Raw genomic sequence first — 121896 nt, 5'->3', positions numbered from 1 at the left:
AAACTATATTAGGGAAGATTGTTCTGGCCCCACTAAATTCAGTAAGACATTGACCCAGTTCTATGCATTAGCACTTAAAAGGCAATCCCATTAAAGTCAACATGAGTTAAGGATTACGGTGTTGTAGTGCACTGAAAAGAACATTACTGAATTTTAAGGAGTGTTCCTCCAGATAAATTATATCTCTCTGTGTGTATACATATATTCAGGCTTAGTCTTAGGCCTCTTCCACACAGCTGAATAAAATCCCACATTATCTGATTTGAACTGGATTATATGGCAGTGTGGACTCAGATAACCCTGTTCAAAGCAGACATTGAAGGATTTTCTACCTTGATATTCTGGGTTATATGGCTGTGTGGAAGGGCCCTTAACTAGCTTTTGCTGGATTGTTCCTGTGCCCTCTCTTTTTTAGATATACATTTTCACAACTAATGGGAACCATGGACATAACTGTGGCAACCATAATATAGAACAGAGGGATATCATATACACATACTTCTTTCCATGCCATAAATCTTCATTCCAGGCAAAAAAAGGTTCACAAGAAAAAGAGCACCAAAGTTTTACAGTAGAAGAACTTTCATGATAAAACCTGAAAATAAAGTATTTAGTTATATATGCAAGTCAGATACAAAGCAAAACAAGTTACACATCAAATGTGGAAAAGTTAGGTGAGATCCAACACCAGCGCAGGTGGAATATAACTTTATCACTGCAGTGATCAAGAGATGTGATGACTTCTTCTTTTCACCAAAGTTTACAAAGGCACTGGGAGGTTCTCGCACTCAACTCAATTCCATTAAGTGGCTGTGGGATGGTTGTCCTTGCACCAGGTGGGTCTGTGAGCCGAATAGGGAGAAATCTTCTAGATAAGAGAAGATCTCTTTGTTCTGGAAGAAGATCTCTTTGTTCCTAATTGTCCAAGTTCCTAGAAGGTAAACCCAGTCTCTGTCTTTTTACTGGAAAGAACACAATTTTATTCTCAGGTAATGAAGAGGATCCTTTCTGCATCCTATCCAGTTCACTGAAGAGTTGGACACAGAATACACCTTTTAGGAAAAGATGCACCAAAATGCATTTGCCAGAGACCAGAAGATAAATAAGAGCAATAAGGAGTAGCACTAGTCACATAATTGCATAGCCAGGTCAGCCATTGAAACTCCCAGACACACCACACCATGGACCATCGATGGCTCTTTGTTCATCCTACTCCAGAAGTACTGGGGTCATGTGTGAAACTTCAAGATTTAATCTTAAAAGAGAGAGGTAATAAATCAGAGTATTTTCTGTCCCTGAAAAGGAATGTACAAGAATTCCCCTTTAAGCAGTGCACTTCAAAATAACTTTGAACACATTATCAAAGCAGCAATGATAACCAGAGGTCCATATCTTTTGAACAGGGCCTCAACAGTACAGTGATTTAAGAATTAGAAACTAAAAGAAATCAAAAGGTTTTTGCTGACTGTAACTGTAGTTCTTTACCTATTTCTCTCATAGTACGTAACAGAAATGTAAAACAATGAGAGTGGTAGGACATGACTTGATTTGGCAAGAAACACCTCCAATCCCAATGCCTTCGTTAGAACCAGAACTGATCAAAGCAACATAATGATGTGAATGAAAACGTATCTATGAATAGTCAAAATATCTTGGCTCTCAGGCATATACATTGCCTGTGAAGTTCATCGTTCTGGTAACTTCAGACCCCAGTCCTTTCAAAAATCCAGTTGCGATAGTAAGTCACACGTGTATAAACTCCAGGCTTGTTTGGCCTTGCGCATTCAGCACCCCAGCTCACTATGCCAACAAGGTACCATATTCCTCTGGAATCAGATGTAACTAGTGGGCCACCAGAATCACCCTAGTAGAAGAAATATAATCATTTGTTAAATATGCAGAAAGGAAATACGATTGTGTGCAAAAGTGATAAAGTAGTCAAGCCTAATGTGTACATCCTTGCACCTAATTTCTAAACTTTAACCTACAGCCACTGTCTGAACAAATGGCTCCCTTTCTGCAAGGCAGTGAATCTCCCCTGGGTTTTTGCCTGAACTTTAAAGGCACTATTCAAGATACAGATCCTATTTGGGAGGTAAAGTTCAGTTCCTTGGAACCTTTAAAGTTACAATAAGATTAAAGCAGATTCACCACCCAGCTCATACTGAACAGCAAGCTGACTTCACTACATAGTATTTTACTATTAATGTTGGCCTTGTCTTTATATCCAATTGTATAATTGAACATGATTTATTGACTTTAGATTAATCCGTCGACCCACCACTTTCATGGACTCCACTTTCACAGACTTGGTAATTTACAGATTGATGGCCAGTCTCCAGCTTAAGATAAAGGTTTTCCCCTGTTGTGACCAGTTGTGACCGACTCTGGGGGTTGGTGCTCATCTCCATTTCTAAGCCGAAGAGCCGGCGTTGTCCATAGACACCTCCAAGATCATGTGGCCAGCATACCTTCCCACCGGAGCGGTACCTATTGATCTACTCAAATTTGCATGTTTTCGAACTGCTAGGCTGGCAGGAGCTGGGGCTAACAGTGGGTGCTCATTCTGCTCCCGGGATTTGAACCTGGGACCTTTTGGTCTGCAAGTTCAGCAGCTCAGCGCTTTAACACACTGCGCCACCACCAGGGGCCCTAGCTTACCTAGGCAAAACACAGAAACTTGGGACAAGGGAGTGTCGTGAATTGTGAAGCTCTGTGTTTCGCCCTGGTCATGCTACTTTTGAAGAAAACAGAAAACAAAGAGGAGAGTCAAGTCATATTAAACTGCATTTGTTTTTGTTTACCAAGGATAAAGTAGGTGGACATTAGATCATCTAAACCAAATCAGTCCCCTTTGGTTTTCTGTTTTCCATCTTGCTACTGGATTGAGAGGAGAGGGTCAAAAGGTTTGGCTTACAGCACATGTGTTAAATACAAGGCACATGGGCCAAACCCGCCTGAGATTCGAACCTGGCAGCTTTCAGGTCAGCAACCCAACCTTCAAGTAGCTAATAGCTATAGTTTGCCCTTGTATACATTCTGCCAAATTTTCAGAAGTTACAAATCCTTTGGTAGAGGCGTTTAACACTTTCACATTTGGTGCTCTTTCTGCTGTCTTCTAACACTTACCTGGCAAGCATCACTCCCTCCTTCCAGGTATCCAGCACACAGCATGCCAGGTGAAATGGCTCTATTGTATACTTCCCTTCTATTGCATCTGTCATTACTTATAATTTTCACTTCTGTTTGACGAAGTTCACCAACACTGGGACCTGAATTAAAAATAATCATATAGTTATTACCAAGATTAGTGAAGACTATACTGCACACTCTCTTAAAAGCAAATGGGCAATTGCTCACCATCATCTACTAGTGCACCATATCCTGTGACATAGCAAGTTGTGTTTTCTGGAAATTTTTGCGTAGCTTCTGGAAGACAAACACGATGCACGGCCGATGTAAAGGGTAAAGGGGATGAGACCTTTATAACAGCAATATCATATTCATGATTTATTACACTGTTGGCATAATGTTCATGAATAATTATCTGTTGAAGATCCCTTATCATTGCTGGAGTTCTTATACGTGCTCCAAAAGTACTTGTCCAACTCTTGGTATCTGAGACTCTGAAATTCAAATAATATAAAAATAATTAATTGTGCCTAGCAATGACAATTGCCAAATTTTAACCTTTCTAAGGGCTTTATAACAAACTACAATGTTCCCTCACTACTTTGCGGTTCACTTTTTGCGGATTCGCTATTTTGTGGTTTTCAATAAACTCTAAAAGACTATTATAAATCATAAAAAATTACAATTTACAGCCTAAGGAAGGAGAAGCCAAAGGGAGAGAAAAGGAGCCCAAGCAACAACGGGAGGAGGAGGCAGCAATTTATCAACACACGATTGGTTGATAAAGACTTAAAATAGTGTATAACTACTAAAATAATGTATAAATATTAAAACAAATATAGTGTTCATATTTCACGGATTTTCACTTATTGCGGGTGGTCCTGGAACCTAACCCCAGCGATAAGTGAGGGAACACTGTACATTACAACCCCTTTACAACAGACTTGATAACCACAGTTTCATCTACTCAAAATCCAAAATATATTACCCCCAGAAATGTTTATGGACCTCTCAAAGCCCTCCAGTGCTTTTACATGATATGCATCCAACCCAATTTTAGTCAAATTATAAGGTTCACTATTATCAATGGTTTCAGTATCCAAAAGCTTTTTGGAATGCATTTCCACTGGATATGGACATTGTACTATAGTAGTAAAGTAGAAAGGGCAGTTTTTAAGAGACAACTCTTCCTTTGTCAATTGATTTAGCTCCACAGTTCCTCCTCACAGACATCTCACACCCCCGAACTTGCTTCAAGATGAGATAATAAAACCACCCTAGAAGGAAAAAGCTTGTGAAAGAGAAGTCTTGAAAATAATTAGTGGGCAAAAAGAAAAATGGACAAACTCCAACAACACTTTTCTAGTCTCAACTTCACAATATGTAGCAGTTACTGTCATAGCTGGTGCACATGTGTTTATAAATGGTATGTGCCGGTTTTAATAAGTGTGATATTGGGGTTTGTTGATATTATATTGGAAGTCCTCACCCTCTAAAGCAGTGAGCTGCAGATACAAGCCATTCGTTGCTGATTATTGTTGCCCCACAGCGATGGATACCATTCAGCTGAAGGCTAGCTTGCCACGGCCATTCTCCCTCTCCTGCGATGCTTCCTCCAATGACCCTCTCAGTTTTGTCCATTCGTGTTCCACAACCTGCCAAAGAAATTTTTTTGCTCAATTTTCAAAAGACAGAGCTTTAAGATTATGCATTTTGAAAGACAAAGTTGCCATTTATTTGAGAATTCTATGCATTTTTTAAACAGTTGGGCATCCATATTCACATTTATGGATTCAACCACCTATGGCTTGAAAATATTTTCCTTATCCTCGCCACCTCCTTAAAAAAAAGAGCAGCAATTTTACTGTTTTACATAAGGGAACCCATCATGGTCCATGCCTTAGTTACCTCTAGACTGAATTATTGCAATGAGCTCTACATGGGACTGTCTTTGAAGATGGCCTGGAAATTACAATTAGTACAACGCTCGGCAGCCAGGTTTCTAACTGGAGCAAATTACAGGGCGCGTTCAATGCTACTGTTTAAGGAGCTCCATTGGCTGCCGTTTATTTTCCGAGCCCAATTCAAGGTGCAGGTTATCACCTACAAAGCCCTAAATGGTTTGGGACCCACCTAACTTCGAGACCGCATCTCCCCCTATGAAACTGCATGATCTCTTCGCTCATCGGGGGAGGCTCTCCTCTAACTTCCACCACCCTCACAGTTGTGGTTGGTGGGGACGAGGGAGAGGGCTTTCTCCGTCGTAGCCCCCCGGCTTTGGAATTCGCTCCCTAGGGATATCAGGCAGGCCCCCATCCTCCTCTCCTTCTGGAGGAACCTGAAAACCTGGCTCTTCCAAAAGTCCTTTGATAATTGATCCTTGTAGGTTCGACTTGTCTGCCTACTTAGCAATAGATCCACAGGTATGCCTTCTCAGTATTATACTTAGCACTTTATTGACTACATCAGCTGCGTAACTATCCCTTCCTGATGACTTTGACATATTTTGCACTTTGGCCCAGATCCGTGAATGCAACTCATGTTTTTAACATTTTATTTTGTATGTTGACCTTTTATGATTGTTTTTTATCGATGCTGATGTTTTATTGTTGAGTAATTTGCTTTTGCTTTTATACTGTTGTGTCTGGGCAAGGCCCCATGTAAGCCACCCCGAGTCCCTTCAGGGAGATGGGGCAGGTTATAAGAATAAAGTTATTATTATTATTATTATTATTATTATTATTATTATTATTATTATTATTATTATTATTATTATTGTAAATGGTGGTTATTGAGCATCCACAGATTTTGCTATCCTGGGGGAAGAAGTGGCTAGAACCAAACCCCAGCAGATACCAAGGGCCCACTATATATAATTTTCATGCAAAACAAATAGAAAAACAGTATTGTTGAATTATAAGAATCAATCAAATGCTACACACATTTCCATGGATGAGATTCACATTGACCTTATTAGGTGATGATTCTATTGTGCAAATGCTCTAGCTCTTTCATAGTATTTTATGGTGATTTTAGACATTCTATGACCTATAACCTCCCATTTGTCATACTTTGAAGAATCGGGAAAGTGGCTCAGTAATGACCTGGAATCTTGTGTACATTGCTATCATGAACTGGACCTTCAAAGGAATTGGGGACACATTCAATTTTGCTCTCATGGAGAGTTAGGGTAGGGATGAGAAGTATGGAGCTCCTATGAACATCTTCCAAGTCACCTCCAAATTGTTTTTTTTTTAAGGAGTTACTACTCCTTGTAGGCTCTAGGACCATTAATTCTCTCTAAAGCAGGTTTTATTTTGGGTGAAACCTGAGGTTGATTTCTGCTTGCGCATTTTTTTTTTGAAAGATCAGTTAAAAACATTTTTAAGGGGGTTTATACCATGGGAACAGGGCTGTAGATGGGGTGGGGGTTAGGGGTTCAACCCCCCCCTCCCAAAATTTTACAGGTTTTTAAAATAACTTGGTTTACTCCTGAATTTTAACTAATTAACCAAATCCCCATGAGTGTCCACTGAAGTTTATCGATGGGGCCTTATTTCTAAATTGTTTTGCATTATGGAACCAGTCTTTATGATTTACTAAAAAAAAGTTTCAACCTCCCCCCCCCCCCCAAAAAAAAAAACTGGCTATGGCCCTGCATGGGAAGGACCCTGGGGATTAACATTTTCACCATATTGCTAAAATTATCAAGTCCTAATTAGCTCAGGTTCATGCAAGCGTCATCGGTATAGGAACATAAAGCTAGAACATCAAACAGAAACTACTTTCAGATCTGAGTACACCCTCTATGTCTACTCAGGATTAAGAGTGTCTGGCATTCTTTGTGTAATAGATGTAATCTCTTTGCTCATTTATATGCTGTAGGAGGATGATTTTTTTTTCAATACATGAACCATGTATGGTTTCCATGAGTCACCAGGTGCAGTGACCTTCAGGACTCAGCAGGGATGTTACTCACTCTCTCTGGGGGCTAAAATTGATATTATGCTAGGTGATGATGCTGTTGCTTACAGCTTGGAAAAGGTACTTCTTTTTTTACTACTGGTTCCACTATCCACTTTCCTGCATAGTTACCATTATCCCCAGTTTTCTAAGCTCAGTTTTTGCTGGCCATTCTACATATGTGAACTAGTGAAATTAATCAGGAACAAGGAAAAAAGTATAAGGACCCTTTGTCTAAGGGTATGTTGCAGCCATGAGATACAAAAATACATTCAACACTGCTTGCCTTTCATGCCTTTTCTAAGCACAAAATAATGTCAACATTTATCACTTTCAAGAATTTTGGAGGAAGGCCTGGGTAGCATCAAAGTGACAATAACCATTGATATCATGAGACATACACAGAGATGGAATATACTGTATATACTCAAGTATAAGCCTAGTTTTTCAGCCCTTTTTTAAGACTGAAAAAGCCCCCCATGGCTTATACTCAGGTGAGGGTCCTGGTTAGCTTATATTTGGGTCAGCTTATACTCGAGAATATATGGTACATTTATTATTTTTCTCTATTATTATTGGTATTATTACATTTATTATTTTTCTCTATTATTGTTGCTAGTATTACATTTATTTTACTCTATTATTATTATTATTATTGCATTTATTATTTTACTCTATTTATTATTACATGTATTATTTTCCTGTATTTATTATTATTATTATTATTATTATTATTATTATTATTATTATTATTATATGCATTATTTTACTCTATTATTACTAAAAGGATACATAAGCACATTTACATTGAAGAAAATGAGAATAATGATTTAATCATAGTTGGACAATTTTATCTTAAATTAGAGCTTTATGTAAATATTCAAAAACATTTAACCTACCAATGCCGCAATTAATGTAATTTTATTGGTATCTGTTTTTATTTCTGAAATTTACCACCCTCGGCTTATACTGGAGTCAATGTTTTCCCAGTTTTTTTGTGGTAAAATTAGGTGCCTCGGCTTATATTCGGGTCGGCTTATACTCGAGTATATACGGTACCTTTTGCACCAGATTTTAGCAATGGTTGTTTTTGAGGTGGGAGATATCAATTAGCCAGCAAAGGAATAGAGATGGGTAGATTGTACAAAGGTTTGGCAGCCAACCTGAAAGGCGCTTTCCGAATCTTTGAAACCCTGAATAGAGATTGTGGCTTGCTGCTTTTTATACTAGAGATGTAAATTACTGCTTATATCATTCTTACATGCAATTTCAAAAGATTTTTCCCTGAGTTCATTTTTGGGTGATTTTTCACTTTAGCTGACTTTTTATGAAAATTTGTCCACACAAAAGAATCTTGAGATTTGTGGGGAGGAAATTTATCCACATTGTTTTGCAGAACAGTTTTGCACAGAAGTGTATATTTCAGGAAAATATGCTATTGTGTCTGCAAAAAAATGTTTAAAATATTAATAATAAACTTTATTCTTATACCCCGCCCCGTCTCCCCGAAGGGACTCGGGGCGGCTTACACAGGAACAAGCCTGAACAACAACATAACATAACACAGCATTACATGTATAAAATTTAACAGAAATTTAAAACATATAAATAAAAATAAATAATAAACAAAAACGACATAACAAGACAATTACTTTAAACCATCCTTCTCCTCAGATATAGTTAGAATTAGAAACAGAACATGATTTTATCATAAAGAGTCCAACAGTTATGAAATCTGCTCTTCTATAAGAATGGAAAGATGTGGTATCTTATTAGTCAAAAGATGCCATACAGCTTTGTGAGAACCACAGGAAATGAGCCTGAAAACACTACTACAGGCAGCCTTCCATATTAATTGGGTATAGGGGCACAGGTCGCCCATGAAAGTGAAAGACCATGAGTAAAGACATTTCTATTTTTTTAACCTGTGAGAACATCTTTTAGGAATGTCTTCCAGAATGAGTCTATGGTCATTGGGAGTTAATAATAAATAATAACAAACTTTATTTGTACCCCACCACCATCTCCCAAGGGACTCGGGTGGCCCACAAAGCACTCAAGAGTGCAAACATGCAAAATACAAAAAGTGCAAAGACAATAACACAAAAGTAGTAATAACCAACATAAACATCACAAACCCCCTGATTAAAATCAGTAAAAGCAACAACAGCTGCATTTAAAAAACAATTGCAATTAATATCAGTCTCATAAAGTGCATAATCGTCTCTAGGTCCTCAGTTATGTTCATTAAGGGATTCTAAACATGGTCAAAGGCTTGTTGAAATAGCCATGTCTTCAGTTGACCATAAAATCACATTGGACCATAAAATCTCTTAAGTCCTCTAGCATGGCTGAAGGAGGTTGACCTCCTTACAGTCACACTATAAAGACATCTCTTAAGACAGTGGTTCTCAACCTGGGGTCCCCAATTGTTTTTGGTCTACAACTCCCAGAAATCCGGCCAGTTTACCAGCTGTTAGGATTTCTGGGAGTTGAAGATCAAAAACATCTGGGGACCAAAGGTTGAGAACCACTGTCTTAAGAGAACGTTTGAAATCAAATCTGTGAATAATCAAACACACAACAACCCAATCCTGTGAATAATCAAATCTGCAAAAGTCAAAACCACAAATGTGGAGGAATGACTGTACTACTACTATTACTATTGCTACTGTTACTTATTGCGGCTACTACTACTATTGCTACTGCTACACCTCTTGGGACCCCCTCCTCACAGCCAGCTTTCCTTCCCCCCCCAAAAATCCTTTCCAGAATCTGCCTTTCTACCATCTTTATTAAATGTAAAAAAATCTGTGATTTTCTTGGAGATAAAAATCTATAAACAAGTCAAAATGTATTTTCATTGAATTTATTACATTTAACTGTATTTTAACCTCACACACTATTAGTACTATTGGTTTTTCTTAATTTTTAAACTCACTCTGTTTTAAATTGATCAAAGTGTGTGGTGTTACTGGGGAGAAAAGCAGGGTATAAATAAAGATAATAATAATAATAATAATAATAATAATAATAATAATAATAATAATAATAATAGGCACAAAGTCTCACCTGGAATCTTTATAACTAAAATAATGGAACAGCAGCAACTTACAAAGACCCAGGTGAACCTTCTCACTTACTTTCTTTTCGTCCCATTTTTCTTAGCAAAAGATTAGGGTTTCTCCCCAATTAAGTGTCATCTCTTTGTATTTGATCAGCTCCTATTCGTTATCAAAGCTGATCCATTCCTGAAGAAGTGAGTCAAGAGGGAGTCAGTTCTAAGCTTTCCCATACTCTTTTTCAAATCTTTCTCGCTGTATGCAATAGGAAGCCCTAGTTCTGCTACCCGGTGTAAATACAGCAGTGCTGGGCTAGATTTCACCAACTGGGTGTTGTCCAGGTGTTCTGAGTGAAACTTAAATACATCCACAGACAGCTGGGATTCACATTATGGCAGCTAAGGATAATAACCAGATCAGGGAAGTCTTCCCTTTCTCATTTCTACCAGCATTCTTTCTGAACACAACCACATTTTACTACTTACAATTGTTGAGAAGATTTTCACCATCTTGTGAATTAATTTCTAAAAAAGAAGATAAACCAAGCAGACACTTTAACACTGAATTATTTTCATTTTTTTTCAATTAACTTTCAAGGAACACAGGTTACTGATTAATAAGAAAATTGTCTCATCACACAGTTATCTGGGTACTTTCATTGCACAGAGCATAACAAAAATGTCTTTACCCAGGTAAAATGTCTGAGGAATTGGAACACTATTTGAAAGATATTTCAACAGTATTGCTTTTGTTTCTTGAGACAGGATGGTAGCAGTTTCATCACCCTTAATAACCTTACACAATTCAACATCCAGAACTTGTGCCAGTTGTGCGACAAAATTATAATCTGCCAAGTGTGCTTCATTTCCATACAGTCTTATTTTGTCTCAAGAAAGTTATAATCCATCATCATGCAATACAGAAAGGTTCCCAGCTTTGACACTTTACATAGTGCAACTCATAAGATTAAGAAGTGAGAGACATTCAAAATTATTCAGATGGTTATCAAAATCATGGATTAAGAAGAAGACTCTCTGGTCAGACAATTTTATTACAAAAGTAATAAGGAGTTTGGTTTTCATTAATAAATTACATAATTCATGTTATACCAGTAAAATGACAAATCCCAGTGTACAATGCCCTCCTTTCTTTAAAATGTGGTAATATCTATGCTTATTTGACCATTCATTAGCTACTATGAGAAGAGCCAAAATAGATGTGCTGCCCCATTTTGCAAGAAACTTACCAATAAAATGTCCCGATAAACAACAAAGAGATGAAGGCAGTGTTCAAAATCTGACCTCTACAGGATATTTTCTAAACCAGAGGTCCCCAAACTAAGACCAGCAGGCCAGATGTGGCCCTCCAATGTCATTTACCTGGCCCCACCCTAAACTTTAGACTTAGGGTTGCCCGAAATCTGAAACATCTCGAAGGCACACAACAACAACAATCCCAATTAACTTGACTATTCCATCAGCCGAAAGCAGGCCCACTCTTCCCACTGAAATACCAGTAAGTTTATTGTTCTTCATTTTAAATGTTATATTCTTCTGTCATACTTTTTTTACACTACAGATAAGATATGTGAAGTGTGCACAGGAATTCGTTAATGTCTTTTTTCAAACTATAGTCCAGTGAATTGGCTGGCTCTCTGTTTAAAACGTTTGAGGACCCTTGCTCTAAACCAAGATTTGGAGAAACATAAGAGCTAGTGGCATAAATCCTAAATCTGAACTTGGATTCCCATGCAAACAAAAATGAGAGTCATGACAAAAGCTGAATCAGTGGAAGTAATTTTACCCAGGAAAACAATGCTGCTGCCTTCTGCTGGCTACTTGATTTTTTGCTCTGTTTTGATTCGAACTCTATTGAGTAAAACTACATCCTATAGTGTTCTTACTGGTGCTGTCTTTGGGCACATCCAGACAGCCCTTTAATGCGGAACTTCCCACAATAAAAAGAGGGCTGTCTAGATGACGTCCATGAAAAACATGAATTAATTTGCCACAAACCAGCAAACCCCTAGTTTTTGGCAAATTAATTTGATAGCGAGAACAACCCCCTCCCTCAAAGCCCTCCAAACACCTTTAAAAAGTAAAATAGCTTACTGGGCCTCCTTTACAGTGATCCTCCAGCTCTCCTGGTGCATAGGAATTACGTGCCAGGAAAGCGGGGGGGGGGGGGGGGGGAGGAATATCAGCCCTCCCCACCTGCTCTCCTGGCGCATCATTGCTACATGCCAGGAGAGCTGCAGGACCACTCAAATGGAGTTATTTTACTTTTTAAAGGGGTTTGGGAAGCTTTTGGGGAGGGGGTTACAGTGTCCGGCTGTAATCCTGGAAAGTTCCGGGAGAACATCTGGACACCCACCCCAGAAAGCACGGACCTTCTGGGGTGTGTGTGAATAGGCACCCGGGAACATTTGCATTTTTTAAACACGAATGTTCCTGGGATAAATGCCTGTTTGGAAGCGCCCTTTGTTACAAATGACAAAAATATTTTGATGCCCCGCCTAGACAGAATATGCAAACAGCCATTTCCCTTGAGAACACAAGACCCATTGGAAAGGCTATGGAACAACATTTTCATTATCTATCTTTTTTCTTTTTTCTCTCTCTCTTAATACTTCATCACATTTACTAAATACCACTGAGTGCTACATTTAAAATCCGGGAAGCCACTGTTCTCATCAAATCAGTTTGGCTTCAAGTGTAGGATACAGCATTCTTTGCGTATTTTAAGCATGGAAGCCAGCATTCTTTTCAAATGTTTCAGGAAGTGGCAGGGAAGTGGATTTTTGGATAATCCGGATGTTTGGCCAGTTCTCTAATGTGATGGCACTTGTTGCTCCCAGGTGTAAAATGAAACATCTCCCCAATTTGTGAGAGGGGAAATTGTGGTACCTTTGTTATGGAAAGCCTTACCTTTTGTTCACCGAGTTTTTACTTTACGAGAACAATTTCTTTTTAAAAAAACTAGCTATGCCCGGCCACGCGTTGCTGTGGCGAAGCCTGGTGTTATGGGAAATAAAGTATTGAGCAATTGGTGGTAGTTGGTATATGTCATTTCCAAAAGGTTGTGAATATGCAGTATTTGTGGTTATTCCTTTTTTTTGTCGTTTGTTTCTTGTGTGGAATTCATCTGTTTTGAGAGTGTTGTTCTTTACGTCTTGATGTGGAGGAGTGTGGTGGTGTTGAAAATAAAGTAATGAGGAAGTCGTGGTATATGTGTTATGGTTGTATATATGTAGAAAATGGATAAGATTGTGTGTGATCTTGAGCGCAAATCATGTCTAGTGAACTTCCAGTAAGTCCATTAGTAGTTAAAGTCTGAAGGAAGTACGGTTTGATGGTGTAAGGGTATTGAATGGTATTAAAAGTGGTCAAGAAAGGTTTAGCTTAGGTAGGAAGGAGCGAGGGTTGGAAGGTGAAAGGATATTCAATTGTATTTAAGCTGGGTAACAAAGGGTTGCCCTTGGTAGGAAGTAGTCATATGTTGTACGTTGAGCATCTGTTGTACGTTGTATCCATATACAAATGTGTGTATATGTATATAGATTCTGTTTCTCATATAGAAATAATCTGAAGTTGCCTATATATATTCCATATATGTATGTATCCCACACCTATATATGGTGTATGGTGAGTATGGGTTATCCATATATACCAGTGTGTGTGTGTGTGTGTGTGTGTGTGTGTGTGTATACAACCTGCTGTATTATATTATATTATTGTTATTATTATTATTATTATTATTATTATTATTATTATTATTATTATTTTCCAAAGGTTTATTATTATGATTTAATATTATTATTATATTTGAAAGGTTTATTTTCATTATTACTATGTAATATTATTATATTTAAAAGGTTTATTATTATTATGTAATATTATTATTATATTCCAAAGGTTTATTATTATTATTATTATTATTATTCCTCCCAAGAAAGGATTCCCCTAAGTAGGAAGCAGGCAGGGTTTGAAGTTGTAAGGTCATTCAATGGTAATTAATCTGATGAGATTTGGTTTGAAGATCCAATGATGGTTAAGTGTTATTATTATTATTATTATTATTATTATTATTATTATTATTATTATTATTATAGTATGGAGTATTAAAAAGCCTTATTATTATGATAGCATTATAATATTATGGGGTATTTAAAAGCCACCCCTTATACACAATAGAGAGAACAGAATGGCAGAGAAAAGAAACTTTGCACATCCTCAGAGGTTCGCTTTTTGGAAACTGTTGGGAGAAAAACAGGAGGAAAGTATATTGCCTATTTATTGACTGATTAATGTATTGTTTTATGATTGTTATTTAATATCGATTGGAGTGAAGTCACTTGAGCCACGAGGTGCTGGTTTTGTATAATCCAAGGTTGTCTGTTGTATAACCAAAGGAGGAAGAATGGAAGTTTTCCAGTAGCTAAGGAAACGTTGCAAACTCTCCCTGCCATTGGGGAAGAGGCATGGCAGAGAGAGCATGATGGGAACTGTAGTTTCCCCAGAATAGAGGCTGGCTCTTAAAGGAGTCTTTGTGATTCACAGCAGTTGAGAACATTTGAAAGTTTTGGAAAGGAGTACTAAAAGGAAGACAGTAAGGCAGAAGGAAGGGAGAGAGGGAGGGGGTGTGCGGGGAAAAGGGAGAAGAAAATGATTTTGAGGCGGAAGGTGCTGCTGGTGGTGGTTCTTCCCTTCTTCCCTCAGGAATCTCGCCTCGAATCGGGAGGCAGGCGGAGGAAGGAGAGAGGGGGAGAGAAAGGAAGCCATAGTGTCTGGAAGAGGAAAAGGTGGCTGACGAAGAAGCCGCTGAATGGAGGCTCTCCGTTTTTGGTTTTTTTTACCTCGGAGGCCTGGAGAGAAGGAGGAGGATGGAGTGTTCCGTTGGGGGGAAGGTGGTGGAGGGAAGGATTGGTGAAGAGTTTTTTTTGTAAGATGGAGGCGGTGCCGGAGGAGGGAGAAGTTGAGCGCGTGGGCGAGGGGAATGTGTGTGTGCGCGCGCGGGGGAAGCGTTTCTAGGATTGTGTGTTGGCGCAGGCGCACATGGTCTGTTGTGGTTTTTGGCCCTGTGATTGTTGTTTGTGTGATATTTTGTTGTCTCGTACTGGAGGCGGGGATGATGGATTGCGTTGCCAATTTTCGAGTTGGGGGGCCTGTAGATTTGTTGTTTTGTGCATCGCCGTGATGCCATCACTCTTTTATATATATAGATAGCCTTTCCGGGTCCTTCTCATGCCTTCCCTTGCCTTCCCTTCCTTTCAATGAAATGTCTGTGCCTTGTGTTGCATGGGAAAGCCGGGAGAGAAGGATATTGTTGTTGTTGTTGTTGTTGTTATTATTATTATTATTATTATTATTATTATTATTATTATTATTATTATGCCATGTCTCCATGCTGTGCAGTCCTGGGAGTCCCAAGGTCCACACCCTTCTCTGTGGGGCAGCCGAGAGAGAGAGAGAGAGAGAGAGAGAGAGAGAGAGAGAGAGAGAGAGAGAGAGAGAGAGAGAGAGAGAGCATTGCTGTTTTCCGTCCTTCCCTGTACGGAATTGAAGACACGTAATAGCTGACATTTCAAAGAGAAGAGGTTTCCCTCCCACAAAGAACAGCGGGGGAGGGATGGTATGCGGTATCTAGTGATTTTAATTTAATGTATGTTTTTAATTGTCAATCTGTATTAATTTTTCATTTGCAAATATTTTAATCTTATGTTTTATATGTCTTTTTAATGCATTCAATAATTGCCATATGTAAGCTGCCTTGAGTCCCTTTTGGGGTAGAGAAAGGAAGGGTATAAATAGGGTAGATAAATTTTAAAAATAGCGATTAAAGTGTGATGGTGAATATACTGAAAGAATGCTGAGTACCATGGAGATACATTTAACAGTGAGTTGAAGGTAGGGAAATCATCGGTTTCATTTTAAAACCGAGTAAGACTGAGCTCTACACTTCCTTGCTTCAATGTGATGAAGTGGTTAAAGACAAACAAATGCCACAAAACAATAAGTGGTTGTAGGTTCTGTTAAGCTTCAATATATTACAGAAAATCTTTAAGGGTATTTCAAAGTTTTTCTATTAGCTGCCTTTCATTTTGTATCTTAAAATCCATATCACTACTCTTTTTAGTAATTCTCTGCAACTCTTCTTCTGCTTTCAGCGGATATGAAAAAAGTTATGTTTTATAGCCTTCAGACTACCTATCATAAATCAAATATCATAATTCTGCAGTAACTATGATGGAAATTCCTTTTCTCTTTCATGCTGCTTGCCCTGGGCATGAATTAGACAAGCAACTTATGCTCAATGACAGAGAACAAGTATACAAGGAATGTAATAGCTAGTGAAGAGTACCTGCAATTCAGCCTGCAGACACTGGGTATTAACTCCACTAGACTATAAACATATTATTTAATTAAAAAAACATTATCCACAAATAGTGGCCAGAGGGCAGAAACTAAGAAAGCCAGAAACGGATTCTGGTAGAGTTGAATCTAGGAGACTGAGTTAGAACCTGCAATATCAAGGGAAAGTTATGGAGAGGCGGTCACCTATCTATTTGTCCTCATGGAGAGAAAAAACGATTTGGACCACAAATACCTAAGAATTGAGAACAGATAACATATTTATGGCGATACCATACACTTTAGTGCACAATGTAAGGAAAAGGAAAGCATTTGTAAAAATACAGATAAACAAACCAGCAAATGACCAAGGATGATGATGATGATAATGATAATCATAATAATCATAATATTGTTTATACTCTGCATTTTCTCTCCACAAAGGAGACCCATCTTTGACACTTGCCTGTGAGACTGTAAGATGAAAGATCAATATTCAAGGGCCATGTTGATGATCTCAGCCTCCTTAACAAAACAGTGTTGACAGTTGACAAGCGTGCCTGTTTATTATCTGAGGAGATGAATCTAAGCACCAACACCACTTCTGCAAAGACGACACCATTGTCTGGCCTGCAAAAGAAGAAAGCTGCAGAGGTGGGTTCATATAAGCCAGTGCATTGTTTACCAGAGTATTTTCTACAAGTCTTTCTCCACAGACTAGAGTAATGTCGATATGGGCCAAATAAAATTGATTCACCTTGCAACTACTATGAGGTGTCCAAATGATGTACGGCCACTTTTACAGCAGAAGTGCTGTTTTCAAATGTTAATCTAGTACAGTGATTCCCAACCTTTGGTCCTCTAGTTGTTTTGGACTTCATCTCTCAGAAATTCCAGCCATCTTACCAGCTGTTAGGAATTGTAGGAGTTGAAGTCCAAAATACTTGGAGAACCAAAGGTTTTGAACCACTGATCTAGTACAAGGGGAACTGCAATTTACCCTGGAGCTTCCAGAAAGCTCTGGAATGATCCCAGTGTTTTTGAAGTGTGGACAGCTGGATTGGGCTGGATCAAGTCTGATCCTGTGTCCATACATCAAACAAATCTGTTGCTGTGCTCCTTGCTTGGAATGTCACTTTTGCTGGTCATATGCCTGGATGTTTTGTTGTGACCTTACCAGAAGCAAGGTTACAACAAGGCTTTGCTGGGGAGCTGTTTCTAGTTGGCGATACAGTAGTGATTGTCCCAATACATTCTCAGGCCCCTTCTAAACTGCCATATAAAATCTAGATTATATGATTTGAACTGGATTATATGGCAGTGTATATTCATATAATCCAGTTCAAAGCAGATAATGTGGATTATCTGCTTTGAGAATCTGGATTATATGGTGTGTAGAAGGGGCCTTAGTGAACTGAAACCTTCAGTTTCAGTTAACTAAGGTCCTTCATGCAAGACAGTGACATTGTAATTACAATAGGACAGCAAAGTATTTGTTTTGGATTTATCACATGACACTGCCCCTTTCCTGCAGTTCTCACAGTGGAAGACTGTTGGATGGTGTTTTGTTTTTTAAAATGATGTGTATAATGAAGCCATTTCTCACCAAGAGAGTGGTGGAAAAAGAGTAACATCATGAGATATGTCCAAGGCAAAGATGTGCTTGTTCCACTTTTTGTATGCTTTGTATGATAAACTCCATAGAATGAAACAAATTACCTGAATGAAGATCAAAACAACAATCACCGAAGCAAGGTTGATGTCCATTTGTCAGGACCATAATTTCTGGGCCTGTACTCTGGCGCCAGAAATCAAGGACGCTGACATCAAAAACTGATAAGGCACCTGCAGCTCTCGGCCCTGAAGGGAAAGGGCTGGTGTGCGAGCTGGAAGAATTGCGCGGGGTTTTCTCTGGGCGGGAATTGTTACTTTGAATGTGGGGGGAGTGTATATAAGGGAATCTTTCTGGGCCGACCAGCAATCTCGGCTTTATGCATGTCCAAGTGTCCTGCAGTAAAGTTTTCAGTGACAACAGAGCGAGTCTCTTGTGTTCATTTGGAAGCAGCTGGAGTGAGCTGACATCCATTCATGTGAAATAACTGTTATATTACCACCTTTAAGTTTTTGAAAAATTAACTTTTCCAGCATAGCAGACAATCTAGTCAGCAATGCTGTTCACTACATTTTCTGAGTAAGAGTTTAGTGGGGAAAGGGAGCAGATTCGAAGTTACTAGAAACTATTCAGTTAATGAATAAAATTTCACTTTGTATTTCCCCTTAAGGGAATCTAAAATGAGCACCTGCACATGGAAGGAGTTCATATTAGGTTAATTTTTGCTAGGACATGACTCATGTGATTAATTGTATACTTTTACAAAATGTAAGTAAGGAAACATACATGAATCACAAGAGCTCTGATTCACTTCCACTAATCCACAACTAATTACATGTAACATCTTGTTTCTTTGAATCCCTTTGCATTGTAGGATGAAGCTTTGATGGGAATATTCTCCTCGTCAGCACCAAAACACCTATCCAAGCAAGGGACCCAGTTTTAAGTATCATGATGCAAATGTTTCCATATAACATCTTGGCTGAATATGAGAGAGGGCTATAAAGGCATTATCCATCCTAATCAACCTGCATTCCTTTGCAGTCATTCTGATTCAGGTCTGTTCAGAAATGGTATCAGCAAGGACAGCTACTTCTGATGATGCTTCTACACTATTTGACACCATTTTAACTGCTATGACTCAATGCTATAGAATAGTGTTGTGCACAGTATTTGCTGAATCTGTTTCATTTGTGTATTCGTTTTATACTGTCCATTTGGATGCACAAAAGTTAAAAGTTTAAGTTGTAGAGTTGGGTTTGGATGGGGAGTTTGTGTGGGGCTTTTCTTCTTTATTCTTTGTGTAAAACCCCCTTCTTCCTCCACATATTTTTTTTTTAAAGAAATAAATTTCAAAGGAAAAAATTGTTGGGCTTTCCTTCTCTATTCAGAAATTAAACCTGTCTCTCTCTCTTTAACTGGCCCTTGGAAAAAGTACTCTTTTACTTCTCCCTATCTCTCTGTATCGCCTGTGGCTTGGTCCTCCCTCTCCTTTGGGCTGCATAGGATAGTCTTATTATTTGTTATAGATAACATATATTTTTGAAAGCAAAGACATATTTGGGCTCCTGTCTCTATTCCAACCTCCAGTCTCTCTCTAAAATTTCCCCTTAGAAGAACTATAAGTATTTTCTCCCAATTGTCTGAACATTTTTGTTTTTTTCAGACACCAGACGAAAATCCCATTAGGATAGGCGCCTTGTTTTCGGAAGTGGAGGCAAAAATGAAAATCAGCCAAAACAAATGAAACTAAACAAAATGAACAGCAATTTCATACAAATGCACACCACTACTATAGAATCATGGGACAGGTTGTTTTACAAAATATTTACTTTCTCTGTTAAAGAGTGCTGATGCCTCAGCAAATTACAAATTTCAAGATTCTATAGCATTGAGGTATGGCAATTAAAATGATGTCAAACAACATCCATTGTTCTACAGTGTAGGTGAACCCTCCTTTTCTGTTGTAACACGAATCAAAGGGTTGTTGTATGTTTTCCGGGCTGTATGGCCATGTTCTAGAAGTATTGTCTCCTGACGTTTCACCCACATCAGGAGAGAATACTTCTAGAGCATGGCCATACAGCCCGGGAAACATACAACAACTCTGTGATCCTGGCCATGAAAGCCTTCGACAACACAACAAATCAAAGGATTCCTGCAGCATAAAGTTGGGAATGATGACTTAATTCAAAGACAGTTTCCCATCCAAGTAGATTTCAGAACTAAGCCTGGCACCCCAGCCTATGGAATTAACCCACACAGCCTGACATTTACCCAAGTGCTGTTCTTGTCTTCAGAAAATGAAGATCTGAACTCATTCATGAATCTCCCAAGTTAGTTCCCACCAGAACGAGAGTCATGATCTTTTAAATATTTTAGCATTCTAAAGGATATGGCATGATACATGAATTTTAAAATCATCACACCCACTTTTAAAATCCATCTTCCAGATTTATTAACAGTGGGAGATATTCATATTTAAATAATGTTGGCAAAAGTCCAAGATGGGAATGCCAGAACAATCAGGAATGTAATCATACAGCAGAGCAATCTAGTTAATTAGCCTGTTTCAAACACCCAGTTCTAAAAAGAGAGAGCAAGTCTCAATTGCATTTTGCAGCGTAAGCCCCATTATGAAAGTACATAAAAGCTTGGCATTCCAGATTTCAGGGTCTGGATTCTCTTCTCCAGTTCTTAGCACAAGGGAGGTGAATCTCAGGACGCATACAGATTTTCTTCATGTGTTAGACTTTGTGCGTTGTTGTTTGTGCCAATATGGTTATTGCTTCGTGTACAGTAGAGTCTCACTTATCCAGAATTCGCTTATCCAACGTTCTGGATTATCCAATGCAGTCTGTCTCCCACCTGGATCCACAGCTGTTTTTCTAGGCAGCAAGGACTGAACTCATGCATTTAATTTCCAACAATGTTGTAACTATAATTTCATTTTATGCAATTCTATCTTTATTTGTAGTCAATTGGTTAGTAGCCAATGTTTTTGTAGTCAATGTTTTCAATACATTGCAGCGTTTTGGTGCTAAATTCTTAAATACAGTAATTACTACATAACGTTACCGTGTATTGAACTGCTTTTTCTGTCGATTTGTTGTAAAACTTGATGTTTTGATGTTTAATTTGTAAAATTATAAAGTAATTTGACGTTTAATAGGCTTTTCCTTAATCCCTCCTTATTATCCAACATTTTCACTTATCCAACGTTCTGCCAGCCCGTTTATGTTGGATAAGTGAGACTCTACTGTACCATATTTCATGACATCACTATGGCTCTACCCCTGTGATACCAAAATGGGTTTCCCTAGGTCTCATGTTTTGCCACTGAAATATCTAGCCCTGAGATAATTATGACTTAGCAATGTTAACAGTAAGCCACTTGCACTGTATACTGCTCAGGAATCACATCTTACACTTTGGAGAAAGAGTAGGGTATCAACTGAACATACCATTATCTTATCATATATATTATAAACAGGGATACCATATATCCCCCTTTTCCTAGGTAGATTTTCTTTGTAAGAGCTACATTTTAATCTTACTCCAAAGTAAATATACAATAATTATAGTGATCAGTGGTTTGAAGCAGTCAATGGGCAAATGTGTCTTTTCTGTTTTTCAAAATATGGTAACCCTAATTACTGGCTAAATCCAATGGCAAGTCCCAGCTTCACAGACAAAATGAATCCATAGGATGTCTTAAGTAGAAATGTATCTAAGTTTTATTAGGTCTACTCCAATGAGGAGTGCATATTAGTTTATATATGAAGCCATAGTGAAATCAGGTGTTATATAATAGCTATATAGTCAAAACGGGGAATCCAGAGGCTATAGCAAGCTACTTCTGATGAAACACCCTACAAGGTACACTGCACATCTACATTTAAAGTCATCTTGGTCATCTTTCCTGGTTTCTTTTGTGGCAATAGCCCCATTTAGCTGGATTTTTTATTTTACTTACCTTAGACTTATGACATGTGATCTGATGAATCTTTTCTTTAAATGAGTAGCTTGAAATGCCTGATTAATCTATTAAAAGAAATGAAAAGTACAGGAGTGGCAAACAAAAATCTGTTAAATACAATCACTTAGGAGGAAAAAAATGTTTCATGTTGCACTATGACTATGAGTATTCAAGGTGTGAATTTTTAAAACCAATTTCCTCTTTGTTATCAACTGACTTAATGTATCCCACAAGGTGTACATGAATGACTCGCACTTTCAAAAGTGATTTGCTCTGTGGCATGTGGAAGAGCATTTAAATTTAAAGCTACCTTTTAGTGTCAAATAACTAGCTTCACAGTTCTTTTAATTTTGGACTCTACAATGAGATTTCTCCATGGACATGCTATCCATAGTTTCCCCCCAATTATCTTTGAGTACTCTATATACTCGAAGATAAGCGGAGGTTTTTTAAATCTCTTTTTGGGGGATGAAAAAGCCTCCCCCGGCTTATAATGGGGTCAAGGTCAAGCCAGGCAGCAAAGCGTGGAGGCTACAGTATGTTTTCTTTTTCAGAAGCTCCCTTCTCCGCTTCTCCTCGCAGGCTCGAGTTACCTTTTTTTTTTTTTAAGAGAGAGAGACAAGAAGGGAATGTTTTCAAAAGCAAAAGGAGAGTGAGTGATAGAACATATTGCAAGCTAGGAAGAAGAAAAAGATTGCATGGGTGGAAGGGGAAGAAAAAGAGAGACTCTTGCAAATTTGCAGGATAATAATAATAATAATAATAATAATAATAATAATAATTATTATTATTATTATTATTATTATTGCAAGAACGTTTGAGTCAAAAGGGAGGGAAAGGAGCAACAGAAGGTATGTATTTCTTTTTATTCCTAAGGACACAAAAATAGGGTGGGAGGTTTTTTGGGAGGGGAAGGGAAGTTTTAAAAGCCTTTTCTGGCTACTTTTAAAGTTTGAAAAAGGGGAAAATGAAAGCGGTGGGAAAGGGCAGGAGAAAAGAGACAAAAGTTGTTTTCAGGGGGGCTTTGCTTGCATTTCTTCCTTGGGCAAATATATGCCCCAAAACTTGTAAATAATACATAGATTTCCCCCCTACAAATACATTAATTTTATATATGAATTTCCCTTCACATGTTTGCAAGTAAGTGCAAGTCCTATATAGTCATAATTATTTTTATATAGATAGATGCCTATATAGATATATATTAATATAGATATATAGGGCTGGCAAATATATACACACATATAAAGAGATGACTATATAGATACATATTAGACATGTCCAAAAAATCATTTTGAATCGTATATCGGAATTATTTCGGATTGTTCTCGCTTTTTGATACGCATTCCGAGACATTGTCTCACAGCGCAACCAGCAATGTAATTCGAACCATTGTTGGCCCATTCTCTAATTGTCTCTTAATGTTTTGTTAATTTTTTCCCCCCAATTTTTTTTTAAAATATATTTTTAAAAATATTTTTAAAATTGTTTTGTTTCTGCAACCTACCTTGAATGGGAGCTTATTTGCAAATTTGATGAGGATAGCTCAAGAAATGAGGGCGGGAGAGCCCTGTAAAAGTCCCCCCCACCGGTTCCTTTTTTTTTTTTTTTTGGCGACAGCGTATGTGTGTCCGCCATTTTAGAAACATTTAGAATCATTACAAATTTTCGGAAATATCCAAAATTTTTGGGTGAAAAAATCGGAAATACTTTCTATATCGAAGCGCCAGCGCCCCCTACTTTAGAAACGAGAATTGAAACACTTTTTCCATTGATCGGACATGTCATATATATAATATGTTTTTATATATGGAATTGCTATCCATCTTTCAGTGAAGAAAGTGGAATCAAAGGGGAAATGCAAATGTGAAATTAGTATATATAATTATAGATCTATACCTACCGTGTTTCCCCGAAAATAAGACAGTGTCTTATATTAATTTTTGTTCCTAAAGATACGCTAGGTCTTATTTTCAGGGGATGTCTTATTTTTCCATGAAGAAGAATTCACATTTATTGTTGAACCAAAAAAATGAACATTTATTATATACTGTACAGTAGTTGTCATCACAAACCCACATAACCAGACAAACTGTGAATCCTATCAAGGATCTTGTTACTACCTTTATTTCCATGTGCAACAATCTATGATATGTACATTTACCGATCCTGCATGCTCTGGTGTTCTGTTCGGCAGGCATGCTTCCAAACAAAAACTTTGCTAGGTCTTACTTTCGGGGGAGGCCTTATATTTAGCAATTCAGCAAAACCTCTACTAGGTCTTATTTTCTGAGGATGTCTTATTTTAGGGGAAACAGGGTAGCTCTTCATTGTTTATATAGGCATTGAATGTTTGCCTGTTACAATGTTGGAAGAGAGCCTGAGTCCCCATGGAGAGATGGATAGAGCAGGATACAAAGGAAGAAGAAGAAGAAGATGATGATGATGATGATGATGATGATGATGATGAAAAAGTTATTGTTGATACCATATTGTTTTTGTTGACCCTACTTTTCCACTTATAGAGTTAGTTTACTGTTTTTCTTTGAAATACGGTAAATATTCAAAAACCTTTAACCCACTGAGGCCTCAATTAATGTAATTTTATTGGTATCTATTTTTGTTTTGAAATTTACCAGTAGCTTCTGCATTTCCTACCCTCGGCTTATACTCAAGTCAATAAGTTTTCCCAATTTTTTGAGGTAAAATTAGATGCCTTGGCTTATATTTGGGTCTGCTTATACTCGAGTATATACAGTAAGTGAAACTGTAGATATTGAATCTGTGGACAATGACATAGGGAATGTCAAATCAAGTAAGACTTGCAAAACTGGTGAGAGGCATATATTCATACCCACAGGAATTTAATTTTAATCAACTAAAGGAGGTTCTACAGTGACTGATAATGTAGGACTGATCTGGTGCATCATATGCCAGATCAGCCCTGCATGGTGGGCTGATTTAGATTCCCCAAACCTTCCAAGAGACATACAGGAGTCTCAGGTGCTTAGTCATGACAAAACTGTTCAGCACTACTAGATGGTCACCACCTAGAAGTCCTCTAACCCCCATGTTGTGGCTGTCTCCAACCATGACACCCCACCTACCACATTGCTAAGGAAGGTGAGGGAAGGAGATCTTTTCCCATCCCACTCAGCAAGCAAGGACTCTGGCTATTGGCTAATATCAGCCAGAGCACTGACAAGATGGTAGGTAGCAGTGTAGTAGCTGGAAATTGCAAAGAGGACACGGAACTGCCATCCCACATTCCTGGGCTGCCTGACCCGAGATAACACGGTATGGCAGTCAAGGCAGCTGTTGTTCACTCTGGTTAGGAACTGGCCCAGTTTTCTCAACAGCTAACCTAAATGGTCAGTGTAGATATTTTCTGAGGCTATGTCCCCATTGCACAATGACAGCACTTTAATACCATTTTAACTTTCATGGCTCCATGCTATGGAATCCTGGGAGTTGTCGTCTGGTAAATTACTTATAATTCTGTGATTAGAACCTCTATTGCATGATCCTATCCTACAGCGACGAATTCTAAGTTCCCTACCAGATTATAAATCACAGAATTCCAGGATTGGGCAATGGCAGCTAAAATGGTATCAAGAATCTATAATTATTTAGTTTGATACACTCTAGCTTGCTTTAGCATTGAAGAGGTGGAATTTATAGACTTAATTTGCATTCCTGGTTGCTGAGACGCCCATTTTCTGCTGTTGAATGGGCTTACCATACATTCTGAATTTCCAGATTTTTTCCTGCTATCTTTGAATCAGTCTCATTTCAGTGCTGCTGCTGCAGTTTCTGGCTAGCATCAAGAGCAAGTAACTACGCCATGTGTCTGTGCACATTTATTTATTTATTTATTTATTTACGGTACCCTATTTATACCACACCTTTCTCTACCCCAAAGGGGACTCAAGGAGGCTTACATATGACAATTATTCAATGCCTTCATACATACAAAATAAGCTTAAAACAGATTGATTAAAATGAATACATATTAACATTTTAAAACATTACATTCAATATTAAAATCATGTCACATGCATTTGTATGCACATGCATTCACACACATGCACAATAGCAAGATGCAGTAAGGAAAAGAGTTATGGATACTTGCAGATTCTTGTATTTTAGCTACGATATTGTAATATGGTATGATATAGGAAGAATTCTATCGGGGTGACACTGCACTGTGAGGACCTCATCACATGGATAAGGTCCCGCAAGATGATTCACCATCCTCTGTGGTAAATTGGCGGGGTAGTGGGGCAATCCCAATGCCCTGCGTCCCACCTTGTCTACAGCTGATGCTTCCCCATCCCACATGGAGAAGTATTGCCATGTGGTTTCCCCCTGTGCTGGCTCTGTGGGTGTCTGTGGAACACAAGAAGCCTCCTATGTTCAAGGGAAGCCTTCTGCCATGCTGCCAGGACACTTCTTACACAGAGCCCTGCCAAAAGTTGCCATATGTTATGTGATGGGCGGCTCACGGCTCTGAGGAGGAAGCGTCCTGGCATCAGAGCCGGCCCAACATAGAGGCCAATGTAAGCGCCCGCTTGTGGTGTATTGTCCCCGGGGGCGCCGTTGAGGTGCCCCCGCAGCGGCGGTGGTGGCAAGGACCATTGGTTCTCTCCTCGCCGAACGCGAAAGGCCTCAATTGAGGCCTAGCTCTTCTCGTGAGGTCTTGCGAGGACTCGCAAGGCTTTGTGAGAAAAACTTGGCCTCAGTTGAGGCCTTTCACGTTCGGCGAGGAGGGAGCTGATGGTCCCTGCTGCTGCTGCCACTGCCGCTGAAGATATGTGCTGGGCCTTGGGGGGGCACAATATCGGGGGGGCGTGGCCACTAGCTTCACCTACAAGGCGAAATTACCTAGGGCTGCCTCTGCCTGGCATCATATTAGGACGCTAAATTCACCTCATGTGATGAGGTCTTGAGACACCAACTCTAGTAACTCTAGTAAAGCCCCCACCCTGGTAGCATTCAGAAAGAGCTTGAAAACCTGGCTCTTCACTCAGGTCTTTGGATAAAGATTGCTCATCCCCATAACAATCCTGTATCTGTGACCATTCTTGTACAGGTTTGCACTTTTTACCTTTGTCAACTTGATATAGACACAGGGTCTATTCCCATCCCAATTTGCACTTCCAAGAATTTGCAGCACTTTATCAGTCACCTCGTGTTTACAAAATTTATATGGTGCACCTTACCCAGTCTCCGTTTTAATCCATGTTTTTATTAGTTCTTGTCATTTGTTTTTATTGGCTAATGTTTAAATTTTTATAATTCTGCATGTCTTTTGTCTATTGTTGTGTTTTATACTGCTATTTTTATTTGAGCTTGGCCTCATGTAAGCCACCCTGAGTCCCCTTTGGGGAGATAGAGGCGGGGTATAAAAATAAAGTTATTGTTGTTGTTGTTGTTATTATTATTATTATTATTATTATTATTATTATTATTATTGTCACTGCTCTAGCATCCTCGCTTCTAGCCAGAAGGTGGGTGAAGAGCACAGCAAAGAGGGAGCCCAGGTGCCACAATGACTGGGAGGGAGAAGAAAGAAATATAAGGTGTTCCAAAAAGATGGACCTATTTTGAAATCACGATATCTCTGGAACCACAAACCACTCATTTGAAAAGGTTGGACATAGAATTTCAAATGATAGTAATAGACCCTTCCTTGGAAACTATAGCAAGCTGCTTCTTGGTAGATGAGCTGGAGATCTGAACACAGCTCTTTCTTCTTATCTGGAGCACAATCCATCAAAACTGGATAATTTGTACACACATCTCCTGCCTGAAGATGATCCACCAAAACTGCAAAGTTCTGACAATTAGAATTACAGGCTCCCAATAGTTTAATGTTCAACAAAAAGGAGGTGTGCGTGTGATCATTTCCCTGTGGTGTGTTCTACATTTCCATGCTGAGGTGCTAGATAGTTTGGGACAGAAGGAAGAGGTCCAAAACTGAACCTTTGTATAACTGAATTATGAGCTCAGTTTGAGTACTGAAAACAAATTCTTGAAATAAGAATAACTTCAGAAGCACTTGCTCCTTAATCTTAAGTGCATGCCCCCATTATTTGACACCTGGCTCCCCCTGGTGGAACTAAATGATTAGTCCCAGAAAGACTGCAACTGAGGACTCATGCTGTTCAGCTGCGTAGATCCACCTGGTTGGCACAGAGAAGGGCCAACAGGTGAGAGCACTTGTACTATGGAGCATAAAGAGTGGCAGTTTGGATTTGGTCTTTGCTGTGAGCAATGTTTGGAACCTGTTACAGCTTGGAGCTCCTCGTGTGCCTTATTGTGTTTTAGACCTTGACTCAGACATTGGATTACGTATAGTTTGGATGTGTTGGTGAGAACCTTTGGATGGGATTATTGACTACGCCTTCTGGATTACCCCTGCATAGTTTGTTGTTTGCATATACTTTGGCTTGGACCCCGGACTGACTGACGATAAGCATAGAGAGTGGCTGTGTATACTGAGAGATGCTGTGCAGGGTTGTGACATCTACACACTTTAAAAACAGTTTAAAGACAGTCCCATGGAGTCCATTATATTACACAAGACTACTTTCGGAGGTTCCCTATGGGATTCCTTCTTTAAACTGTTTTTAATGTGTATAGAAATTAAGGCTTTGGAGTTAGGGAGCAGTCATCTTCAGAGCTCCCAATTAATGCAGAAATGGTTAAAGGCACCTATTTTAAGTTGGGATGGGAACTGTCAGATTCCCATCTGTCAAATCATTGTAGTGACGTCAAAGTGTGGGCATTCATGTGGGCCATCTTGTAATGTGCCCTGATGCTCCTTTTCTCACCATTAATTCTCTTGCATGATACTTTTATGACATTTAAACAAAATAATTTATTTTTCAGAATAAATTTGGATATATTACCAATTCACTATAGCTATACCTTCCTCTTTTTTAGACCTAGATTCCAGACATATGCAATTCCAAGGTTTCCCCTTTTTAATTAAAATGCAGCTCAAAATGCAGATGATCACCGTAGAAATGAACAAAAGTACCTTGCGTGTGATGTGGATGAATATATTACCAATTTTCCTTATAAACAGAATTAAATGAATCACTATGTAAAGAAGACTATTCCCACGCTGTCCCATCCCGTTCCTCCTTATAGAATGAGGTCCTTAGAGTATTGCTCCATGATTGCAAGGTTTTGTTTTGGTATTGTGTTGTCGAAGGCTTTCATGGCCAGAATCACAGGGTTGTTGTATGTCTTTCGGGCTGTGTGGCCATGTTCCAGAAGCATTCTCTCCTGACGTTTCGCCCACATCTATGGCAGGCATCCTCAGAGGTTGTGAGGTATGGTATCCATACAACCTCTGAGGATGCCTGCCATAGATGTGGGCGAAACGTCAGGAGAGAATGCTTCTGGAACATGGCCACACAGCCCGAAAGACATACAACAACCCTTTTGTTTTGGTATTTTTTAAAATTTTCTAAAAGCATCCTATCCCTGGTTTAGAGTGAAGAAGCACAAACCATTCTCACTTACCATATTCTCAATGCTTGCACTCAGATCTCTAAATTCCTCTGAGGTCTGCTTTTCAAAGCCACGATTGTATGGCACATTATTAATTCTAAACGAAGCATTGTAAAAGAACAGTCTTTGGTCTGCATAGAGAGAAGGGAAATTTAAAAAGTTAATCATGCCTATATTTTCCTTTGGAATCAAAGAGCATTCTGAACTCCACCAATGATGGAATGGAACCAAACTTGGCACACAGAACTCCCATGACCAACAGGAAATACTGGAAGGTTTTGGTGGGAATTGACCTTGAGTTTTGGAGTTGTAGTTCACCTACATCCAGAGAGCATTGTGGACTCAAACAATGATGGATCTGGACCAAACTTGGCACAAATACTCAATATGCCCAAATGTGAACACTGATGGAGTTTGGGGAAAATAGACCTTGACATTTGAGAGTTGTAGTTGCTGGGATTTATAGTTCACCTACAATCAAAGAGCCCCTTGAACCCCACCAACGATAGAATTGGGCCAAACCTCCTACACAGAACCCCCATGACCAACAGAAAATACTGGTCTTTGGTGATCCCTCTGAACTCCCCTCGCAACCCCCAGGTTGAGAAACACTGCCTTATACTGAATCAGACCATTGTTCAAGCTGGCCTAATATTATCAGTTTTGACTGGCAGCAGCAGCTCAAGGTTTCAGTCAATGATTTTCCTAGCCCTGCCTGGAATTATCCAATGGAAATGAACAACCACATCCAAAAGCAGACCTTGTGAAAAATAGTGGCAATTACTAGAATATATACTGGGGCAAAGCTTACCTTCTTCTTTGTTTGCTGAAGGATTGGAAAATAGAGAGGGACTAAAGTCAAACTGACTGAAAATAATGGAGGCACTCACCATACACCAAAAAATACACAATCAGTCCGATGATAATGGCTAAGACCGCCAACACTGCTAGGACAATCAAGGCAATCATCCATGGCTCCAGGGAATTCTTCCTTCTTGTTGGCCTAGCCATTCTGAAAAGAATGGACAAAAGTAAGGTTTTATAGGCAACACCACAGAGATTTTTCAAAGATAGGGAAAGCAATGAATTCCTCTGCTGATGAAACAAGTTGAAATTAGTAACAGAAAATAGCTGTCACACTGGAACTAACGTCTATGAAATCATGTTCTATTTGCACATTGAAAATGTATGCCACATATGTCAGGCTGTGTATTTATAAGAGGATCATCCAGTCAATGAATTAGTTGAATTTGTTAAATTAACCATTTTTATTTGGAAGCACTAGGCTGTAAAACTGTATTCAGACATTTGCCCTCATGCAATTATCATGCAAGTAGGAAAGTTGGCTCCAGGCTCCTGTGAAACGTGCTCAAATACCTTTAATTACCAAAGACATCCCTCCATTTCTGGTATGTGTCCTTCATAAATCACTGTCCCTATTTTTTCCTTGTGTAAGAGTTTAGAGATGTCTTTTAAAAATTCTGCACATGCATATATGCAGTAGCTTCCTTTTGTTCTTTCCTCCCTATAATAATGTTTCTGGATAGTAAACATTCCTGAAAGTGGTTGACTTGCAATTATTGCATAATTACTAGTACAACCTCTTGTGTAAGGTCAACTCTTCTAAAAAAATCCTTTTGTTCTTTAAGGAACATGGGCTAATAAAAAAAAGCTCTAAATGTAATTTGGGGAAAAATTCAAATGCTCGCCTGTCTTTAGCACTGCAACGGTTAAAAAGAAAAAAAAAAGTTCCACCTGGTAATCAGAAATGTAAAGAGGGAAGAAAAGTCTGAGGAAAATTTCCATGATAAAGATGTATCCATTTAGTGGGAATGCTCAGAAATACCGAGGTAATTGAGACAATAGAAAAAGACATTGGATTTACTCCTGCTTTGGTCAGAATCATCAAGGTTAGGAAACAACCACCCTGTATTTTAAAAGTCATGGGCAGCTCCAGAAATTGACACCTTCCAGCACATCCAAAGGCTTTTGGCCAGTTGGGATGAAGTTTCATAAAAACTCTGTAACTTTAAAGTCAATTACTGTTCAGTCAGCCCTCCACTTTCACTAGAGTTAGGACACAGGATCCCTATGAAAGTGCAAAAACACAAACAAAGAAATTACTTTTTTATTTTACTCAAGACAACCCCTCTCTAGCAATGTCTTTCTGCACAATTCTATGGCTAACTTCCTCTGGAAGCTGAACATAGGAATCTCTAGATCCTCCAAACAATTTCATTGGAGGACCTAGAGATGTTGTGAAGTGTTCTTAGAAGAAATCTCTAATGTTCTCCAGCATGACTGGAGGAAGCTGACTATAGATTTACACTAAAGATCTCTCTAGAGGTTTGTAGAGAAAATTTAAAATAAAATGCCCGAATAATCAACCCTGCAAAAGTCAAAACCACAAATGTGATGGGATGACTGTATAACCTATACATGCACTTGCAGTTTCATTTTGCACATAGGATGAAATATGTTCCTCTAGGTATTTTCTAGATCCTCCAATGCGATTCTATGCAATTCTTGAATCAGAAGTCCTATATTTCAATAGGGTTCAGTATTATTCAAAGCTCCACATATCCACACAAAGACCATGAATGTATTCCCTGTGGATACAGGCTCGTAGTGTATTTTCAAGCAGTGCTTCTTTCAAGCAGCGCAATGAAAATAACTAGAAACTGTCATCTCCTAAAGATTATTGTAGCATCAATTTTCAGATTTAAAAATGGCATAATGAATTTCCTTGTGTGACAAGACTCTTGTTTTAAGAGAACCCAATGAACTGTTTGGAAGAGTATGTTTTTAAATCATCCATTAAAAGATGGAGGATGAAAGATCAATGTTAATCAGAAATTCATCCCATCTAAATTTCCCCTCTGGATTCCAAATAATCTAGTCTTTATTATCTAGTCTTTATCTGGGAACAGTTTATTGTTGTATGCTGTGTTTTCCAACTCTGTACAGTTAGTGTTCATCTAAATCTTGCCTCAACCTTTAGGCTTTTTTTTTTGGGGGGGGGGGGGGGTCTTTACAGTAGCATACATATATGTGTACACTGAAGCGAAACAATGATAAAAAAATCATAATAGATAGTGATGTTACAGTTTTGCAGTACTTCACAAATGTCTATTTATATTTGAGCATATTGATAAAATGTCCCTCAAAGCACCCCTAATTATGGTCAGTTTTTCAAGATTTATTTCTGCCTAAACCATTGCTGATTAGGAGGGAAATTCCACACTAAGGAACATTGGTGCTATGTTGTGCATATTAGCATTATTTGTTTATTATTTATTTATTTACAGCATTTATATTCCGCCCTTCTCACCCCGAAGGGGACTCAGGGCAGATCACATTACACATATTAGGCAAACATTCAGTGCCTTTTAACATAGGACAAAGACAAACAACAACATAGCTCCGAGCGTGCCTCGAACTTATGACCTCCTGGTCAGTGATTCATAGCAGTTAATTGCACTGGCTTGCTCTCCCATCTGCACCACAGCCCCGGGCCACCTATGACCATGCAATCCTTTGCAGAACTGAAATTCTTAGTATATCATACATGCCTTAGTTCTAAAACAAATGTGAGAGGTTTTCCTAATCCCTATTCAGGTATCTAAACATTATAATCAATTGCATATCATATTGTATTTGCATAGGGCAGCAGAATGGGATTGTATCCACTGGCTTTATCTAGATCAGTGATTTCTAAAGTGGGTGCTGCCGCCCCCTGGTGGGCACAGCAGCGATCCAGGGGGGCGGTGATGGCCAAAGGTGCATTTGGGGCTAGGGGAGAGGCAGGGCCTCTTCCCAAGTGCCGGAGACAGGGCTGAGCCCCTGAGGTGCCTGTTAGGACACAGGGGGCGGAGCTAGAGGAGTGGGTGTGGCTTCTTCCCAAGAGCCCGAGACAGGGCTGAGCCTCTGTATACCTCCCCTGAGGTGCTTGTTAGAACACGGGGGTGGGGTATAGAGGTTCAGCCCCGTCAGGCACTTGGGAAGAGGCCCCGCCCCCTCCTCCAGCCCCACCCCCTGTGTCCCGGCAGCCCTGCCTCAGAGCTCGTAACTTTGCCCATCCCAGTCCTGGCTGCCCATTTGTGGCCCCTTCCACCTCCCCCTCCCAGCCCTACATCTTGGACTAGGGGAGAGGCTCAGCCCCGCCCTCTCGAGCAGGAGCCACGCCCATCCCTCTAAGCCATGCCCCTCTTTCCAGGGGGCGCTGAGTCATATTTTTTCTGGAAAGGGGCCATAGGCCAAATAAGTTTGGGAACCACTGATCTAGATCATTGCACCTTAAACTGTGGGTCTCAGTCCCAAATTGGGTCCCCCTTACCTCAGTGGTTCTTAACCTAGCCTTCAACTCCCAGAAATCCTAAAAGCTAGTAAATTGACTGGGATTTCTGGGAGTTGTAGGCCAAAACACCTGGGGACCCACAGGTTGAGAACCACTGCCTTAGCTCAATGCTGGGGTCATGAAAAAATTGGCAACTAAAAGGTTTCCAAATGCCACTTGTTTACACAAATCTGTTAGCAACTACATGCAGTGTTTACGCTGGACTCTGCAGACAATGCTTTAGATGTACTCCACAAAAAGAAAAATCAGCCTATTTAGCAAGCCTTGCAAATGCTGATTTATCATCAGTAAATATTTGATTTTTATACTTATTTTATATACCATGAACCTGGGGTCATGTAAAAATTTTGGACAGAAAAGAATCACAAATGGAAAAAGTTTGAGAAGCCCTGATTTAGACCATCCTGTTTCTTTCCCTCTTCCCACCACCATCCATAAACATTGTTAGTATTTTCTATATGACATGTTATGAGCCTGGATTTCTCCGGGGTGGAAGCACACAAACACCAAGGTAGCCTTCTTTGATATATCTCACAAGGTGGGTGTGGGTCAGGAGATGGAAAAACAGGAGCAAACTGTGCAGTACATTTCCCCAAGTTCAAGACTTTTTAACTGTATCATTTAGAACATAAAGTTAGCCTACCAAACAAGGCATCTTTGAAGCCACAGAAAAAAGTTGCTTACTTAACCGCATAATTACCTCTTTTGCGTCTTCCTGGTCTAAAATCATTGCTGAGATTCACTTCACCATAAAGATAATAGAGTTTTGCATTAAAGCAGTGGCTGCTTCCCATGTTGCCAGTTGGAAAAAGAGCTCCCCAAAACCCATGTTTGATTGACATACAGTGAAAGCAGTGGCCTTCTCCCTCTGACACATCAAAGGGATTCTTCTTTTTAAAAGGGATCACAATTATCTTGGAGATGCCATCATGAGTGTTGAGTAACCGAAAGTAAATTATCTTTCAAGGCAATGGATCAGTGAGAACCCATGCATTTTGGAACAGTTAAATTAATGAAATATTATAATGTTGTGTACTTTTAGCTGAAGGAAAAAGCTTCACACTTTTTTACTGACCAAAAAAAACCCAAAACAAAACAAAACAAAGAAAAACAAAAACAAAATTGTTTCTAAATTTTACATTCAACTTTGTTCATTTGTAATCCTGATTTTATAATCTACCATCCCATTTTGAGAGAAAGGCAGGATATCAATTCAAAAAATAAATGAAATAAATAAATGAAATAAATAAATAAGCTTGTGAATTTGTAATGCAAATTTCTCACTGTACTTCAATAACCTGGGTTGTTTACCGTACTTGGCATGTACCACAAAGGTAAACAAAATGCATGTGTTCTGATGTTCTAATTCACAGATTGACAGATTAATTACTTGGAGCCAAGGTTCTCCTGAGAAGTGAAAGGGAGAGTTTGCAAATTTGAAAACTGAGATGTAACTTCTGTCAAACTAGACTGTAAATGGTGGGTTCTGATACTCTATGTTCAGCAATACTTGCTGAATTGAACACTATTTGTGTCTTAATATTTGCACTAAAATGTGCGATGCAAGGCCAGAAAGTTATTTTTGTTCTTTACAATATGTTCTGTCTACTCGATCTTTATGAAATAAATTGCATTAAATATAAATATACAGTGCATTAGGATGGATAATTGCACTCTTTGTTAAAAATACAGTAGAGTCTCACTTATCCAACATAAATGGGCTGGCAGAACGTTGGATAAGTGAATATGTTGTATAATAAGGAGGGATTAAGGAAAAGCCTATTAAACATCAAATTAGGTTATGATTTTACAAATTAGGCATCAAAACATCATGTTATACAACAAATGTGACAGAAAAAGTAGTTCAATGCGTAGTAATGCTATGTAGTAATTACTGTATTTACAAATTTAGCACCAAAATATCACAATGTATTGAAAACATTGACTACTAAAAGGCAGACTGTGTTGGATAATCCATAACGCTGGATAAGCGAATGTTGGATAAGTGAGACTCTACTGTACATGGAACTAGAGAAAGTATCTCTTCCATTGATATGTGATATCATAGATTGTAAAGTTTTTCTCCCTTTGTCATAAAAATCAGGACTGTTGTGACACAACATTCACCACAGCACGAACATAAGCATATGTGGTGATTTCACATTTCCTTGTGTTTAAAAATAAAATTATCACAATTCCAAAATTCCAGAGTTCGGATGTTAGTTTGCTAAAACACTCAATTTTTGTAAATACTGAATATATATTCATGAATATGTCAACTTCATGTGTAAGTTGAGATAAGGTTTGGTGGCCAATGGATTTTTACATGACTGTTGGATAAGCTGAGGGTCATTCTGCAAAGAAGAAGAACTGCACCACTGCCTATGGAAGCCAGCCATTATTCAAAAAGGGCTTTCACTACTCTACCTACAACCTCATCAGAAAGGCCAGGCAAATCGTCCTGCTTTGCTTGGCTTCAAGAAAAAAGAGAGGGGCAGCGGGCAAATCTGTCGTCCCGCGCACAGGTCTCTATCGAAAATGCTTTCTCCATCACATGGGGAAAGCATTGCCCGAGCGCTGAGGATCCATACTAGCTCCATTGGGGCCAGCACAACATGAGAAGACTCCCGTGTTGAGAGTGAGGCCTCTGGGACGCTTCGAACCCAGTTGGCATGGAGCATCAGCCCAAAGTCACACAACATCGTGTTATGGCTTATAGAGAGATATATGTAGTAGTCACTGAAATTTTGTTGGTTAAGGATTTTGAAATAGAGATTTCCTAAATACATAATCATAGACTTCCTTAAACAAACATGATGTGCTCCACTGGCAAAGCATAGTGTTCTGCCAATGGATTCAACACTTCTTTCCTCCTCAACTAATGCCTGCAACTGCCTCTTCAAAAATAACCCGAACATGTGCTAGGTAAGTGTCACTGTCAAGGCAGTAGCCAGAAAAAAATTTCGGAGGCATTTTTGAAAATTTCAGGGGGCGGTTGAACCCCTAACCCCCCCCCTCCCCGTCCTCCGGCGACAGACCTGTCAATATCTGCTTGAGATAGTGCCTGGGGGGACTCTTAATTTTTTGCTTCTCATAGACTTAGCATGGGGATTTGGTTAACCAGTTAAAATTCATGAGTAAACCAGGGTTTTTTTTTAACCTGAAAAATTTCGGGGGTGGTTTGAACCCCTAAATACCCCCCCCCCCCCCGACTACAGGCCTGGTCACTGTTAATACTAGTTATCTCTTCTTTCCAAGAACGAGATGCATGATTGGCCTCATGGAATCACACAGGAGGACCTAGAAAGGCCCACAGTGTGATAAATGAAATCATGGATATCAAATAAATACATAAGGGGTCATGCTGTATTTTGTTCTTAAATATATTTTAGCATCTCAACATTTCATTTCAACATGGATACAATCCACTAGGAATTTCTTCCATTCAGATGCAACTGAAATGAATGCAAGAGGACAGCAAAGAAAACCTTTTCATTTCAGTGAAACAAACACAGGAGAATTTCCAGATGGACCTGCTCTTAGCAACATTTCAATGTTTTCCACAAATTTCTAAACATTTTCAAAAGAATAATATTCTGAAAACACAATAGATGTAATTTATCTGCTTTTGAGAAGTTAAATAACATGTTCCCTAGTTGTACACTTTTACAACAAGGGCTAGAGACTCATTTTTCAAGAGGAAAGGGGAGGTGACAGTTTTGGGGAGAAAACATAAATCACAAAGTTCTTGCTTGATCATTAGGTGAAAATGGGATTTATGTCATAAATGTACAACTGGATTTTCCTCTGGATTTGCATCTCTAATTATTTGTCGCTTGTGGCAGAAATAAGTGAAGGTTTTATACTATAGCCTTAGGTGAATTTTCTCCTAAACATACATCACAGATTATGCTGGCCACAAGAGCCCAATTCAAACCAAATAAGATGGGCTTCTATTCCTTTAATAGTTTGCAGGAGGGAAAGAATATAAGCAAGTGGAAAATTATTTCCCTTCTTTTAGTCAGATATTAAAATAGAAAGACCTTTCCAGTTCTTTCTTATATCATTCCCCTAACTGGGAGTTCTGAGAAGTTACATAGTTCTGCCGTATAACCACTGCTCATTTATAGAACATGACCCAAGGTAGAAACTACCTACCGGATAGCATTGACCACTGCAGCATTCACAGCCTCAATCTGAAATTCTTCGAAGACCTGGCATCACCTTAAGGTTCTCATTGAGGTCTAATTTAGAGGATGTGACCCAATAGTCTCCGTCTTGCTCCTCCCCTCAGTCTAAAACAAGACAGGCTCCAACTCCAACTCAATGAGATCTGTTCAGGGAGGTGCTAGACCTGGGAAAACACGATAAGGAAGAAACATTTCAAACATCTACATTAAACAATGCCAAATGTTATAAAAACAAAAATCCTACCCCATTTATAGGCAATTACTTGAGATAGAAACCACCTGTTGGAGTAGACTGACCAAAAATATTGCCAATGGATAGCAAACTTCATACTTACCATATCTAAGGTAGTTTGATTAGCAGCACAACATGATTTCTTTTCATGAATTGTCTTCCCCAACAATTTGGAGATAACTGTTAGATAACTGGAAATTGGACACAATTTCTGCAAATCATCTGTAGATTCTGCTATATTTTCTGTCTAATCTAGACCGAAATCACAAGGCAAATACTCAAGAGTTCCCAAATAAAAAAGTCTGTAGCCAAGATGCGACAGGATAATACAGCTCAGGGGTTTGCGTGAGTCACACATCTTTTGCAGCATCACTGAGCAGAACATGTTTTATTTATAAGTAAGCCTTTTGTATGGTATTTCACCAAGATAGAACACTCATAAACCTAAATCCAATTGCTACTCCCAATCTGCTGAATCAACAGTGAATGGTAAGTCAACACTTCTATAAAACCCATTGTTTCAGTGGGTGTATTCAGGGTGAGGCGGCAGTTGAGTTCAGACAACGATACTCATTTGAAAATATAGATGTCTTCAGCTAAAAGTAATAAATATATAATAAGAATGAGGAAATACTTTGAAAAAAAATTGGTCTAGCATATACAATTTTTTGTGCGTGTCAATTTCTATTTATGGACATCCTAAGACGAACTTATCTTGGGGTTTTCTTGGCAAGATTTGTTCAAGGGGAGGTAGCCTTTGCCTTCCTCTAAGGCTAAGAGAATGTGATTTGCTCTAGGTCACCCAGTAGGCTTCCATGGTCAAGTGGAGATTCAAATTTGGTCTCCAGAGTCGTAGTCCAACACTCAGGGTGCTATACTGATATAATAGTGCAGTTTGGAGGAGGATTAAAACAAACCAATTTTGCTGTGCAATGCCTGTACCAACCCCTCAATAATGTTTTGAAGTTGGAACAGTGGTTGCAATATCTTCTGATTACAGATCAGAACCAAATCCAGGACTGTTTTGTTGGTGTTGATGATGTTGTTGTTAACTAATCTGCTGAGATGTGCTGATGTTCAGAACCCTGCACATTCAAAATCTGCAGTGGACTATGTCAAGGCATAGGAAATGAAAACAAAGGAATGGAAAGTGAGAGTCCTCGTGGAAATGATGTGGCTTCCCTCCCAGGGGAGTAATTATTTACCTCCTGATTTGTTTCAATGTTTTTTAAAGCGTGGTGTCCTGACAAGCACTTCACATTTTCTCATCCCAGTTTTGAACCACACATGGGATATACTCTGGTTAGCTACAGCATGTTATCTGGCTTATGCTGCTTCAAACTAGAGTGAGTATTAGGGGCTGCATTTTGTGGACACCTCACCCTTCGTCTGGCTTTACATTACGTGATCTGTGTAGATACACCCTCAAACCACTCTAGCTGTCATGCCATGAATACACCCATGGATACATGACAGTGTGGCTAGTGGATTGCTTATGAAAACAACCTTTCTTGGTATTTCTGTCCTATGATATCTTCTCTGTGGAAAAGGTGCAAGTGTTACACCCCTCAAACAACTCAGGGGAACATCTTATCTACTAATTTCCTGCAGGTTCAGGATACAGTTATCGGGGATGCATCTGCACTTTAGAATAAATGCAGTTTGGCACTACTTTAACTGCTATGACTCAATGATATGGAAATATGGGAGTGGTAATTTTACAAGTTCTTTATCCAAAGAGTGCTGGTGCCTTACCAAACTACAAATCAGAGAATTCCATAGCATTGAACCATAGCAGTTAAAGTGCTGTCAAGCTGCATCAATTCAACAGTGTAGAGCAGTGGTTCTCATCCTTCCTAATGCTGCGACCCCTTAATAGAGTTCCTCTTGTTGTGGTGACCCCCAACCATAAAATTATTTTCATTGCTACTTCATAACTGTCATTTTGCTACTGTTACGAATCGTAATGTAAATGTGTTGTCGAAGGCTTTCATGGCCAGGATCCCAGGGTTGTTGCCTGCCATAGATGTGGGCGAAACGTCAGGAGAGAATACTTCTGGAACATGCCCATACAGCCCGAAAAACATACAACAACCCTGTAATATAAATATCTGATATGTAGGATGTGTTTTCATTCGTTGGACCAAATTTGGCACAAATATCCGATATGCCCAAATTTGAATACTGGTAGGGTTGTGGGGATTGATTTTGTCATTTGGGAGTTTTAGTTGCTGAGTTTTACAGTTCCCCTACAATCAAAGAGCATTCAGAACTCCATCAACTATGGAAATGAACTAAACTTGGCACACAGAATCCCATGACCAACAGGAAATACTGGAAGAGTTTGGTGGGCATTGATCTTGAGTTTTGGAGTTATAGTTCACCTACATCCAGAGAGCACTGTGGACTCAAACAATGATGGATCTGGACCAAGCTTGGCACGAATAATCGATATGCCCAAATGTGTACACTGGTGGAGTTTGGTAAAAATAGACCTTGACATTTGGGAGTTGTAGTTGCTGGGATTTATAGTTCACCTACAACCAAAGAGCCTCTTGAACCCCACCAACGATTGAATTGGACCAAACTTCCCACACAGAACCCCCATGATCAACAGAAAATACTAGTCTTTGGTGACTCCTCTAAACCCTCCTCATGAACCCTCCCCCCAGGGGTCCTGACTCCAAGGTTGAGAAATGCTGGTGTAGAGTATCAGTAAACATTTTAGCAAAACTACTCATTACTAAATGATCTTTGACCTTTTCTTTTAAAAAACCCTTTTATTCTATCAGTCTGCAAAGAGATATAGAAGAGAGCAATAACTTTTTTTTCTTTACTAGAGCTTCTCTGTAGAAATCTAAAGTGTAATTAGTTCATGAAACTGATTACAACATCATATTTGAAAAGTTTAACCATGGCTAAGATGGAACTGGATTTGGAATGCTTGGCAAATACCTCAAGATTAGAATGCTGCCAAACCCAGTGGGCAGAGTTGTGCTTGTAAATAGAAGTCTGAATATTATCATAACAGCACACTTGGATTTAGATGAAACTTTTGTTGTGATGAAACCACATGTATCAACTTGGTGACTTTCTTACATGTGATCCAAAAAGAAAATGTATTGGATTCAGTAGGCAAGCACAGTAGCAAGGGTACATGATGACTGGAGAATCTTAGAATGAATCTGGACATTTTATTTCATTCACTTATCGGGAAAAAAATCAATGAAAAACCTCTTTACTGCAGTTAACTGTCCTTCCTTTGGGGACTGGATACCTTGCTGAAAATTGCAATGAGCTAAAAAACAAACAAACTTAAGATCTTGTATGTATTGTAGCAACGATGTCTCTCATTCCTGCTTTAAACTACACAAAAAGTAGAGCAGGTTTTTCTTCAATCCAGATTATATGTCAGCTCTCTTCCAGGACTGCTTGCAAGCTGCTGTTTCTGTTTCACCCCAAAAAGAACAGAGCATATCACACTTTCCTTTATTCTTGGGAACAGTCCTTTTGGGAGGACTGGAGCCACTGCAAAACAGTACCTAAACCCTATTGATTTCTTGGCAACTTTTATTCTTGACAAAATTAATTCACTTTCCTTTATTCTTCAACAGCCCATTCTTAGATGTAGTTAACAGGATACTAACAATGTGTGATCATAAAACATCATAAAAGATGACAATTTATGTTCCTTATTAGGAAGCCGTATGTTTAAAAAGTATAAACAATGGAAGAGGAGCAAATATCCACATACACACAACGGCCAAAAAAGAAACTTGACATCGTTGCCAGTGTGGTGTGGTTGGAGTGCAGGACATGTACTTTGGAAAACCAGGGTTCAAATCACCATTCATTCATGAAGATCTACTGCAACCTGAAGCCAGTCACATACTCTCACCCCAATAGAAAAGCAGTGGCAAATCTCCTATGAATTAATTTGGTCAAGAATAAAAGCTGCCAAGGAATCAATAGGGTTTAGGTACTGTTTTGCAGTGGATCCGGTCCTCCCAAAAGAACTGTTCCCAGAAGGTATTGTTGTGGGACACCTGCTTGGCCCCACAACCTTTGTCTTGTGGGGTCCTGTAGGGTTCAATTTTGTCCCCCATGTTGTTTAACATCTACATGAAGGCGTTAGGTGAGACCATCCGGAGCTTTGGAGTTCAATGTCATCTGTATGCAGATGATGTCCAACTCTATCACTCCTTTCCACCTGCTACTAAGGAGGCTGTTCAGGTCCTGAACCGGTGCTTGGCAGCTGTCACGGTCTGGATGAGGGCAAACTATTTGAAATTGAATTCAGGCAAGACAGAGGCTCTCCTGGTCAGTCTCAAGGCCGAACAGGGTATAGGGTTACAGCCTGTGTTGGATGGGGTTACACTCCCATGAAGACACAGGTTTACAGCTTGGAGTTCTCCTGAATTCATTCTTGAGCCTGGAATCCCAGGTCTCAGTGGTGGCCAGGGGAGCTTTCCCACAATTAAATCTTGTGCACCAGTTGCACCCATATCTTGAGAAGTCTGACTGGGCCACGGTGGTCCACTCTCCTGTCACATCAAGGATAGACTACCACAACACACTCTATGTGGGGTTGTCTTTGAAGACTGTTCAGAAGCTTCAAGTAGTCCAACGGGCAGCAACTAGATTTCTAACTGGGGCAGCATACAGGGAGCATACAACTCCCTTGTTATGCCAGCTCCACTGGCTTACCTGTCTGAACGTATTTCCTTCTATGTTCTACCTCGGAGATTAAGATCATCGAGGAAGGCCCTACTCTCGATCCCACCTTCATCACAAGCGTGACTGGTGGGGACAAGAGACAGGGCCTTCTCAGTGGTGTCCCCTCAGCTATGGAACTCCCTCTCTAGTAAAATTAGAGCCGCCCCCTCCCTCCTGACATTCAGGAAGAAAATAAAACTGTGGTTATGTAAACAAGCTTTTCAGACAGCAAAGCTTGTAGTGAAATAAGATAATAAGGAATATTGAACGGACCAATGGAACAACTATGGACTTGATTTTGGATGGCGTGATTTTAATAACTGTTTTTACATCATGTTGATTATTGGTGGGTTTTAATATAAATGTTATTGTATTATCAATGTTTAATTTTATTCTTTATGTCTAAATATTATTTTATGTTTTTAATTTGGTTAGGTTAATTTATAGTTATATGTTACTATCTTGACATTATCTTTTGGTTTTCACATATATGTACAGCATTGAATTTTGCCTTTATAATGTTGGAAACTACTTTGAGTTCCCTTAGGGGGAGAAAAGCAGTATATAAATGTAGTAAATAAATAAACAAATAAATAAATAATTTAGTAATTACTAATCTTATGTATAATTAAACATTGGAAATATTCATCCTGAGCAAAACTCCTTATAGGTATTGTCTAGCTGATGCTTAATTTTAACATATTTGCTCATACTTAGCTCTATCATTAAATGTGTGTTTCTCTGTGTGCTCTTTGTCATTGCTTAACATTTAACTGAAATGAAGAGATTAATTATGTTCAGTACAATTTAAATGAACATAGCCAATCTCACGATTTTGGTTAATTTACAATCGTGTTTAAGAACAGAAATATTCTTTTTATAGACCAAATACAGGATCATTCCCTTTCTTCATGAACAGAATTTTTGCATCTGCTAACACATTCCAAACTGAGCTCACGATGTCCTGTTTAACTGCCTGGCATTAATTCTGGGTGGTTCTTATTTCAAGAATCCTGGCATTATTCCAGATACTAAACTACTTGGGTGAAGCTACACTAACATTTACTAATTGCTCTAACTGGAGGTCTCCTGTCTTTTGGGTAGCTCCAGTGGAGCTACATGTGTTTTTAATGCTTCCCCCCTGTCTGATGGGGGAAACGACAGGGTGCCAATGTGCCTTGCTCTGATTCTGCCACCCTCCCCCATGTGATAGGGGAAGGAGGGAGGGTGCATGGCTCACTGTGAGTTGCCATGTGCGCCTTCCGTTTCTCCAGTGATTGGAACAGGAGAAAGGGTGGGGGTCATCAGTGTGACGAGGTCCTGTGACTTGCCTATAGTTGTACAGTGGGTTCCTATGGTTAAACAAGCTACAAAACCTGATCCCTCAAAGTTTTGGCCTGACCCTGCAAACACTCCATCACACACGCTGTTAACATTCTAACATCCTAATCCGATGCACCGTTACACAATTTCCCAGTTAATACACAAATGACATCTTGGTATGTTAGCCTGGAGAAGAGAAGGGTAAGAGGTGATGCCATATCAAAGATGCAGCAAGCTTATTTTCTGCCGCTCCAAAGGCTAGGACACAAATCAGTAGATTCAAAGGACAGGAAAAGAGATTCCACCAAAACAGGAAGAACATCCTGATTGTAAGAGTTGTTTGACATTAGAATACACTGTCTTGTTATCGCACGTAGCAGGCAAACTGGCATTGCAAGTGCACTATCATATGATACCATGCATATCCTGCTACCAGTCTAGCTCTCCTCCGCCCATTTTTCTCATCACATCGTATACCTGGGTGCAATGAGTTCCTTCCACTTCTGTGCCAACATGCCAACAGTGATGTCAAAGGGTGGGATTCCCCTCCTCTCGCCCTCTCCACCTTGCTATTCCCAATCTGGTTCTTTTCTCTTACAGATAGATAGGTAGATTTTCCTTTTGTTGTTCTTTTTAAAAACTTGAATCTTGCAAATGTATAAGAAATAAGGAACGGTAGTTGTACAGGAAGTTGAGATTATGGGAGTGCGTGAAAGTACCATTGTGAGACCACAAATTGCCAAATCAGCACAATATCAGGAGGCACAATATCAGGAGTGCTCAACATCCACTATCACCAATAATGCAACTTTAGTGGAATAAAGAGTTTGTGCGATAAAGCCCTTGGAGTATGATGGAGTCTCTCTAGAAGTTTTTAAACAGAGGCTGGATGGCCAATTGGGAGTGCTTTGGTTATGCATTCCTGGACGGCAGAACAGGGTTTGAATGAATGGCCTTTGTGGTTTTTTCTAACTCTGTAGTTTTATGTTGGTGATAACAGTACCATTGGGTGATCTGGGAAAGAAGAGAAAGCAAGGACCTCTTTTACCTTCCACAGTGGATTCCTATTGAGCCCAATCCAGCAATGGAATTACTGAAAAAAATCTAGCCCTCTTCTCTTTCATTCTGCTTTGCAAATGTGTATGCAAATAACATCTCCACTTGCTGCTTTCCCCACTACCTCCTCACATTTTCAAATGTTTTTTCATGTCAGGAGTGATTTGAGAATTTGCAAGTCGCTTCTGGTTTAAGAGGCGACTGCTATTGAGAAAGGAAACAAATAGAACTATTAGATGCCTTTAAGCATTCCATATTATTATTGTATTGGTTTTCCAATATTCCAGAGGATGGTGTTCTAATACAATACAAAATGCCTAAGCTACTCCCACTGAAAATCAAAATAAATTATGTGAATGGTATTTTTCCCCTTGGCAGAAAAACATTTTTAGTAATCTAAATACACGATACACATAGACCAGCTAAAAACAACGATAACAACAACAATGCTGCATGAAAGGAACACAGATATTTTCCAAAGATCTGCGTTGTTTCAAAAGTCTATGCTTAATTGTTGTACAACAGCATGCTAAGATTTGGCACGTTAGTTAATTGATTGGTCAAATATTGACAAACATTCCATGAAAATAGTGTAGATGGCAGTTGCGTGTCATTATGTTGTCATTTGTTATCAAGGACATGGGGGTGGACTTCTTATACATGAATTCTGAAATAATACAATAAGAGATTTCCCCGTAGGCTACCGTACCTGCTAACCTGTAAGAAAGACGAGGAGGAGGAAGAGGACATTTTTGTCCCAATTGAGTATCCCTTATCCAAGATTCTGAATTCTGAAATACTACAAATTGCACGGGTGGCTGAGATAGGGACATCTTGCTTTCTGACGGTTCCATCAGAAAACTTGGTTTCATGCACAACATTATTTTGAAAATGGTATAAAATTACTTATAGGCTAAGTTATAAGGTGTTTATCAAACATAAATTAATTAATTTCATATGTAGATGGGTCCTGTACCCACATGCAAATAAACATATTCCAAAATGCATTTTTTTTTCTAAAATCCAAAACCCTCTTGGTCCCAAGCATTTTAAGCAAGGGATTCTCCAAGTAATCATCAGTTGTGACAGCTACTGCCTAGGTAGGACAGAACATTGCAATATGACCATGGGGACCAACATTCAAATCCTTACTCAACCACAAATGTTATAAGTGACAGTGGAGCATTCACAGACCTTCAGATTCCCCTTCAGTCAAAGCTGTGTGGGTAATAAAGAGATTGCTAGTTTTTTGTGAGACCATGTCGGGTAGTGGTTTGTATGTTGGAATAGCATTCTGAGAGATCTAGATATGAATCCCCCCTTGCCCATCAAAACCCACTGACACTCTTAGCCTCAGAGGAAATCAGTACCAAATCTTGCCAAGGAAACAGCAACTTTGTTTTTTGCAATTAAGGCAGTAGTTCTCAACCTGTGGGTCCTCAGATGTTTTGGCCTTCAACTCCCAGAAATCCTAACAGCCAGTAAACTTTGCAGTTGCAGGCCAAAACCTTGGGACCCTCAGGTTGAGAACTACTGAATTAAGGACTTCATCACATTCAGCTGGAGAAAATGATGGAAAGCGGGGAAAAGGGTGGCATTTTCATGGGGTTCTGTCTTCTTATAGAAATATACGTTAATACATGTATTGTGGTATTGTTTATATGTTTAATTATTCTGTAATCCATCTCAAGCCATAAGGAGAGGCGGGTAAGAAATAAAATTATTGTTCTTCTTCTTCTTCTTCTTCTTATTATTATTATTATTATTATTATTATTATTATTATTATTATTTAAAGAAGACAAAGAATTTACTCACTCACATCACATTAAGGATCTTGTCAGATATGCTGCCAGAACTAAGGCATCTCACTGCATCCTGGCGGCAGTGTGAAGAGGTCCTAAGATTGCCTCCTCCAGCTTCAAACTCAACTATCTATCTATCTATCTATCTATCTATCTATCTATCTATATATATATATGCACACACACACATATATATATGTCAAGCTCACTTCAAAGGACCAGTCTGAACGCAGATCAAAGATAGCTGCTCTCAGATCCAATCTTTATTGAAGAATACATGACTTTGGAAAAGTCGAGAATGACCTAATGTTTACATACACTCAATTTTATCACTTCTGATGCAACGTAATACCACACGTAAATATCATCATCAAACCCCACCCTCTGGATCACATTACTACCATTCCCACACACTACATCAATTATAATTGTTTATACTTTCAACCCTGAGTTCCCAGGCTCATTTTATCTTCTCCCGCCAGGTGCAGGGTTATTTATGTTATGAAGCCAGATTCAGGGCTTGGAAATTCAGCCCTGGGATTTGGCTCCATGACATGGCGCCCTCGTTTTCTTCGTCCTCCTCTTCGGTTCTTCTTTCATCATAGTCCTGAAACAAATCAAACAACAACTCTATGTGTCCATTTTGTCCAAAGTCCCCATATACTTTTTCAATAAGCTGCGATGGAATACTGGGTGTATTTTCCCTAAACTTTTTGGCAATGCCAACTGAAAGGTTACTTCATTGATAACACCCTGTATTCTGAATGGTCCAATATATTTGGGGCCCAATTTTCTCGAAGGCAGCCCCAATTTGATGTTTTGGGTACTTAACCACACTAGATCTCCTTTATCCAATTTATCGCCTTCCACCCTCTTTCTGTCTGCGAACGCTTTATACTTTTTGTGTGCTTCCTTTAAGGATGCAGTCACTTGACTCCAGCATTCTAGCATTTGCGTTTTCCATTTCCCTGCCTCTGTTTCCTCATTCTCTGTCCATCTTGGTAACTGGGGCAAAGGCTGTATTTCATACCCGTAAACCACTTCAAATGGGGTTTTATTTGTTGCTGAATGTATAGTCGAATTAAAAGCTAGTTCGGCAAAAGCCAACCACCTAGACCAGTCATTTTGTCTCATGTTAGAGTACATTCGAAGGAACTGCCCAAGTGTCTGCTGAGTACGTTCTACTGCCCCGTTTGTCATGGGGTGAAAAGCAGAACTTAGACTCCTTTCTGCTCCTAGCATTTCCAAGAATTTTTCCCAAAATTTTGCTGTGAATTGTACTCCTCTGTCACTGACCACTCTACTGGGACATCCATGCAGTTTGTAAATATGGTTTATGTACAATTCAGCCAGTTTCTCGGCTGATGGTAGTTTCGTCAGTGCTATAAAGTGGGCCTGTTTAGAAAACAGGTCTAATACTGTCCAAATATAACGATGTCCTTTGCTAACCGGCAGTTCCCCCACAAAGTCCATAGCTACACATTCCCAAGGCCTGGTAGGTTCCGCTACTGTTTGTAATAATCCCATAGGCTTCCCTCCTCTCGATTTATTTCTGGCACAATCATCACATTGAACAACATGATTCTTTATGTCCTTCCTCATTCCTGGCCACCAACAATGTTTTGCTATTGCCTTTGTTGTTTTTGTAATTCCTGTATGACCAGCGCTCTGGTTATTGTGAAAACGATGCAAAATCTTAATCCTTAATATTGCTGGGATATACAGTTTCTTGTTTACAAACCAAAATCCCCCCTTCTGCTCCCCCTTTTCTGCGTTGGATGCGATCCACTGATCTCCATCATAAGACTGTTTCAGTTCGTTTCCCCAATTATCTTCCCCGTCGAGTTCAACCATAGCCGTGTTCTCCTTTTGGGTTTGCGCTCTTGTCCTGACAGCTAAGCCCCATTGTTTATCAGAGAATATTGTCCCCTCTTTTGCTGTGGTTATGCCTTCGTGTTGAGGCATGCGTGAAAGAGCATCTGCCAAGACATTCTGCTTCCCTTGAAAAAACTTTAATTGGAAATCGAACCTGCTGAAGTATTGCGCCCATCTAATTTGTTTGGGGGACAATTTTCGAGGAGACTTTAAATACTGGAGGTTCTTATGGTCAGACCAAATTTCGAATGGGATTCCGCTTCCTTCGAGGAAGTGTCGCCAGCATTCTAAGGCTTTTAATATGGCTAATGCCTCTTTTTCCCATATTGGCCAACATTTTTCAGTTTCGCTGAACTTCCGGGACAAATATCCACAGGGTTTTAAGTTCCCATTTTGATCTTTTTGCAATAGTACTGCCCCGTACGCACAGTCTGAGGCATCGCAATGGATTATGAAAGGGCTCCTGATATCGGGGTGTTTTAGGATGGGTCCTTCTGTGAAGCGTTCTTTTAGGGTTTCAAATGCCTTTTGGCATTCTGGCGTCCAACTCAGTTTGGCGCCAGGAGCCTTTACTTTTGCTGTCTCCCCCTTCCCTTTTGTTTTTAAAAGTTCAGTAAGGGGTGCGGTTATTTGCGCGAAGCCTTTTATGAATGATCTATAAAAATTTGCAAACCCCAGAAATGATTGCAATTGCCTCCTTGTTTGAGGCACTCCCCATTCTTTTACATCTGATACTTTAGCTGGATCCATAGCTAACCCTTCTGGAGATATCCGATACCCCAGAAAGTCAATTTGAGTCTTATTAAATTCACATTTGGACAGTTTTGCGTACAGCTTTGCTTCTCTTAGTCTTTGCAAAACTTCCCGGACCAATTTCACGTGCTTTTCCTTATCTTCGCTCACAATCAAGATATCATCAAGGAATATGAATACCCCTCTGTACAACAAGGGGTGTAATATTTCATTTATAAGCTGCATAAAGCAACCGCCTCCGTTTTTTAGTCCGAAAGGCAAAATTTTATATTCAAAATGGCCGAATGCGCAGGAAAATGCAGTTTTCCAAGTATCCTCCGGTTTGATTCTTAATTTATGATATGCTTCAATTAAATCCAGTTTAGTAAATATGCTCCCTTTCTTCAATACGGTAATTAAATCCTTTACTAAGGGCATAGGGTATTTATTGTCCTTAGTAATTGCATTTAAATTTCGATAATCAATGCACAATCTTAGGGAGTTGTCTTTCTTTCTCCTAAATAACACTGGGGCCCCGAGAGGAGAATTGGATGGTTTAATGAAGCCTCGCGCCAGGTTTTTATCAATATATTTCCTCAATTCCTCCTTCTCCATACTTTGTTTCTTTGTATACTTATAGATATCTGTGCATTACTTGTATCCTTTAAGGCAGCCCTGCCTTCAAACCCCTTCGACTTAAATAGAAATACCTTTCTTAAGGTAGCACAGGGGTCATTTGCACTCAAGACCCTTGACCAAAACAAAAGCACCTTTCTTAAGGCAGCACTTTTCCTGGGGTCATTTGCACTGAGATTTCCTCTCATTGTCCCTCCAAGACTTCAATCATTTGTCTTTAAAAAAAATCACCCAAGATCATGGGAAGTGGCTTTAAATTAACCCTAATCTTTCCCAGAGCGTTGACTTAGAAATTGTAGGAAGTGGTTTTAAATTAACACTTTCCACCAAATCTCCATTGGCAATCTGGGGAAATTGGCATTTCGGCTCCTCCCACACACAGCAGCATAATTTTATTTACAAGCGGGCAACAGAAGCAGGCAACAGTGGTTAACATCACACTGGGAAATTGGCCATTTGGCCCATCTCTATGCGGGGAATTTAAAATAACTCACTTGTCAATCAACTCAATAATCATAGGAAAAGCCAGCACTTTAGAGATGGCAAAACACATCCCCCCCCCCCAACAATTGAAGCTTGCATCATGTTTTTTAAAAAAAATAATTTTATTTTGGTTTTGAAGTTATAATAAAAGTGGTGGAACAATTTATAGAAAGAGAAAGTTGGAATATGGATAGATGAGAAAATGTCCTTGGGGGGAAGGAGAGAGAGAAGATAAGGGAAGGAAGCTGGGGCGGGGGGGATAATGGTATTGAAAAGAAAAGAAAAAAGGAACAAGAAAAAAGAAAAACTCAGGTTTCGTGAGTTGCAGATCGTATTTTCTTGGTCTTTTTCCTGTGTCACCATTGGACTATGTGATCTATCTGTCCGAGGGTTCTTTTATGTTCCTCTTTAGTAAAGTTCTATTTTTTCGTTCTTCAAATAAAGTCTTAATTTGTTCCAATCTGTCGACTGTCCGTTTGCATCATGTGAAGGGCACAGTGGGTTGCCGTTTCTTAAATGTATAGAAACACTGATTTTATTGTGTGTGATGAAGTCATAAGATGAACCATCGTCTTTGTAAGAACTATCATCTTTCTCATGATATTATGGATTCCTTCAATGCACTGGCTGGTATAGCATTAGTTAAATTATTACATCTTATTTATGTATGTATTTGACTAGTCAGATAGCCTCCCTGAAGAATGCAGAAATAAATGTACACTGCAATAAGCTAGCACCAAAACATTAGCATTGCGTGAAGTAAAATTTCAAGACCCATAACAAGACAAAAGAAGTTACACAAACAGAAATATTTCAAACAGGTTTTTAAAAAGATATTGTATGGGCGTTTGGGACATCCAAATGGATGACAATGTTAAAAAGACTGATACTTGAAATGTGGAGAAAGATGAAGGAGTTGAATGGAGTCATTACCTGTGTAAGCATAACAAAGGAAATGCAAGGCAGGGACTACTTGCATCTGATGTCCTATATGTAGTTATTTTCATGCATCCCATTGCCTTCCAAAAGCAGGGGGAGGGAAAGGTGCGGTTGTGTGATAAAATCAGAAGCCATGTAAGCAGAATCCTCTTTCTATACAGAACTATACACTTCCTGACGCAGCAATTCTTGCTAAAAGACAGGCTGTGACAGCATACATGTTGGGTATAATACCAGCATAGAATAACTATCAGGTGTGTGTACTGCGGAGAGTGAAATTAAGAAAAAGTGTTCTAAATAAGCAAGTAGCCCTCCCTCCAATACTTCGAAATGTTTGAATTCTGGCTTAGAAAAATCACATTTTTGAAATGCAGTTCCAAAATTCTATAAAGCAATATGATTTATGACTAGGGGGATCGGGGAATATTGTTCCAATAAATCACTTTCTCAAGTTTTGAGTACAAACAGTCCCTAGGTTATGAACAAAACAGGTTCTGTAAGTTTGTTCCTAAACTGAATTCATATGTAAGTTAGAATAGGTACATTTTTAAGTGTAATTCCAGCACAAAATACGTATTTGTTAGCTTTGGATACCATACAGAGGGTAATAATAATAATAATAATAATAATAATAATAATAATAATAATAATAATAATAATTTTATTCTTATACCCCGCCCCATCTCCCCGGAGGGACTCGGGGCGGCTTACATGGGGCCAAGCCCGGTCATGACAATATAAAAACAAGCAGTAAAACAAATCAAACAACAATAAAACAAGTTATAAAAACACATATAATACATCATGATAAAATCATGGATAAAATCTGTAGGAAACTGGGCTAAAGTGCTAGTTTATCATAGGATATCCCTATGATTAATGTCTGTGCCCCTGTTCAGAAGATTTCAGCTCACTTTCTGTCCCTGTGACAAATGGATTTTGAAAACAATTGGCTTTTTGAAAATAATAATATTAGCTTTATTTATTTATTTATTTATTTGGTTTTGTTTGTGTTTTCATAAGTAGGACAAAATTAATCTAATTTTGTCAGAAAATCTGAAGATACTCACTGAAAATCCCTGTAAATCAGAAAAAGTCAATAGTGAATTCAAGATGAATCCAGGGTTTTTTGTTGGTGTAAGAAAGCTCCAAGTTCAAAGTGCAATTAAACTACATTCTATGAGTCTACATTGACCATATAATGCAGTTTCAAACAGTGAAGATGGGGACTTACTTAACTCAGCAGGAAGAAGAGGAGGGGTGAGAGGAGGGGAGAGGAAGGGGATGGAATTTTGCCCTTCCCAGAAGGCTCAGGCAAAAGCAAACTGCTGCAACCAACCCCATAAACATGTTATGTTCCTCCTCTATACCAATGTTTGTCACCTTGTCCATGTTCTGGTGTTGCTTGGCTGCATGTGCTCCAGTTTTATAGAGGGATACACTGTGGACAAATGCATTTTCTACCGAAAATATCCAAAATAACTTGCAACTTATTAAAACAGAAGCCACACCAATTAAATGCCCCAAAGGCATTATGTAAACCAAATATGACATCTTTTTAAATAAAATAGTGATCAATGAGATATTTTTGCACATGTTTGGTAGGTGTAAGGCGCCCATTATTATGGCTTGGAGTGAAAAATAAAAAGGCTCTTCTTGGAAGGTACAACCTGAAAAGCTGTTGGAAACATTGTAAGTGGGGCTGTGCACCACTGAAGTAGTAGGCGAGTCACAATGTGATCATTCCTGAAAGAGTTCTCTTCTGACTAGAAACATGCACAAATATCTCTCAAATTGTTGCCACTCTATCATCTAATCTGTGAAGTACTCTTGAATTGACAAATCAGAAGTCTGGATTGCAATCATCCATTCTTGAAATATTTCTGACTCCCAGTCAAATCAGCAATGTCAAACAGCATCAAAGCATCATTTTGTTCTGATTATACTCCACAACCCAGCCTCCCATTGTTTTTTTTCTCTTAAAAACCTCATATTCCTGAAGCTATCTTTACATACCCTAGAACCAAACTACCATTCCCTTTGTTTTACACACATCTTGGATCCTGCCTGGTGCTTTTGGTATTTATTTGCTTGAAGTTTTGGAATTATTTGTACTCCAACATCAGCTCTTTGACCATTCCTTCAAAAATTTGACAAAAATTGGTGTGCTCAGGCTGGTATGATGTTATTAATTTGTATCAGTCTGTTACAGGCTCACTTAGGACTTCATCACTTGAGCTGTGGGAAATTGGGTAATTGTCTGAAATTTCAAAGCTTCCCATCACACGGATATGTTCCCCAGCCTTTCCCCTCTTGTGTTCTACATGCGTACCCATCACACAGACAAGTTCTGTCCCCACCTGATCCACATTCCTTTTAAAAAAAAATCCCAGAACTTGCAAACCTCGTGATATTTCAAAGGAGAATTTTTTGATCACCTAGACAAAAATAGCACTTCTAAGTAGGGGAAAAAATGTAAGGTTGTGAATAGTGATTGATGAACTTTGAAGTGACAGCAATAGGTTTTAAAAATAACAAGTTTAATCTACCAGTTTTGTGAAAGCACAGCATAGTGCAGAAGGAGTAAATAAAGCTATCACACTAGTGATACCTTTCCATTGCACAATTTCTGTCAGTGACATTTTAAAAAGGAACCAGGTTCAAACAGAAGGACATGGGACAAGAATTGGAGCGACCATGCTTGCCAGAAGACTGCCCATAGGAGCACCCATTGCTCCATGACACTGAAATGAAATTACACTGGCAAATCTGACAGATCCCATTCCCACACGTTTTTGAGTACTTTTTCCTATTTTTGAACACTTCAGGGGCTCAAAAGACAATTTATCCCCATCACCTCTTTTCTCCCATTTCACAACATTTCAACCACATTTTGAGGATGAAACACTACAGATGGCACTCGGAAGAAACGTCATATGATGGGCTCCATGGCACTTCATTCTCAAAATAGATTTGAAGTGTATAGAAATGGGGAGATGACTGTGTCTGATGAGGCCCAGAGTTATATATTGTTTCCACTAAAGCACTTTTGCAATTTGTGTGCCTTCAGGTTGACAAGAGAAATCGGCCCTGGGCTGTCTCAAAACAACTTGTTTTTTAAATTATTTTTCCAACATCATATACAATTAACCATTTTGAGAACAGTATCTAAGTCCGGAAAATGCTTTTTTTTTTTAAAGAATAGAAAAAATGATGTCTTAATACAGCTTATACATAAAATCATTAATAATGTTAACATTTTACATAGTTGCTAATCTAAATGTCACAAGTCAGTTTATCATTAATCGCTATATTCCAAATTTCTCTATGCTATTCTTCTAATTGGATTTCCCTTTTATCTTTCCAATTCTTTGCCACTATCAATCTCGCAGCCAGTAGTAAGCTAGAGGTCAATTTTTTCTGTTCTTGTAAGGGTATCGTCTTATCATATATTGATTACAATGTTATTTCTGGTGTACTCTTTAACTCTATTTTATTATTGCTCTTGTTTCTTTAAATACTGTTTTCCAAAATTTTTGTATAAATTTACAGAACCACCACATATGAATGTTTGAGTCTACTTCGTAGCAACCTCTCTAACATTTGGTTTGAATGTTTCATGTCTTTCTGGTTTCATCTAACTGGACCTAAACACCACCTCCATATTATTTTATTAAAATTTTAAAAATTTTATAGACATATTTTTAAATGCGCATATTCCGTATTCTTTTCCATTCTTGAATATTGTATTTAAGATTTTTCTCAAATCTAATTCCTATAAATTCTCTAAGATAGTCTTGTTTCTGTTCGTCTTCTAGTAATGATTTATACATATCACTTATTGTTCCTTTTATTGTTTCATTTTCTTCTTTATTCTCTCTTTGGGTTATCATCCTCTCTAATTTCATATATTTTCTACCCCCATTATACTTTTTTATTATATCAGTTGACCATTTTCTCAATTGTAGACACTCATACCAAGTTATGCCCTTTCTTACTAATTGTTCTTTAATTATTTCTTTGTTTATCATCTTTAGATCCCAATCTCTTATTTTCATTATACCTCATCTTTTAAATTCCTCTTCTAATTCTTTTTTTAGATGTGTTGAGAAGTTTTCTGTCATCAATACTGGTGTTAAAGGTGAAATCCTTGGCATCAGCTTTTATTTTATATTTTCTCCTAATCTCTAAAAGGTTTTTAAAAGGCGATTGCTTAACTTATTATACCAGTCCTTTTTATGTCTTTCTTTATTATCCAAAAAGAAAATATATTCTAATTTTAGTTCTATTTTTATCATCTTCTTCGAGCCACTCCAGCTTTCCTTGTTTTGCATAGTTTTCTCCTGTATACCTTATTTGTTTGATGTGGTAGTACAGTTTAATATTTGGAAGGCCTGCCTAGTCCACCTTCTTTTTGTGGTTTATACCATTTGCTTTCATTTATTTTTGCTTTTTTCCATTGCAATACAAGTTTAACATGTTTTGCCATTTTTAATTCTTGATCCGAGATTTTTATAGGTAGCATTCTGAATAAAAGGTTTAAATTAGGTAATCTTCATTTTGATCAATGCTATATTGCCAAACAATGATAGTTTAATTTTAGCATATTCTAACAACAAAACCACTTGTTATATAGTAGGTTTTTGCCCTATATTTGAAGTTGAAACTGAGAGCTGTCTGATGGGTTTTTTGTTATGTGGCTTCAAGCTGATTTCAATTTACGGCAACTCTATCCTAGATATCTTGGTAATATTCCTTCAGAGGAGACTTGCCATTACCTTTTTCAAAAACAGTGAGTACGACTACTCTAAAGTCACCAAGTAGGTTTTTATGGCTAAGTAGAAATTCAGTTGTTATTCAAACCACTGTACCATGTTGTTTTTTATAGGTATCTATGTATAAAGCATTTGTATGTGCATGTGTCTTCAAGTCACCTGTCAGCTTTGGTGATTCCATGAATTTCATAATGTTTTCTTTGGCAAGAAACATGCAGAGGCCCACAGAACTTAGTATTTATTGGCTGCCTCCCATTCAAATTACCAAGAGGTGAAATCTTTAGATCTACTCCCTCCGGAGTCAGACAGTTATATTCAGTCCTGCTTCTTTTTAGCTTAAGCAAATCAAGCCTTAACTATCATTAAAAGCCAAAATGACTGAAGTGAGCTATTGTATTGTGAACACGTCATGTAAGGACAATTAATCTTTGAAAAAGGCAATTGGCTCTGGATGACCAAGGCCCATGGAGTTCTTCCTTCCATCTTTTATTTTCATGTTGCATTTGTTTTTAAATAATCACAGATACTTTCCCTTCCAAATTAAACCTCTAAGTACTGGCTCCAACCATCCTGGTTCTCTGAAGATTATATTTAATCAGGAGGAATGGGAAATGAGATGAATAACTTGTGGATAAGAGTCAGCGACTGAACCACAAGAGGGTGCAATTTCTTCATCTTGAATAATTCCTGGAAAGACTCTCTTCACCTCTGCACAGTTTACACTCTATTTGTAAAAACTTGCAATTGTTCTCTGATGTCTTGGCCCAGTACCAACACAGAATGCAAATTCCCAAAACTCAAAATTTTGCAGCAACTTTGGGCCCATACAATGAACTCGGAAAGTGGCACAATTGATTGGATGCCATCCCACTTTTTCTAGGTTCAGGCTCAAGCAGCTGAAGAAATAGGAGGAGGGAGGGGGAGAGAGGGTAGGGATTTCTCCTGTCTCCCTTCCCGCTCTTCTTGTGTCCTGTTTTGTCTTTCAAGCACAGCCTTAAAACACTGTGGTAAGTAAATGAAAACTACTTTACTTCAGCAAAACATAAAATACAGCACACTCAGTGGAATAATGCAAAAGGAAGCAAGAAAGCCAAAGGGCAAGCACAGTTCTTAGTCTCTGATACATTCCCAAATCAAATAGCAGTCTTACTTCAGACAAAGAAACAGCAATAAATCCAGATGCAGACTCGAAGCAGGCACACAGGGAGCAAAGGCATTAGAGTCAGTTTGTTACCAGCAAGAGCTGGCTGCACCTGCTTCTGACTTATAGCCTTAAGTCCCCTCACAGCTGCTAGGACAGTTCCTACTCAGCTGCATTTCTGGCAGCTATTCTAGCTGAACGACGTTTCTGCTCTGTTTTCTTTCGCCTCTCCTGAAAAGTGGGTACTTGCAAAGTCTCCTCCTCAGATTCCAACTCACCCTCAGATTCATGAACACTTTCATGTTCCCCTTCCTCTTCTGAAGAAGAGGAATCCCTAACATCTTGGCATATTGGATGTCATCATTCCAGGTGCCAAGAAGTGTCCAATACCCTATTTCACTCAAAAGTGAAATGCTCAAGGCGCAAATGCAAACAGTGCCAAAAAAGAAGAAAAATAAGACAAGTGCAAAGAAGCCAGAATGGATGTCCAAAGAACTTCTAACTGAGCTAAAGCTCAAAAGTGACATGCACAAGAAGTGGAAAAGGGGAGAAATCACCAAAGAAGAATTCAAACGTATAGCCAACACCTATAGGGAAAAGGTTCGCAAGGCTAAAGCGCAAAATGAGCTAAGGCTTGCCAGGGACATAAAAAACAACAAAAAAGGCTTTTTTGCTTACGTTGGTAGAAAAAGGAAGAAAAAGGAGGCGATAGGGCCATTGCAAGGAGAAGATGGGGTTATGGCGACAGGGGACAGGGAAAAGGCAGAACTACTTAATGCCTTCTTTGCCTCAGTCTTCTCACAAAAAGAAAGCCATCTTCAACCTCAGCAACATGGAATGGACGAAGGATTGGGGGAAATCCAACCCCAAATAGGGAAACAAGTTGTCCAGGAACACCTGGCCACTCTAAACGAATTCAAGTCCCCAGGGCCAGATCAGCTACATCCAAGAGTACTGAAGGAACTAGCGGAAGTTATTTCAGAACCACTGGCAATTATCTTCGAGAGTTCTTGGAGAACAGGAGAAGTCCCAGCAGATTGGAGGAGGGCGAATGTGGTCCCTATCTTCAAGAAGGGAAAAAAGAACGAACCAAACAATTACCGTCCGGTCAGCCTCACATCAATACCAGGCAAAATTCTGGAAAAGATCATTAAGGAAGTGGTCTGCGAACACTTAGAAACAAATGCGGTCATTGCTAATAGTCAACACGGATTTACCAAAAACAAGTCATGCCAGACTAATCTGATCTCTTTTTTCGATAGAGTTACGAGTTGGGTCGATACAGGGAATGCTGTGGATGTAGCGTACCTGGATTTCAGTAAGGCCTTCGGCAAAGTCCCCCACGACCTTCTGGCAAACAAACTAGTAAAATGTGGGCTAGACAAAACTACGGTTAGGTGGATCTGTAATTGGCTAAGCGACCGAACCCAAAGGGTGCTCACCAATGCGTCGTCTTCATCATGGAAAGAAGTGACAAGTGGAGTGCCGCAGGGCTCCGTCCTGGGCCCGGTTCTGTTCAACATCTTTATTAATGACTTAGACAAAGGGTTAGAAGGCACGATCATCAAGTTTGCAGACGACACAAAACTGGGAGGGATAGCTAACACTCCAGAAGACAGGAGCAGAATTCAAAACGATCTTGACAGACTAGAGAGATGGGCCAAAACTAACAAAATGAAGTTCAACAGGGACAAATGCAAGATACTTCACTTCGGCAGAAAAAATGGAAATCAAAGATACAGAATGGGGGACGCCTGGCTTGACAGCAGTGTGTGCGAAAAAGACCTTGGAGTCCTTGTGGACAACAAGTTAAACATCAGCCAACAATGTGATGCGGCTGCTAAAAAAGCCAATGGGATTCTGGCCTGCATCAATAGGGGAATAGCGTCTAGATCCAGGGAAGTTATGCTCCCCCTCTATTCTGCCTTGGTCAGACCACACCTGGAATACTGTGTCCAATTTTGGGCACCACAGTTGAAGGGAGATGATGACAAGCTGGAAAGCGTCCAGAGGAGGGCGACTAAAATGATTAAGGGTCTGGAGAACAAGCCCTATGAGGAGCGGCTTAAAGAGCTGGGCATGTTTAGCCTGCAGAAGAGAAGGCTGAGAGGAGACATGATAGCCATGTACAAATACGTGAAGGTAAGTCATAGGGAGGAGGGAGCAAGCTTGTTTTCTGCTGCCCTGCAGACTAGGACACGGAACAATGGCTTCAAACTACCGGAAAGGAGATTCTACCTGAACATCAGGAAGAACTTCCTCACTGTGAGAGCTGTTCGACAGTGGAACTCTCTCCCCAGGGCCGTGGTGGAGGCTCCTTCTTTGGAGGCTTTTAAGCAGAGGCTGGATGGCCATCTGTCGGGGGTGCTTTGAATGCGATTTCCTGCTTCTTAGCAGGGGGTTGGACTGGATGGCCCATGTGGTCTCTTCCAACTCTACTATTCTATGATTCTATGATTCTATGATTCTATTGGGCGATGCGGGGCATGGGGCTTTCCTCATTCCCCCAACGGGCATCACCAAATTTGCCACGATCCATGACAATCCCAGCAGCCAGTATGATAAGGTGCTTACTTTTAGTCTTTTTGTAAGTATTATGAGCACTGGTAACCTCAAGGTTGGGCTTCTGCAATGTGCTGTACATTGGGCTACCTCAGTACCAAGTCCGAAAACCAGTTAATTCAAAACATGGCATCGAATTGATTATGGGAACATCTAGGACTGAGCACAGTACACCTATGCTGAAATCACTCCACTGGTTATCAATTCGTTTTTGGGCAAAATACAAAGTGTTGGTTAAAACCTTTAAAGCTCTACAGTGTTTCCTCACTTATTGCTGGGGTTAGGTTCTAGGACCACCCACAATAAGTGAAAATCCGCTAAGTAGGGACGCTATATTTATTTTAATATTTATACATTATTTTAGGAGTTAGACACTATTTTAAGTCTTTATCAACCAATCGTGTGTGGATAAATTGCCTCCTTCTCCTCCCGTTGCCGCTCGGGCTCCTTTTCTCTCCCTTTGACTTCTTCTTCCTCCCTTCCTTGGGCTGTAAATCAGTGGTTCCCAAACTTATTTGGCCTGCTGCCCCCTTTCCAGAAAAAATATGACTCAGCGCCCCCTGGAAAGGGGGCGTGGCTTAGAGGGGTGGGTGTGGCTCCTGCTCAAGAGGGTGGGGCTGAGCCTCTCCCCTAGTCCAAGATGCAGGGCTGGAGGAGGAGGGGGTGGGGCCACAAATGGATGGCCAGGACTGGGATGGGCGGAGTTACGAGCTCTGAGGCAGGGCTGAGCTTCTATCCCTGTCCTGCCAGGACACAGAAGGTGGGGCTAGAGGAGGGGGCGTTGCCTCTTCCCAAGTGCCTGATGGGGCTGAACCTCTATACCCCGCCTGTGTTCTAACAAGTGCCTCAGGGGCTCAGCCCTGTCTCCGGCACTTGGGAAGAGGCCCCGCCCCTCCCTGGCTCTGCCCCCAAATGCACCTGTGGCCATCACCGCCCCCCCCCCCCCCCCCCCGGATCACTGCAGCACCCACCAGGGGGTGGTAGCACCCACTTTGGGAATCACTGCTGTAAATTGTAATTATTTATAATAGTCTTTTAGAGTTTATTGAAAAACCACAAAACAGCAAATCCACGAAAAGTGAACCGCAAAGTAGTGAGGGAACACTGTATATGGTTTCGGTCAGGTTACCTACAGGATCACCTTCTCCTGTATAATCCACCTATATTCTCAGGACCTCTGGGAGATAGACCAGCTCAGACCAGCCAGAACCTGACTGGCAACCATGCCCCAGAAGACGTCTTTATCAACTGCCCCAAGACTGTGAAAATGTGATCGAGGTGACCCCCCCCCAGGACTTTGTAAAAGATAGTTCAAAAATCAAGACTTTATGTTCTATATTTCATAATTTATAGTAGAAGGTGATTGAGACTTTTTACTGGAGTTTACTGTGGATTATCCCTGCACTCTGAGGCAAGAGATAACAACTTCATGAATTGTAAAATCATGCTGCTAAAACTCCACTTTTATGAATTTCCATGCTGGGTTTTCCGGATGTTATGAACTTCGTTCTTATCAAATATTTTCAATTGTTTATATCATTCATGATTCCCCTTTATGCAATGTAACTCACTTTTATGAATTCTCCCTTATTTCCATGAAATCTATCTATCTGCCTATATGTATTTGTACTCTTTGGGATCCCCGGAAAATATGTATTTTTCCCAGCATGGTTTATATTCCAACTTTATTTTATTTTTCATTTTATTTCATATAATTGTCAAGTCATGAAATCAAATAGGAAATATTTTGAACTCAACCTGAACCCCAGAACCTATCCCATTTCCTATGACCCAGGCTTCCCTTCCCAAAAACAAAAGGATAATCTGCCACCGCTAAACCCAATCAAATTCAGATTGCATGGACAATATAGGGCTTGAGTCGCCGAATTCGGAGTGTTGACCTAAAGGTGATTGGCCCCAAGGCAAACATTGTCATATCTCACCCAAAGGAAAATCCAGGACACCTCAGGAAGGCGCCCTGCAGAGCCTGTCAATATGGCTCATCACCACCCATCTTTGCTTTCACCTCTGACACCCCAAGGCATATCTAAAATCTGTATACGTGACAGAAACCCGGACACCCTTGATTGCTGCCATTAATCCCTTTAGAAATCGGTCTAGCAGGTCTTAATCCGACAGTTCCTGCCCTGTCACCCCATTGTTTCAATAACTCCCGCCTTCTCTTTCCTGATTGGCCCGAGTAGAGACAAAAGGTAGCTTCCTATTGGGCCAATGGAGCAAGGCGGGAAACGAAAGCCCGCCTCGTTCAACCTTCTAGCCTATCAACGATCAGATGGGCGGGGGAGCGGGGCGGGAAATTTAAAGGGCTGTCAGACTGAAATTTTGTATAAATATGGCTTTATTTTGATTATGTGGTACCCTAGTAGACTGAATGATCGCTACTAGAGTCCTCTTCAGCTGAATTGCTCAATAAAGACTCCTTGGCGGATTTTCCTTCAACTTTGGCGGACCTTCTTCATTTCGGCTTCAGGTTGTATTGCGGCTCATATTTTCCTATTGGCTCCGCCAAGGTCCGTTCTCTCAGGACCGGATCGGGTCTCTCCTTAAGGGCCCGATCCCCTAAAACGCGGTCGACAACAGAATGACCTTCTGAAAAAGATTTGACAGCTAAATGAGTTGTCAGCATTCAAGACAGAACTGAAGATCTATATCCTCCCGCAGGCCTACCCAGTTAATTTTAAACAGTGAATTTTAAATTTACATTCTATTTGTATTTTAATATGTATATTTGTATTGTATTTTAATCCTTGCACTATATATTTTAATATATGTATGTTATGAGTGTGTTTTAATATATGCATTTTATGGTATGTATTTTAACTGTGTTGTGCCATACCTAGATCCAAGAAGAAAGGCAGGTAATAAATTATTATCATAATCATCATCATCTTGTCCTTTTTTGGTTATTTTAATATGTTTATTATTTCTTGTGAATTGATGTTGCGAATTAGTTTGCATGTTTCAAAATGTAATAGATGTAAATATTAAAAATAAATTGCATAAGTTATTCCGAAATTGACTGGTTAATGTCAGTTAAGTATTCAGTGTGGTAGCCATTTTTTTTAATACAAAGGGAACTTAATTGTTTTTTTTAACTTAAAGGACTGGTTTTAGGTGCAATGTCAGCAGTAACTTAATTTAAAATGACAATATTAAGCTATTATTTGTAAGAAGCTAAAGAGTTGAGAAATTGTATGTGTCCCAACTGGTTCAATACCCAAAACCTAGTTCTTTTAGATTTTTGCAAAAGTACTATTGCATTTTTTTAAAATAAATTCCTCAGGTTAGAAGAATTGCAATGTTTAAGACACAAGATATAACTCCATTTATTTTTGTTAATCATTACAAGGAGTTAAATTAATTCCAAGATAAAAATTATTTAAATCAATTTATAATACAGACATTCTTTGTTTCTGAATATGCCCTCTGGGTTCTGCATTAGTCACCACACAGAAACATCTAAGTAGCTGACTTTTGAAAATCCCTGGGTATTTTATTGGGATCCAAATGGAAATTAGTAAACTCAACAAAAGATGGAAGCACAAAGATGAAGTTGCAAGGTATTTAGGTTGAGTGCATCTGCAGTGAAGTTTTCAAAAATTAATTTAGCTATTTCCTTCTCTTCCTAGCTCAGGGAATGGAGACGAAGGATGACTTTTTTCAATTCGATCCCAGGAAGACATGTAACTTAAATTTAAATTTCATTTTTACATAAACTTAATAACTATATTCACTCTTCTTATGTAAATTTTATTGAACTATTTCTTTTTTTAGGAGCCCCGGTGGCGAAGTGCGTTAAAGCGCTGAGCTGCTGAACTTGCAGACCCAGGTTCAAATCCCGGGAGCAATGTGAGCGCCCGCTGTTAGCTCCAGCTCCTGCCAACCTAGCAGTTCGAAAACATGCCAATGTGAGTAGATCAATAGGTACCGCTCTGGCAGAAAGGTAACGGCACTCCATGCAGTCATGCCGGCCACATGACCTTGGAGGTGTCTATGGACAACGCCGGCTCTTCGGCTTAGAAATGGAGATGAGCACCAATCCCCAGAGTCAGACATGCCTGGACTTAGCGTCAGGGGAAACCTTTACCTTTACCTTTACTATTTCTTTTAGTTTATTTATGATTAAATAAACACATAACACACCTCATTTAGGCTCTCTATACACTACAGCTGTAGACTTTCTTATCAGTAATCTCCCCTTTTCATAAAACTTTGTAAAATGAAGGAGTTTGTGAAATTAAACTCTTGCCAAGAATAGGAATTTTCTTGCCATTTTTAGGTTTTTAGGAAGGTCCTTCTAAGGTATGCCTATTGTGGCCACTAAGCATGACTTTCGGGCACTGGAATAAAAGCTAGTGAGACAGCTGGGCAAAGCTGTATGTAAATAGATTCATTCATATATATATCAAACTTATATTTATTTGAAAAGTCAGAAAAAAAGTGTCAAGGCTATCCACACATTTTCAGCCTTCCTGTTATTGTCGTCGTCGTCGTCATCATCATCATCATCATCATCATCATAACACAGCCTTCTAAGCTCTGACTTGGGACTTTATCAGACGAGCTGAGGAAAATAGGAGAAAGAGAGGGAAATTGTCTTCTTGCATGTAGAATCACCTTCTTTACATGGGATTCCATCTTTAAAGAAGATGGATAATTTACTTACACACATACTCACACCTCATCACACAGGATCGCCTCTTCCAAACTCAATTTAGAGGGGACCCAAGTCACCGTTCTTAAGACACATACCACTTCTTGGATATTTTATTTTCCCTCTCAATCTCATCATTCTAGAGGAGACCCAGGGCACCATTCTTAAGATAGACACCACTTCTGGGCTACTTCACTTTCACCCTCAATCCCATTACCATAGAAGAGACCCAAGACACTGTCCTTAAAACAGGCACCACTTTTGGGATACTGTACATTCCCTCTCAATCCTGTTACTCTTGGGAGACTAAAGGCACCATTCTTAAGAATACCTATTCCTCCACATAACTAAAACAACTCAACACGGGTGAATCTGACCGATCCCATCCCATGTGGTCTAAACACTTTCTCCCATTTCCAGGCACATCAGGAGCTCAGAAGACAATTTCTCTCTGACTTCAGCCTCACCTCATTTCTCCACACTTCTGACACAGTTCACTGATGAAACAGAACAGGTGACAGCTGGAAGTTTATCTGTGTCTTATGATGGGCTCCATGGTACTTTATCTACAGTGTTTTCCCGAAAATAAGACAGTGTCTTATATTAATTTTTGCTCCCAAAGATGTGTTAGGTCTTATTTTCAGGGGATGTCTTATTTTTCCATGAAGAAGAATTCACATTTATTGTTGAACAAAAAATGAACATTTATTATATACTGACTGTACAGTAGTTGTCATCACAAACCAGTATAACCAGACAAACTGTGAATCCTATCAAGAATTTCTTGTTATTACCAATATTTCCATGCACAACCCTCTATGGTACGTACATTTACCGATCCTGCATGCTCTGGTGTTCTGTTCGGCGAGCATGCTTCCAAACAAAACTTTGCTAGGTTTTACTTTTGGGGCAGGCCTTATATTTAGCAATTCAGCAAAACTTCTATTAGGTCTTATTTTAGGTGGAAGAATGTCTCCTTGTAAACATTGTAAGGTTTTCAGGGTTCCAAGCCTAGCTTTGAGTCTAATTCTGGACCATCATTTGGGGTTCATGGGTGAAGAATCTCAAGGTGAGAGCATTGCTTTGTATATATAAAGATGTTGCTGCTCAAATGCTGTTGTAGCCCAGAGTAGACCAATTGAATAAAAAAAACCCAACAGAAATCAAGCTTGCTTAGTACATGACATATTTTAGTTCATCTGAAGATTGCTATGATCTCTCAGTCTTCTCTTCCCCAAGCCAAATGTACCCAACTACTTAAGTCATTCTTCATAAGGCTTGTTTTCCAAAACTGTGTCTGGTTGTCTCTGTTGTATCATCCTACCTAATAACTGGGATAATGTGTGGAAATATCATTATAGTCGCCAGGACAAAGCATATTTCAGTATATCCAAATTGACATCCAGTCCTAGCTTTCAGGTGCCCAATGAAGGCAAATTGGCACTTACAAGTTAATCAATGACCCAAGAGTATAGAATCAGAGAGGAAGGCTTATTTACTAATGCTAGTACAGTGTTCCCTCACTACTTCACGGTTCACTTTTTGTGGATTTGCTGTTTCGTGGTTTTTCAGTAAACTCTAAAAGACTATTATAAATCATAAAAATTACAATTTACAGCCTAAGGAAGGGAGGAAGGAGAAGCCAAAGGGAGAGAAAAGGAGCCCAAGCGGCAACGGGAGAAGGAGGAGGCGATTTATCAACACACAATTGGCTGATAAAGACTTAAAATAATGTATAACTACTAAAATAATGTATAAATATTAAAATAAATATAGTGTCCCTACTTCGCAGATTTTCACTTACTGCGGGTGGTCCTGGAACCTAACCCCCACGATAAGTGAGGGAACACTGTATATAATGTGTGAACATGTATTTGGAACTCTCGTTGATTAACTTTTTTCTGCATTTTTTAGAAAACCCACTTATCAATCCACATATCAAGAATGTATATAGCAGGGAAGCTTCCAGTCATGAAACAAATGAATGAGAAGATGGACACAGTAACAATTTTCTTTAAAAATATGTTGCACCTAATGCTCATTGAAGGATCAACAAATGGATTCAGGGCTGTGTCCTCACCCATCACTGGCAACCATTTGAGGATACTTTGCAACAACCTTTAATCGCATATCCCCAGAGCCGGCCCTAGGTATATTTCAAGTGTAGGCGAACAGAATTTTGGCACCCCCCTCCCCCCAAAAAAAACAATCACTGAAAAATAAAGGCATTGGATAAGCGAAAATGTTTGATAATAAGGAGGGATTAAGGAAAAGCCTATTAAACATCAAATTACATTAAGATTTTACAAATTAAGTACTAAAACATCATGTTTTACAACAAATCAACAGAAAAAGCAGTTCAATACCTTACGGAGGCAGGCCGCAGGAGACAGGAGTTGTCTCGATGGCGCCCCCAACAAGATGGTGCCACAGGCAACTGCCTAGTTGGCCTGGTGGTTGAACCGCCTCTGCATATCCCAATGTATATTTTAGTTACTTTTTTATGACTTAGGGGTTGAAACCTGATTGATCATTGTAGCAGTGGGTGAATGTGAAGCACTCTTTGTCAGAGCTAGGGGTCTGAATCCTTGCCTGTCCTATTCTGGTAGTCTCTTCTAGAACAAGAACATTTTAATTCTGGTTTTAGAGATAACAAGTTATCCCCTGTTGGGACACATAAAAATTCTCACTTTTATGATATTGAGTTTTCTGCAAGTTGCACCAAACTACAATAATGAAATTATCCATTGAAATGCATAGAAATGCTATTATTCCATTCCATCCCCCAGCCTCCCTCCCCCCAATTTTTTGTTACATGTTTTTAAATAAGAAAATGCACTTTATAAATAACAAATAATGTATCAGTGCACATTAACATGGAATAATACACAAAGAAAGATCAATTTTTAAATGGTAGAAGCACAAAGTTGTGCCGAGGATGACGTGTCTTAACATTGGAATGTATTTTAATTATGTTTTTATGTGTGTATTTAATTTAAATTTAATTTTACTTCAAATTTATGTTTTTATGTCCAAGACACTATGCAAGTGCCATCTATAAGCCACCTTGAATCCCCCTTGGGGTAGAGAAAGGAGGGATATAAATATGGATAATAAATAAATAAATAAATAAGGAAGCACATTTGAGGCAACAAAATGTGTGTTGGTCAGTGTAACAGCAAGGCAAAACCTGCTCGTTCACATGAAACAATAGAAAAGGATCAAATTTAAAATGGTAGAAGTGCAAAGTTGTGGCAAGGAAGCACAAAGTGAAGAAGCAAAAGCATCATTTTCTTTATACGGCACTCATTCCATCCTCCCTCCCTATTTTGCTCTCTCTCCCCCTCTCTCTTCATGAAGTCAAACATACCAGGAATATGGTATGACAGCACCCTATCCCTGTCCCCATCAGATGGGAGAAAGGCCGGCAATACACATTGTCCCGCCACCCTTTTTCCACATCATACAGGGAAAAGGGTAGAAAAGTGGGTAGCTCCATTGAAGCTACCCAAACTACACTTTCCTCCCCATGGTGATGGAGAAATGCCTTCTGATGCTTCCACTCCGCTTTGGGAGAAATGTGGATGGGGCCTGCCATACGTTGTGTGATGGCACATGGCAGGCCCATCCTTGCCGTGCAACCAAGCAGCAAAACGGGGCAAAAAATGCCCTATGTGAAGAGATTATAAGTACAAGAAGCAAGAAAGGGGTGCACTTCAAAAGCTTGAAGTGGTGTGAGAGAAGGAGGAGAACAGATGGAAGACCAAGCTGTGAGAGTGGAAGGATGCAAGACATAAGGAAGGATGCATCCTGAGGATACAAAGTGAGAAGCAGGAGAGCCAGAGTGAATAGTGAGAGTGGCAGGGTGCAAAAAGCAAGGAAGGGTGATGCTGCAAGGGCGTTAGGTGAGGCAAAAGAAGGACAGTGAACACAGTGTGAGTGGCAACATGCAAGGGAGGGGTGCACTGCGAGGGCATAAGGTGGGGCAAAGGAGGTAGTAGGAGGGAAAGAGGAGAAAGAGCTCCAAAAGCAGAAGTGCAGGAAGAAGTGAGGGATGCATTGCAAGGGCAAAAGGTTAGGCAAGGAAAGAGTAGGATGAAAGGAAGGCAAGAGGGAGAAGAAAAAGGGAAGAGAGGGTGTGAGTTACAGAGGCTAGTGTACAAGGGGCAAGAGACATAAGCATGATGATGATCAAGTGATGAGTGGGGTGGTATGGTTTCACAAGGGTTTTTTTTCATGTCAGGAGCAACCAGAGTTGCTTCTGGAGTGAGAGAATTGGCCGTCTGCAAGGTTGTTGCCCAGGGGATGCCCGGATGTTTTGATGTTTTACCATCCTTGTGGGAGGCTTCTCTCATGTCCCTGCATGGAGCTGGAGCTGATAGAGGGAGCTCATCCACGCTCTCCCCGGGTGAGATTCGGACTTGGCAGCTTTCAGGTCAGCAACCCAACCTTCAAGTCACAAGGCTTTTATCCCCTAGGCCACCGGAGGCTCCTGTTTCACAAGGTGAAGGAAGGAAAGAAGAATAGAATTTGCAGCAGAAGAAATCAAGGAACAAGAAAGGCGTATTGCGCCAAAATGCTAATGTGTATATGTGTGTGTGTGTAAAAGAAATCCCTTGAAAGATTCTTGCAAAGAAAGAGCTCTGCAAAAAGGGAGCTGACTTTTTGCAGAGAGGCAAAGCCACGCCTCAAACAATGTATCTGTTTGCTGGCAGATGGCTGGTTTTGTCAGTTGGGAATTTGAGCTTGCAGGGGGAGCACAGAAAAGACAGGCTGTCTGGCTATGGTCAAGTAGCAGTTTAAATATGCCATGCTGGGTATATTGAATGCTGATGTTATTGATCCTATGCAACTACAAGGACATTGTACGATTGCTGAACTGTTTATTTAACTTCAACTCAACAAGTAAAGTTTCTTTGTTCTTTCAATTCCTCTGCCTGATCTGAGTCTTTTGTACATGGTGTTAACTGGACGCTGCTGGTTCCGCTATACACACTCCTGCTAACAAGGCGGACATGGTGGGCCAAATAGTGAAATATTGGAGAAGAGGCACTTTGGGAGCACAACAAGGGAGATAATGCAAAGGTCCTTCAAAAGCAAAGATACAATGCAATTCATTAACGCCATACTCTGCTCCCCAAGATGAGGAGAAGGAGCCAGAAAAAGCCAAGCAGACAAGGTAGACAGAAACTTATTAAGATAGATGCTTGATGCAACTTTTCAGAATTTTGGGAAATGGAACCAAACTAAAACAAAGAGAAAGTCCTTTTTCCCATAGACTTTGGGAGTACACTATGATATTTGTACCATCTAATCATACATATGCCTTGCTAAGTTATACAGACATAAGAGGAGAATATCATTCACTTCTACAATGTAAGGTCTATCAGAAAAACAAAACAGTAGCTACAAGGGTGAAGACAGAAAAGTTGTTGAGAAGTATAAGGATGATGTACAGTATATGAAAGAAACACATTGGCCACATTATATTAGCGTTTACTTCGGGGGGGAGGTGTCTGAAACTGAGAAATACGGTTCAAATTTTTGGTAAACAGTTGTAATAGTCTTTTGCAGCAAAAGCAAAAAGATCTAGTATCTCTATCCTTACCTAGCCAACAGCACTAATCCTTTAAAATATTTGCACAAGCTTTTGAAGACTGCAGTTCACTTCATCAGATGCAATGTTGCTTCTGTTGGCAACAGATGGGAGTATATAAGTAAGATAAGAAGAAATGTCATTGTAATTAGTACAGATGCTTATTGTCTTAATGAGCATTAGCAAACAACAGTGGTTGGAAAAACAGATCATAGATGAATTGATTACCATTTACATTTTAATTAAAAATCAGATAGTGGAAATAAAGTTTTCTAGTTATTATAAAACTTCTATATTGTATCTTAGAAGCAAAGCAAAGTATGTTTTTCCCCTTTCAGTTGCTGCCTTTGGTCTTTCTTTCCTCTGCATCTTGCTCTGTGAATCAGATGGTGGTCATTCTCGGGGACATACTGTGATATTTTAATGAATCTGTAGGTTTTTTTTACCATCAATGAAAAACTGATAGCAATAAAATAATGATTTAATGAGAATACAACTAGGAGTTTCTGTGCACATAAAAATGATAACATTGTTGCTATTGTTCTTTTATTTATATTTTATAAAATATATTATTTATATTTATTTATATTGTACTATGAAGGTACATATCATAAATTCCATGACCAAACAGATATCTGAACTTGCCTTTTCCAAGTCTGGCATTTTAAACATAATTTTATACTGGTTCTCTTATACCACCTATAACTGTAAAAACACCTTGTGTACACCTTATGTACCCAAGTTGCATAATTGAAATGCAAATTAGAGTCCCATATTAAAACAATGGAATATGGTAACCCCAGGAAATGTTAGCCATGATCAAACTGTTACACAGTTGTATTTGTTTTAATCATTAACTGGATGAGGCAGACAAGTAGTCTGGGTGCCAAGGCTGGTAAACCCATACTCATGCCAGTTCGGCGCAAGGTTTGAGCACAGACCTGTGATTTTGGTCACAAAATTCATAAATGAACAACCTTTCACAGGGCTTTACATGGCTTATGGATGGATATGGAAGACAGTAGAATCATGCAATAAAATCCCACCAACTGAGGCACTGATTCAATATTGTTTGTAGGCTTCATTTGAGGCTGTTAAGACATTATGACAACAGTGAGGCAAAATCACATTTAGTGACTGTATCCTTGACCCATGTCCCTCCTGGCTTACTAAACAGAACGGAAGCCTTTGATTGAATTTACAAAGTTGAGGAAGAACCTGGACTCTATGATGTATTTATGGGTGGTTTTAAAGTTTTAAATTTTTATTGTTTAATGTATGTTTTAAGATGTGTCACGGCAACTACTAATTTTTGGTTTTAAATGTTTTAACTTTTATTATGCATGTTTTTATCTGCTGTAAGCTGCCTTAGGCCATTAGGTGAGGAAGGCGGGGTATAAATTTTTTAAATAAATACATAAATAATCTTCCATTGAAATACTGTATATGTTTGAAGTACCCACTGTGGCATGAGAAGCCAAGACTTTAAAACTTAAGATGTGTCTTAACTAAAGAGAAGCAAACAAATGAAATTGTCCTCTCCCCATCACTATTCAACTTTTGGGACTGACTCTGTCATTGAAACCTTCCTTTCACCTTTATGCCCAGAGACATAAAGTTCCAGTAATTAACTTTAAGATTTTCGTGCTTGTTTTTAACAAAATTTGCAAAGGCATAGATTTTAAAGATTACTTATGGCCCATTTCACACTACAGTTGGCCCTCCGTATCTACAGAATATGTATAATTCCAGACAGCCAATAAGATGGCTGGGATTTCTGGGAGTTGTAAGCGGCCCTGAGTCCCCTTCGGGGTGAGAAGGGCAGGATATAAATAACTAAAATAAATAATAATATATAAAACACCTAGAGGGCCGAAGTTTGCCAATGCCTCATCTGTTGGTTCAACCATCCACAGCATTTATATAAGGGACACCATTTTACTACAATACACCATTGTATATAGTGGGACTTGAGCATACATGGATTTTTGTATCAAAATGGAACCAAACCCCACTGGATATCAAGAGCCCATTATACAGTTCTAGCACCATCATCACACTATGACTGCCATGGTTTCATATTATGGAATCCTAGAAGTTGTAGGTTTGGGAGAAGCATTTAGAACTCATACCCAGAGAGTTCATCTAGTTAGTACAGTGGTTCCCAACCTTGGGCCTCCAGGTGTTTTGGACTTTAACTCCCAGAAATCCCAGCCAATTTACCAGCTGTTAGGAACTGTGGGAGCTGAAGTCCAAAACAGTGCCAACAAAGAAAAAAAATAATACAAGTGTGAAGAAGCCAGAATGGATGTCCAAAGAACTTCTTACCAGGCTAAGACTCAAAAGAAATCACCAAAGAAGAATTCAAATGTATAGCAAACTCCTGTAGAGAAAAGGTTCGCAAAGCTAAAGCTCCAAATGAGCTCAGGCTTGCCAAGGACATTAAAAACAACAAAAAAGGTTTTTTTGCTTATGTTGGTAGAAAAGTAAGAACAGGGAGGCGATAGAGCCTCTGCGAGGAGAAGATGGGGTGATGGTGACAAGGGACAGGGAAAAGGCAGAACTACTTAATGCCTTCTTTGCCTCGGTCTTCTCACAAAAAGAAAGCCATCTTCAACCTCAGCAACATGGAATGGATGAAGGATTGGGGGAAATCCAACCCCAAATAGGGAAACAAGTTGTCCAGGAACACCTGGCCACTCTAAACGAATTCAAGGGCTAGATCAGCTACATCCAAGAGTATTGAAAGAACTAGCAGAAGTTATTTCGGAACCACTGGCAATCATCTTTGAGAGTTCTTGGAGAACAGGAAAAGTCCCAGCAGATTGGAGGAGGGCAAATGTGGTCCCTATCTTCAAGAAGGGAAAAAAGAACGACCCAAACAATTACTGTCCGGTTAGCCTCACGTCGATACCAGGCAAGATTCTGGAAAAGATCATTAAGGAAGTGGTCTGCAAACACTTAGAAACAACTGCGATCATTGCTAATAGTCAACAAGGATTTATTAAAAACAAGTCATGCCAGACTAATCTGATCTTTTTTTCGACAGAGTTACAAGTTGGGTTGATACAGGGAACGCCGTAGATGTAGCATACCTGGATTTCAGTAAGGCCTTCGACAAAGTCCCCCACGACCTTCTGGCAATCAAACTAGTAAAATGTGGGCTAGACAATACTATGGTTAGGTGGATCTGTAATTGGCTAAGCGACCGAACCCAAAGGGTGCTCACCAATGCGTCTTGTTCATCTTGGAAAGAAGTCATGAGTGGAGTGCCTCAGGGCTCCGTCCTGTGCCCGGTTCTGTTCAACATCTTTATTAACGACTTAGACGAAGGGTTAGAAGGCACGATCATCAAGTTTGCAGACGACACCAAACTGGGAGGGATAGCTAACACTCCAGAAGACAGGAGCAGAATTCAAAACGATCTTGACAGACTAGAGAGATGGGCCGAAACTAACAAAATGAAGTTCAACAGGGACAAATGCAAGATACTCCACTTTGGCAGAAAAAATGGAATGCAAAGATACAGAATGGGGGACGCCTGGCTAGACAGCAGTACATGTGAAAAAGATCTTGGAGTCCTTGTGGACAACAAGTTAAACATGAGCCAGCAATGTGATGCGGCTGCTAAAAAATCCAATGGGATTTTGGCCTGCATCAATAGGGGTATAGCGTCTAGATCCAGGGAAGTCATGCTCCCCCTCTATTCTGCCTTGGTCAGACCACACCTGGAATACTGTGTCCAATTCTGGGCACCGCAGTTGAAGGGAGATGTTGACAAGCTGGAAAGCGTTCAGAGGAGGGCAACTAAAATGATCAAGGGTCTGGAGAACAAGCCCTATGAGGAGAGGCTTAAAGAACTGGGCATGTTTAGCCTGCAGAAGGGAAGGCTGAGAGGAGATATGATAGCAATGTACAAATATGTGAGGGGAAGTCATAGGGAGGAGGGAGCAAGCTTGTTTTCTGCTGCCCTGGAGACTAGGACGCGGAACAATGGTTTCAAACTACAGGAAAGGAGATTTCACCTGAACATCAGGAAGAACTTCCTGACTGTGAGGGCTGTTCGGCAGTGGAACTCTCTCCCTCGGACTGTGGTGGAGGCTCCTTCTTTGGAGGCTTTTAAGCAGAGGCTGGATGGCCATCTGTCGGGGGTGCCTTGAATGCGATTTCCTGCTTCTTGGCAGGGGGTTAGACTAGATGGCCCATGAGGTCTCTTCCAACTCTACTATTCTATGGTTCTATGATTCTATGATCTAGTACCTCACCAAACTACAAAGGTTGGGGATATAGGAGCTAAAGTAAATGAAAGAGTTATGATTGTTTAGAGCATGTCTGTACAACCTGCAACCCTCCAACTGTTTGGGCCTCCAACTCCCAGAAGCTCTAGCCAGCTGTTTCATGTCCAGGAATTCTGTCTAGCTGAAGCCCAAAGCACCTGGAGGACCACGGGCTTTGCATAGAAGAAAGATGAGAGGGAAGAAATTGTCAATAAGTCATGGTGCACCAACAGCCTGGTGATAAAACTCTGAAAGGGAGTGGGTTCAAAGAAGTTGTTTGTGGTGTAACTGAGCTAGGAACATGCCAGAAGGGCACACCTTTTATGGAAGAATGCAGTGTGCAGTCCTGTTCTTTGCAAAGGATTGGATGTATTTTTGGTTGGCAGTCACCCTTACCAATGTTGATTGACTGGAGATAATTTTAACATTTTCAGTTCCTGGATCTTAAGGTGGCTTTGTGCTTGAGGATTTGGGGAAATGTTCTATCATTTGGGGCTGTTCTTGTACTTTAAGGGTTTTTTGAATTAAAAATGAACAATATAAAAATCAATGCACCAGTGCATTAATCATAAAGAAATGCACACAATGAATAAAAATTAATGCATTATGTGGTATGAGAGGAGGAACAGTGAGTAAAATCTAATGGACTGTCAGTGTTGTATAGCTGTTTGGCTCTGAAGGCCAGGATTCAAATGGAAACCCACTGGATAGCCTTGGGGAAGTAACACTCAGAAGATGGCAAATGCAAATGAACAAATCTTGCCAAGAAAACCTCATGATAGGCACACCCTTGGGTTATCATAAATCAGAAATAACTTGAAGACACATAGTAACAACAACAACAACAACAACAACAACAACACTTACTATTAATGCATTACTTTCTAAAATCCATGTTCTAAATCCTATCATAAGGCAGAGGGTGGATTATGTGGAGCTTGAGCCATGCTGGTTTAAAATAAATGTTGTGGTACTGTTTTTAGATAAAGTTAAGGAAGTTATGGAGCCCCTGGTGGTGCAAAGGATTAAACCTCTGAGCTGCTCAATTTGCTGACTGAAAGGTCGGCAGTTCAAATCCAGGGAACAAATTAAGCTCCCGTTGTCAGCTCTAGCTTCTGCTAACCTAGCAGTTCAAAAACATGTAAATGTGAGTAGATCAATAGGTACCACTCTGGTGGGAAGGTAACAGCGCTCCATGCAGTCATGCCGGCTATATGACCTTGGAGATGTCTACGGACAATGCCGGCTTTTCGGTTTAGAAATGGAGATGTGCACCAACCTCCAGAGTCGGACATGACTAGACTTAATGTCAGGGGCAAACCTTTACCTTTACCTTTACCTTAAGGAATTCATTACAGAACCTACTCTCCCTGCATACACAGGACTATTTTCTAATAAAGAAAATAATAATAATCACAGAGCTTCTTAAAAGCCATATAAGGAAGCAAAGCTATGCAGTTCACCATTTGAATATTATCACCCAACATACATACACATAGTTACACATCACTAGAAATATTATAGACAACATAGGAAAAAGGGACTTGAATTTTTGGTGTTAAATGTTGTGGTTTAAATGAAGGGAATATCTGATATTTTTGCAACAAAAGCCTTTACTTGAGGAAACAATTCTCCCAGCTCCTAATAAATGCAACCATTGTTTGATTGGATAATGCTAAAGACACTTGTCTAGTTCAACAGTTTGTTTCAAATGGCAACTCTCAGATTTTTCCACAGAAAACATTAAAAAGCATACCTTCTCCATACACTTCTAAAAGCTCATAGTGTCATTTTGCAGCATAATCACATTCAGACATCATAATAATTGTAAACAGAATTTCTTCATAGTAAGAGAAAGAGCAAGAGCAATTTCAGCCTAACTCTTGAACTTCATTAGCATAATATCATTATTTTTTGTAAATCACACCAGAATCTTTGCTAAAAGTCAACAAATATTCCACATAAATCAACCAAAAGGATCTGATAAAACACGAGAAAGGAGACTGAACACAAACGTCGCTACGCGGCTGAGTTCCCATAAGCAGTGCTTCATTCATTGTGCGAAAGAGGAAAAAAGAATGTTTTTGAAAGCAGCCGAAAGTCTGTCCAACCTTAAAATAATTGTTGTAGGAAATTAAATAAAAGGCAGGCGGTGAGAAAACAAGGAGGAAAATAAGGGATTTGTATGTATCCGACATACAATTCAATGAAGGGAAGCGAGTGGAAGAGAAGAGACTTACATGGAATATCCTGTAGAAATCATAAACCTCCTTAGTGATCATTATATCCGCCAATAAAATGCAAAACTGAGTGTAAAATCCTGCATGGTCCTAATCATATTTCCACTGACTTCAGTGTAACTTAATTAATAGAGAGTGTACACAGAGACCAGAGCTTGAATTTCTAGTTGTCTTGCTTACTACCCTTTTTCCCTTAAACCCACGCAGATCATAGCCTTAGCAAGAGAGATAAGGAGACACAAGAGATTTGCATTTCCACTTATTTGTCTTGCTTTGATTTTTCTTGTAAATAGTTACAGCAAACTGAGAGTAGCCAACAAAAATGTTCACAGACTGTTTTCTAATGGAAGGTGGTCATTAAAATTAATTTTCTCCCTTCACTCTCCCCAAAACACTTTTTTTCAAGACTAAAACGGTGACCATAATTATAATAAAAACATACATTCAGCCACAAGGTCTTACTTAGCAAATGGGAACACTGTCTCTCAGATGGAGCTGAGCTTCCAGGTCTGTCTCTGCAGGGTCTGTCTTTCTTATATTAAGTTTTTAAAAAAGGGAAAAAAAGCACTTACCAGTAGGTGCTAGCTCCTGTAGCTAAGGAGCCCTTTCTTCCACTGGGCTCCATTCACAATAGCCTATGTGGCATTGTGGTGTGAATTTGATTCTTTATGGGCTGGATTAGGAGGGGAAAAAAGAAGTCACTAACAAGTTTGATAAAACAAGTTAGACAAGTCTGGGTGACAAAAGTTTCACCCTGTAGCATGATTTCAAGGGAGGAATCAGAACCCTAACTGTGCTTTATGTACCTTATACATAATACCTTTCATTCAAGAATCTCAATGACTTAACAAGCTCTAATTAATTGCAACATAACCACAGAGAGATTGGCTAATACAAAACCAAAGAACTATGAAAGGTTTTGCAAACAAAAAGAAAGCTTCCTTCTTTTGGCAAGTTAAGATCAATGAAATAAAGATTTGCAAGGGAATTCTAGGAAACTGGCACCAGTGCATTTTTTTATGTATGATTTAGAAACTAGATTTATTATCTAGGCGGCTACCGATTCACTGGAATATGTCGAAGTACATGGTATGCATCTTGTTTTGTGGGATTGTGTTATATAGTTACCTGAGATCAAAATTAATGCAGATGTTCTGAACTGGAAGCGTTAGGATTCTGCACTGTGCTGAAACTGTTATTATTTGCCTTCAAATGGATTTTGACTTAAACTAATTCCTATTACTGGATTTCTTCAGAAAAGGATTGCCATTTTGCCTTCCTCTGAGACTGAGTATGACTTGCCTACTGTGTTTCCATGACTGAGCAGAGATTTGAACTCTCATCTCTGGGTCTGACACCCAAGTCACTTCACTATGCTGGCTCTGCTGAAGTTGTACATAACCTAAGAGTATTAGGTAAAGGTAAAGGTTTCCCCTGACATTATGTCCAGTCATGTCCGACTCTGGGGGTTGGTGCTCATCTCCATTTCTAAGCCGAAGAGCCGGCATTGTCCATAGACACCTCCAAGGTCATGTGGCCGGCATGACTGCATGGAGCACTGTTACCTTCCTGCCGGAGCAGTACCTATTGATCTACTCACATTTGCATGTTTTCGAACTGCTAGGTTGGCAGGAGCTGGAGCTAACAGCGGGAGCTCATTCCGCTCCCGGGATTTGAACCTGGGACCGTTTGGTCTGCAAGTTAAGCAGCTTAGTGCTTTAACACACTGTGCCACCAGGGCCCCTAACATAAGAGTGTTATGTTTCTATAAAATGAGAAACATATCTGAGTCTTATAGGCAAAATGTAATCTTTTGCAATCCTGAAATTGCAGATCAAACTATATAGTATTTTACTAGAAAAACATAGCTGCTATCTACCAGAATCCCTAATGTCATAGAATCATAGAGTTGGAAGAGACTTCACAGGTTATCCAGTCCAACCCCCTGCCAAGAAGGAAAATTGCTTTCAAGATTCTCAATGTGTTTAAAAAAAACAACCTTAAATCTGTCATAGAATTTCACCATACTCATTCATTCCCACAGTTTTCATTCCCCCGTCATTAGCTACAAGATGTGAGAGACAGCTAAACTTTGCATACAATGACATTGCACCATTTGTTTCCTAGATTTTACCGAGAAGACTTGGATCAATAGTGACTGTAATATGCATTTGTATCTGCCTTGCGCATATATACAAGAGCAAAGCCAACTCTTGATCAATCTTCAGTCTGGACCTATGGATGCAAAATAAATTGGATTGGGGGCAGGTCAACAGGAAGGGGATTTTTTGAAGGATACATTATCTTTCTTGCTAACGTTTGCAAAACACCGTGAGTGCTTCTGTAGAGGAGTGGTATTGCAAAGAAGATTCAGTCTCTCCAGATGTCGAAAACGGATGTAAAAATAAACATTCATACGGTTTACAAAGTGGTAGTGGGGGTGGGGATGTCATCAAAATTGATACAGAGGTTTATAATGTACACACTGTCCTAGAGTGCAAAGGAATTGGTAAGTTATTGAAGGAAGGAAATAGCATATTTCAAGTGACAAAGACCAGAATGTTATGGTATGTGGCCAAGTCACATTTCTAAACAGGTTTGGCTTTTCCATATCAACATATGAAATTGCCTAATGTTGAATCATGCCATAGGTCCGTCTAGCCCAGTACTGCCTATCATGATTGGCTTGAACTTCCTAGGTCAGAGTGTCCTGTTTTGTCTTTCAATAGCATCCTTAAAACAATGTGGTAAGTAAATGAAAACTGTTTTACTTCAGTAAAACATAAAGAACAGCACACCCAGTGGTATAATGCAAAAGAAAACAAGGAAGTCTTAGGGCAAACACAGTCTCTGATAAATTCCCAAATCAAGTGGCAGTCTTACTTCAGACAAAGAAACAGCAATAAATCTTTAGGAGCATTGTCCCAGATGCAGACTCGAAGCAGGCACAAGGGAAGCGAAGGCTTAGGCATTAGAGTCAGTTTGTTAACAGCAAAAGCTGACTGCACCTGCTTCTGCTTTATAACCCTGAGTTCCCTCACAGCTGCTAGGGCAGTTCCCAATTACTCAGCTGCATTTCTAGCAGCTATCCTAGCTGAACATCTCTGCTCTGTTTCCTTTCATCTCTCCTGAAATGTGAGTACTTGCAAAATCTCCTCAGATTCTGACTGCCCCTCAGATTCATGAACACTTTCCTGCTCCCTTTCCTCTTCTGAAGAAGAGGAATCCCTAACACAGAGATGTAGCCGAGTGGGGGGTTAAAAGTTCACACAGACACCCCCAAATATGTCAGGTTTAAAAAACCCTGGTTTACTCATAAATCGGTTAACAACTTAAAATTCATGAGTAAATCAGGTTTTGGAGGAGGGGGTTTGAACCTTTTCAGGGGGGGGGGTTGAATCCTTAACACCCCCCCCTCCCCGGCTACAGCCCTGTCCTAGGATCTTAATAAGATACCTTTTCTAGTTTCTATTATCTTTTGATTACATTTGGTAATGTTTAAACTTGAGGCTTATATATGAATTATTATTATTATTATTATTATTATTATTATTATTATTATTATTATTATTATTTGTATTCTACCATATCCCCCCAAGGGGGCTCAGGGCGGATTCCAACATACATCAGCAAACATTCAGTAAAAACCATGTTTTCTTCCACTGAAGCATGTCCTCTTTGTTTGGCAAAGTACAGGCAGCCCCCGAGTTACAAACATCTGACTTACAAATGACTTATAGTCAAGAACAGGGGTGATACAACAGGAAGTTAAAGAAATCTACCTCTCAGCATCCTTTCACACAGCCATATAACCCAGTATATCAAGGCAGAAAATCTCACAATACCTGCTTTAAACTGAGATATCCGAGTCCACACTGCTAATTCTAGTTCAAAGCAGATAGTGTGTAATTTTATTCAGCTGTGTAGAAGGGGTCTCAGAAGAGAAATTCACTCCTAGAAGAGTTATCATGGGGGAAAGGGGTCTCCACTGAAGCTTTATCATAAATCCTTGTTTCCTCAACATGTCAAATCTATTAAAATCCAATTATCACAGGGACAGAAAGTGAGGTGAAATCTTCTGAACAGGAGCACACACAGCAAAACAAACACCACAGGTGTTCTAACCATTCCCTATGCTATCCAAAATACACACATTTGTGTATTTTGGATAGCATAGGGAATGGTTAGAACACACACACACACACACATTTGGCGGTAGTTACACTTTTAAAATGTACCTGTTCTGACTTACAAACAAATTCAATTTAAGAACAAAGATTTTTTTTGTATTTCATTATTAGAGTGTTCACATATTGTATTAGATATTATTTCACTCTGCGTGTACTTGCTCAGATAGTTATGAATATTTTTGTTGGCAGTTGGATTTTTAAGGATTCTAAATAATTCGACTATATATTAACCAGTCATATGACAACTGGAACGGCCCTGGATCATGATTTTGGATGGCATGATTTTCATTATTGTTTTTAATTGACTTGTTTTAATGTTTTGGTTTTAATGTAACTGTTTATGTTGTTATATGTATGTTTATGGCATCAAATCGCTGCCTATTTGTAAGTCCGCTTTGAATCCCCTTCTGGGTGAGAAAGATGGGATGCTGAAAATAAATGAATGAATGAATGAATACACTAGATTAAAGTAAACTTCCTGAAAGCACGATCCTATGTAAGATCCACTAAGTACAGCAGTGAGCAAGCAGGACTTGAAAAGTAAAAATTATTTGTTCCCAAACTCATTATAGTGTTTTGAAAGTCGTTCACTGATACGTATTACAATTTTTTAAAGCAGATCATTGAGTTACTCATTTCTTTTCCTTTACTTTCTTATATATTTTTAATCTGCAATGACAGATGAAGAAAGTAACAACTGAGAACTTGCATATCGGTGGGGTAAATCTATTCTAGGGTGGTGAATCCATTTCAGGGAAGAAGTCGAAGGTGCTAAAAATGTCTTGAAGAGCATAAGCCCATAGAGAGTTCCTGCAAAACTAGGCCAAAATCATCACCTAATGACGTGAAACCATTAGCCACCACTGTAAGAAGACAGTGTGAAAACTAGAAGAATGCTGTCAAAATGCCCCAGAAAAATGACTTTTAAAATTAACAAGAAAACTTTACTTATTGTCCCAATAAGAAAAATAATTCCTGCTCATTAGGGCACATAATGGATTTCCATCTGACTTATGACATTTAACATAAACTTGTCAGAGTTAACTGTGTCACTGATTATCAACTGAACAGAATAATATATGTCTTGCCAGGGTTTGAACTCATTTTATTCACCCATATACCACATCCAGTCTCCAGTGTTATCATTAGGGGAATGTGGGGAATGCAAACCACATTGACACCAACCCTAGTGATGCCAGTGCTGCGGCAGGAAGTAAAAGTTTTATGGTTAAGGCAAGTGATGTTTCCTGATACTTTGGTGGTGGGAGAGAAGGAGGAGGAGTATGAGAACACAACATGGAGAAAGTAGCAGGAAGAAGAGCCTCTCATCCTTCGAGCCACTGGCTTGCAGCAGCTCTGTATCTGCTGCCTGGGTTCCTTCAGCATTGGAACTGATGGGCTTTTCAAAGCAGCATGTGAAAATCTTATCCAAAAGAAATCTCATATCTCAGCCAGAAAGACTGCAGACCATTTCTGTTTACGCTGTAGTTTGTTTTATTTTGCTGTGTTTTAAGTGTGTACTGTGTTGTACCAATGTGCCCCTGCTATCCAGTGACAGTTTGGGTCTACCGTACAAGTAGGCGATGAATCCACTGTAGTTTTTAGTGCAAACTTTAAATGACCTATCCACTGTATAGAACCTTATCATCGAATATGGCTCAGCACCTTGGATAGCTCATCTGAATAAAACCCAGGGTGAACTGACATGGTAGCTGTTGGTTCCAGTTTGAACTACATTTCACTTCGGCTTTTTGCAAAGAACATTGCGTTCTAAGGCAGGGGTGCCAGGTACAGGAGATCTCGGGACAAGCCTCAAATGCCCTGCCTCAGAAGTATCAGGATTTTTGGGGTGTGTTCAGCGAGAAGGAAGTGGAGCAGTTGCCTCCGCACCGGCCCTATGACTGCGCCATCGACTTGGAGCCAGGAGCCCCAATCCCGCGTGGGCATTTGTATTCTCTCTCAGAACCGGAGCTTGCTGCTTTCCAAGAGTTTTTGGATACCAACCTACATAAGGGGTTCATCTGCCCGTCGCAGTTGCCGGCTGAGGCTCCAGTCCTGATTGTCAAGAAGAAGTCAGGGGAGTTGCGATTATGTAATGACTACTGCGCTCTGAATAACATCACGATCAAGAATCGTTACCCCTTGCCGCTGCTTCCAGAGCTATTGGACCGGCTGAGAGGGGTGTGGATCTTCACGAATTTAGATTTACAGGGAGCTTACAACTTGGTCTGCATCCGGGTGGGGGATGAATAGAAGATGGCTTTTCAGACCTGTTTCGGAAGTTTCGAGTACTGTGCCTTTGGTCTTTGCTGCGTCCGGCCACTGGTGTCCACCCGGATGATGGCCACGGCACACCACCGCCTCCTGTGCTCTGCGATGGGGAGGAGGAGTTTAAAGTGGTGGACATTTTGGACTCTCACGACACCCTTGTTGGCTACAGTACTTGGTTGACTGGGTGGGGTATGGGCCTGAAGAACACTGTTGGGTAGATGCACGGGACGTACATGCTTCTGATTTGGTGGCTCAATTTCATCATACCTACCCGGCCAAGCCTCGGTCGCTGGAAGGGCAGAAGGGGGGCTTGGAGGGAGGGAATAGTGTTGTGACTCAGCCACAGAGTGACTCTGATGAGGATTTTGGGATACATTTTCAGGATGAGGGGATTCAGGTTCAGGATGAGTTTCAAGATGACTCTGATGGGAATTATGGGATTCAAGTGCAGGGTGTCCCTGCTGTGGAAGATGGGAAACAGGGAGGCTTTCCCATGGGAGGAAATGGTGTTGTTGATGTTGATGTTTCCCAGGTGCAAGAAGCAGGAAGGGAGAGCAGCTCCCAGCCTGATAACACTAACGAGCAGTTTGGCCTTGACGATAATGCATCTCTGGACCAGGCCAGCCGCTTGGAATTTAGAGGGGTTTGCAGAAGTCTTAGAATAGCAAATAAGAGAGAGGTCAAAGGGCAAAGGAATGCCTTCATGTTATGCTATTAAAACAGTCTGCTGAGAGAGGAATCTTTGTCAAAGCAACATCTCGTTTCAGTTAGAAGCAGCTCTTGTTTTCTTGGATTATCCTGTAATCAAGTTCATGGGACTATGTCATGTATTAATGGAACCTTGTTTTATGCCTATGGTTTTCTTGGATTAATTTGTATAGCCTTGATTCTGCAACAATCTTTTGGATCTTTACTTTTGCTTTTTAAGAACTATTTATTGCCTATTTCCTAATAAACTACAAAAGACTTCAACCTGTGTGCAGCCTGGTGTTTTCAGCAAGGTGAAGCTATTCTGAGGTGCGACAGTAGCTACCAGCTGCTAGGGACCCATCCAGACAGTACCTCTATCTCAGGAGCTCCTGTAGCAAACAGGAGGGTGGCCATGTGCCATTCCCTGTAAACCTGGAGGCAACTGCTACAAAAGGCAAAAACGCCAGATTTCCAGTTGCGGGAATATCGCAGTTTAGCTGAATATCCGGATCTTCGCTTGTCTGTATGTCCCTGCAATCGGAAATCATGGAATTTTTTTAAATCTGGGTTTGTTCCTGGGTTTTAGATGTTTGTTCTTGATTGGTCAGTTCCTAAAAAGAAGGTGATACTTGAGTAGAAGGCAAAAATTTTGTCCTGGAAAGAGGAAATTTGTCCTATACCTGTATAATGTTGTAAATTGCTTCTGAGTCCATAGTATGGAAGTGTGGAGAAGAGCAAACCAGAGACCACCTATTACAATGCCGTCCGAGCCCTGCCACATGCACAATGGAGGACATTCTTACAGCAACACCAGAGACATTCCAAGTGGCCAGCTACTAGTCAAAGGACATTTAATATAATGCAAGTTTTTTTAAACTTTGTGTTTTCAAGTACATTACAACTTGTACCCTCGGTTCGCTTCTGACATGATAAACAAATAAATACCTGTATAATGAGGTTTGTGGCAGAAAAATGAAGTTCCTGCGGTGCAACAAGTACTTTTACATTAAGTAGTACATAATGAAACAGAAACAGAGACTTTCAAACCAGGAACAGAATGTCATAATTACTGTAATTAGTCAGACATTGTTGTGTGGCCATCTGTGCAGATAGGTTTCATGGTGTATTTGTGCCAGGGAACAACAGGATGATATTGCCAGGTTATTTATTTATTTATTTATTTATTTATTTTTCAAACTTATATGCCGCCACTCCCCTACGGCTCGGAGCGGCTTACAAGAACCGGCTAAAATCAACAATTTAAAAAACATTTTAAAAACATCATTTTAAAAAAAAATCTTTAAAACATCCTTAAAACATCAGCAACAGAGCTCAAAAGCCTGCCGAAATAGGTGTGTCTTACATGCCCTGCGGAAGGCCAACAAGTCCCGCAAGGCACGAACTTCAGGTGGCAAGGTGTTCCACAGAGATGGCGCCACTACTGAAAAGGCTCTGCGTCTAGTTGCAGTTAGACGCAAGGTCTTAAAACTGGGGACTTCCAGCAGGTCTTGGTCCTCAGAACGGAGGGATCTCTGGGGTTTGTAGGGGGTGAGGCGGTCCCTCAGGTACATCGGCCCTGGACCATGTAAGGCCTTGAAGGTAAGCACCATCACTTTGAAAGTGATCCGGTGCTCAATTGGTAACCAGTGCAGCTGCCGTAAGATTGGTGTTATGTGGCATCTTATCGGGACTCCCGCAAGGAGCCGGGCAGCTGCATTTTGCACCAATTTGAGCTTCCGGATCACCAACACAGGAAGGCCAATGTAAAGGGCATTACAGTAATCCAGTCTCGAGATGACTGTAGCCTGGATCACTGTAGCCAGGTTGTCCCTAGATAGATAGGGGGCTAGCCGTCTAGCCTGCCGAAGATGAAAAAAGGCAGTTTTGGTAACGGCAGAGACCTGGGCCTGCATCGTCAATGAAGGGTCCAAGAGGACTCCCAGACTCTTTACTAGTGAAGACGGGCGTAGCACTTCGCCATCCAGGGTTGGCAACTGGATATCCCCACTGCCCGGTCGGCCCAGCCATAGGATCTCCGTCTTTGCTGGATTCACCCTCAACCTACTGGAACGCAACCATCCAATAATGGCCTCGAGGCACTGGTGAAAACTGTCGGGTACAGACTCCGGTTGGCCTTCCATCTTTAACACAAGCTGAGTGTCGTCAGCATATTGATAACACTCGAGCCCGAAATCTCGGACCAGCTGAGCAAGTGGTTGCATATAGATGTTAAACAACAGAGGGGAGAGAATGGCCCCCTGAGGAACCCCACAATGTAGAGGGGACCTCTCAGAGACCAGGCCCCTCCTCTCCACTTGCTGTCCACGGTTGTGAAGAAAGGAGGCCAGCCAATTTAAAGCTGTCCCCCTAACTCCAGCAACGGCAAGGCGGTGGGTCAGAAGATTGTGATCGACTGTGTCAAATGCTGCTGTGAGATCCAATAACACAAGCAACACCGACCCGCCCCGGTCAAGCTGGCATCGGAGATGATCTGTGATGGAAACCAATACAGTCTCTGTCCCATGCCCCGCACGGAAGCCAGATTGGAAAGGATCCAGTCCGGCTGTGTCGTCTAGGAACTGCTGCAGCTGCACCGCTACTGCCCTCTCAATCACCTTGCCCAGAAATGAAAGATTCGAAACTGGGCGGTAGCTGGAGGGAACCAAACGATCTAAATCTGGTTTTTTCAGCAGAGGAGAGACCACTGCCTCTTTTAATCCCTCTGGAAAGACTCCTTGCTCAAGGGAGCTGTTTATTATCTTCAGCAGCGGGTCACGTAATCCCTCCAAGCAGGATTTTACTAACCAAGAGGGACACGGGTCGAGGGAGCAAGTGGTCGGTCTAGCTGCAGCTATGAGCCTATCGAGAGCCTCTGCGTCCAGTGGGATGAACTGGTCGAGGGTGGGCCCAGCAAGTGGCCACGGAGTCTCAAGTTCTCTCATTGTATCAGTTGTGGCGGGGAGGTCCCGGCGTAGTAGTGAGATCTTGTCAGCAAAATAGCTTTGAAAAGCCTCGGCTGAAGGGGCCTGATCATCACTTTTTGGGTTGGTAGGAACTGTCGTTAGAGATCTAATTATTTTGAACAATTTTGCCGGGCGTGAGCTGGCGGACTCTATCAAAGAGGCATAGTATACTCTCTTTGCTTCGATGGTAGCATGCTCATAGGACTCCATAAATGCCCTGTAAGCTGATCTCGAAGCTCTGTCATGAAGTTCTCGCCACACGCCCTCTAGCCGTCTCTTTTCCCGCTTCATCGATCGAAGTTCCTCGGTGAACCAAGGAGACCAATTTTGGCGGGGTTGGAGAGGGCGTCTAGGGGCGATCTCGTCGAGTGCATTGGACAGCCTGATGTTCCACATGTCCACCTGCACATCGATTGAGTCGCTGACAGGCTCCAGATCCTTCAGAGCATTCTGGAACCTACTAGGTTCCATAAGTCTTCTTGGGCGAGCCCAAATCGGCTCGGCGCCCTTGCCAGGTGGGTAGGCATGCTCCAGCCTGACTCTCAGGGCACATGTAGGTTATACATGTAGGTTTTTCATTGGGTGTATGCTGACAACATGAGTACAGTTTAGTACATGGCAAAAACTTACTACTGGCTGTTGGGACATGGATGTGCTGGAGAGGAATGTAATACTGAAAGCCAAGGACATGCAGGTGACTAATAGAAACAACCATGTATAACCCAGGAACAGCACCCCATTGTTCCATGCCACAAGTACACAACCAAATCTGTCTCGACAGACAGCCAGGCTCTAAAAAGTGTCAATAATGACACGGTTCTGTTCCTGGCTTGAAAGTGTGCGTTCCTGTTTCATTGTGCAGTGCTGACTTGGGCAGAAATGGTGCTACCCCGTTAGGTTTGTTTATGTGGCAGATACTTCATGAAATGTCTGGAGGGCATAGTTTTTCTGGCCAGGACAAAGAACGGAACTTTTGCAGTGATCCCATATCTGTATATCTGCATATCTGTATATCCACATCCCAGGGCTATTTTTTAAAAAGCTGGCTATGCTCACAAACGTATAACGAATAAATTTTTCATGGCTTCGACATGGCCTGGTTCATGGATTATGCACAAGGATTTTGAACAAACTGATTTATGCATTTTATATGTTTTGTATATTGTTTCATGTGTTTTAATGCCTAATTGTTTTTAATTGCTCCATGTTTTACTCTACTGTATTGTTTTATTGGCATTGAATCTTTGCCAAATCTGTAAGCCTCCTTGAATCCCCTTGGGTGAGAAAAGCGAGATACAAATGACGTAAATAAATAAAATAAATAATTCACCAAACTAAAAATCCCAGGAATTCATAGGTTATAGCCACAACAGTTAGAAATAGGGTTAACAGAGTGAAACTGGGGGTGATTCCTGTGCCTGTTTGCAGGACAAGCAAAACTGGCTGAAATTCCTATTTTACACAACTCTTAAATGTATATAAGCTGTCTCCCATTTTTACTCTGCAAGTCTTATTTACAATAGTAGCAAAGTGCTATAACTCTGTAGCATAGTTACACTCCAAGGCCTCAATCCTATTGTTAGTGTTGATGAGAGCAGAGCCACTAAATCAATCGGATTTACCTATATTCTGACAAAACCATCTATGGATCTAGTCTAATTTTGTCTAACCAGCAGGATTCCAGTCAGAGTCTTGCAGTTTTTTTGCTTCACTGCAACATTGACTTTATATGTAGATAAAGTCAAATCTCTTTCTCTCCATGTTAAACTGCTCCTAGCTGTAGCTCTACTCTCCAAATTGGACTATATCACCACCAATGGGTGTGTGCCTCTTTTTGTCAGGCAGGTGAAAGAGAAACACCCTGTAGTAGAATTCCTCACTGCGCTCCCTCAAGGTGAGGCAGTTCTGTCATTGCAGCTCGCCTAAAGCTGGGCAGGGCTCCCTGTGGCACAATCCAGCCCATGGTGGAAACAAAAGGATCTAGGAGTCAGAAGTCTGAGATGCAGAGTACAGAAGATACCGTATGGTGTCCCACCCAGAACACGCATGTTCACATCATGATTTCACGTACCAAAGCAATAGGGTCTCCTCAGAACACTGAATTCAGAATGAAGGGATATTTCACAGATCCAACACTGGCATGAATCAAAAATATGTAACAATAGAAATTGATGCTTTTCAGCCTGAAATTTAGCCTTGTGGCTCCTTTTGGATCGCTGTGTGGCTTCTTCTTTGATTCCCTCCTCTGTTCTGGCCTTGCCAATGAACTGGGCCTAGAAATAGATATATATTAACACCTACCCTGTTTCCCCTAAAATAAGACATCCCCAGAAAATAAGACCTAGTAGAGGTTTTGCTGAATTGCTAAATATAAGGCCTCCCCTGAAAGTAAGACCTAGCAAAGTTTTTGTTTGGAAGCATACCCAATGAACAGAACAGAGCATGCAGGATCAATAAATGTATGTACCATAAAGTGTTGTACATAGAAATATTGGTAGTAACAAGAAATTCTTGATAGGATTCACAGTTTATCTGGTTATGCTGGTTTATGATGATAACTATTGTACAGTATATAATAAATGTTCAATTTTTTTTTGTTCAACAATAAATGTGAATTCTTCATCATGGAAAAATAAGACATCCCCTGAAAATAAAACCAGGCACATCTTTGGGAATAAAAATTATTATAAGACACTGTCTTATTTTCGGGGAAACACGGTATAATGGATAGGTGTTAATCTATCTAGGTTAGCTCCTGCCAACCAACCTAGCAGTTCGAAAACATGCCAATGTGAGTAGATCAATAGGTACCGCTCCAGCGCGAAGGTAACGGCGCTCCATGCAGTCATGCCGGCCACATGACCTTGGAGGTGTCTACGGACAACGCCGGCTCTTTGGCTTAGAAATGGAGATGAGCACCAACCCCCAGAGTCAGACATGACTGGACTTAACATCACCTTTACCTTTTATAATGGATTTAGTACTATAGAAAAGCTATAAGTTCAATAAGTCAACAACAATTACAGCCTGAGTAGGATGTTAGAGGGCATAGGAAACAGAAGAAACACACTTTGAGGTATATGTACATGTAATTACTTGCATAATCTATTTTATGAGGCAGCATAGGCAATGTGTCTGAGTCTGGAAGCATATTTACCCTCCTTAAGACCTAGGTAAACCATACAACCTCTCAATCACATAAAAAATTCCAAGTAAGGACCTTATCACAAAGAATTATGAATTTGCCACACATCATGGCGAATCCATGGAGTCCCAATGGGAGGGGCGGGAGTGCAGAACTCATTGTTCTAGGTCCTGTATCACCCAACTTACCTCTGCCCCTCCCCCACAGGGGTAAATGTCCACTACCCAGCTTGCCCCATTGTTCCAAAGATAACTCGGGAAACCTCTCGTATTGCTGTTGCAACGGCATCCACCACTTGCTCTATCCTTTCACCATGGAGCCCAGTCAGAAGTTGCTCTGTGTCATGTAATGAGCTCTGTAGCAAAAGGGGAGAGGAAGCTGTGTACGACAGGCAAATCAACCCGTCCGATAAATCATAAGGCTTCCAGAATCCTCGGGTGGGAATGCAGTTTGTCATATTAATGTAACCACTCCCATCACCCACATAATTTTAGATATTCAATGGTCACTTCTTGTTTCTTAGAACTGTGTTGCTTAACATTAAAATAATAACGTTAAAAGCCTAGCAATCCTAGCTGATATTGTCCGTAGACACCTCCAAGGTCATGTGGCATGGAGCGCTGTTACCTTCTCGCCAGAGTGGTACCTATTGATTTACTCACATTTGCATGTTTTCAAATTGCTAGGCTGGCAGAAGCTGTGGCTAACAGCAAGAGCTCATCGTGCTCCCTGGATCTGAACTGCCAACCTTTCAGTCAGCAAGTTCAGCAGCTCAGCAGTTTAATCCGCTGTGTCACCGGGGACACTGGAGGCTCCATATAGGTAAAAGGTAAAGGTTTCCCTTGACATTAAGTCCAGTCATGTCTGACTCTGGGGGTTGGTGCTCATCTCCATTTCTAAGCCGAAGAGCCGGCGTTGTCCGTAGACACCTCCAAGGTCATGTGGCCGGCATGACTGCATGGAGCGCCGTTACCTTCCCGCCGGAGCGGTACCTATTGATCTACTCACATTGGCATGTTTTCGAACTGCTAGGTTGGCAGAAGCTGGAGCTAACAGCAGCCGCTCCCGCCGCTCCCGGGGTTTGAACCTGGGACCTTTCGGTACTAGGAGCATAAAATCCCTCCTGCCATTAGCAATTTCAGCTAGACCACTGCTTCTTAAACTGTGAGTCCCATCCCCAAATGGGGAACCCTTAGCTCAATGCTGGGGTCATCAAAAATTTGGCAACGGTAAAAAGTTTCTGAATGCTACCTAGAAATTTACATGATTCAGTTAGCAATGACATACAGTGTTTACAATGTAGAAAATGGTTTTTCTGTATTTCTTGAAAAGGAAAATCAGCCAGTTTAGTAAACCTTGCAATTGCTGGATTGTTACCAACAAATGTTTGTTTTTTATACCTTTTTTATATACCCATTAAGGTTGTCCAAATTTTCGTTATGATTCTCGTTTCGTTATTATTTCGGATTGTTCTCGCTTTTTGAACCGAGTATTGAAACGTTTTCCCTGGGCGCAACTGGCAATGTAATTTGAACCATCGTTGGCCCATTCTCTAATTGTGTCTTAAATGTTTCGTTAAATTTTTTCCTCCCCAAATTTTTTTTTAATATTAAAAAAAAATTAATTTTTTTTGTTTCTGCAACCTAACTTGAATGGGAGCCTAGCGCAGCCTAAAATGGCTACCGCTCCCTGGCCAATCAGAGACTTCCACGATGGCTGAAAAAGGTGGGGGCTAGCGTCCTCCGCGTCCACGTGTAGGATCTCTATAAAAAAACCCTCCCCAACCCAGCCAAGCCATTCTGGGCTAGGATACCAAGCAGAGAGGGTGGTTCGCGCCGCGCTGGGAATCAAGCTGCTTGCTTTCTTGGGGGAGAGAGGGCTAAGTGACTGTTCTGGCTATAGGGGGTTGAGTGTCTGTTGTTGCTGGTTCAATATTGTGTTTTTGGAGGGGGGGAAATTGGCTTGGGGCTTGTGGCAGAGTCCTTGCTGGGGCTTTAGGAAATTTTTATTTTCAAAAGGATGTGGGCGCCAAGGCATTGCTTTCCTGGCGCTCCATTTCTAAACCTCTGCCATTTTTTTGGGGGGGGGGGAAATTTAGCAATCACTACATCAGCCCTTCTTTGCAATCCTGAAAGGGGGGGAACTTGAAAATTATAGTTTCCAAAGGACGTCTGCATTCCTGCAAGTGCATTGCTTCCCTCCCGCTCCGTTTGTAATCCCAAGCCCCCGGGCTGAGTGTTATTGCAGCAATCACAAAGACACACATTGTTTTCAAACCTAAAAGGGTACATTGGAAGAAATAGTTTCCAAAGGACGTGGGGCACCCGCCAAGGCATTGCTTCCCTCACGCTCCATTTCTATTCCCAAGCCTTGGGCTGAGTTTTATTTCTGCAATCACAAAGTCAGACATTGATTTGATTCAATAGAGGGTCCACAGCAATTTATAGTTTCCAAAGGACGTGGGCACTCCTGCCAAGGCATTGCTTCCCTCGCGCTCCATTTCTATTCCCAAGCCTTGGGCTGAGTTTTATTTCTGCAATCACAAAGTCAGACATTGATTTGATTCAATAGAGGGTCCACAGCAATTTATAGTTTCCAAAGGACGTTGCCAATCCTGTCAAGGCATTGCTTGGCGTGTGCTGCATTTCTAATCCAAAGTCTACACAAGTAGAAGAGGGACTTTTACAGTGATAAGAACCCAATTGAACAGGAAATAATACTTTCAAACCAGGAACAGGTTTCTTCAAATATTGAAAAATAGTGTATTATAAAAAGTTATGAAAATTTGCCAAAAATCATAGGAGACAGGAAACGTTCTGCAATTTGTTGAGCAAAGAGTGTTGAATGTGATCTCCCACTGTACCAAATTTGATGAGGATAGCTCAAGAAATGAGGGTGGGAGAGCCCTGTAAAAGTCCCCCCCGGTTTCCTTTTTTTTTTTTGGCGATTGCGCATGCGCGTCCACCATTTTAGAAACATTAAGAATCATTACGAATTTTCGGAAATATCCGAAATTTTTGGGTGAAAAATTCGGAAATAATTTCTATATCGAAGCGCCTGCACCCCCTACTTTAGAAACGAGAATTGAAACATTTTTTCCATCGATTGGACAAGCCTAATACCCATATACCAAGGGTCATATAAAATTATTTTGTGCAGAAAGAGGGCACAGAAAAAAATCTCAGGTGGAAAGGGGTCAAGTGGAAAAAGTTTGACGCCCTGACCATAGACGGTCTTCTGCTCTCCAAAGTTTCCAGAAGCTTTTCCAAACCTACCTGGAAATGCCAGGGATTGAGATCTTTTGCATCCAAGTACTCCCCACTGTGCAATCCTACTTCCCTCGAGGAAAATGTTGATAGACATATAATGTGCAATTCTATGTAATTATGAATACGTTTACACAATCTTAGCCATGGAAAAGGATTTAATAGACTTGTAAAAACTAATTAAAATCTTTCTTAATAATCATTTCAATTTTATATTCTTCCTCTTTGCTGGAGAAGACAGAGGTGCTTCTAACAAAGATTGTCATGTGGAGGAATTTGCTTTCTAAGTTTCTAACCAAATATCGGCTGCCAGCCTGCTTCTCTAAGGTCACCATATAACCTTACGTCATTTACTGTTGGCAGGCAAGATAGCTGATGGCTGGGTTGGGATGTCATTCCTCTTGTTCTTCTTAATATTTTACAACTTGCCCTCTGCTATTAAGATATCAAGATACAAAGATGCAAACATGCAGATTTAGGATACGAATGTCTGCTCACTCACTCCCACTTAGTTCATAGATGTTTCCTTGTTGTTTAAAGATGAATGGGTGAACCTGAGAGTTGAAAAACATAAATTCAAAGACTTTAAGTATCTGGCTGGCTGCTGCAGGAACATTAATAATAATAATAATAATAATAATAATAATAATAATAATAATAATAATAATAATAATAATGGGCACATTGGGTGCCATGCCAAAAGATCTCAGCTGGCATTTGGAAACAATAGACATTGACAAAATTACAATCTGCCAACTGCAAAAGGCCACCCAACTGGGATCTGCATGCATCATCCGAAAATACATCACACAGTCCTAGACACTTGGGAAGTGTTCGCCTTGTGATTTTGTGATATGAAATCCAGCATATCTATCTTGTTTGCTGTGTCATAATAAAATAATAATAATAAGGCCAAGATTGAAAAATCAGCTGATGACCCAAAATGCAGACTGTGCAAGGAAGCTGACGAAACCATTGATCATATCCTCAGCTGCTGTAAGAAAATCGCACAGAACAGACTACAAACAGAGGTACAACTATGTGGCCCAAATGATTCATTGGAACTTATGCCTCAAGTACCACCTCCCTGCAGTAAAGAATTGGTGGGATCACAAACCTGCAAAAGTATTGGAAAATGAGCACGCAAAGATACTGTGGGACTTCCGAATCCAGACTGACAAAGTTCTGGAACACAACACACCAGACATCACAGTTGTGGAAAAGAACAAGGTTTGGATCATTGATGTTGCCATCCTAGGTGACAGTCGCATTGACGAAAAACAACAGGAAAAACTCAGCCGCTATCAGGACCTCAAGATTGAACTTCAAAGACTCTGGCAGAAACCAGTGCAGGTGGTCCTGGTGGTGACTGGCACATTGGGTGCCATGCCAAAAGATCTCAGCCAGCATTTGGAAACAATAGACATTGACAAAATTACAATCTGCCAACTGCAAAAGGCCACCCTACTGGGATCTGCACGCATCATCCGAAAATACATCACACAGTCCTAGACACTTGGGAAGTGTTTGACTTGTGATTTTGTGATACAAAATCCAGCATATCTATCTTGTTTGCTGTGTCATAAAATAAAATAAAATAAAATAAAAGTAATAATAATAATAAATTTATTTTTATACCCCACCTCTATCTCCCCAAAGGGGACTCAGGGCGGCTTACATGGGGCCAAGCCTGAATAAAAACAATAACAATATAAAACACAACAAGAGACAAGAGACATGCACAATTGTAAAAATGTAAACATTGCCCAATAAAAATAAATGTCAAAAACTTAATAAAAACATGGATTAATACTGGGATATACTGGACTAGGTGGATCTTAGACAATGGTGGTTCAACAGCCCATTATTCAAGGTGGGGCTTTCCACCCCTTCCCATGGCCCTTTCAGGTTGTGCCATTGCGTTGCTAAAGGGAAGGTGCGCAGGGTGGCTCATGGCACCCCATACACCCTCCCTCCTCCCATCATCACATGGTGGGGACAGAACAGGGTGCCAACCTTTTCCCTCTCCCCATCAGATGGCAGAAAGGGTAGCAACATGTGGCAATGCATGTTGCTCCACCGCCCTTTCTGCCATCACACGGCAAAAAAAGGAGGAAGGTGCTCCATCGGAGCTACTCAAACTACGTTTTCTTCCCCATAGTGGTGGAGAAAGCACCTTTTGGGAGGAATGTGGGTGGAGCCTGCTGTGCGTTGTGTAATGGCACATGGCAGGCCCCGTCCAAGCTGCTCATTAAAGCAGAAAAAGCAGGGCAAAAATGCCCCATGTGAAGAAGTCCTTCATCTTACAATTGTAGAGTGAGGTGACCTCTTTCTTGCCACCAATTTTGGACCTCAGATACTGCTATTTTTTTAATCTAATATACATACAGAGCTTGGGAGGGATGTATTACAAGTGACAATGTTATTCATATTCATAGACTAAATCCTATTGTTAGTCACAACTGGATGCGAATATGTTGTTGAATCAGTGGGATTTGCCTAAATATTGACTCACTATTCAACACTTGATTCACTGGACCAATATTTGATGGGATCAACAATTCTGACCATAGTAGTTCTTCTTTTAAAAAAATTATAGACAATGTTATCAATTTTTTTTTTGCATTTTAACAAACTCTGTCCATTCCAGTTTTTAGAAAACAAGTAATAATCATTCCATAAACATCACAGGAGGATATTTTGTTATTTTTCAGTGTATTTGCGCATTTAAAAAAAGGAATATTCAACATAACAGGATACTTAAAACTTTTAAAAAAACATTTTACATTGGAATTTAACACACAATTGAAGACCCGTCTCTTCCGCCAAGCCTGCTTAGTCAAGTTGTGAATTTTAATCTACATTTTATCAGTGGATTTTAATTTCTATTTTTATTCTGTATATCTTGTTGTATGTGTTTTAATGGTGTTTTAATGATGTTGTATCCCACCTTGAGCTGCAGGAAGAGATCTACTTTGTTTAGGGCTCCACAATAAGTAACACCAAAACATAACATTGATCTTCAATGATCTATCTATGTGGGCATATCTGCATTAATTCCCATTACATTAACACATAACGCTCAATACATGTTAATTTTGCATTTCTGTTCCTTCTGGCTCTTCTGATTGCACACCCACAGCAGTTCATCTAGAGATTAAATTTTATCTCTTGTACACGGATAGGATAAAGTTTATCATCACATCCATGTGTTAATTTGCTGATGCCGATGTGTTTACCTCCTAGGTACTATTTGCTAAACATAAACAGCCACTGTTTAGATAGCATCAGTGTTTACATCTTTACATTCAACTTCAGTTTGTCCACATGCCCTTCCCACCTGTTACCATTGTTGCATGCCTTCAAATCACCTATGATCTATAGCAACCCTATCATAGGGTTCATAAAGGGTTTGCCTGTATACACTGGTCGGAAATCCCGATTTGGGCCACAGGCAGAAAAATGGAATGCAAAGATACAGAATGGGGGACTCCTGGCTCGACAGCAGTACATGTGAAAAAGATCTTGGAGTCCTCATGGACAACAAGTTAAATATGAGCCAACAATGTGATGCGGCAGCTAAAAAAGCCAACGGGATTCTGACCTGCATAAATAGGGGTATAGCATGTAGATCCAGGTAAGTCATGCTCCCCCTCTATTCTGCCTTGGTCAGACCACACCTGGAATACTGCGTCCAATTCTGGGCACCGCAGAAGGGAGATGTTGACAAGCTGGAAAGCGTCCAGAGGAGGGCGACTAAAATGATTAAGGGTCTGGAGAACAAGCCCTATGGGGAGCGGATTAAAGGACTAGGCATGTTTAGCCTGAAGAAGATAAGGCTGAGAGGAGACATGATAGCCATGTACAAATATGTGAGGGGAAGACATAGGGAAGAGGGAGCAAGCTTGTTTTCTGCTGCCCTGCAGACTAGGACACGGAACAATGGCTTCAAACTACAGGAAAGGAGATTCCACCTGAACATCAGGAAGAATTTCCTCACTGTGAGGGCTGTTCGACAGTGGAACTCTCTGCCGTGGAGTGTGGTGGAGGCTCCTTCTTTGGAGGCTTTCAAGCAGAGGCTGGATGGCCATCTGTCGGGGGTGCTTTGAATACGATTTCCTGCTTCTTGGCAGGGGGTTGGACTGGATGGCCCATGAGGTCTCTTCCAACTCTACTATTCTATGATTCTATGATTCTATGCTCAGAGGCTTCTGCTCTTAACATGGAATAAAACCACCAAACCCAATTTTACCCTTGGGTAAAAGCTGGAAAATGTTCTGCAGTTTTCCTCAAACTGGAACTTCAGAATTGATGTGCACTTGTGGACTGGTTCTAATTCAAATCAACCCAATGACCCAAACAAGCCAGAGCTGCTACCCACTTTCCTTTGTGCTGGGCTGTTGTTTATTGCCATGATTGCATCCACAGATTCCAGAAATTGCTCCCTCCTTTCTACTGATGTCTGGACTCTGCTCTCGCTGCTGCATAATTCAGGAATGGTGCATATAAACACTTGTGCTGAATCTGAACTGGCCGCTGAATGAGAGGGAGCCAGCCCTCCCACTCAGCTCTTTGGGGCCCTCCTGCCATCTTTAACAGTGGACTACAATCTATGAAAGATTATGATGAAAAAAAGCTGATGGCCTCTATGGTGCCACTGAATTAGTATTAGAATCTGAGTAATTATGCCCGCTATACCTTTCTGTGATGTCACAGCAGCTCAGCCAATCATTTCTGTAAATTGTTCACTACTGCCAAAACCCTCAGTGGATAATACAATATAGACAGCAGAACAGCAAGTGGGGCAGCTTCTCCCATCACTGGAGAGTCTGACAGGAGAGGCTGCGCCTATCCCTTTGTCATGTAGCTATTAAGGGCCCAGAGAATCTTTTGACTCAGCTGGCGATTACAGACAGAGGCTTAATTAGGGTTGCACCTAGCTTTCCAGTTAAAACATTGGGCAACAAGTCTTTACAAAGTGGGATCTGATTTATCAAATCATGTGTCGGAATGGGATAAGCAAGAAGGCTCTATTTAAAGTAAGGGGAGACCAGAACCAATTGAACAAAATCCATCAGGAAGAGCAAACAGGCAAAAAAGGGGGACGGGAAAGAAGTCACTGTTGTTGTCAAGTTCTGTTGAAGTGAAGGGGAAGCACACAAGAGATTGTGTTATCAAAGGCTTTCATGGCCGGGATCACAAGGTTATTGTATGTCTTTCGGGCTGTGTGGCCATGTTCCAGTAGTATTCTCTCCTGACGTTTCGCCCACATCTATGGCAGGCATCCTCAGAGGTTGTGAGGTACAGAAAAACTATACCTCACAACCTCTGAGGATGGCTGCCATAGATGTGGGCGAAACGTCAGGAGAGAATACTTCTGGAACATGGCCACACAGCCCGAAAGACATACAACAACACAAGAGATTGTTTGCACCTCTTGTCCCTTTGTACTTCAGTTAGTTTCTACTTCCCCCTCAGTACCAAACCAGAGATTGAGAAGCAGTACTCTCCATCCTTCCAAAAGAAGACATTATGTGATCATTAATCTGAACCAACATTGCACTTTCATTCCATTTTGTATATAGATGGGCAGAGAACTTTCTGGAACTGCAATTAGGAAATTTCAAGATAATAAATAGAGGAGAAATATGGTTCTCAGAGCAAAAGCACTGTTTGTTTGACAGAATATATACCATACTTACTTGATGGCGTTTACCTTTTTTTGGCTAAATGACCTCTCCAAACTTATGGTGTGCATTAGGTTTGCGTCATACAGGAATTTTAGTGCTGAGCCAAAGCTAAAGGGGAAGCTGCTTCAGAAGCACCTGGATCTCCTATTTGAGGGATGTCAAATCTCATTTAATGGCGATGGCTCAAAGCTATGCAATCCTGGGATTTGTAGTTTGGTGAGGCATCGGCATCCTTTGGCAAGACCTTGGAAAACTACAGCCCCCATGACTCTATAGCACTGAACCAAAGCAATTCAAGTGGATTCATTCTACAGCATGGATGCACCTCAAGGTTTTCTTTTCAATTGCTGGAAGCTTTGGTGTTGTAACACTTTTGTTTTTAAAGAAGAAATTCTAAGCAGGCAGAGACTGTAATGTGCACTTTTTTGAGCCAAATTACAAAGACTGCTCTTTTTGCTACTGTGCATTACTTTCATTAGCATTTGTTTTTTTTTTAGTTTCAGGGTTTTGAAAATGCACATGAGATTTGATGGCTCATTAGACTTGAGTAAATACAGATACAGTAGGGTCTCACTTATCCAACATAAACGGGCCGGCAGAATGTTGGATAAGTGAATATGTTGGATAATGAGGGATTAAGGAAAAGTCTATTAAATATCAAATTAGGTTATGATTTTACAAATTATGCACCAAAACATCATGTTACACAACAAATTTGACAGAAAAAGTAGTTCAATACGCTGTAATGCTATGTAGTAATTACTGTATTTGCGAATTTAGCACCAAAATATCATGATGTATTGAAAACATTGACTACAAAAATGTGTTGAATAATCCAGAATGTTGGATAAGTGAGTGTTGGATAAGTGAGACTCTACTGTATATATAGCATGGGGACCCAGCAGTGCCCGGCTCATTTGAGAAAGGCATTGTTTGCCTGTGTTCTAAATGCAGTGGGTCATGGGGGTTATGTGTGCCAAGTTTGGTTCAGTTATGACATTCTTGGCAATTGCAGCGGTCTCAGGAAGTGTGTGGAGGTACTGAAAATCCCATAATCCATAGCCCATCTTCCCTCAAATGGCACCAGTATGTAAAGCCGGTCATGGGGGTTCTGTGTGTCAAGTTTGGTCCAGTTCTGTCACTGGTGGGTGTTGCAGTGGTCTGTGGGAGCCTAAGAGATTGAATATACTGCAAATCCTATCATCTGTGGTCCATCCTCCCACAAATAGCACCACGCTGTAAAGTCGGTCATGGGGGTCCATCATTCCTGGCGGTCACAGTGGCCTGTGAAAGTGGGAGCCAATCAGAATGCTGCCACATACCCACATACCCACATACATACCCACATACCACGTACATAGAAACACTTACTTTTATTATAGAATATAGACTATAGATATATAGATATATAGAGAGTAGGGTGTCCTATCGCAGGCATCTGTGGACCTGCTATACCACACAATAACAAAAAGACAAAAAGACAAAAAAAAAGAAAACAGAAAAATCATGAAATAAAAAAAAACAATTCATAGTCATAGTTAGAATACTGCTACACCCTACATCAATTAAAAGAAGGAAAAAGTGACACTGAGGGGTGATGCATTATCCCACCCACCCCCTTTCTCCTTCTCCCTCTCCTAATAACCAAAGGTTTAAAATGTTTTTTTTTAAATGTATGTATCTTACTAAACTTTGCAAAATTGGAAATTTCTTTTAAATATATATTTAAAAATGTAGCAAGACACAGAACTGTGAGAGGGAAAATTTCCCTCCTCAACAGGAAGTCCAGCCACAGGATCACAGAGCAGTAAAGCCATGTAGTAGAGTCATCACGGAGACATATGGGTAACAAAGGTAACCATCCTGATGAGTTCTCTCAATCACTGGTTGAGCAAATGCTGTAGGTGGCAGCTTCATCTAACAATGTTCTGAGTCAGTTTGAAGTTTTCTATTTCTGGACAGTTTCAGCCCTAGCTGAAATTAACAAGGAGAAATCCAATTACAGTAGAGTTCTGGTTATTGACATAAACAGGCAGGCCAAATGTTGGATAACCAAAACTGTTGGATGATAGGGAGGCCCTATTATCCTTCCCAGCAAGCCAGGTGCTTGCCAGGAGGGAAATGTCTCCTCCCTCCGGCAAGCACCTAGCTTGAAGAGCCCCGCTGCTGCCTAGAAAAACAGCTGTTTTTCTAGGCAGCAATGTGCAGGGAACCTCTCCAACCCAAGTATTTGGCCAGGAGGGAGGAGACTTTTCCCTCCCGGCAAGCACCCGGCTTGAAGGGCCCTGCTGCTGCCTAGAAAAACAGCTCCCATCCCTTTTCTCTTTCTCCCCCCCTGCCGTTGGGAATTGTGGGAGTTGCAGTTCAAAACATCACCAGAGCCCCTGCTGTAGCCTTTCCAAATGGGTTTCCCTTCCATCCCTGCTGTTGAGAATTGTGGGAGCTGAAGTACCAAAAAGCACCGAGGGGGATGGTGGGGCCAAACGTCTGCAGTGTGGAAATCTCTTCATTGAAAAATACGCAAGACAACTAAGTGCATTGAACAGTGTGATTAAAAGGTAGGGAAAAATTCAATTTTATTATGAAATAGAGTTAGACTGAACTCTCTTGTTCTGAACACTTCTGAACACCTCCCAGCGTAACCTGATGAAGTCCCAGAATACGTTTCTTAAGAAACTACTGAAACTTCCACCAGGCATCCTGGCAGCCTTGGTCCGGGCAGAGGTTCATCGCTCTTCCATTGGTTTACATGTTCACTTCACCCTATTTAATTATTGGAGAAGTGTAAAAGATTCATCAGTAAAGATTCTCCCCAAAGGATGTTTTGAACAGCTAGCTAAATGCAAAGTCTGGAATACAAGATATCAGAAGCACCTTAAATTTCACCCCACTCTGCCTGATAAACTCTCTAGCTTGAACTTAAGGGAGAAGCTCCATGAATACATTTTAAGACACAGTGTTCACCAGTATAGGCAGGCTATTAATAAGTCCAAATTTTCCTGCTGGTTCAGACTGTACAAACTTAACCATGATAGGGCTATCTACCTGACTAGACTCATATTTCCAAAAATGTGAAATGGACAGGCATTGCAAAGTCTCTGAGTTCCTCTCGGAGAATGATGGGAGTTGAAGTTTTTCTCTTTCTCTGTTTCTCAGCCAATAAAAGGCATGGTTGTGCCCATGCTATAATTGGCTGAGAATTGACACAATCAGTGACTATAATTCCCATTTCCCATTGTAGGCAATGGGTCAAATCTTGACTGAATGAAAACAGCAACACTCCTCCCAATTCGAGTAACTTCCCAGTAAACAGAATGAGGAGTTAGCCAAAAATTGACCCCGAAATGATATGCCTTTTGGATGAATTGCACAAGCCTACTTTGCAGTATCAACCTTTCTGATCAATTAAATTTTATTTTTGATTTGTAATTGGGCAACTGCTTCTTTCCAATGTGTGGATTACCAAATATTGATCAGGAAATGTCTTTTTCCCCCTCACTTAATTTTTGATATTTCTTCTTTCTCTTCCCCCCTTTCTTCACTCAGGAGCCAGCAACTGCTAGCTAAACATCTCCTTCCATCCTCTCCCTCTCTCCCTCTCTCTCTCTCTCTCTCTCTCTCTCTCTCTCTCCCCCCCCCCCCACCCACCCCCTCCACCAATTTAGCCTTTCTCATCTTCTTGATGTGTTTAGCACAAGGCTGTACCATTCACTGATCTTTTTCAAGCTAATAGGGATTTCTGGTGGCTGTACACTTTTTAAAACCTTTTGTCAGGAAAGCAAGATCTGTATTTATGGTCTTAAATGTATTCTGTTTCATGCATTGCAAAGGATTCTTTGAGCAAAATAATTAGGCTTTCAACACTGCTTCTCAACCTAATGTCAAAAAATTGTTGTGATGATACAACGAAAAAAACTAAGCAAGGTCCCTTGAGGTCACTGCTGGGAGAGCAAACGTGTAGTATTCAAAATGATAGAACTTAAAACATAATTGTGTGTTCCGTGGGTGTTGGTAGAGCTAAACTAATCAATCAACATATGATGAAAAAAAGCTAGAAAACTATTACAATACAGTTACTGTCGGATGAACTTGACCAAGAGGCTGACTTAATTCACGACAAGGTTTTATATGTGGAAACCAATTGAGATGTCCCACATTTAGCAAGTGCTGCAACTTTGGACTAAGATAAGGAAGTACAGGGAAATGGTTGTTCAAAGAAAACACAAACACTGTGTTTTGTGTTTTTTTTTCACCCTCTGAATTGGTCATACTGGGTTTCTGTATTACAAGGGAGAAGGAACCATTGTGAAATAGATATTGGAAAAGCATGCCTTTCTCTGTTTTGGGGGAATGCTTTTAACAAGTTCCATCCTGTGTATGTATTGGCTGCTAACTGTATGTGTTGGCCTCATGTAATTCTCTTCTGTCAACATCCACTGAGAAATGTAGAAGGTGTGGAGCTGTCCTGGCTTGCAAACTATTGGAATGAAGAATGCTTTTAATAACACCTGTTGCCATTCTGTGGTGTCATCACAACAGCAGCTAATCCAATGAACTCTGAAAGACCCAGTGACTTGCCCAAATTTATCATGACGCTCTCAGACATTTTAAGCAGATGGATTAGTGAACTTAAATGACTGCAATGATTTCAGGCGCTTTGTGCTGCAAAACATTATATGGCTTCCTATGATGTTTCTTAATCGTTGGGTCATAAATTTATGGGAAGATGAGGAATTAAGGCAAATATATAGGGTGCTAACAAAATATGTAATGATAGCCAGAGATTTCCAAAGCTTCATAATGCCAGACTGCCTTGTCTCAGTGGAATCTGTGGTCCAGTGAGAAAGAGTTACTATCCTGATATATGTAGAGGTATTATGCTTTTTAAAAAAAATAATTTTAACATAAAAAGCATAAATAAAGAAAACAAAAATATTTATACATTTACACATAGTTGTGTAAACAACTTCATAAACAACTACACAATTTCTCTGATAAACATACATCTCTAATTATATATACAGTAGAGTCTCACTTATCCAACATAAACGGGCCGGCAGAATGTTGGATAAGCGAATATGTTGGATAATAAGGAGGCATTAAGGAAAAGCCTATTAAATATCAAATTAGGTTATGATTTTACAAATTAAGCACCAAAACATCATGTTACACAACAAATTTGGCAGAAAAAGTAGTTCAATACGCAGTAATGCTATGTAGTAATTACTGTATTTATGAATTTAGCACCAAAATATCACGATATATTGAAAACATTGACTACAAAAATGCATTGGATAATCCAGAACGTTGGATAAGCAAGTGTTGGATAAGTGAGACTCTACTGTAGCTCTAAAATAGAAACATACCTATATATAGATCAGTTTTAAAAGAGGATTTCCTGCCTCCCTTTTATTTGTTTCTCTATACAGTAATTTATTTTTTCTTCTTCCTTATATCCAGCAAATTACTTACAGTACTTCTGTTTCATTAACAAATGAGTTTACATCTCCAAACCTGGAGATACATTTTTTTCCAGCCTCTAATATATATTGATTTTGTTAAAATATGATTTTATTAGTGCTATTTCAGGTGTATAACAAACAGTAAAATAGTAAAAGCAGTAAAAGAAAAAGGGGAAGGGTAAATAAGGGGATATTGTGAGGGGTAATAATAAGTGAAGGTAAAAATTAGGGGGAAAAGGATGGGTAGGGAGGGAAGGCAAGGGGAAGAAAGGGGATCAGTTGGTCTTCCATTCTTCTTCTTCATGGTCTTAATCTATTTTCAGTCTTATTATAAGTGTTCCTGGTCTCTCCTCCTCCTATTCATTTAGGGTTCACTCCTTGGTTGTTTCTAAATTTCCATAACATTTAATATAGTCTCCACATTGTTTCCATTCTGTTTTTCTAATCGGTTTTCCTCTTATTTCCTTCCAAAAGAATGTTAATCTGTCCATGTCCTGTATTTCTTCTAATTTCCAATGTTTTGCAAAGATTATCCTTGCAGCTGTGGTTATGTAGGTAAATAAGATGTCATCATTTTCATTGAATTTTATCTCTGCATCCACTATTCCCAGAAGCTGTCCATTTCATTAAATCCTGTTTTATAGTCCTGAACATATTATTCTTTTATTTGAGCATATTGAAACCAGGAGAGGTTTCGATATTTCTGTTTTATTTCTTCTTAATTTTTAATTGGTATCTCCCATTCTTCTTTATCAAAAATTTCTTTGTATCTGGGCCATTCTGACCAACCTAAAAGATTTCTTTGAGTAGCCTCAAGTGGTGAAATCCACATTGGAGTTTTAATGTACATATTGTTTTTATATCTTTCCCAAATTTTAATTAATGACAACCTAATAAAATGATTCCCGAATTTTTTTTACACTTTTCTTTTTCCATACCAAAGGTACGCATATCAGATAAGCCTCTGATATATATTGATAAAAGGTTTCCATTGTTTTAGAAATGCGTCCAGTGACTGATAAAATTTTTGGAAGTATTTATGTATATATTGGAAGTATACATTCCTGACTGAACCAGTTACCCAAAACCATGAATATGACCAGAAACCATTACATTAGTTTATTTTCAGTCTCAGCATACTATAACATTGCATTGGAGGAGCTACAGATATCCTGAAAGGTATTCTATCGTGGCGCAGCATGTTAAAGTGCTGAGCTGCTGAATTTGCAGACCGATAAGTCACAAGTTTGAATCTGGGGAGCGGAGTGAGCACCTGCTGTTAGCTCCAGCTTCTGCCAATCTAGCAGTTCGAAAACATGCAATTGTGAGTAGATCAATAGGTACCGTTCCGGCGGGAAGGTAATGGCGCAGCCATGCCAGCCACATGACCTTGGAGGTGTCTACGGACAATGCCGTATCTTTGGCTTAGAAATGGAGATGAGCACCAACCCCTGTGTTGGACATGGCTGGATTTAACATCAGGGGAAACCTTTATCTTTACCTTATTTTATCAAAGAATTTACAAGGTCCTACAATGCATGGTAACTTCTGGGGGAAGCAAACCAGAAAATCTCCTGGAGGTTTTACAGCTGGACAGTGCCACCTCGGTCTACCTTTCTAATACTTCCCGTTGACAGAGGAAGCTCAGAGGAAAGGACCAGTATTTTGAGCTGAGAGCTGACCATTAACAGATTCCACCACCATTCATATCACTATGCTCCCCACCCAAAGCACCAATACTAGACTACCTCAAACCACCCAAAATCACAAATGAACTATTGTATAAGGTAAAGGTAAAGGTTTCCCCTGACATTAAGTCCAGTCATGTCTGACTCTGGGAGTTGGTGCTCATCTCCATTTCTAAGCCGAAGAGCCAGCGTTGTCCATAGACACCTCCAAGTTCATGTGGCCGGCATGACTGCATGGAGCACCGTTACCTTCCCGCCGGAGCGGTACCTATTGATCTACTCACATTGGCATGTTTTCGAACTGCTAGGTTGGCAGAAGCTGGAGCTAACAGCAGCCGCTCACGCCGCTCCCGGGGTTTGAACCTGGGACCTTTCGGTCTCCAGCTCAGTGCTTTAATGCACTTTGCCACCGAGGCTCTACCGAACTATTGAAAAGAGCTCATTAACAGATTTTTCAACTAGAAAGAAAAGTATTGCTTCTAAAACTGGCTTCCATGGACAACTGCAGAGTGATTACATTTTACTGTAAGCCGCCACTAAAGGTACTCTTATCCTGATGCAGTTCCACTTTGCCTGCCTTTTGCAATAAGGTCTGCCGTAAAATTGACAGAGAGTACAAAAGGTGTACAAAAGGTGGCACTTTGCCCAGCTCAGAATTAATCCAAGGCCTTGTAGCCATAGAACCTCATATGACAGGTTTAGGGCTCCGTTTCCATGCACTTTGCAAACAGAACCCCACAGGAGTCTCACGGAGGCCATAACATGACATAAGGGCACTTCCGGTGGGACTCCATGGGGGTCTGTTTCCACAGTGCATTGAAACAGAGCCCTACGCCTGTTTTCAGGATCAGGTGTTACCCGACTCCAAGGAAGAAAAGCAGGAGAAAACAAAGAAAAGACAGAAATCTATGCAGTAAGGATGTGGGGTGGCTGGTCATCCCACAAGATGAGGAAAGATAGAAGGAAACAGGGTAAGACAGTTACCTCTGTTTTCCCCAAACTTGTGGGATGAAGTCTGTAGTAATCATGGTGAATGCACAGTTTAGGTGACATTAAAGTAAAACTATTTATGTGAGCAAGCATAAAAGACAAGCATAAAAATGTGACTTAATATATACCTTCTCTTCTATAACTTTTACATTAGGTAGGTTACAACATTAAAGAGACCCAGTGGCATCCAGCCAATATCTATAAACAAGAAAAAAGCAATACAAACTGCCTATTTCTGCAAGTAAAGCAAATATAGAGGAGACAGGAATGCCTCAAATCAAATCAGATATCTGCAGCAATAAGACAACAATCCCAAATCAATAATTTCCAACGCCATGATCTTATTGTCTCCACAAGACTAGACACAAGGACTCAGCAGTAATGTAGTGAGTCCAAATGTATGCAGACTCTATTGGTTAAAGCAGGGGTTCCCCAAATACATGGGCCAAATACAGCCTTCCAAGGTCACTGACCCGGCCCCTGCCCTAAACTTTAGACTTAGAGTTGCCTGAAACGACTTGAAGACACACAACAACAACAGTCCTAATTAACTTGACCTATCTCAAGAATGAAAAAAATGGAAGGAAAAAAGGAAGAGGGGCCGACCAAGGATAAGATGGATGAATTGGCCTGGAGTGACTGGCCTGACCTTGAAGAAGCTGGGGGTGCCCACGGCCAACAGTGAGCTCTGGCGTGGGTTGGTCCATGAGGTCACAAAGAGTTGGAAGCAACTGAACAAATAAACATAAATCTCATAAGCAAAAAGCAGGCCCACACTTCCAGTTGAAATACTGGTAAGTTTGCATTGGTTAAAATGGTTCTTCATTCTAAATATTGTATTAATCGTTCATTTTAAATATTGTATTGATCTTTCATTTTTTCGTACTACATATCAGATATGTGCAGTGTGCATACGGATTCGTTCATGTTTTTTTTCTTCAAACTATAGTCTGCCCCCCTCCCCCCCCCATGAACTGGCCCTCTGCTTAAATGGTTTGAGGACCCATGGGCTAAAGAGTATATGCTATTTAGAATTAAAGACAGAATTCAGACCCAATGCTGCAAGGTTGGGCAGGGCTGAAATTCAACACAGCTTAGTGCTTTGTTTCATATCAGGAGCAACTTGAGTTGCTTCTGGAGTGAGAGAATTGGCCGTCTGCAAGGACGTTGCCCAGGGGACGCCCGGATGTTTTGATGTTTTTACCATCCTTGTGGGAGGCTTCTCTCATGTCCCCGCATGGAGCTGGAGCTGATAGAGGGAGCTCATCCACACTCTCCCCGGGTGGGATTCGAACCTGGCAGCTTTCAGGTCAGCAACCCAACCTTCAAGTCACGAGGCTTTAGTCCACTACTCCACCAGAGGCTCCAGCTTTGTGCTGGCCTCATGCAACATCAGCTGGCTATGGGCCAGCTAGGAATATGCCCAGCTAAACTCAGTGGAACGTATTTTTGAACAGACATGCAAGAATGCTCTGCAAATAAACAAAGGAAAATGTTGGCAAAGTAGAGAAATCCAAGGAGAAAAACAGGAAATTCTTCAATCTAAGTGTGGCCACAGAGCAGGTCTTCTCCTGCGTCGGCCCTGCCCTATCCGTTTACTGTCAGACCATGAAGAAAATCTTGCATATCATCAGGCAAGCTGGTTGGGTTCAAATTACAGGAGAGGAGATTCCACCTGCACATTAGGAAAAACTTCCTGACTGTAAGAGCTGTTCCAGTGGAACTCGTTGCCTCAGAGTGTGTTGGAAACTCCTTCTTTGGAGGCTCTATTATTCTGTGATTCTATGAATGAGAGGAGAAGGGACAGCCAGATAATCCCAACCTCTGATATAACTTCTGTGCTAGTATGCCAGCATAGAAGTATCCAGACCTCATTGCACAAGGTAAATCCTGAAACTATGGCATGGCCAGGGGCTATTGTCAGATTTTCCCCATCAATAGGTGGAGGCAGCTTTGTCAGAAGTTGGCAAACAGACAACATGCGATAGGGACTGTCACCAAAGATGATGGGCCTGCTTTTATGTCACTTTCCCACCTCCATGAGAGAAAGTCCCTAGCCACAAAGCCATGTCTGAATATCCCTCCTCCGCAAAATGAAAAGTTAATTTTTAAAGAGGATGTTACCCCATCTAAGGGAGTCTGAATTGCTAGTCAGTTATGACTCTTGTCTTAGCGTTCATTCAATTTCCTTTAATTTTACACACACACACCCATTTCTGAATATTTACTGCTCTGATTGTGTTAACTGGTCTTGGCTGACAAGATTCACAGTGGTTCTCAACCTATGGGTTCCCAGATATTTTGGCCTTCAACTCCCAGAAATCCTAACAGCTGGTAAACTGGCTGGGATTTCTTTCTGGGAGTTGTAGGCCAAAACATCTGGGGACCCACAGGTTGAGAAGCACTGCTCTAACAAATATATTATCAATTCTTTTAAGTGTATATTTCAATTTTAAGGGGTTCTCCCCAAAGATTGAAGATATTCTGAATAGATGCACACTATCACGAAGCTATAGCTACTGTCTGACACAAATATACTTACATCATACTTAATTGTATGGCATACATTTCCAAAAGCAGATGGAGGAGCAATATCAGGACACTGCTATTTTTCATGTTAGATCTTTCAAAGAAGTGGCCAGGGATATTCTCTTAGAGCTATTGAATGAAACATGACTTCAGATCCAGCTAAACTGTAGTATCAATGCAGTTTGATACCACTTTAACTGTCATAGCTCAATGCTATGCAATCTTAAAATTTGTCATTTGGTGAGACATTACCACCAGCAGTATTTGGCAAAGAAAGCTAAAGACCATGTAAAACTATAACTCCCGTGATTCCATTGCATTGAACCATGGAAATTAAAGTGTAGTCAAACTGCATATATTCTACCTTGCAGATGTACCCTTCACCAGGGTAGGAAGCAACACTGATGGATTCAAGCAAGTCGCAATTCTCCAAAAGGAAGAGCCATTTTTAAATTCATAGAATCATACAGCTGGAAAGTGATAGTGAAACGGCAGACAAAGGCTTTGAGGCAATGAGACAAAGAGAGTTCCGAGTACTGCAGAAAAACAAATGTTTATTCTCAGTGGCCACAGAAAATAAGCATAGAAAGAACCCTTTCCTGTAATCAGGAAAGCAAGGGTAACGAACAAAGAATCACAGGGTTTTTATACCATTTTGCAGCCATCTACATATGTCATATGTGCACTATCCATCATCAATTAGTGTCAAAAAAAGTCCTACTTTTGCACTTTACTAAAAGCTACTTTTGCATTTTTCTAAAACATAGGCTAATTCCAAGACCTCTGACCCTCCATTAGGCCTTATCCAAGGAATTCCCTATCTTGGCTTTTCAGGGTCCCATTAGCTGAGGAATTTCCTCTATCTAAGCTTTTAGGGTCCATTAGCACCCCTTCATGACAACCCAAAGCCTTAATTTGTCTTTCGTATGGAAGCTTATCTGGCTTGTTGATGCTTAAACAGATGTCTCTGCCACTTTGGGTGAACTTTGGTCTCTGCTATGAGGAGACTAGGTATTTGCTAGGGCAGAATGTATTTTGGGGGCTATATGCACACACCCTGCTTGTGGTTACATATTTTCTTATTCCTATTTCTACTATTATTACATTCAATATATGGTTTCCAATACAAGTATTATATTTTCCCAATACACCTTCTTCAATAGCCAAGGGCCACCATGTTCAAGACCGTACAATGCAAAAATCCACAGTTAATGCACTGAGAAAGGTAACCATCTGCCCTCTGTTTAAAGTCCTCCAAAGTAGAAGAGTCCACCATCTTCAGACAAATTTTATTTGGCTGTGGAACAGCTCTTACCACCAGGAAGTTATTTCTAATATTTTTGCTTTCTGTGTTTTCGGGATTAAAAAACATGTTATGGGGTGTGATTCAACACAATAAAAGAAATGGAAATAATTTGAGCTAAATGATGTGAGTCAAGTTGTTCTTATTGATGGAACAAAATCATAAAATATGCCACCAGAAACTCCACCTCAGCAGCACTTGGTATTTTCTTTCTTTAATTAACTAATAGCTGTAGATTGCATTAGTGTTGGTACAGAACTCCTGGGAACACCCTTAGTGTAACTCTTTTTGTCATTTTGTGTTTTGTTAACTTGTCTTGTTGATTAGATGCATTAGGTGTTGCCCTTTGTGGTTTATTACTCATCGGCTAGAAACAGAAATGGGAGAAATAATCAACTTGTTTCATTGTTTTCAGATGACAGGATGAAATAGGGAGGAGCAGCCTAAACACTAGAAATGTTTTTGAAAAAATAATGAAGATGAAAAGAAATCTGTCTCGTTTTACAGCATAGATTTCAACTGGCGTCCTTGCTCGCAGATTTTTAAAATGAATTTTTACTGAAATTTTGCAGGTCCCTTCTCATACTTATAGTGCATGTGAAGGGAACAAAAATTCTCTTCAAATTTTTAGTCTTCCCTTCCCAGAGATTGTGCAGCCACAGATTCAACTATCCATGACTTGAAAGTATTTTTAAAAATTCAAATGGCAAATCTTGATTTTGCCATTTTATATAAGGAACACAATTTTACTACACCATTGTATATAATTGAACTTGAGTATTCACAGATTTTAGTATGTGCCAGGGGTCCTGAAGTGGAACCCTAGTGAGTACTAAGGACTCGTGTAGTAGGATTCAGGAACAAAATAGATATTATTAACGTATCCAGAAGAGATGCTCCCTCAAGTGGTGAAAAACATTTGGCACAGCACATGATTTTCCCCATATCTGTAATCTTGCATTTAGTGTGATTTGCTTTGTGATTAGCCAAGAAAGCTAGTTGCAAGTCTGATTGTTGAAAAACATATTGCTGAAGAAAGCCTTCTGACAAGGAAAATGTGTTGATCACAAGGACATCTATTGTCCTTTACTACTTCTGACTAGGCTTGATACAAGAACACTATGCATAAGACATCAGCCTTAACTTCAATAGCAAATGTGGAAGTAAAAAGTGAATCAACACTAGAGACATTTAAATGTCCATTAGCCATACTTTTGCCCTGGGGTCTATATTGGCTGAGAAAAGGTTCTCTTCTCTAAATGTGGTCAAAGGACAGTTGAAGGTATTGCAATGCACTAGAGGAATCAGCCACACCTGAAATAAATTTAGCCAAATTTAAGCATATGCACAAATATAAGCATTAGTGGCTTTCTCTGTCCAGAGAAACTTATTCTATGGCGTTTTTATCATCTTTTTTTTAATGATTTAATTTATTTGACGAGGGTTTGCTGAATTCAAGTGAAATTTCCCCAAAGAAGGGGGAGAGAAATGTGTGACTATTATGCAATTGAATACGATATATGCACACATTTAGAACCTCTTTGCAGTTTATAATTTTCAGTATGGGTGCAATAAGAAAGGGCTTTGGTTATTTGTGAATATGTAGGTTAGAATTGCCACAAACTTGTTTACAAATACACATACCCTAAAGATAGAATCCTGTACTGCAAAATCACTCAGTCATAAAGTTGTCAGGTGTCAGGACATGGGCCCCTTTTTCTTATCCAGAGCTGGAGTGGAAGAGACAGAAATCTGACAGTGTGTTCATGTGTAATTTCCTTTGTTAAAACTTTTTTTTTAACTTTGATGCCCTCTGATAAACTGTGATTGTGGACTGATCGATTATTATGCTTTTTTCATGTCAGGAGTGACTTGAGAAACTGCAAGTCACTTCTGGTGTGAGACAATTGGCCGTCTGCAAGGACATTGCCCAAGGGACGCCCGGATGTTTTGATGTTTTCACCATCCTTGTGGGAGGCTTCTCTCATGTCCCTGCATGGAGCTAGAGCTGATATAGGGAGCTCATCCGTGGGTTGGAGGCAACCTTCAGGTCAGTAACCCAACCTTCAAGTCATCAGTCCTGCTGGCACAAGGGTTTAACTCACTGCGCCACTGGGGGCTTCAATGACATAAACAGAGGCTACCTCTTACAAAAACACCAGGCATGCCTAGGTCTCAGGTTTTGGTCTTGAACTAGTACTGAACCTGCGCCACTCATCTTTATGGTCAAGTAGGGATTTGAATTGGGATTTTCCTAGTTCGTCCGGTACTGCAAAATACTACATCATATCAGCTTTATATATTTCTGGTTATAATCCACATTCTCCATTCTCAGGTACAGGTTGCATAACGTGCCCTTGACACCTGGCAAGTGCTGAATTTTAATTTTCTAGGTAAGTACTAAGTTTAGCAGTTTGCGTCCTGCTGCAAGAAAAGCTTAAAAATGCCATTTTTAAGCCTATAAAATTCTGATGAAATTACACTTTCTATTACACAGTTGTTCTAAACAATATTTGCATATTGTTGATGTGAATGGAGAACAGAATTTTCTGCCTAGGAAACAGCATTTTTGCACATATCTGGTCTTAAATGACATTTTATCAGACTTTGCTGGATGATGATCTAGGAAGATTGGGCTAGGACAAAAGAAGCATTAATTACTGAACAGTTGGTAGTTTTCTTTAAAACATTAGACCATAAAATGTAATCAACCTAAAAGATGTCCTACACAAATCCTGTCAAAAATTTTAGCGGTGTACTGTTTTGGGTTCCATTCTTGGCTGCCCCTGTTCTGTTTTCTGGAAAATACCTGAAATCAGGAGGGGGGTGTCATTTTTGTTTTTGGCAACAATGGGGAAATTTTAGAGGCTCATTTCTCTGTCATTTTAGGCCTATCAGGATTAAACCTGCCTCACTTGTAGGCCACATTTACGACTGCAAGCATGTCAAGTTGCAGAACGTTTCACCAATGCTCTGGTTTTTGGGAATTTCCATTTTTTTACCATAACATTTTTTTTAAAAAAAAAAACCCACAAGAGGGGGTTCTGGGAATTGAAGCCCCAACCAGTATACACCACAAGAGGGGATGCAAATGGAAACAGTCAACTAGTCCTCTGATTGGCTGAGAAAGAAATGTGAAAAAAAGAAAGAGAAACCTCAATTCCCATCATGCCCTGAGAGGGACCACAAAGGCTCCTTCAATGCCTGAATTGTGCAAAGTGCTGCTGGGAAAGTGAGTTCTTGGTGAGGCCCACTCTGTAGGAGATGCGTTCTCTGGAGAAGAGGTCATGGGAAGCCTTTGCCACCTTGTTCTCTTTCTCCATGTGGTCTTAATTGCCTCAAGCGGGTGCTTCGCCGGGGGAAGGGGCTTCAGGAAGGGATGGAGGAGGCTGCTGGGGAAGAAAGGAGAACCCGGTCAACCAGATGCCTGCTCTTGCCTGATTTGTGTGGCTACCCACATGCCTCAGGTAGAGTGCCCCTTAGCCCCGTCACCCTCCATTAGCCCAAAGATCCGGCTGCTCATGATCCATTCCAGTTAAGTATTCAGGTGGATCCTGCCCGGTCTGTTTTCAGAGATCACTGAATCCCAAATCACCAAACAAAATTCTGTACAACCCTATGGCTTCCTGCTGAAAAGCTTCTAAGGACGGTGACCTCTATCTATCTGTCTGTTCCCTCATAAGTCTGATTGGTATCTTTTCATTTACAGTAGAGTCTCACTTATCCAAGCTAAACGGGCCGGCAGAAGCTTGAATAAGCGAATATCTTGGATAATAAGGAGGGATTAAGGAAAAGCCTATTAAACATCAAATTAGGTTATGATTTTACAAATTAAGCACCAAAACATCATGTTATACAACAAATTTGACAGAAAAAGTAGTTTAATATGCAGTAATGTTATGTATTACTGTATTTACGAATTTAGCATCAAAATATCACGATATATTGAAAACATTGACTACAAAAATGGCTTGGATAATCCAGAGGCTTGGATAAGCAGGGCTTGGATAAGTGAGACTCTACTGTATTATTGACAGGTGCAGAGGGAAGGTATGCAAAGGAAAAAGTATAATACAAGATAGTACGATTGCACATGATGAGAAAGGCCAGAGACATAACAAACTGCTACAAATTATTATGACAGCCTATGGCTAACTATCACCTGCCTACTAATACATTTTTATGACTGCTCTTTGATGTCTATATGTAGGAAGATTAGCACAGTATGCATCAGGCTGACAACCTATATTTTCACTTCTGAATGTTCCCTGTCTTCTTCCACGGGCAGGTACGTGCTTGCTCAGAGGGCAAGGTTAAGCTACACAGAATGAGGACACACCCTTTCCCCCCAAATGCATCCTTTATTGGTTTATAGTCAGCTTTGTTCTTGGTAGACAAGCAAAGCACTAAATCAAGGATGGGTGCCGGGCAACTATGGAAAGGTTTTTTTAAAAATACTTTTCTTGCACCTACCCAATATACACACACATAAGTCGAGATGTTTTAGTTTTAAAAAATCAACCTAAAATCCTAGATTGACATCTCCATAGCTCAATGTGAGTACTGCACTCAATGAAGAAAAAAATATTTGATGATGATGATGGTGATGATGATGAAGTCTCCACAAGGAGATCAAAGTGGCTGTGCCTCAGCCCACCTTTGTCCACAAAGATTGCTTTCAAGATCAGCAAAAAATGAAATTGGGTGAATGAAATTATGGATAAAAATATTGTAAACTCTTCTGTTTTGGACTTTAGTTATTCATCAGCTATCTATTACTCTCTTTTACCAGGCTTCCGTGAATAATGATCAGCTTCATTCAACTTTGCCATGTCATCAGCATTCTTAAAGAGAAGCCTCTTCGTTCATAATCACTCTCACTGTTCCCACCTTGTAAAGTTGCCTACGGTAGACAAAAGAAGTGGTCAATTCAAACACACGCATAGTAAGGAAACCTATGGTTAGGAAATTTATCCCATGTGCTTTTTTTCTGATCCCTCTCCAAATGCCCCCAGAACAAGGCTGAGTTTTCCCCTAATTTGTTCCTGTAATAAATATTATTTCCCTGGCCCCATCCAAGAATTATATTTAAAGAGTTCCAAAAATCATCTGTGACCCTATGAATAAAAGTGTTTATAAAGTTAACAAGAGCTTTGAATTTCTGTAATTTATTCTCATCACACAGAAGTTTGAGAGAAGAGCTGTGAAACAGCCTGCAATAAATTAGGATTTTTCTCTCCTCAATGCAAATAGAGCAATTCATGAGACACAGCTGCTGGAAGGATTTGAAAAAATTTCAGATTGTCACAGACGGCAGCTTAGTTGCAGCTCACATTATGAAGTTCCTTGCAAATCTGGTCAAACAGGGATATACTTTTAATATTAGAGTTGCTGCAAGCAATAACACAATCAGGACATTTTTGAAAGATGAATTGAATAAGGAATAACTGAAAATAGGATGAAAAGTTACCTTTCTTTCAGTATTACGGACAACAACTGTTGTAGTGTGGTAAAGAAATACTGTTAGTACATAGCAATATTAATCTGTTGTGTACATTTTCTTGCTTTTCTGTTTATTACTGGTAGTTTTAAAATATCACTGCACTGAATTGAAATACTTGAACCTAACCTTGTTAGACATAAATGCTGCTATTAAAATGAATGTCCTACCAAAAATTTTATACTTATTCCAAACAATACCTATATTAAGAACCAATTACTATTTCAAAATCTGGAACAAGGAAATAACAAAATTTATATAGCAAGGGAAGAAACCAAAGATAAAATTCAAAAACTTAACAGATGGAAAAAAAAGAGGAGGATTCGGTTTACCGGACTTTAAATTATACCACGCAGCATGCGGAGTCGGACTGGCCTGGGCAAAAGAATGTAAAACTTTAAAAGTTACAAAGATACTGACATTGGAAGGAGACAACTTGAGATCTGGATAACACGCATACTTGTGGTATGGTAAAATAGGAATCGAGAAAAAATTTGGTAACCATTTCATAAGATCGGCATTGATAAAAATCTTGGAAAAATACAAAAAAGATTATACATAAAAGCACCATTATGGATTTACCCGACAGAAGCCTTACACAGGAGAGAGCTTGGACAAAATAAATGGCTCATGTACAAACAGTTGTTAAAAAATAAAACAGAGAAGTGGCGCTAAAAACACAGGAAGAAATTAGAGAAATAGTTAAAAAATTACCCTGGTTCCAATACAGACAAATAAGAGAAAGTTATAACAAATACAAAAATTAGGATTCATGGAGAGAGACACATTCTGGGGAAAAATAATGACTACAGAAAATAAATTAATCACAAAAATATACCAAAACCTTTTGGAATGGTCAACAGAAGAAGATCAGATAAAAGGTTGTATGGTCAAATGGGCAGCAAATATAAGGTACACAATAAGGCTAGAACAATGGGGAAAATGGAATACAAAATTAAAATATACACATTCATATGATTTAAAAGAAAATTAGTACAAGATAATGTACCAATGATATCTAACACCTCAAAAACTTTCAGAACACTATCAAAATACTAAAGATAAATGTTGGAAATGTGATCAGAGACTGGGACATTCTACCATATGTGGTAGTCATGTAAGAAAGCAAAGAAAAATGGAAATAAATATATGAGAAAATTCTAAAAATATGAATATCAATTTCCAATTTGAACCTGAATATTTTTTACTTGGTATCACAGACTTCGAAATAGAGAAGAATGACAATAAATCACTTCATTATCTAACAACAGCTGCCAGAATGATATACACCCAAAAATGGAAATCAAAAGAACTCCCAGCAATGGATCAATGGATATTAAATGTGACCGAAATAATGAAAATGGACATATTAATGCAGGCAATCACTCATGATACGCAGAAAAATATTCAACAGATTGGTCAGCATTCATATGCTTTATGAAACAAGAAAAAAAAAGCTGGATAGAAGAGATTACTTATTGAAACTTTGTTACTCAGAGGAAGAGACAGGAAAAGGGAATAGCAGTAAAACAATAATTGGAAAAGATGACAATAGAAACATCCATAGAGAAGATTGGAAGTTAATTCCATTTTTTTTCTTTTTCTTTACCTTTTCTTATTTTTTAAAATTCTTTTTTCTCATTTTTATTCCCCCCCCTTTTTTTTCTCTTCTTTTATGCTTTCCACATTTACTATTTCACTTTTGTAGTACACGCAATCTCTTTCCCCTTTTCTCAGATTTTAATATTACTACAGTACACTCTCACTTATCCAAGCTAAACGGGCCGGCAGAACCTTGGATAAGCAAATATCTTGGATAATAAGGAGGGATTAAGGAAAAGCCTATTAAACATCAAATTAAGTTATGATTTTACAAATTAAGCACCAAAACATCATGTTACACAACAAATTTGACAGAAAAAGTAGTTCAATACGCAGGAATGTTATGTTGTAATTACTGTATTTACGAATTTAGCACCAAAATATCACGATATATTGAAAACATTGACTACAAAAATGTGTTGAATAATCCAGAACCTTGGATAAGCGAGTCTTGGATAAGTGAGACTCTACTGTATAATACTATCTTATTTCTTCAATAAAATTATTTGAAAATATATATATCACTGCATTGCACCTGCGGTAACAGCACCATCTAGTGTCAGATTCTTGAATGTGTGGATTTTCCAGACAGTATGGATGCATTGCAATTGTATAAAAACAAATACAGTAGAGTCTCACTTATCCAAGCTAAATGGGCCAGCAGAAGCTTGGATAAGCGAATATCTTGGATAATAAGGAGGGATTAAGGAAAAGCCTATTAAACATCAAATTAGGTTATGATTTTACAAATTAAGCACCAAAACATCATGTTATACAACAAATTTGACAGAAAAAGTAGTTCAATACGCAATAATGTTGTGTTGTAATTACTGTATTTACAAATTTAGCACCAAAATATCACGAGATATTGAAAACATTGATTACAAAAATGACTTGGATAATCCAGAGGCTTGGATAAGCGAGGCTTGGATAAGTGAGACTCTACTGTAGCAGTGATGAAAGTCAGTTAAATACAGCATTGACCTGATATCCACAGTTTCACTTGCTAATGCTCCAAAAAATATTCCCCCGGCAGTATTTGTGACATCCTTCTTTCAAGAATTAACCTTCTTCCATCCTCCAAAGGATTTATTCTCATACTTGGTCTTGAAAGCTGAGTATTAAGGCTCAACTCTCCCTGCGCCACTAAAATGCAAAACTTATTCATAAGATACAATTCTGCTTCTCTTGCTGGGCACTCTTCAAAACCACACACACACCAGTGCTATATGAAATAACCATAGGAAAGTAATAATAACAATAATAACAATAATAATAATAATACAGTAATAATAATAATAATAATAATAATAATAATACTTTATTTCTTCCCCACCCTATCTCCTCGAGGGGACTCAGTAGGCATATAGCATCCCATGTTCTTCAGAGGAGTCCCCCAGGGCTGATATGGCATGGAAAATATTGAATCGGGCCTGGGATAGTTTACACAGTCACCTCCCTCTCCAGCCACTACACACCCTTACCATTGTTAAAAATGGCTCCTCGGAGCCTACGATTAATACAACTCTGAGCAAGATTTTTTGTTGTTGTTGAAATAGCAAAATTTATCAAAATACCTGCAAGCAGGCGCCCCTTACAAAAAAAAATAGATAAAGGCATGGATACAATACAGTGGAGTTCACATTTAAATCCCCCTTTTCTCCATGATGCCTCTCCCTTGGATCAAAAGAGCCTCTGACAAATCTTATTTTCCCTAAAACAGAGCAAAGCTACTGTGGAGTTCCTTCTGTCAGGTGTCATTTTCACATCTGTGCATCTCTCTCTTCTCCCTTATTTTGATGTTAATTATCTCAACTTGGAGAGACCAAGTTCGCACTTTGAAGTCAGCAATCTCATCAGTCCTTAAATCTTCAACTCAAAGGTTTTCCCCTGACATTAAGTTTAGTCGTGTCTGACTCTGGGACTTGGTGCTCATCTCCATTTCTAAGCTGAAGAGCCGGCATTGATCATAGACACCTCCAAAGTCATGCAGCCGGCATGACTGTATGGAGCGCTGTTACCTTTACACTGGAGCAGTATCCATTGATCTACTCACATATGCATGTTTTTGAACTGCTAGGTTGGCAGAAGCTGGGACTAAAAGTGGGAGCTCACCCTGCTCCCCGGATTCGAACTGCCAACCTTTCGGTCAGCAAGTTCAGTAGCTTAGCTGTTTAACCCACTGCACCTGTTCCGTCTCCCAGGAGTTTGATTTTACAGGCTGCCCCTAGTTGTAGAAATAGCACCTGTTTGCATTTCTTCCAGGGCTGTTGCAGATTCTGCAGCAACCTGATAGTTTAGCCATTAGCAGAGTTTGTAGTCTGTTTGCAAAGCTTTGCTGCTTGTAGCCTGTAAATGTATCTTTTTGTTCTGGAGACTGCCCCTTTTCCTGGGGAAAGAAGGCTCCATTTTGAGAAGCCTCTTGCCTTCTAGACTGAAGAGAAAGAACTTAGATGTGCTTAAGTGGCCAAGCCAACTCTGACAAAGCCATCGTAAGTACTGACCTGACTTTAAAACCAGTGCCGAGCATAGATAGGGAAAGACCTGTTCTTTCTAAAAATAGTAGCTTAGCACTGGGGCAGAGAACATCTCTGGATTTCTTTGCCACTGGAAGAAGCCCTACCAACTTCACCTCAAAAACTAGCTTTGAGCTTAGATAGTTTAGACCTTTTTGATAGCAGCTCAGGGCTAGGCTAAAGAGGATCTCAAGATCTCTTCACCTTTGGTGGAAGTTAACCCAGCAACTAAGGGGGAAAAGCAAGAAAGGAACATCTGCAAGGTTTTATAAGTTGACTGTTTATATTTGCAACCTTAATTACGTGTGCCAAGTCTGCCAAGGACTTTGTGAAAATAAAATTTTGTTTGATTGTTCTACTTGAAGTGCCTTTGGTTACTGGGATTTCCAGAGCTTCTAAGTAAGGCCCCCGCAGTTCACCTGGGCAAAGGAAGAAGCACATCTTAAAGCCTTAAAAGGTTCCTGGGTGTGGCGGCATAGCACCACTGGGGCACTGCCAGGCACTGCTTGCTTGGTTACTTTTGGGGGGGGGGGGGGGTGAGTGGGCACCTTTTGCTTTACAACAATTTTATCTGTTTGCTGCATTTTAGAAAATGTTTGAGAGCTACTGGGCTGCCAAGTGCACTGCTGACCTATTTGTGTGGGTTGGCAGCCAACAAACACATACAACAAGTTGTTTCACTCAGGCACAAGTCTTTCTGCAACATTTTCTAGTGCTATTGTTGTGTTATCTATGTGCACTGAGATAAAAAGCACACAAGTTATTTCACTCAAGCACAAGCATTTTTGTCATATTTTCTAGTGCTACTGCGGTGCTATCTTTTAAAAAATGATGTTCATTAAAACTTCAAAAATTTGCCAA

General features: G+C 40.0%; 1 protein-coding gene and 1 long non-coding RNA gene across 3 annotated transcripts; one reads left to right on the top strand and one right to left on the bottom strand.

The window, feature by feature from the left end:
• Positions 1 to 556: 556 nt before the first annotated feature.
• LOC100565908 (transmembrane protease serine 11E) lies at positions 557 to 77884 on the bottom strand. Its single transcript, XM_016994681.2, has 11 exons — positions 77803 to 77884; positions 38138 to 38333; positions 30513 to 30634; positions 29635 to 29753; positions 22096 to 22163; positions 16974 to 17137; positions 10643 to 10681; positions 4622 to 4787; positions 3361 to 3626; positions 3130 to 3272; positions 557 to 1864 (listed from the first exon to the last, which is right to left on the bottom strand). Exons 3-11 carry the CDS (start codon positions 30631 to 30633, stop codon positions 1703 to 1705), a joined length of 1248 nt encoding a protein of 415 aa, XP_016850170.2. The 5' UTR covers position 30634; positions 38138 to 38333; positions 77803 to 77884; the 3' UTR covers positions 557 to 1702.
• Positions 12516 to 22185, top strand: LOC134292528 (uncharacterized). 2 transcript variants are annotated; one of them, XR_009999771.1, is made up of 3 exons: positions 12516 to 14958; positions 16952 to 17161; positions 18994 to 22185. It is a non-coding gene; the product is annotated as an uncharacterized LOC134292528 (long non-coding RNA). The 2 variants fall into 2 exon arrangements; XR_009999772.1 differs by having other exon boundaries at positions 12517 to 14765.
• Positions 77885 to 121896: the final 44012 nt, after the last annotated feature.

The sequence above is a fragment of the Anolis carolinensis genome, chromosome 6 (genome assembly GCF_035594765.1).
Source record: "Anolis carolinensis isolate JA03-04 chromosome 6, rAnoCar3.1.pri, whole genome shotgun sequence".
In the NCBI taxonomy this organism is placed as follows: domain Eukaryota; kingdom Metazoa; phylum Chordata; class Lepidosauria; order Squamata; family Dactyloidae; genus Anolis; species Anolis carolinensis.
The sequence above is the reverse complement of the archived record's forward strand: the minus strand, read 5'-3'. Positions and strand labels throughout refer to the sequence as shown.

Bases quoted from the DNA above. Each gene is read 5' to 3' on its own strand.
- LOC100565908 (XM_016994681.2), bottom strand. From the start codon at position 30,633: ATGGCTAGGCCAACAAGAAGGAAGAATTCCCTGGAGCCATGGATGATT. The intron at 22,164-29,634 runs GTAAGTGAGAAT...TTCTTTTAATAG, and splicing joins GTGCAAGCATTGAGAATATG to ATTAATCAGGCATTTCAAGC. The intron at 10,682-16,973 runs GCAAGTGTCAAA...CTTCTTTTTTAG, and splicing joins TTCATCTTACAGTCTCACAG to AAATTAATTCACAAGATGGT.